The sequence below is a fragment of the Gossypium hirsutum genome, chromosome D09 (genome assembly GCF_007990345.1).
Source record: "Gossypium hirsutum isolate 1008001.06 chromosome D09, Gossypium_hirsutum_v2.1, whole genome shotgun sequence".
Taxonomy (NCBI): domain Eukaryota; kingdom Viridiplantae; phylum Streptophyta; class Magnoliopsida; order Malvales; family Malvaceae; genus Gossypium; species Gossypium hirsutum.
The window spans coordinates 19,045,990-19,190,168 of record NC_053445.1 but is presented as its reverse complement, the minus strand read 5'-3'; the positions used below and the strand labels follow the sequence as shown (position 1 = coordinate 19,190,168).

Genomic DNA, 144,179 nt, shown 5'->3' with positions numbered 1-144,179 from the left:
ACTAAGTCCCTATACATGCCATAGCTCGAAACATTTATCATCTTAAAATATCGAGTTGTGGTGGTTGATAGTGTGAACGCTCTCTGACATCTTCGAGATCCTGACTATGCTTGATAATACTATATGAAAGAAAAAGAAATAAAAGAAGTAAGCATAAAGCTTAGTAAGTTTACAAGTAAATAAATAACAACATTTAAAAAAATAATGATATGCAAGTATCATGTTCTTAAGTTTCCTCTTTACTTACTCTCTCATTTACTTGTTTATTTACTTACCTATTTAGATAGCTTAAGATTACAACTTACTCTTCCCTTGCTGAAATATTGGTTCTCACTTATATCATAACATATTCTTAACTCTTATAACTCACCTGAAGTTGATAATTATACTTTTACTTGAACTTCCATAGAACAAAATCTGTTTTCTAGCCCGTTGAGCCACATTGGAATAATAAGGATACTTGGGCCTCATATCTGATAATAACATGCCAAAGCCATGTCCCAGACATGGTCTTACATGGGATGTTTCTTGTACTGCCAATGTCATATCCCAGATATGGTCTTACATGGGAGTTCTCATATTGGTGCCCATGCCATGTCCCAGACATGGTGTTACGGGGGACCTCTCATCTCGGTGCCAATGCCATGTCCCAGATATGGTCTTACATGGGACCTCTTATATCGATGCCAACGCCATGTCCCAGACATGGTCTTACATGGGACCTCTTTACCCAAATGTCATGACATTTGTATCCGATACATTCCAAAAGTTTCAACGGGACTTTTTAATACTAATTCTCTATCGTTCATACTTGAGTCAACATTAAATAAATTCATGAAATAAATATATAATTGCTCAAAAATAAAAGCATTAATAATAATTATTAAAATATTACATTTATTTACCGTAAACTTACCTCGGTACAAAATTTGACCAAATCTAGCAACTTAGTCCTCTATCTTTTTGTTTCCCCAGTCTAACTCCGAATTTCATTCTTCTTGATCTATAATAGCAAATTTAGCTTATTTAATACTCACATTCATCAAAACAATCCTTGACTCGAACTTTGGAAAAATTATGATTTTTCCCCTAAGGTTTTGCATAATTACACTTTTGTCCCAAAGCTCGGAAATTAAACTTCATCCCTTATTCTTATGTTTTATGACATGCTGAACATTTTTTCCTTCTATTGAAACATAAAATTCCCACTCTAACACTTACTTATGAACATTAGGTATTTTTACCGATTATGTCGTTTTACTCATTTTCACTTAAAATCGCTTAGCAAAAGTTGTTTAACATAATTTCAAGCTTCATATTCTAGCATAAAACATCAAAATAAACACATTTCGCCTATGCTTATTTTTCAAAATATAAACTTTAGGTTAAATTATTGTTAGAATAAGCTCAATCAAGTTACCGGGACTCCAAAAACTTAAAGAACATTAAAAACGGGGCTTGGAATCACTTACTATGGAGCTTGGAAGCTTGAAAACCCTAACTATGGCTTCTCCCTTGCTATTTTCGTTCACCGTGGACAAGATGAGCACATTTTGCCATCTTTTTCCCTTTTTAATTATTTTTATTACTAAATTACCAAATTGTCCCTAACTTAAAAATTTTCTATTTCACTTATCTCATGTCCATTTTTGTCTACCAACTTAACCAATGGTCTAATTAACCAATGGTCTAACCAATGGTCTATTTCACTGCATCTTTCTTTTTCGGTGTTGACGGTAACCCTGCTACAAAATTCATGGTAACTCGGTCCCATTTCCACTTAGGAACTAACACAGGCTGCAATAAACCTGAAGGTACCTGATGAAGCCTTTACCTGTGACAAATCAAGCATCTAGACACAAATTCTAAAATATCCCTTTTCATTCCTGCCCACCAGTACATTTTCTTTAAATCGTTATACATCTTTGTACTACCTGGATGGATAGACAAAGAACCGCTATGTGCTTCCTGTAAGATCTTCCGAATAAGCTCATTATTCTTTGGTACACATACTCTGTCTCTAAACATCAAACAACCATCAAAACCGATCTGAAAATTAGACTCTATTCCCAATTCGTATTAAACTCTTTTAGCTTGCAACTCACTGTCATTTTTCTGAGCTTCATAGATTTCTTCGAGAAACATCGGTTTAGCCATCAACTCAGCTAAAATGGAACCATCATCAGATAAAGTCAAAAACTAGTATTCAAAGCTCTCAATGTAAATAAAGACTTTCTACTCAAGGCATCAACAAGAACATTTGCCTTACTCGGGTGATAATCGACCACTAGCTCATAATCTTTAATCAACTCTATCCATCTTCTTTGCCTCAAGTTCAAATCTTTCTGAGTCATCAAGTATTTCAAACTTTTATGGTCAGTGAATATTCAGCACTTCTCACCGTACAAGTGATGTCTCCAAATTTTCAACGCAAATACTATGGTAGCTAGCTCTAAATCATGCGTCGGGTAGTATTTCTCATGTAGCTTTAACTGTCTGGAAGCATATGCTATTACTTTACCTTCCTGCATAAGTACACAATCCAATCCATTCAAGGATGCATCACTGTAAATCACAAATTCTTTACCCAGTTCAAGTTGTACTAAAACAGGAGCTTCAGTCAACAATGCCTTTAACTTGTTAAAACTCTGTTGACACTTTTCAGTCCATTCAAACTTGACATCTTTCTGCAACAACCTTGTCAACGAGGTAGCTATCATGGAAAATCCCTTTACAATTCGTCTGTAATAACCAGCTAATCCAAGAAAGCTTCTAATCTCTGGTACATTTCTAGGAGGCTTCTAATTAACAATTGTTGAAATTTTACTCAGATAAACTTTAATACCATCACCTGAGACAATGTGTCCAAGGAATCCAACTTCCCGAAGCCAGAACTCACTTTTACTAAACTTGGCATAAAGCTTATTATCTCTCAAAATCTGTAAAACGGTTCTTAAATGCTCAGCATGTTCAATCTCATCACGAGAATAAATTAGAATATCATCAATGAACACAACTACAAATTTATCCAAGTAAGGTCTGAAAATTCAGTTTATTAAGTCCATGAAAACAGTAGGAGCATTAGTCAAATCAAATGGCATCACAAGAAACTCATAGTGATCATACCTAGTCCGACTCATCTGCCTTTTCTTCGAGTCTTGAACTTCAATTTCAGATTTTCCCTTTTCTTTTTCTTTTAACAACTCCTTTGCCTTACAGGCTCTCTCTCAACTAGAACAACAAACTCTTTTATCTTTAGAACACCAACTGACAGTCGGATATCATCATTGAGCCCATCCTCAAATCTTTTACACATAATAGCTTCTGTAGATACACACTCTCGAGCATACTTGCAAAGCCTGAAAAATTCACGTTCATATTCAGTAGCAGTCATCTTACCCTGCTTTAACTTAAGGAACTCTTTTCTTTTCTAGTCAATAAACCTCTGACTGATATACTTTTTACGGAACTCCTCCTGAAAGAAATCCCAAGTAACTCGCTCACTCAGTACAATTGACACAAGAGTCTTCCACCAATGATAGGCCGAATCTCTAAGGAGTGAGACAACACACTTCAACATTTCTCAGGTGTACAGGATAACTTATCAAATACTCTGATAGTATTCTCAAGCAAAAATTCTGCTCTCTCTGCATCATCATCTTTAGTAGCCCGAAACTCTTCAGCCCCTTGTTTTCTAATCTTATCAACTGGTGGTCTTTCTCTTATAATTGTACTTGTACCTGTAACTGGGGGAGCTACATGAGGAAATTAAAAATCATGAGGGGGTGGAGGTCTAACAGCCGGATTCGTACGAACGAACTCAGTAAACCATTCATTCATAGCTTGGAAGAAGGCTTTTCGAGCCCTTCCTCCCTGACTAACTGTAATGGGCCTCTCACTACCATCTAGTGGCACCGTCCCTTCTACAGGAGTGGGCGCATTACTTTCTACATCACCTGTACTAGCTCTTTTGGGATCTATAACTATAAAAGAAAAACATTTTAAAATCATCAGGAGTCGTTACACAATCAAAATACAAGTATGGCATGTATAGCTAGACTCTTATTCATACTAAATATTTTGAGAACCGGCTAAACCTGCTCTGATACCAATAAATGTAACACCCCTTCCGAGACCGTTGTCGGAGTCGAGCACGAGGCATTACCTAACTTAACTTACTAGTTTGGAGCATAAAAAATTGCTTTTAAAATTAATTAACTCAAATTCAATCAATATGTCTTTAAAAGAACTCTCGAGACCCTAAAACATGCAATGGAAATGGTCCGGGTCCCAACCGGGAACATTAAAAAATTTTCGATTACTTAAACAAATAAAAATAATTTATTTCACTATTCATAATAAAACTATCGACCTGTGCAGTAGTCACTAAATTAATTATAACTTGAGCTAAAAAAATCAAAATTTAGATCCGTAAATTTTCCCTGAAACTAGACTAATATATATTTTTACTATAAAATTTTCAGAATTTTTGGTTCATCCAATTAGTACAGTTTATTAGTTAAATTCTCCCCTATTTCATTGATTGACTGTCCTGACCTCTCATCACAAAAAATTAATTTTATCATTGTACAGACTTCATATGGTGTTCTAACTTATTTCTACAAAAAATAGACTCAATAAGTAATCTAGACATATAAATTACAACTCATAAATATTTTTGTACAATTTTTAATTATTTTCTAAAGTCAGAACAGGGGATTCCAAAAACCACTTTGACCTTGTCTCGCTAAAATGCAAAAATCTCAGAATACATAGTTCCTTTGTGTACACTATTATTTTTCTATGAAAATATACTCAATAAGATTTAATTCTATATCTCATCCAACCTATAATTCATTTTCTACTATCCTTGTTGATTTTTCAAAGTCACGTCACTACTGCTGTCTCAAAACTGATTCACTCCCAATTTTTACTTTTTCATGATTTCTATGCATAATTTATCACCTGGACTTTTATAGCAACAAACACCTTCATACTTAGTCATTTTAGTAACTATTCATCATCAAATATTTACATATCAACTTTTGGTCATAATTTACGAATATACAATCGAAATGACTAAGTCCCTATACATGCCATAGCTCGAAACATTTATCGTCTTAAAATACCGAGTTCTGGTGGTTCATAGTGTGAAAGCTCTCTGACATCTTCAAGATCCCAACTATGTTTGATAATACTATATGAAAGAAAAAGAAATAAAAGAAGTAAGCATAAAGCTTAGTAAGTTTACAAGAAAATAAATAACAACATTTAACACAAATAATGATATGCAAGTATCATGTTCTTAAGTTTCCTCTTTACTTACTCTTATTTACTTGTTTATTTACTTACCTATTTAGATAGCTTAAGATTACAACTTACTCTTCTCTTGCTGAAATATTAGTACTCACTGATATCATAACATATTCTTAACTCTTATAACTCACCTGAAGTTGATAATTATAATTTTACTTGAACTTCCATAGAACATAATCTGTTTTCTAGCCCATTGAGCCACATTCGAATAATAAGGATACTTGGGTCTCATATCTGATAATAACATGCCAAAGCCATGTCCCAGACATGGTCTTACATGGGATGTTTCCCGTACTGCCAATGCCATATCCCAGATATGGTCTTACATGGGAGTTCTCATATTGGTGCCCATGATATGTCCCAGACATGGTGTTACGGGGGACCTCTCATCTCGGTGCCAGCGCCATGTCTCAGACATGGTGTTACGGGGGACCTCTCATCTCGGTGCCAACGCCATGTCCCAAACATGGTCTTACATGGGACCTCTTATCTCGGTGCCAACGCCATGTCCCAAACATGATCTTATATGGGGCCTCTTATCTCGGTGCCACCGTCATGTCCCAGACATGGTCTTACAAGGGACCTATTTACCTAAATGTCATGACATTTGTATCTGATACATTCCAAAAGTTTCAACGGGACTTTTTAATACTAATTCCCTATCGTATCATACTTGAGTCAACATTAAATGAATTCATGAAATAAATATATAATTGCTGGAAAATAAAAGCATTAAAAATAATTATTAAAATATTGCATTTATTTACCGTAAACTTACCTCGGTACAAAATTTGACCAAATCTAGCAACTTAGTCCTCTACCTTTTTCTTTCCCTAGTCTAACTCCGAATTTCATTCTTCTTGATCTAGAATAGGAAATTTAGCTTATTTAATACTCACAATCATCAAAACAATTCTTGACTCAAACTTTAGAAAAATTACGATTTTCCCAAAAAGTTTTGCATAATTACACTTTTGCCCCAAAGCTCAGAAATTAAAATTCATCCCTTATTCTTATGTTTTATGACATGCTGGACATTTTTCCCTTCTATGGCAACATCAAATTCCCACTCTAACACTTACTTATGAACATTAGGTATTTTTACCAATTGTGTCGTTTTACTCGTTTTCACTTAAAATCACTTGGAAAAAGTTGTTTAACATAATTTCAAGCTTCATATTATACCATAAAAAATCAAAATAAACATGTTTCACCTATGGGTATTTTTTCCAAATATAAACCCTAGGTAAAATTATTGTTAGAATAAGCTAAATCAAGTTACCGGGACTCTAAAAACGTAAAGAACATTAAAAACGGGGCTTGGAATCACTTATTATGGAGCTTGGAAGCTTGAAAACCCTAACTATGGCTTCCCCCTTGCTATTTTCGTTCACCATGGAGAAGATGAGCACATTTTTCCATCTTTTTCCCTTTTTAATTCTTTTTATTACTAAATTACCAAATTGTCCCTAACTTAAAAATTTCTTATTTCACTTATCTCATGTCCATTTTTGTCTACCAACTTAACCAATGGTCTAATTACCATATAAGGACCTCCAATTTAAAGTTTCATAACAATTGGATACCTCTAACACGTAGAACTCAATTTTTGATCTTTTTACAATTTAATCCTTTTGACTAAATTGAGTGCCCAAACGTTGAAATTTTTGAACGAAATATTCACAAAATCATTCCGTGAAATCATAAAACAAAAAATATAAGAAAAATAGAATTTTCCTCATCGGATTTGTGGTCCCGAAACCACTGTTTCAACTAGGTTCAAAATCGAGATGTTACAGATGCTGCTTTCAAACTGTCTCAGATCACTTTTACTTTTCCTTTAGTCTCACAAATCAAATCAACCCCGTGTATCTTTTTCTCACTGAGATCGGTCCAGTATAATGGAGTTCGGCATTTACAACCATACAAAGCTTCATACGGTGCCATCTTTATGCTCAATTGAAAACTGTTGTTGTACGCGAATTCAACCAACAGTAAATATTTCTCTCAGTTGCCTTCAAACTCTAAAACACAACAACAAAGCATATCCTCGAGAATTTTAATTACTCGCTCAGACTGACCATCGGTTTAAGGGTGAAATGCAGTGCTAAAATGCAATTACGTACCAAGAGTTTCCTATAACCTTTTTCAAAATCGCAACGTAAACCGCGGATCTCTATACGAGATGATGGAGACTGGCACTCCGTGTAGTCTGACAATCTTAGAAACATATAACTCAACTAATCTATCAAGAGAGAAACCTCAACGTATCAGAGTAAAATGTGCAGACTTCATCAAACAATCAACGATAACCCAAATGACATCTTTCTTTCTTGCAGCTAGGGGTAAACCCGATACGAAGTCCATAATAACTCGATCCCATTTCCACTCCGGTATCATCACTGGCTGTAATAATCCAGAAGGTACCTGATGTTCAGCTTTAACTTGCTGACATACTAAGCATCTAGATACAAATTCAGAAATCTCGAGTTTCATTCCCGACCACCAATACATCTATTTTAAGTCACTGTACATCTTATTACTTCCTAGATGAACAGATAAGCTACCACTATGAGCTTCATGTAAGATTCGCTGAATGAGCTCCGTGTTCTTCGGTACGTATATTCTACCTCTAAATAATAAACAATCATCAGGTCCTATCTGAAATTCTAAATCAGAAGTTGACTCACACTGTGCCTGTTTAGCTAACAACTCATCATCACATTTTTGAACTTCGCAGATGTGCTGTAGAAATATTGGTTTAGCTTTCAACTCGACTAGGATCAAACCATAGTTAGATAATTTCAGTCGCGCGTTCATCGCTCGCAAAGCAAATAAATATTTTCTACTCAAAGCATCAGCAACTACATTTGCTTTTCCCGGATGATAATCAATGATCAACTCATAATCTTTTAACAGTTCGAGCCATTTGCGTTGTCTCAAATTCAAGTCTTTCTACGAAATTAAGTACTTCAAACTCTTATGATCAGTAAAAATATGACATTTTTTTTCGAACAAATGATGTTGCCAAATTTTTAACGCAAACACAATAGCTGTTATCTCTAAGTCATGAGTCGAATAGTTTTTTTTTTGTGCGGCTTTAACTGTCTGGAAGCATAATCTATTACTTTGCCTTCTTGCATCAAAACAAAGCCTAAATCATTTAAAGATGAATCACTGAAAATGACAAACTCTTTACCGGATTCAGACTCAACTAAAACTGGTGCCTCGGTCAACAGTACTTTCAACTAGTTGAAACTTTGCTGACATTTTTCGGACCATTCAAATTTCACATCCTTCTGTAAGAGTCGCGTCATCAGTGTAGCTATCATCGAAAACCCTTTGATGAACTTTTGATAATAACCATCTAATCCCAGAAAACTTCTGACTTCAGATATGTTTCTCAGTAGATTCCAGTCAACAACTGCTGAAATTTTACTCGGATCAACACTAATGCCTTCAGCCGACACTATATGTCCCAGAAAACTGACTTCTCGGAGCCAAAACTCACATTTTCTAAATTTAGTAAAAATTTGTTTATCACGCAAGGTTTGTAACGCAAATCGCAAATGTTCAGCATGCTCAGACTCATCTCGTGAATATATCAGAATGTTGTCAGTAAATACCACAACAAATCTGTCTAAATACGGTCTGAAGATTTTGTTCATCAAATCCATAAATACTGCAGGTGCATTAGTTAAACCAAATTGCATCACAAGAAATTCATAATGTCCGTACCTGGTTCTGAATGCAGTTTTTGGCACATCCAAATCTTTCACTCGTAGCTGATAATAACTAGAACGAAGATCAATCTCTGATAATACTATGACACCTTTCAACTGATCGAACAGCTTGTTAATTCGTGGTAGTGGATATTTATTCTTGATTGTGACCTTGTTGAGCTGACAGTAGTCAATACACAATCTCATCTATCCATCCTTTTTCTTAACGAACAGATCGATGCACCCCAAGTGAGAAATTGGGTTGAGTAAAACCCCTATCTGACAACTCTTGCAACTGTGCTTTCAACTTTTTTAACTCTGTAGGAGCCATTTTATAAGGTGCTATTGATATCGGTGATGTTCCCAGTACATGTTCAATAGCAAATTCAACCTCTCTGATCGGCGGTAATCTAGGTAATTCCTCTGGAAACACATTAGGATACTCGCAAACTATTGGCACTGATTCAAGCTTCGATTCAGACACTTTAGTATCCAATACATAAGCAAGATAAGCATTACAACCTTTTCTCACTTATTTCTACGCTGACATAGCTAATATAACAACAGACAAGCCACTCAGACTATCGAATTCAATACGAAGCGTCTCACCGTTCTGACATTTCAACTTAATAGGCTTTCGTCTATAGTTTACCACAGCATCGTGTAGAGTTAGCCAGCCCATGCCCAAAATCACGTCACATTCATCAACCATTAACAACATCAAATCAATTGGAAAATTGTAACCCCGAGTCATCAAAGGACAATTGTTGCAAACTTTATCAACTAGCACATACTGACCTAGGGGGTTCGATACTTTAACCACAAATTCAGTGGACTCAACAGCTAAATTCTTACTAGATACTAAATCCGTGCCGGATCAATCAAAGTAGTTACATCAATATCAAAAATAGAGAAAGTACTGGTAATAACATCCGGTGCAGGAGCATCTTCTCGTGCGCGAATAGCATAAGCCCTAGCTGATGCTTGTGCTCCAGATCTCACAGCAAAGTCTTTCGCTACACCACGGCTACCACTCAAGTTTCCAGGATTTTGAGGTGGTCTACCTCTCACAGTAGTGTTGCTCGGCCACGTAATCTAAACTTTCTCTTTTTCAAATTTCTTTGGGCAATCTCTAACATAGTGGTCTAAAGAACTACACCTAAAACACGCTCTGCTCTTTAATCGACATTCACTATAATGTGGTCTTTTACAGTGCTTGCACTAGGGCAAAACATCCCTAACACTACCCACACTTGCCACAGATGTAGCCTGAGGTTTTGGGCTGGAACATCGGTTGCCTCTGTCTCTACTAGAGTACCCCACTAAAGCTGTAAAACGGTTGTGATGTTCTTTTGATCTCTTTGATGCCGACTGATATGACTTTCTAGTCCATCTCTTTCTCGAGTCTCTAGCTTCAAAATCAGCATGTGTTTTCTCTTTACTTAACTCCTCGGCTTTATCTGTTCAGTCAACCAATACAACAAATTATTCAATTAAAGAATCCCAACTAATAGCTTTATGTCTTCATTTAACCCTTCTTCAAATCTTTTACATATAACAATCTCGATTAGAATACACTCCTAGACATATTTGTTCAGTCTAACAAATTCCCGCTCGTACTCTGACACAGTCATACGACCCTGTTTGAGCTCAAGGAATTCTTTATGTCTCTGATCCAAAAACCTCAGACTAATATATTTCTTTCAAAACTTGGTTTGAAAGAATTCCTAAGTGATCCGCTCTCTCGGCACTACTGAAATCAACATGTTCCACCACTGGTAAGTCAAATCTTTCAACAAAGATATTGCACACTTGACACACTCGACTAGTGAACCAGACAATTCGTTGAAAACTCTGATTATGTTCTCTAACCAGAATTCAACTCTCTCGGGATCATCTTCAGCAGTAGCTCAGAATTCTTTAGCCCCGTACTTATGGATCTTATCAGCAGTAGCTCTAAATTTTTTAGCTCCGTACCAATAAATGTAACACCCCTAACAATAAACATTACCAGAATAAGGTTACGGAACATTACCGGAGTTTACAATTCAAACGGACAAAAATTTCAAACATTTCATATCCTAGCAATAAACATATTAAAACCAAGTCAAAACATACATATTTTCCCTCATACGAGCCCTCGAGGCCCTAAATATGCGTGAGAAACAAGTCGGGACTAAATCAGAAACTCAGAGAATTTTTCAGAAAATAGTGAAAATTTTCAACACTGTAGGGGTCACACAACCGTATGAGACACGCCCGTGTCTTAGGCCATGTGGGCATTCGAAGTAGGGACACACGACCGTGTCCCAGCTCGTTTCCATGCCCATGTAACTCACTGACTTGGTCACACAACCAAGCCACACGCCTGTCTGCTAGGTCGTGTACCCTTCGAAGTAACCTCACACGCCCATGTGTCAGGCTGTGGCTAGGCCGTGTAACAGCCTGACTTGCAACCCTTTGAAAGCTACAAGGGACACACGGTCATGTCAGCTGGCCATGTGTCACACACGGCTAAGACACATGCCCATGTCTCTGCCCGTGTAGACAAAAATAGGCCATTATATAAGCCATTTTTCTCACCCAATTAGGCATGTACCTACAATCAGCATTGCATATATTTACAAGCCATAATAAGGCATCCAAATAAAGCATAAACAAGCCATAAGCAAATGGTATAACACCATACAACCAATATGCCTTTAGGCACCTCAAATGACAATATATAAACATGTCTAACAATGTATTCAATTTGACCAAATAATCGACTAACTTGCATGCATATTTGCATCAATACATACCATATAATTTACTTACCAAAACACAACCATTTGGTACCAAAATGTCATTCTATAAATAGCATCAAATAACCAATTAGATCATCCATATAAAAGTAACAATTCTCAACAAAATGCCAAAATCACAAGCAAAGTTAAATGGCCAAAACAACAACCAAAATATATGGCCAACATTAACCAAAATACCTATACATGCCATTATAACCAAAATTAAAAAAACCAAATGTACCAAAAGGGCTGATGGATAGTTTGATATAGCTTCGACAAGCTTCCAACCCGAATGAGCATCCAATTCAATATAAAATATGGAAAATAACATAGAGTAAGCATTTAAATTTAGTAAGTTCATATAACATAGAATAAAGCTTACCACTTAGTCACATAATAGGTAAGTAAACATAGCATATCCCAACATAATTTGGCCAACGTCTAAGCATATATACATCAATCGTGTTAGCCATGTAAATACATATGTAAACCAATAATCATGAATGAGCACAACAATTGATTAAGTTTTATATACATGTATCATCCAATCCAATTTTCCATATACCATGTAACAACATTTCCATGTAATACATACGTGTCCTTGTAATAGTCCGTATTGAACTCTTACCGTTTTGTATCAGAATATTACCCGGTAAACCATTTAGAATATTGTTGGATACCCAGGATAGCTCACACATAATGTGTTAAATAATATAACTGTAATCCGTCAAATCTTGTACATGTATGCTCATACGAGCTGTGAATCAGTATGCTCACTTGAGCTGTAGATCAGTATGCTCTCACGAGCTATAAATCAATATGCTCACACAAGCAGTGGGTCAAAACGTAGCTACACGATGCTGCTCACACAAGCTGTGGAGTATTCGCAACATATGCAGGACCTCAGCCATCGGTAGGATGTTCAGGACAAGTACCCAAATCATGCCAAGCCTAATGACATGTCATTTGTATCCTACGAATTCCTAAGGTTCAAACGGGGCTCGATAATCGTCGAACTTCACTGGATATGCAACCATGTAATTTATAACAATTCACAATTCATAAATAATTCACTATAAAACATATAAACACAGTTTAATCACACGAACTTACCTCGACAAGTAAATATAGATACGGAGGCGACTTATCCGAGACTTTACCTTTGTACTGATCTAAAGCTGTACGAGGTCTATCTTGATATATATGGATAAATTAGCTTAATACAAAATATATTCTATTCAATTTAACCCAAAATCATATTTTGGAAAAATTACAATTTTGCACCTATACTTTTAATTCCTTTGCAATTTAGTCCCTAGCTCATAAAAATGGAAATTCATAAAATTCCACCACAACCTACTATGACCGAATATCAATTAGGCCCCTACCAAGCCCTATATTTCATTTATTTCACAATTTCACCATATAAAATTTTTTATTTTTCAATTTAGTCCCTTTTTGATAATTTCATAAAAAATCCCTTTACAAAAGTGGTTTATCCAACAACTACCATCCATTTTCTATCATAAAACTTAAAAACTCATGTATATTCAACAATGGAAAAACTCTAATAGTTTAACAATTTCAAAAATTAGTCCTCGGGCTAGCTAGATTAAGCTACAATGATCTCGAAAACATAAAAATCTTTAAAAACTGGACAAAATGCATACCTAATCAAGAAAGACAAGCACGGTCGAACCTAGCTTCAAAACTGGCTTCTTTTCTCTCTATTTTTCGGTTGAATGAAGATGTAAAAGATGAAAGCTTAATTTGGTTTTATTTAATTTATCATTAATTACCACTTTACTTAATAAACCTTTAAAAACTTTAAAAATTACACAAAATGCCAGGCCATCATATCCCACCATCTTCATTAGTGGTCTAATTACCCTTTAAGGACTCTTACTTTAAGGTTCTATAGCTATTTAATGCTTTTAGCTACTAGAACTCAACTTTTGAACTTTACGAAATTTAATCCTTTTTATCAAATTAAGCATGTAAACGGTAAAATTTCTTAACGAAATTTTTATATGGTACTACTATCATGCTATAGGCAATAAAATTATAATAAAATAATTTTTTTATAATAAAATAAATTTTTTGACTTCAAATTTGTGATCTCACAACCACTGTTCTGATTTCACTAAAAACGCACCGTTACAGTTTTAATGTTATAATGATTTATATGTTAATGTGTTATTTGCCATATGACCAAATGGTTTATATCCAACGATGTCACGATGGTTATCGAGCCCCGTTTGAACCTTAGGAATTCGTAAGATATGAATGACATGTCATTAGGGTTTTCATGTTTCGGGTGCTGATCTTGAATGTCCTACCAAAGCCTGAGGTCCTATATTTGTTATGGATACTCTACAGGTCATGTGAGCAGTATCGTGTAGCTTACATTTCGACCCACAGCTAGTGTGAGCATGCTCATTTCACAGCTCGTGTGGGCAATGATGTAAAAATAAGGTTACAGTTATATTTTTAGCACAGTTCATGTGAGCTTTCTGAATATCTGATGCTATTCTAAATAGTTCAATGAGCATGAAAAAGAAAGAAGGGTAAATGTTCAAATGAACTAAACCATGTATTAAGTAAAGGATTGAATTGGTAAGCTTCAATGGAAGTATACACATGTTCATGAAAATGATGAATTCAAATGAAATATGCTCATGTTTAATGATTTACCTTATGTTAATTCAAGTGAATTATGTTGGAATGCACTAACATGTGTTGTTGATGGTGCTTAGGCTTATGCCAAACTTATGGTTGGATTATGTTCTACTTAATCTTAAATGTTATTTTTTGAAATGATAAGTTATGTTTCATGTTTTACGAACTTCTTAAGCATTATATGCTTACGTAGTTTTCTTTCCTATGTTTTATAGATAATCAGAAGCTCTATCAGTTTGGAAGCTCCTCGGAGATCTATCACACTATCCAGTGATAATATCGGTAGATTTTGATGTTTTGGCGAAGATTATAATGACATTTATAGGTGGACTTGTGCTTGATGTTTAGTTGAATTCTTAGATGTTGATTTTGATATGTATGAGTTGGTTGTTTTGGTACCATTTTGATGATGGTTGAATTGTGTCAATTTGTCGAGTATTATTGTGGGCTTGGATAACAATAATGCATTAAGACTAATATGTAGTTGATTGATGACAAAGTGCTGTCATAGACATGGGATGCCAAAATCAATACATGAGTATGTGTGTTAGAGAGCAACATATTGGACTGACCCCCTATGAGTATAATTCTTAGATTATTATGTAATAGTCACAACATTACTCATAGCGATTACTTTGTATACAATCCTCAGACTTGAGATCATCATTATCCCAACATCGTGAGTTGTATATTTTGATACAGTCAAACATCCATCGTAACTGGTTGTTCTATAAAGGCTAATTTTGGATATACCACAATCTATGTAGTATGATATGGTTGATCAATATAGAATTTGTTCCTCCTACAAAATGGGAGCAATATCTTAGGCCACTTGATTGAGACTAAAAATGCATGGCCATGCTCGAATAAGTTGATATGAGATATCATACTTATTTGTTTATCATAATTTACTCAGAATATCAAGAAACATTAGATGGGCTATGCAAGTGGGACTATTCTATGACTTGTGTCCATTCTAGATATAAAGGACAAAAGGATTTAATACATGAAAGGTTAATCATAGAGAGGCTATGTCAAATCATGACTTCTTGTAACTTAGGTAGCAATGATGCATTGCAAGATGCCACTCATTGTTTGTAATATTAGAATTGTTCTAGTATTACTACTAACGTTACAATAACCTACAGGGTCACACCCTATGGTTGAAATGAACAGAATCCAAATATAGTTGGTATTGTGTTTAGCTGTCACGTGAATTAAACTTATTATAGAATTAATTTAATTGGGTAGTTAAATATCGAACAAATTATATGTACAAGTATGTTGTACACATGACGAGAACATGGTTAAGTTAATATATGAATTTGATTATTTAACTAAACATAGTTTGCCAAAATCCTTACTATAATTATTGTAATTATAATTTACGGTAGAACATTATAATTATTGTAATTGTAAATTTTTTCAATCAAAAATTATTATAATTATGGTAATTATAATTATTATATCCGGTTAATTATTATAATGAGTTTTGATTCATGTTAAAGTATCAACTATTCCTGAATTAGGAAATAAAGGGGTTTCTAAGAAAACCTAATATCCCAAAATAAAGTGTATAAGGTCTAGCAGCCGTTAATGAGATTTTCTCTCTAAAAAAGTTTGAGAGAGTTCTTGTCGTTCATTTTCACATCGGGTGGATTACGTAGAGGCCGAAACTTTTCGTACCGACTTGGAATTGACATACAATTGCGTAATTAGTTTCACAATAGTTATCTTCGGGTTTCAGATGATTAAAGGTAATCGTTCATACCCTTCTCACCACGATTCATTCCACGCACATGGATCCCTAAATGTGATAGCCGAATTTTTTTCTACTACGCCATGGGGTGTACCACTGATCCAATAACTCAAACATGGAAGAATCGAGTGTTCCTATCACCCTCTTTTAGCCATTGAATTCAGGATCTTTGCGACCAATATGCTTCTTCTTGCAAATAAAGGTGCCCCAGTTTGGTCCGAGCGGTTCTTATCTCATCAATATTAAAATCTAGTCTAGGCCCATCAATAAGTCTTTCAACCCGATCAACCAATCGACGCATACGACTTCTCTTAAATCGACGATGCTGCCACTCCCCAAGACGGGCACCAACCCCCTTAATTTTTTACAACAAATTCCCACCCCTTTGACACCATGCACTTTTAATAATGCCTTTAGCATCCTTATCTTCAAACTAACAAACTTCGTATCTGAACAAGAGTCTCGAATGTAACACCTCTTACCCGTATTCATCATTGAAACAAAGTAAGAAGTGTTATCAAACGATCTGAAATATTTTTTTTTACAAAAATTTTGACATAATTCATTTTCATAAAAATTCAATTTCTCTTGCAAATTCTCGAAACACAATTTCAAACAACTTCAATATTTCAACCAAATACAATTATATGTTCAGACACAATTTATCCATCCACAACATTCTAATTACTTTGTTAATAGTTTAAGGAAACAATTTATCAATTAATATACACCAACATTTTAAACCAAAAAATATTTTATACATATATATATAAATTTATACCACATTACATTAAGTCATCTATACATGCCATTTTTCAAAGTATTGGTTGCAAAATACCCAAAAGATGATGATGAGAGTGTGGATGATGTTCTGACCCCGTCCAATTCCCGAGCTGATTAATATCACTATAAAACAAGGGAAAAATAAAGAACAATAAGCTTATAGCTTAGTAAGTATGTATGTAATTGATAAATAAATTTCTAGCATAATACCATATATAATATAATTTTTATCACACATAAATCTATTATCTATTCAATTTCCAGCAAACTATTTCTCTGCATCATAGTCACTAAATTATTTTTATCTGGAGCTACGGAACTCCAAATTAAGATCCATAAATTTTCCCTAAAACTAGACTCATATACCTTCTTACCATACAATTATTAGAATTTTTTGTTCATTCAATCAGTACAATTTATTCTCTAAAATTCCCCTATTTCACTGCTTGACACTTCTGACCTTTATTCACTAAAAGTCAATTATCTCTAAGTACAGAGTTCAAATGATGTTACCACTTATTTATTTTGAAAATCGATTCAATAAGAAATTTAAGAATGTAAATTTCAAAACATAATTATTTTTGTAGAAGTTTAGTGATTTTCCAAAGTTAGAATAGAGGATTTCGAAATCATTCAGAACTTGTCTCACTAAAATTACAATATCTCAAAATATATAACTTCTTTGACCATTATTTCTATTTTATGTGAAAATAGACTCATTAATCTTTAATTTCATGTCTTATTCAATCACTAACTCAATTTCTATAATTTTTGGTGATTTTTCAAACTAACATCACTGTCACTATCCAAATCTATTCTATTCCAACATCCCTCATTCACATAGCACTATAACCATTTATTTTATAACACAATGCAAGACTTCACCACTTCATTCACTCTTTCGCAACTTATCACGTTCCAATCACATATATCTCATTGAACATGTCGGTATAACAACAAATATTTGGGGTTTTTCACACAGTACTACCCATGTTACTTTTATTATTCGATACACGTAGTAGCTTTTACATAGTACTACACACGTGATTAAGTTTTACGGTTCACGTAGTAGCCTTCACATAGTACTACACACGTGATCAAGTTTTACGGTCCACTTAGTAGCCTTCACATAGTACTACACATGTGACCAAAGCTTTTAGGTACACATAATAGCCTTCACTTAGTACTACACATGCCACCATCATTTATCGATTCACGTAGTAGCCTTCACACAGTACTACAAACGTGACCAAAGCTTCTCGGTACACATTGTAGCCTTCACTTAGTACTACACATTTGACCATTATTTATCGATACACGTAGTAGCCATCTATTTCACTAATTCTATGCCCATTTTTGTCCATCAATTAACTAATGGTCTAATTTCCACATAAGGACCTCCAATTTAAAGTTTCATAGCAATTGGACACCTCTAACATATAGAACCCAACTTTTGTACTTTTTACAATTTAGTCCTTTTGACTAAATTGAGTGCCCAAGCATCGAAATTTTTACGAAGTCTTTTCATGAAATTGTATACCATAAAAATATAATAATAATTATATTTTCCCCTATCAAATTTGTGGTCTCGAAACCACTGTTCCGACTAGGCCCAGAATCGGGCTGTTATATCGAATCCCTCAAAGCATCCCTTAGCTGTCACCCAAATGTATTAAGTAAAAGAGTGTCATGATACGAGCTAGCTTGGCACACAACCTCCGTAAACACAAACGGCTCTCTATGCAACCAATCAGCAGAAACCAAGAACCTATCAATCCTCTCCTTAACCAGTCTCCTTCCCTCCTGATTATTTGTCCAACTAAACCAACCTTTATTCGGTTTAATATCCACCAAAGATAACTCCTGCATAGCATTTCAAAAAGAATCCATAGCAACCCTAGCTCTTTCTCTCCCCCCACACTTTTCGGCATCATCGAAAATTTCATTGAAATCAACCCCATCAATCCAATCCTCGTTAACCAAATTAATCATGTTCTGAATTAATTCCCATGACTTGCGCCTTTGACTCGACTCTAAATATCCATAAAATCTTGTAAACCTAACCTGATTTTTCCCATCAACCCGGATAATTGAATCAATATGGTACATTGATTGATTGTGGATAGTCACATCCACCCCATCTTCCACTAAAGAGCTAGCCCACCATGACATTTATCGGACTCCACCACAAAACACCCATCCATATTACAACAGACGCAGATCTGCTCAAACTCACAAGTACACAACTTAGTCTCACACAAAAAAACAATGTCAGGATCTTTGGCACCAAGAAGTTGCCGAAGCTCATGAACTATCGCGAGATTCTCAAGCCTTTAACAGTTCCAGTATAACAAGTTCATGGCTCCAGGTAGGGTTGGTCGCCAGCCACCGCCTTGAAAGGAGATAAACCATCTGATAACTTCCTCCTGACCATCCAACTAAGGCTTTCCTCAATACCTTCCCCATTGAAATCTTTATTTTTCTTACATTTGTTCTTCACCCTACCCACTCCTTCCTTCAAAGGTCGTATTGGTCGCCTATCCGTCAGTGCGCAAGACTCCGATACCTCATCTTCAGATTTAATATTTTCTTTTCCTCTATGCATTGCTATATCTCCACCCATCTCAGTTTTGCTTTCGGTTCTGCCACCCGTCTCTTTAAGATCGTTTACCATCTCCATAATTTCAATCCCATTACGCCAATTTCCTCTTTCCTAACTTGACTACCCTATCTGAACCCTTAACCAATTGCCAAACTGATAATTTGAAACACTCACCCCTTGGACCACTTCTTGTTGTAAGCACTTTTGGGTATTATGGCCAATACATCCACAACAATAACAAAAGGTCGGGAGCCTCTCGTATTTTATAGCACACATGATCTCCACTCCATCCATCCCAACCAAATAAACAACGCATCATAGAGGTTTAGAAATATCAATCTTAACCTGAATCCTTATATATTGAATCCAACAACCCTCTCTACCATGTCAATCAATTGCCAAAACATCTCCCACCTCACCTCCCATATCAAAAGCCACTTGTCAATCCATTTGCTCAAAGGGGATGTTATAGACCCGAATCCAAAAAGGAACGAAATCAAAGTTATACTTACTCAATGCCTATCCCTTAACAAACAGCAACATAGGAAACAGACACTGATCGAACAACCAAGGGGCAAAGTAAAATATCCTCGTTCTATCTTCCACAGTTCCAAATTTAACCAAGAACAACTGATACGGGGTTGCGTACGGACCAAGATCGAGTTGCCAAGTCACGGGAAACTCCTACGAAAATCCTAAACAATCAGATCCAAAACGAAACAGAAAAATTAAAAGATTAGAACTTTGAATTTCCAGATCTGAAATAAAATCCCCAAATCAGCAAAGAATCAAATTGAGAATAGAAATAAGTGTTAGGGTTCTTGAAACCCTCAAGGAGATTGTGATTCTGCCCAATTGAACACCAAGATAGTTTTCCCCAAATTTCGACAATCTAATTTCACCCAAAAAGAGTATGGAAAAACCCTAGAAATTGGGGATTTTTGGGCTGATTCCTTAAGATAGAAAAAGTCTGAAAACACAATAAGAACAGAAAATAGATTAGATAATGATTCAGCACAAGTAGAAATAAAGAAAGAATTGACAGTAAGAAATTAAAAGATAAGTCCTAAGAAGCCTTGAAATCTCGAAAGATCTCACAACTCCCTTCAAACGGCTCTAATCTCCCCTCCAAAGAATATCAATGGCAAGAAGAAGGTTGAAGATGGCTCCCACAATCAAAAGATTGTTAAAACAACTTCTAAAGAAAACTCAAGAGAGAAATCTTGGAGAAAACTCAAAGAAAATTCTGCTGTCAACAAATCTGAAATTTTAATAATAATGATAAGTGTTTAACAAGGTGGACAGCCATGCCTTTAAATAAGCCTTATAACTAGTCCTAATCTAATTAGAAAACTAAAATAAAAAAAAACTCCTAATTATTTTAATATGGAAATTTGGTCAAAGGTCATTTTATCTGGGACTCTTGGACTGAATATTGACATAAAAATTTAAACTAAGTAAATAAATAAATAAAAATAAAACTTTACAACTTGGGCCACTTTGACAATTTGGCCTGATTTTCAACTAAGTATGGATGGATTTCTTGATTGGGCTGGGAATTTGCTTATTGGGCCTCGCCTTCAAGAATTTGGGCTTTTGTGACTCGTATCATTCCCCCCTTCCTCAAAAAGATTCGTCCTCGAATCTGAAAAATCAAATGAACTCGACTTTCCTCTATCGAACGGGACTAATGGCAATTGAGTCCATTGAGAAGAATAGCCATGAGATAGTAAATAGCAACGGAAATAAGCTTGTAGTCCAATCATAAGCATAACAGAACAGGTATAACGCATGTGAATGGACAGATTCAGATTACCATGCAAACAATCTAATTTACTCACCACTGCCTCGTCAAATATTTGAAACAAAGATGGACATGTTTTAAGGCATTCAGTCGTCTCACATTGTTCCCACAAACCATGAATAAATTGCGAGTAATAAATCAAATGGTAAACATAATCGTCACAAGTAGGTATTTGAAAAGATTCACATGGTTCACAGAGTTGCATAATCATACCATGCATTAATTGACGGTCTATAGATTCACTCACACATGCATTATCAAAAACAAGAATCTTTTTATCAACCATCAAAACAGATAGATCATCAATAAATAAAATAGGACAGTCAAGCACATTTCAATCTAAGTGTTTATCAACACGATCTTTATCACTATCCAAGGAGTACAAAAGTGTTTCAAAGGTTTCAAGCATCTTACCTCGATAAGCAGAAGAATAAGGGTCGATTTTACCTTTTTCATTTAAAACAAACCTTCGCTCATCGGGGGCATAGTGTAGTCGAATCTTCGTTGTTAAGTTAACGTTTGTCAAATGGAACTCAAACTTCATGTACAACCACATAAACTGTTTAAGGCACGAATATAAATTGAAAACAAATTTGGAAAATTTCGTTACCTTATTCTCCAAAACAGATTTGGACAAATTCAAGGATTTTACACAAGGTAAATCAAGAGAATAACAAATCACGCTTCTTTTCGTAATGACTTTATCAACCACAATCGAAGAGTAACAATTAATCAGATCAAAATGAGGGGATCTTTTAAGAACTAAGTCACCAAAAGTTTTATCAATAATTTTCAAACCTGCACTGGACTTGGTTTCTAAAATTTCCTTACCTCGCTTACCTTCGGGATCATGTAGTGTGATTTCATCTTTGCTTAAGTTGATCGTATAAAAGCGTCTTTCATTTGAGAGGTATTGAAGTTGAAAGTTATATTTCGATCTTTCGGGAACCTGAAAAGTAGCAACACAAGAAAAATTCATATCTTGGTTAGTGGAAACATTCCTCACTACCCTTTCCACGTCTTTTTCTTTTGTTTCTTTTTCTAATTCATTTTCTCTTCTTTCTTCAATTTATTTTTCACTCTCAATCTCTTTTTGCCCTTTTTCATTCTCTTTTTCTTTTTCCTCACTTTTTTTAACAGAATTTTTCAGTTTGATTTGGTCCTCATGGACTTGTTCCAGAGTGAGCGGCACTAAGGTGAGTTTCTTTCCTTGATGCTTGAAAGAATACCTATTGGTACGACCATCGTGAGTGACTTTTCCATCCAGTTGCCACGATTCTCCTAGCAACAAATGGCAGGCTTGAATAGGCATTACGTCGCACACAACTTCGTCTTGATACTTACCGATAGAAAAGGCGATGCGCACTTGTTGAGTGACCCTAAATTGGCCTTCGTTGCTAAGCCCTTGTTGTAACACCCCAAACCCGAGACCGTCACCGGAGTCGAATACGAGGTGTTGACAGACTTTTAAAAATTTTTCCAGACACTGCCCAGTCTGAGTACTAGTCGCTTCAAAAATCATATCTTGAGTTTCACAACTCGAAAATCAGTTTTGTGATTTTTCCCTGAAACTAGACTCATGTCCCCACCTATATATTTTTTTCTAAAATTTTTGGTCGGGCCCATTAGTACAGTTTATTAGTCAAAGTCTCTCATGTTACAGGGGTCGACTACACTGACCTTTTCCCATTACGACTGGGATATCTCTCTGCACAGGGCTTCAATACTAATGCCGTTTGTTTCTATGGAAACTAGACTCAGAGAGGAATCCATACATATATGGTATGACCCCTAATTATCTCTGGTCAATTTATAGTGAATTTCCAAAGGCGGAACAGTGAATCCAGAAACTGTTCTGGCCCTGTTCCACAAGAACCCGAATATCTCTTTCTGTACTGTTCCTATAATTGTTTCGTTACTTCCATATGAAAGTAGATTCATCAAGGTTCGATTACATAATTTATTCACTATTTAATTCCACTCCTACGAATTTATGTGATTTTTCAATTCTACACCACTGTTGCTGTCAAAATCTGTTTTCAAGATAAACTTTACCTATTTTGTGGTTACCATGGACCAACTAGGGTTTTGCCATACATAGGTCCACATGTGATCATATTTAGCCATTCCAATGGCTGATCATTAGCCCAACACTTCCATTTCAATCCATAGTCACATCGTGAAACCATATATATACATACATAAACACAAATGGTCTAATGCCATACTCCACATCTACAAGCCATTTTCGCATGGCTTTACACACATACATCACAAAAGAACTTAAACAACAGGGGGTAGTCCTATACATGCCATATCCAGAGTTCAACTAAAAGAGTACCAAAAGAGCTTGATAGTGTAGATGACTTCGACTTCGCTGATCCCGAATCCGATAGCTAACGAACAAAATCTATAAAACAGAGAGCCAAAGCAACCGGGTAAGCATTTTAAGCTTAGTAAGTCTCAAGTAATGAAATCGGCTTTGACTACAGTATTACATTCACATAACCAACTAAGTCACTTTATTAACACACATTCTCGTAATCATACTTACTTCACACTCCATCAACATATATACACAAAGTATCAACCTTTCTAAAAGCCGAAAATTCGTTAGCCGATCGCACGAATACTATTTAAAACGAATCGACTTTTCCAATGCACATGCAACATACCTTATCGTTCGGGTTGGTCGAGCATATTTATTGAATTAGTTACAGCACAAAACGCTCACATTCAAACCCAAGTTTCTTCGGTATTTAACCGAATACAACCGCAAACACATTTGCCTTCGGGTCTTAACCCGGACATATCAACTTGCATAATTGCCTTCGGGTCTTAGCCCGGATATATCATCTCGCATAATTGCCTTCGGGTCATAGCCCGGACATATTAACTCGCATAATTGCCTTCGGGTCTTAGCCCGGATATATCAACTCGCATAATTGCCTTCGGGTCTTAGCCCGGATATATTAACTCGCATAATTGCCTTCGGGTCTTAGCCCGGATATATTAACTCGCATAATTGCCTTCGGGTCTTAGCCCGGATATATCAACTCGCATAATTGCCTTCGGGTCTTAGCCCGGATATATTCCAATGCTCATGCACACATATATCAATAATCATAACACATCCATTTCATTTCTTCGTTACTAAGGCTCAAACACAAAACATTTATTAAACCTTTCAAATTTCGGCTCAGTAGCCGCACACAAAGAGTATAATTTCAATTGGCTTTATAACATAGTCTCTAAGCACATTCGACTATCCGTCATAGTATGACTATTCATTTCAATATAATTCAAGTAGGGTCATTACTCGAAGACTTACCTCAAATGTCGTCGAACGACTTCAACGGCTATTCAATTACTTTTTCCTTCCCTTTATCGGATCTAGTTCCCCCTTGCTCTTGAGCTTAAGTTCAACAAAATTTAAAATAGTCATTAATCGACTATTCAAGTATTACTTTCAGAATAATATTATATATATTGATCCGACTTTCACACACATAGATTATAGCAAGCTTTATATTAATCAATAAATAATTCATCGGCAAACTTTCATTAATGTTTACAACAAAATCACATATTCACTACGAGCTGTTTTCCTGAGCAGTAGTTACTAAATTACTTATAACTGGAGCTACTAAACTCCAAATCACTTGCCGTTAATTTTCCCTGAATATAGACTCGTATATCTTCCATCCATAAAATTTTCAGAATTTTAGGCTTGGCCAATCAATACCAGATTTTTCTTAAAGTTTCCCCTATTTCACTGTTTGACTATTCTGACCACTCTTCACTACGAATCCAATTTCTCACTTTACAGAATTCCAAATGTGTTGTATTTGATCTCATTTGAAACTAGACTCATTAAGGAGTCTAAGCATATAAATTTTATCTTATAATCATTTTTGTACAATTTATAATGATTTTCTAAAAACAGAACAGGGAATCCAGCAGTCATTTTGACTCAGCCCCACAATACTTCAAATATCTCAAGATCGGTAACTCTTTTGTTTTTATAGTTTCTTTTGTAAGAAAATAGACTCTTCAAGCTTTAATGACATAATTCACTCAGCTTCTAATTCAACTCCTACAATTTATGGCGATTTTCCAAAATCACCTTACTGCTGCTGTCCCCAAACAGATTATTACCAAATCAAATACTAACATTAGCATTTCACCTTAATAGCTAGCTTACCAAGCCTTGATTTAACATATAATTCACACATATCACATTCAGCTATATATATATACATTTATCATATTTATTATTAACAAAGTATGCTCATGACAAATTTACTCCCAATCGCATCTCAAAATTCATCAAGCTTAGAACACATTTACTAATTAAATTCGGTAGTTTAATCACTTTACTAACCACTTATACATATAATTCCATTCAACATTATAACCCATTATCACTCATTTAGCCGATTATAGAGAATTAAACATAATATCTCTAGGATATACTCTACATGGCCGAATACACTACATTAATTTCCAACATTATCTATGTAATTACCTATAGGTTCTTATACCTTAAATTCACACATTTAGCCTTTTAATGCCTATTGATCAATTGTACATATATACCTCCAAGACCGTACGTAATAATCTTACTTATACATAACACTACTCAAATTCTTCGAAAGCATACTAACAAAATATCATGTACTATGCCGAACCTTTAGGAAATCAAGCACCTAATTCATCCATTTCAAAACACCCAATCGGCATTTGCTCAAGGCATTAAGCAAGGTCTAGGTTCGGCTATTACACACATGAGTATTAGAAATTATAGTTTTTAACAAGATCAACTTCTTTCATCAACAATTTCTTCATCAAAACTTAAAGATAAAAATCAAATTCCTTCCTTATCTACCATAACCGAATGTTCAATTCAACCATCCAAATTCAAAGTTTTGGCATGGGCTAAGTAAGTAGCATGATGAGTAACCTAAAACAAACTAGAATTTCAAAAAAAAAATCTAACTTGATTCACTAACCTTCCTTAGGTTTCAATGGCCGAATGTTTGCTCCCCCTTCTCTCCCTCTTGGTTCGGCTAAGAAGAACAAAGTTAAGACTTTGTTTTCTCCCCATTCTTTCTATTATTCCTTATGTCTCCAATACCCCAATTTCCTATTATAAAATCTAATTCAACAAATAAATTGCCCATCATCAATCCATCTTGGCCGGCCACTATAAGGAAATTGGGCAAATTTGACATGCAAGTCCACCTTTGTGTTGACATGCACTAATAAGCCCTTTAAAATTAGCCTATCATATTTCACCATGTCTCATGTTGATCCCAAATTAATAATTCCTCATACAATTGGCAAAATTAGGGAATGAAATTTCCACATATGCATGTACACACATAATAAGCATAGAATATAACAATTAATTGTTTTCTTAACTCGGTTTTGTGGTCCCGAAACCACTTCCCGACTAGGGTCAATTTAGGGCTGTCACAACTCTCCCCCACTTAAGAAATTTTCGTCCCCGAAAAACTTACCGGTAAATAGGTTTGGGTATCATTCTTTCATCGAGCTCTCGGTCTCCCAAGTAGCTTCCTCGATCCCGTGTTTGAGCCATAACACCTTTACTAGCGGAACTCTTTTGTTTCGCAACTCTTTCACCTCACGAGCTAGGATACGCATCGGTTCTTCTTCATAGCTCATATCGACTTGAATTTCAACCTCTGATGGGCTAATTATATGCGATGGATCAGATCGATAGCGTCGAAGCATCGAAACATGAAAGACGTCATGAATCTTTTCAAGCTCCGGGGGCAAAATCAATCTATACGCAACCGGGCCAACTCGTTCGGAGATTTCGTACGGCCCAATGAATCTTGGGCTCAACTTGCCCTTACGGCCGAACCTGAGTATCTTTTTCCAAGGTGAAACCTTAAGGAACACTTTGTCTCCCACCTGATACTCGATGTCTTTTCGTTTCAAATCTGCGTACGATTTCTGACGATCCGTGGCTATCTTCAGACTTTCACGGATTACCTTTACTTTCTGTTCCGCATCTCTAATCAAATCAACTCCGAAAATTTTGCTTTCACCGAGCTCGGTCCAAAACAATGGTGTACGGCATTTACGACCGTACAAAGCCTCGTAAGGTGCCATCTTAATACTTGATTGAAAACCATTGTTGTAAGCGAATTCAATCAAAGGTAAATACCGTTCCCATGAACTACTGAACTCGAGGATGCAACATCTCAATATATCCTCAAGTATCTGAATTATCCGCTCGGATTGACCATCGGTTTGGGGGTGAAAAGCAGTGCTAAAATGCAGCTTGGTACCCAGAGCTTCTTGCAATTTCTTCCAAAATCGTGAGGTGAATCTCGGATCTCTATCCGACACGATAGAAACAGGTACCCCATGTAATCTCACAATTTGATAAACGTACAATTCAGCTAGTTTCTCCAATGAAAAATCCGTACGTACGGGGATGAAATGAGCCGACTTAGTCAGTCTATCAACAATAACCCATATCGCATCCTTCTTACATGCTGACAAAGGCAGTCCGGACACAAAGTCCATTGCGACTCGATCCCATTTCCACTCGGGTATCATGATCGGCTGGAGTAATCCCGAAGGCACTTGATGTTCCGCTTTCACTTGTTGACATATTAAACATCTCGAAACAAAGTCAGAGATGTCCCGTTTCATACCATGCCACCAAAATTGACGTTTCAAATCGTTGTACATTTTCGTACTCCCCGGGTGAACTGACATTCGGCTACAATGGGCTTCGTTCAGAATCATCGAAATGAGTTCCGAATTCCTTGGAACACACAAACGATTTCTGTACCTCAAACAATCATCATCATCAATTTGAAACTCCGATTCCTCGTTCGGAAAACACTCAGCCCGTTTTGCAACCAATTCATCATCAACTTTCTGAGCTTCACGAATTTGGTGAGTCAATAATGGTTTAGCTTTTAATTCAGCTACTAACACACTGTCTGGTAGAATAGACAAATGCACGTTCATCGCTCGTAAAGCAAACAATGACTTCCGGCTTAAGGCGTCCGCAACCACGTTAGCCTTTCCCGGGTGGTAATCAATGACAAGCTCGTAATCTTTCAACAACTCAAGCCAACGTCTTTGTCGCAGATTCAAGTCTCGTTGAGTCATCAAATATTTGAGACTTTTGTGATCCGAAAATACATGGCACTTCTCACCAAACAGATAATGTCGCCATATTTTTAAAGCAAACACGATGGCAGCTAGTTCGAGATCATGGGTCGGATAATTCCTCTCGTGTGGCTTCAATTGTCTCGACGCATAGGCCACGACTCGACCTTCTTGCATCAATACGCAACCCAACCCAAGTAGGGATGCGTCACTATAGATGACAAACTCTTTACCCGATTCGGGTTGCACCAAAATTGGAGCTTCAGTCAAATGAGTTTTCAGTTGGTCGAAACTTTTCTGACATTTCTCCGTCCACTCGAACTTAACATCCTTTTGAAGTAGCTTCGTCATTGGTGTGGCTATCATCGAGAAACCTTTCACAAATCGTCGGTAATAACCGGCGAGCCCCAAAAAGCTCCGAACTTCAGTAACATTTCTCGGAGGTTTCCAGTCAAGTATGGCTGAAATTTTGTTCGGGTCAACTCGAATACCCGACGCGGATACCACATGACCCAAGAAGCTAACCTCTCTTAACCAGAACTCACACTTACTGAACTTAGCATATAACTGCTTATCCCGTAAAATTTGCAACACTAGTCTCAGGTGCTCAGCATGTTCGGTCTCATCTCTTGAATAGACCAAGATGTCATCAATGAACACAACTACGAACCGATCCAAATATGGTCTGAAGATCCGATTCATCAAATCCATAAATACTGCCGGGGCATTAGTGAGCCCAAACGGCATCACTAAGAATTCGTAGTGACCGTACCTCGTTCTGAAAGCAGTTTTGGGTACGTCTGAATCTCGAATCCGCAACTGATAATAACCCGATCTCAAATCTATTTTTGAGAACACTGAGGCCCCCTTTAGTTGATCAAACAAATCATCGATACGCGGTAGTGGGTATTTATTCTTTATCGTCACTTTATTCAGTTGACGATAGTCAATGCACAACCTCATGGTTCCGTCCTTCTTTTTCACGAACAATACTGGTGCACCCCAAGGTGAGAAACTTGGCCGAGCGAAACCTCTATCCGTCAATTCTTGCAGCTGAGCTTTCAACTCTTTTAACTCAGTTGGTGCCATACGATACGGAGCTATCGAAATCGGCGTAGTCCCAGGTACAAGCTCAATACCAAACTCTATCTCCCGAACAGGTGGTAAACCCGGCAATTCTTCAGGAAAAACATCCGGGTATTCACAAACCACCGGCACAGATTCAGGATTCTTTTCTAGTTCTTGGTCATCCAGTACATACGCAAGGTATGCTTCGCACCCTTTTCTCACATATTTCTGGGCCAACATTGAGGATATTACAGCGGGCAACCCATCCAAATCCGTAGACTCAACTCGGATTACTTCGTTATTTGCACACCTCAAATCAATAGTCTTGCTTTTGCAATTCACAACCGCATCATGCACGGTCAACCAATCCAACCCAAGGATAACATCAAATTCATCAAACGGCAAAAGCATCAAGTCCGCTGGAAAACAGGAACCTCGAATTGCTAGGGGACATTTCTTACACACTTTGTCGACAAGCACGTAACGACCCAAGGGATTTGACACCCGAATTACAAACTCAGTAGACTCAATAGGTAAAGTCTTACTGGATGCTAAGGTTTCACATATGTACGAATGAGTAGAACCGGGGTCAATCAAAGCAATTACATTAGTATCAAAGAGAGTAAAAGTACCGGTAATAACATCAGGCGAAGAAGCATCCTCGCGGGCACGTATAGCATATGCTCTAGCAGGTGCACGAGCCTCGGATCTGGTCGTAGCATCTCTAGATCCTCTCTGACCACCACTAGGATTGCCCATATTTCTAGATGGTCTACCTCGAGCAGTGGTAGCACCCGGTTTCCCACTCTGATTTACATTCTGTTCGGACAGCCTCGGGCAATCTTTAATGAAGTGGTCCACTGATCCGCACTTGTAACAGGAGCGGTCATGGAATCTACAACTCCCCAAATGCCATTTACCGCAATGTCGACATTCCGTTCGGCCTCGACGTTCATTCCCAACACTGGCGACTGAAGTGCCTCGTGTACCCACAGGGGGTCGATCACGATCTCGTCTAAAAAGGCCCGAAGTGCTTTTAGACCGGCCCACATCATCTCGAAATTTCTTCGATGCCTGTTGATGAGACTTTCCCGAGAATCTTTTACGAAACTCCCCGGTTCCCACATCAACTTTTTGTTTTTCCTTTCTAAGCTCTTCGGCTTTACAAGCTCGCTCGACAAGTACTACGAACTCTCGTATCTCAAGAATGCCAACGAACATTTTTATATCTTCATTCAGCCCATCTTCGAAGCGTTTACACATAACAGCCTCGGACGAAACACATTCCCGAGCGTATCTACTAAGTCTAACAAATTTTCGCTCGTAATCAGTAACTGACATAGAACCTTGCTTAAGCTCAAGAAATTCCTTCCGTTTTTGATCAACAAATCTCTGACTGATATACTTTTTCCGAAACTCAGTTTGGAAAAACTCCCAAGTTACTTGCTCCCGGGGCACGACAGAAGTCAGAGTACTCCACCAATAGTAGGCAGAATCACGTAGCAAGGAGATAGCACACTTTAGACATTCATCGGGTGTACAAGATAGCTCATCGAGTACCCGGATAGTGTTGTCCAACCAAAATTCAGCTTGCTCGGCATCGTCGCTATCCGTAGCTTTAAATTCAGTAGCCCCATGTTTTCGGATTCGGTCAACTGGGGGCTTATTTGACCTTATTTGGTCAGTTACCGGAGGTATTGTAGGTGTGGGGGTGGTGTTTGTCGGGAATGGAGGTTGTGGAACAGCCGTATTAGTTCGAATGTATTGGTTGAACCAATCATTCATCACGCTATAGAAAGCTTGTCTAGCTTCATCGTTCGGGTTACTCGCATTAGGTTGAGAGTCCACCGGCGCTGTCCTTGTGCGGGAGCAGGCGCTACACTCTCAAGATCATCAGCTACCGCTCGGTTGGGATCGGGATCCATTACTATAAATAAACACATTTGCAAATGTCAGAAATCACCACACTATCAATTAATCACATAAAATGGCATGTATAGCTAGACCCCAACACATTACGGTAGTCCTAGAATCGACTAAACCGTAGCTCTGATACCACTAAATTGTAACACCCCAAACCCGAGACCGTCACCGGAGTCGAATACGAGGTGTTGACAGACTTTTAAAATTTTTCCAGACACTGCCCAGTCTGAGTACTAGTCGCTTCAAAAATCATATCTTGAGTTTCACAACTCGAAAATCAGTTTTGTGATTTTTCCCTGAAACTAGACTCATGTCCCCACCTATATATTTTTTTCTAAATTTTTGGTCGGGCCATTAGTACAGTTTATTAGTCAAAGTCTCTCATGTTACAGGGGTCGACTACACTGACCTTTTCCCATTACGACTGGGATATCTCTCTGCACAGGGCTTCAATACTAATGCCGTTTGTTTCTATGGAAACTAGACTCAGAGAGGAATCCATACATATATGGTATGACCCCTAATTATCTCTGGTCAATTTATAGTGAATTTCCAAAGGCGGAACAGTGAATCCAGAAACTGTTCTGGCCCTGTTCCACAAGAACCCGAATATCTCTTTCTGTACTGTTCCTATAATTGTTTCGTTACTTCCATATGAAAGTAGATTCATCAAGGTTCGATTACATAATTTATTCACTATTTAATTCCACTCCTACGAATTTATGTGATTTTTCAATTCTACACCACTGTTGCTGTCAAAATCTGTTTTCAAGATAAACTTTACCTATTTTGTGGTTACCATGGACCAACTAGGGTTTTGCCATACATAGGTCCACATGTGATCATATTTAGCCATTCCAATGGCTGATCATTAGCCCAACACTTCCATTTCAATCCATAGTCACATCGTGAAACCATATATATACATACATAAACACAAATGGTCTAATGCCATACTCCACATCTACAAGCCATTTTCGCATGGCTTTACACACATACATCACAAAAGAACTTAAACAACAGGGGGTAGTCCTATACATGCCATATCCAGAGTTCAACTAAAAGAGTACCAAAAGAGCTTGATAGTGTAGATGACTTCGACTTCGCTGATCCCGAATCCGATAGCTAACGAACAAAATCTATAAAACAGAGAGCCAAAGCAACCGGGTAAGCATTTTAAGCTTAGTAAGTCTCAAGTAATGAAATCGGCTTTGACTACAGTATTACATTCACATAACAACTAAGTCACTTTATTAACACACATTCTCGTAATCATACTTACTTCACACTCCATCAACATATATACACAAAGTATCAACCTTTCTAAAAGCCGAAAATTCGTTAGCCGATCGCACGAATACTATTTAAAACGAATCGACTTTTCCAATGCACATGCAACATACCTTATCGTTCGGGTTGGTCGAGCATATTTATTGAATTAGTTACAGCACAAACGCTCACATTCAAACCCAAGTTTCTTCGGTATTTAACCGAATACAACCGCAAACACATTTGCCTTCGGGTCTTAACCCGGACATATCAACTTGCATAATTGCCTTCGGGTCTTAGCCCGGATATATCATCTCGCATAATTGCCTTCGGGTCATAGCCCGGACATATTAACTCGCATAATTGCCTTCGGGTCTTAGCCCGGATATATCAACTCGCATAATTGCCTTCGGGTCTTAGCCCGGATATATAACTCGCATAATTGCCTTCGGGTCTTAGCCCGGATATATTAACTCGCATAATTGCCTTCGGGTCTTAGCCCGGATATATCAACTCGCATAATTGCTTCGGGTCTTAGCCGGATATATTCCAATGCTCATGCACACATATATCAATAATCATAACACATCCATTTCATTTCTTCGTTACTAAGGCTCAAACACAAACATTTATTAAACCTTTCAAATTTCGGCTCAGTAGCCGCACACAAAGAGTATAATTTCAATTGGCTTTATACATAGTCTCTAAGCACATTCGACTATCCGTCATAGTATGACTATTCATTTCAATATAATTCAAGTAGGGTCATTACTCGAAGACTTACCTCAAATGTCGTCGAACGACTTCAACGGCTATTCAATTACTTTTTCCTTCCCTTTATCGGATCTAGTTCCCCTTGCTCTTGAGCTTAAGTTCAACAAAATTTAAAATAGTCATTAATCGACTATTCAAGTATTACTTTCAGAATAATATTATATATATTGATCCGACTTTCACACACATAGATTATAGCAAGCTTTATATTAATCAATAAATAATTCATCGGCAAACTTTCATTAATGTTTACAACAAAATCACATATTCACTACGAGCTGTTTTCCTGAGCAGTAGTTACTAAATTACTTATAACTGGAGCTACTAAACTCCAAATCACTTGCCGTTAATTTTCCTGAATATAGACTCGTATATCTTCCATCCATAAATTTTCAGAATTTTAGGCTTGGCCATCATACCAGATTTTTCTTAAAGTTTCCCCTATTTACTGTTTGACTATTCTGACCACTCTTCACTACGAATCCAATTTCTCACTTTACAGAATTCCAAATGTGTTGTATTTGATCTCATTTGAAACTAGACTCATTAAGGAGTCTAAGCATATAAATTTTATCTTATAATCATTTTTGTACAATTTATAATGATTTTCTAAAAACAGAACAGGGAATCCAGCAGTCATTTTGACTCAGCCCCACAATACTTCAAATATCTCAAGATCGGTAACTCTTTTGTTTTTATAGTTTCTTTTGTAAGAAAATAGACTCTTCAAGCTTTAATGACATAATTCACTCAGCTTCTAATTCAACTCCTACAATTTATGGCGATTTTCCAAATCACCTTACTGCTGCTGTCCCCAAACAGATTATTACCAATCAAATACTAACATTAGCATTTCACTTAATAGCTAGCTTACCAGCCTTGATTAACATATAATTCACACATTCACATTCAGCTATATATATACTTTATCATATTTATTATTAACAAGTATGCTCATGACAAATTTACTCCCAATCGCATCTCAAATTCATCAAGTTAGAACACATTTACTAATTAAATTCGGTAGTTTAATCACTTTACTAACCACTTATACATATAATTCCATTCAACATTATAACCCATTATCACTCATTTAGCCGATTATAGAGAATTAAACATAATATCTCTAGGATATACTCTACATGGCGAATAACTACATTAATTTCCAATTATCTATGTTTACTATAGGTTCTTATACCTTAATTCACACATTTAGCCTTTTAATGCCTATTGATCAATTGTACATATATCCTCCAAAGACGTAATAATCTTACTTATACATAACACTACTCAAATCTTCGAAAGCATACTAAAAAATATCATGTACTATGCCGAACCTTTAGGAAACAAACTTTAATCATCCATTTCAACAGGTTCGCCGCATCATGCACGGTCAACCAATCCAACCCAAGGATAACATCAAATTCATCAAACGGCAAAAGCATCAAGTCCGCTGGAAAACAGGAACCTCGAATTGCTAGGGGACATTTCTTACACACTTTGTCGACAAGCACGTAACGACCCAAGGGATTTGACACCCGAATTACAAACTCAGTAGACTCAATAGGTAAAGTCTTACTGGATGCTAAGGTTTCACATATGTACGAATGAGTAGAACCGGGGTCAATCAAAGCAATTACATTAGTATCAAAGAGAGTAAAAGTACCGGTAATAACATCAGGCGAAGAAGCATCCTCGCGGGCACGTATAGCATATGCTCTAGCAGGTGCACGAGCCTCGGATCTGGTCGTAGCATCTCTAGATCCTCTCTGACCACCACTAGGATTGCCCATATTTCTAGATGGTCTACCTCGAGCAGTGGTAGCACCCGGTTTCCCACTCTGATTTACATTCTGTTCGGACAGCCTCGGGCAATCTTTAATGAAGTGGTCCACTGATCCGCACTTGTAACAGGAGCGGTCATGGAATCTACAACTCCCCAAATGCCATTTACCGCAATGTCGACATTCCGTTCGGCCTCGACGTTCATTCCCAACACTGGCGACTGAAGTGCCTCGTGTACCCACAGGGGGTCGATCACGATCTCGTCTAAAAAGGCCCGAAGTGCTTTTAGACCGGCCCACATCATCTCGAAATTTCTTCGATGCCTGTTGATGAGACTTTCCCGAGAATCTTTTACGAAACTCCCCGGTTCCCACATCAACTTTTTGTTTTTCCTTTCTAAGCTCTTCGGCTTTACAAGCTCGCTCGACAAGTACTACGAACTCTCGTATCTCAAGAATGCCAACGAACATTTTTATATCTTCATTCAGCCCATCTTCGAAGCGTTTACACATAACAGCCTCGGACGAAACACATTCCCGAGCGTATCTACTAAGTCTAACAAATTTTCGCTCGTAATCAGTAACTGACATAGAACCTTGCTTAAGCTCAAGAAATTCCTTCCGTTTTTGATCAACAAATCTCTGACTGATATACTTTTTCCGAAACTCAGTTTGGAAAAACTCCCAAGTTACTTGCTCCCGGGGCACGACAGAAGTCAGAGTACTCCACCAATAGTAGGCAGAATCACGTAGCAAGGAGATAGCACACTTTAGACATTCATCGGGTGTACAAGATAGCTCATCGAGTACCCGGATAGTGTTGTCCAACCAAAATTCAGCTTGCTCGGCATCGTCGCTATCCGTAGCTTTAAATTCAGTAGCCCCATGTTTTCGGATTCGGTCAACTGGGGGCTTATTTGACCTTATTTGGTCAGTTACCGGAGGTATTGTAGGTGTGGGGGTGGTGTTTGTCGGGAATGGAGGTTGTGGAACAGCCGTATTAGTTCGAATGTATTGGTTGAACCAATCATTCATCACGCTATAGAAAGCTTGTCTAGCTTCATCGTTCGGGTTACTCGCATTAGGTTGAGAGTCCACCGGCGCTGTCCCTTGTGCGGGAGCAGGCGCTACACTCTCAAGATCATCAGCTACCGCTCGGTTGGGATCGGGATCCATTACTATAAATAAACACATTTGCAAATGTCAGAAATCACCACACTATCAATTAATCACATAAAATGGCATGTATAGCTAGACCCCAACACATTACGGTAGTCCTAGAATCGACTAAACCGTAGCTCTGATACCACTAAATTGTAACACCCCAAACCCGAGACCGTCACCGGAGTCGAATACGAGGTGTTGACAGACTTTTAAAAATTTTTCCAGACACTGCCCAGTCTGAGTACTAGTCGCTTCAAAAATCATATCTTGAGTTTCACAACTCGAAAATCAGTTTTGTGATTTTTCCCTGAAACTAGACTCATGTCCCCACCTATATATTTTTTTCTAAAATTTTTGGTCGGGCCCATTAGTACAGTTTATTAGTCAAAGTCTCTCATGTTACAGGGGTCGACTACACTGACCTTTTCCCATTACGACTGGGATATCTCTCTGCACAGGGCTTCAATACTAATGCCGTTTGTTTCTATGGAAACTAGACTCAGAGAGGAATCCATACATATATGGTATGACCCCTAATTATCTCTGGTCAATTTATAGTGAATTTCCAAAGGCGGAACAGTGAATCCAGAAACTGTTCTGGCCCTGTTCCACAAGAACCCGAATATCTCTTTCTGTACTGTTCCTATAATTGTTTCGTTACTTCCATATGAAAGTAGATTCATCAAGGTTCGATTACATAATTTATTCACTATTTAATTCCACTCCTACGAATTTATGTGATTTTTCAATTCTACACCACTGTTGCTGTCAAAATCTGTTTTCAAGATAAACTTTACCTATTTTGTGGTTACCATGGACCAACTAGGGTTTTGCCATACATAGGTCCACATGTGATCATATTTAGCCATTCCAATGGCTGATCATTAGCCCAACACTTCCATTTCAATCCATAGTCACATCGTGAAACCATATATATACATACATAAACACAAATGGTCTAATGCCATACTCCACATCTACAAGCCATTTTCGCATGGCTTTACACACATACATCACAAAAGAACTTAAACAACAGGGGGTAGTCCTATACATGCCATATCCAGAGTTCAACTAAAAGAGTACCAAAAGAGCTTGATAGTGTAGATGACTTCGACTTCGCTGATCCCGAATCCGATAGCTAACGAACAAAATCTATAAAACAGAGAGCCAAAGCAACCGGGTAAGCATTTTAAGCTTAGTAAGTCTCAAGTAATGAAATCGGCTTTGACTACAGTATTACATTCACATAACCAACTAAGTCACTTTATTAACACACATTCTCGTAATCATACTTACTTCACACTCCATCAACATATATACACAAAGTATCAACCTTTCTAAAAGCCGAAAATTCGTTAGCCGATCGCACGAATACTATTTAAAACGAATCGACTTTTCCAATGCACATGCAACATACCTTATCGTTCGGGTTGGTCGAGCATATTTATTGAATTAGTTACAGCACAAAACGCTCACATTCAAACCCAAGTTTCTTCGGTATTTAACCGAATACAACCGCAAACACATTTGCCTTCGGGTCTTAACCCGGACATATCAACTTGCATAATTGCCTTCGGGTCTTAGCCCGGATATATCATCTCGCATAATTGCCTTCGGGTCATAGCCCGGACATATTAACTCGCATAATTGCCTTCGGGTCTTAGCCCGGATATATCAACTCGCATAATTGCCTTCGGGTCTTAGCCCGGATATATTAACTCGCATAATTGCCTTCGGGTCTTAGCCCGGATATATTAACTCGCATAATTGCCTTCGGGTCTTAGCCCGGATATATCAACTCGCATAATTGCCTTCGGGTCTTAGCCCGGATATATTCCAATGCTCATGCACACATATATCAATAATCATAACACATCCATTTCATTTCTTCGTTACTAAGGCTCAAACACAAAACATTTATTAAACCTTTCAAATTTCGGCTCAGTAGCCGCACACAAAGAGTATAATTTCAATTGGCTTTATAACATAGTCTCTAAGCACATTCGACTATCCGTCATAGTATGACTATTCATTTCAATATAATTCAAGTAGGGTCATTACTCGAAGACTTACCTCAAATGTCGTCGAACGACTTCAACGGCTATTCAATTACTTTTTCCTTCCCTTTATCGGATCTAGTTCCCCCTTGCTCTTGAGCTTAAGTTCAACAAAATTTAAAATAGTCATTAATCGACTATTCAAGTATTACTTTCAGAATAATATTATATATATTGATCCGACTTTCACACACATAGATTATAGCAAGCTTTATATTAATCAATAAATAATTCATCGGCAAACTTTCATTAATGTTTACAACAAAATCACATATTCACTACGAGCTGTTTTCCTGAGCAGTAGTTACTAAATTACTTATAACTGGAGCTACTAAACTCCAAATCACTTGCCGTTAATTTTCCCTGAATATAGACTCGTATATCTTCCATCCATAAAATTTTCAGAATTTTAGGCTTGGCCAATCAATACCAGATTTTTCTTAAAGTTTCCCCTATTTTACTGTTTGACTATTCTGACCACTCTTCACTACGAATCCAATTTCTCACTTTACAGAATTCCAAATGTGTTGTATTTGATCTCATTTGAAACTAGACTCATTAAGGAGTCTAAGCATATAAATTTTATCTTATAATCATTTTTGTACAATTTATAATGATTTTCTAAAAACAGAACAGGGAATCCAGCAGTCATTTTGACTCAGCCCCACAATACTTCAAATATCTCAAGATCGGTAACTCTTTTGTTTTTATAGTTTCTTTTGTAAGAAAATAGACTCTTCAAGCTTTAATGACATAATTCACTCAGCTTCTAATTCAACTCCTACAATTTATGGCGATTTTCCAAAATCACCTTACTGCTGCTGTCCCCAAACAGATTATTACCAAATCAAATACTAACATTAGCATTTCACCTTAATAGCTAGCTTACCAAGCCTTGATTTAACATATAATTCACACATATCACATTCAGCTATATATATATACATTTATCATATTTATTATTAACAAAGTATGCTCATGACAAATTTACTCCCAATCGCATCTCAAAATTCATCAAGCTTAGAACACATTTACTAATTAAATTCGGTAGTTTAATCACTTTACTAACCACTTATACATATAATTCCATTCAACATTATAACCCATTATCACTCATTTAGCCGATTATAGAGAATTAAACATAATATCTCTAGGATATACTCTACATGGCCGAATACACTACATTAATTTCCAACATTATCTATGTAATTACCTATAGGTTCTTATACCTTAAATTCACACATTTAGCCTTTTAATGCCTATTGATCAATTGTACATATATACCTCCAAGACCGTACGTAATAATCTTACTTATACATAACACTACTCAAATTCTTCGAAAGCATACTAACAAAATATCATGTACTATGCCGAACCTTTAGGAAATCAAGCACCTAATTCATCCATTTCAAAACACCCAATCAGCATTTGCTCAAGGCATTAAGCAAGGTCTAGGTTCGGCTATTACACACATGAGTATTAGAAATTATAGTTTTTAACAAGATCAACTTCTTTCATCAACAATTTCTTCATCAAAACTTAAAGATAAAAATCAAATTCCTTCCTTATCTACCATAACCGAATGTTCAATTCAACCATCCAAATTCAAAGTTTTGGCATGGGCTAAGTAAGTAGCATGATGAGTAACCTAAAACAAACTAGAATTTCAAAAAAAAAATCTAACTTGATTCACTAACCTTACTTAGGTTTCAATGGCCGAATGTTTGCTCCCCCTTCTCTCCCTCTTGGTTCGGCTAAGAAGAACAAAGTTAAGACTTTGTTTTCTCCCCATTCTTTCTATTATTCCTTATGTCTCCAATACCCCAATTTCCTATTATAAAATCTAATTCAACAAATAAATTGCCCATCATCAATCCATCTTGGCCGGCCACTATAAGGAAATTGGGCAAATTTGACATGCAAGTCCACCTTTGTGTTGACATGCACTAATAAGCCCTTTAAAATTAGCCTATCATATTTCACCATGTCTCATGTTGATCCCTAATTAATAATTCCTCATACAATTGGCAAAATTAGGGAATGAAATTTCCACATATGCATGTACACACATAATAAGCATAGAATATAACAATTAATTGTTTTCTTAACTCGGTTTTGTGGTCCCGAAACCACTTCCCGACTAGGGTCAATTTAGGGCTGTCACAACTCTCCCCCACTTAAGAAATTTTCGTCCCCGAAAAACTTACCGGTAAATAGGTTTGGGTATCGTTCTTTCATCGAGCTCTCGGTCTCCCAAGTAGCTTCCTCGATCCCGTGTTTGAGCCATAACACCTTTACTAGCGGAACTCTTTTGTTTCGCAACTCTTTCACCTCACGAGCTAGGATACGCATCGGTTCTTCTTCATAGCTCATATCGACTTGAATTTCAACCTCTGATGGGCTAATTATATGCGATGGATCAGATCGATAGCGTCGAAGCATCGAAACATGAAAGACGTCATGAATCTTTTCAAGCTCCGGGGGCAAAATCAATCTATACGCAACCGGGCCAACTCGTTCGGAGATTTCGTACGGCCCAATGAATCTTGGGCTCAACTTGCCCTTACGGCCGAACCTGAGTATCTTTTTCCAAGGTGAAACCTTAAGGAACACTTTGTCTCCCACCTGATACTCGATGTCTTTTCGTTTCAAATCTGCGTACGATTTCTGACGATCCGTGGCTATCTTCAGACTTTCACGGATTACCTTTACTTTCTGTTCCGCATCTCTAATCAAATCAACTCCGAAAATTTTGCTTTCACCGAGCTCGGTCCAAAACAATGGTGTACGGCATTTACGACCGTACAAAGCCTCGTAAGGTGCCATCTTAATACTTGATTGAAAACCATTGTTGTAAGCGAATTCAATCAAAGGTAAATACCGTTCCCATGAACTACTGAACTCGAGGATGCAACATCTCAATATATCCTCAAGTATCTGAATTATCCGCTCGGATTGACCATCGGTTTGGGGGTGAAAAGCAGTGCTAAAATGCAGCTTGGTACCCAGAGCTTCTTGCAATTTCTTCCAAAATCGTGAGGTGAATCTCGGATCTCTATCCGACACGATAGAAACAGGTACCCCATGTAATCTCACAATTTGATAAACGTACAATTCAGCTAGTTTCTCCAATGAAAAATCCGTACGTACGGGGATGAAATGAGCCGACTTAGTCAGTCTATCAACAATAACCCATATCGCATCCTTCTTACATGCTGACAAAGGCAGTCCGGACACAAAGTCCATTGCGACTCGATCCCATTTCCACTCGGGTATCATGATCGGCTGGAGTAATCCCGAAGGCACTTGATGTTCCGCTTTCACTTGTTGACATATTAAACATCTCGAAACAAAGTCAGAGATGTCCCGTTTCATACCATGCCACCAAAATTGACGTTTCAAATCGTTGTACATTTTCGTACTCCCCAGGTGAACTGACATTCGGCTACAATGGGCTTCGTTCAGAATCATCGAAATGAGTTCCGAATTCCTTGGAACACACAAACGATTTCTGTACCTCAAACAATCATCATCATCAATTTGAAACTCCGATTCCTCGTTCGGAAAACACTCAGCCCGTTTTGCAACCAATTCATCATCAACTTTCTGAGCTTCACGAATTTGGTGAGTCAATAATGGTTTAGCTTTTAATTCAGCTACTAACACACTGTCTGGTAGAATAGACAAATGCACGTTCATCGCTCGTAAAGCAAACAATGACTTCCGGCTTAAGGCGTCCGCAACCACGTTAGCCTTTCCCGGGTGGTAATCAATGACAAGCTCGTAATCTTTCAACAACTCAAGCCAACGTCTTTGTCGCAGATTCAAGTCTCGTTGAGTCATCAAATATTTGAGACTTTTGTGATCCGAAAATACATGGCACTTCTCACCAAACAGATAATGTCGCCATATTTTTAAAGCAAACACGATGGCAGCTAGTTCGAGATCATGGGTCGGATAATTCCTCTCGTGTGGCTTCAATTGTCTCGACGCATAGGCCACGACTCGACCTTCTTGCATCAATACGCAACCCAACCCAAGTAGGGATGCGTCACTATAGATGACAAACTCTTTACCCGATTCGGGTTGCACCAAAATTGGAGCTTCAGTCAAATGAGTTTTCAGTTGGTCGAAACTTTTCTGACATTTCTCCGTCCACTCGAACTTAACATCCTTTTGAAGTAGCTTCGTCATTGGTGTGGCTATCATCGAGAAACCTTTCACAAATCGTCGGTAATAACCGGCGAGCCCCAAAAAGCTCCGAACTTCAGTAACATTTCTCGGAGGTTTCCAGTCAAGTATGGCTGAAATTTTGTTCGGGTCAACTCGAATACCCGACGCGGATACCACATGACCCAAGAAGCTAACCTCTCTTAACCAGAACTCACACTTACTGAACTTAGCATATAACTGCTTATCCCGTAAAATTTGCAACACTAGTCTCAGGTGCTCAGCATGTTCGGTCTCATCTCTTGAATAGACCAAGATGTCATCAATGAACACAACTACGAACCGATCCAAATATGGTCTGAAGATCCGATTCATCAAATCCATAAATACTGCCGGGGCATTAGTGAGCCCAAACGGCATCACTAAGAATTCGTAGTGACCGTACCTCGTTCTGAAAGCAGTTTTGGGTACGTCTGAATCTCGAATCCGCAACTGATAATAACCCGATCTCAAATCTATTTTTGAGAACACTGAGGCCCCCTTTAGTTGATCAAACAAATCATCGATACGCGGTAGTGGGTATTTATTCTTTATCGTCACTTTATTCAGTTGACGATAGTCAATGCACAACCTCATGGTTCCGTCCTTCTTTTTCACGAACAATACTGGTGCACCCCAAGGTGAGAAACTTGGCCGAGCGAAACCTCTATCCGTCAATTCTTGCAGCTGAGCTTTCAACTCTTTTAACTCAGTTGGTGCCATACGATACGGAGCTATCGAAATCGGCGTAGTCCCAGGTACAAGCTCAATACCAAACTCTATCTCCCGAACAGGTGGTAAACCCGGCAATTCTTCAGGAAAAACATCCGGGTATTCACAAACCACCGGCACAGATTCAGGATTCTTTTCTAGTTCTTGGTCATCCAGTACATACGCAAGGTATGCTTCGCACCCTTTTCTCACATATTTCTGGGCCAACATTGAGGATATTACAGCGGGCAACCCATCCAAATCCGTAGACTCAACTCGGATTACTTCGTTATTTGCACACCTCAAATCAATAGTCTTGCTTTTGCAATTCACAACCGCATCATGCACGGTCAACCAATCCAACCCAAGGATAACATCAAATTCATCAAACGGCAAAAGCATCAAGTCCGCTGGAAAACAGGAACCTCGAATTGCTAGGGGACATTTCTTACACACTTTGTCGACAAGCACGTAACGACCCAAGGGATTTGACACCCGAATTACAAACTCAGTAGACTCAATAGGTAAAGTCTTACTGGATGCTAAGGTTTCACATATGTACGAATGAGTAGAACCGGGGTCAATCAAAGCAATTACATTAGTATCAAAGAGAGTAAAAGTACCGGTAATAACATCAGGCGAAGAAGCATCCTCGCGGGCACGTATAGCATATGCTCTAGCAGGTGCACGAGCCTCGGATCTGGTCGTAGCATCTCTAGATCCTCTCTGACCACCACTAGCATTGCCCATATTTCTAGATGGTCTACCTCGAGCAGTGGTAGCACCCGGTTTCCCACTCTGATTTACATTCTGTTCGGACAGCCTCGGGCAATCTTTAATGAAGTGGTCCACTGATCCGCACTTGTAACAGGAGCGGTCATGGAATCTACAACTCCCCAAATGCCATTTACCGCAATGTCGACATTCCGTTCGGCCTCGACGTTCATTCCCAACACTGGCGACTGAAGTGCCTTGTGTACCCACAGGGGGTCGATCACGATCTCGTCTAAAAAGGCCCGAAGTGCTTTTAGACCGGCCCACATCATCTCGAAATTTCTTCGATGCCTGTTGATGAGACTTTCCCGAGAATCTTTTACGAAACTCCCCGGTTCCCACATCAACTTTTTGTTTTTCCTTTCTAAGCTCTTCGGCTTTACAAGCTCGCTCGACAAGTACTACGAACTCTCGTATCTCAAGAATGCCAACGAACATTTTTATATCTTCATTCAGCCCATCTTCGAAGCGTTTACACATAACAGCCTCGGACGAAACACATTCCCGAGCGTATCTACTAAGTCTAACAAATTTTCGCTCGTAATCAGTAACTGACATAGAACCTTGCTTAAGCTCAAGAAATTCCTTCCGTTTTTGATCAACAAATCTCTGACTGATATACTTTTTCCGAAACTCAGTTTTGAAAAACTCCCAAGTTACTTGCTCCCGGGGCACGACAGAAGTCAGAGTACTCCACCAATAGTAGGCAGAATCACGTAGCAAGGAGATAGCACACTTTAGACATTCATCGGGTGTACAAGATAGCTCATCGAGTACCCGGATAGTGTTGTCCAACCAAAATTCAGCTTGCTCGGCATCGTCGCTATCCGTAGCTTTAAATTCAGTAGCCCCATGTTTTCGGATTCGGTCAACTGGGGGCTTATTTGACCTTATTTGGTCAGTTACCGGAGGTATTGTAGGTGCGGGGGTGGTGTTTGTCGGGAATGGAGGTTGTGGAACAGCCGTATTAGTTCGAATGTATTGGTTGAACCAATCATTCATCACGCTATAGAAAGCTTGTCTAGCTTCATCGTTCGGGTTACTCGCATTAGGTTGAGAGTCCACCGGCGCTGTCCCTTGTGCGGGAGCAGGCGCTACACTCTCAAGATCATCAGCTACCGCTCGGTTGGGATCGGGATCCATTACTATAAATAAACACATTTGCAAATGTCAGAAATCACCACACTATCAATTAATCACATAAAATGGCATGTATAGCTAGACCCCAACACATTACGGTAGTCCTAGAATCGACTAAACCGTAGCTCTGATACCACTAAATTGTAACACCCCAAACCCGAGACCGTCACCGGAGTCGAATACGAGGTGTTGACAGACTTTTAAAAATTTTTCCAGACACTGCCCAGTCTGAGTACTAGTCGCTTCAAAATCATATCTTGAGTTTCACAACTCGAAAATCAGTTTTGTGATTTTTCCCTGAAACTAGACTCATGTCCCCACCTATATATTTTTTTCTAAAATTTTTGGTCGGGCCCATTAGTACAGTTTATTAGTCAAAGTCTCTCATGTTACAGGGGTCGACTACACTGACCTTTTCCCATTACGACTGGGATATCTCTCTGCACAGGGCTTCAATACTAATGCCGTTTGTTTCTATGGAAACTAGACTCAGAGAGGAATCCATACATATATGGTATGACCCCTAATTATCTCTGGTCAATTTATAGTGAATTTCCAAAGGCGGAACAGTGAATCCAGAAACTGTTCTGGCCCTGTTCCACAAGAACCCGAATATCTCTTTCTGTACTGTTCCTATAATTGTTTCGTTACTTCCATATGAAAGTAGATTCATCAAGGTTCGATTACATAATTTATTCACTATTTAATTCCACTCCTACGAATTTATGTGATTTTTCAATTCTACACCACTGTTGCTGTCAAAATCTGTTTTCAAGATAAACTTTACCTATTTTGTGGTTACCATGGACCAACTAGGGTTTTGCCATACATAGGTCCACATGTGATCATATTTAGCCATTCCAATGGCTGATCATTAGCCCAACACTTCCATTTCAATCCATAGTCACATCGTGAAACCATATATATACATACATAAACACAAATGGTCTAATGCCATACTCCACATCTACAAGCCATTTTCGCATGGCTTTACACACATACATCACAAAAGAACTTAAACAACAGGGGGTAGTCCTATACATGCCATATCCAGAGTTCAACTAAAAGAGTACCAAAAGAGCTTGATAGTGTAGATGACTTCGACTTCGCTGATCCCGAATCCGATAGCTAACGAACAAAATCTATAAAACAGAGAGCCAAAGCAACCGGGTAAGCATTTTAAGCTTAGTAAGTCTCAAGTAATGAAATCGGCTTTGACTACAGTATTACATTCACATAACCAACTAAGTCACTTTATTAACACACATTCTCGTAATCATACTTACTTCACACTCCATCAACATATATACACAAAGTATCAACCTTTCTAAAAGCCGAAAATTCGTTAGCCGATCGCACGAATACTATTTAAAACGAATCGACTTTTCCAATGCACATGCAACATACCTTATCGTTCGGGTTGGTCGAGCATATTTATTGAATTAGTTACAGCACAAAACGCTCACATTCAAACCCAAGTTTCTTCGGTATTTAACCGAATACAACCGCAAACACATTTGCCTTCGGGTCTTAACCCGGACATATCAACTTGCATAATTGCCTTCGGGTCTTAGCCCGGATATATCATCTCGCATAATTGCCTTCGGGTCATAGCCCGGACATATTAACTCGCATAATTGCCTTCGGGTCTTAGCCCGGATATATCAACTCGCATAATTGCCTTCGGGTCTTAGCTCGGATATATTAACTCGCATAATTGCCTTCGGGTCTTAGCCCGGATATATTAACTCGCATAATTGCCTTCGGGTCTTAGCCCGGATATATCAACTCGCATAATTGCCTTCGGGTCTTAGCCCGGATATATTCCAATGCTCATGCACACATATATCAATAATCATAACACATCCATTTCATTTCTTCGTTACTAAGGCTCAAACACAAAACATTTATTAAACCTTTCAAATTTCGGCTCAGTAGCCGCACACAAAGAGTATAATTTCAATTGGCTTTATAACATAGTCTCTAAGCACATTCGACTATCCGTCATAGTATGACTATTCATTTCAATATAATTCAAGTAGGGTCATTACTCGAAGACTTACCTCAAATGTCGTCGAACGACTTCAACGGCTATTCAATTACTTTTTCCTTCCCTTTATCGGATCTAGTTCCCCCTTGCTCTTGAGCTTAAGTTCAACAAAATTTAAAATAGTCATTAATCGACTATTCAAGTATTACTTTCAGAATAATATTATATATATTGATCCGACTTTCACACACATAGATTATAGCAAGCTTTATATTAATCAATAAATAATTCATCGGCAAACTTTCATTAATGTTTACAACAAAATCACATATTCACTACGAGCTGTTTTCCTGAGCAGTAGTTACTAAATTACTTATAACTGGAGCTACTAAACTCCAAATCACTTGCCGTTAATTTTCCCTGAATATAGACTCGTATATCTTCCATCCATAAAATTTTCAGAATTTTAGGCTTGGCCAATCAATACCAGATTTTTCTTAAAGTTTCCCCTATTTCACTGTTTGACTATTCTGACCACTCTTCACTACGAATCCAATTTCTCACTTTACAGAATTCCAAATGTGTTGTATTTGATCTCATTTGAAACTAGACTCATTAAGGAGTCTAAGCATATAAATTTTATCTTATAATCATTTTTGTACAATTTATAATGATTTTCTAAAAACAGAACAGGGAATCCAGCAGTCATTTTGACTCAGCCCCACAATACTTCAAATATCTCAAGATCGGTAACTCTTTTGTTTTTATAGTTTCTTTTGTAAGAAAATAGACTCTTCAAGCTTTAATGACATAATTCACTCAGCTTCTAATTCAACTCCTACAATTTATGGCGATTTTCCAAAATCACCTTACTGCTGCTGTCCCCAAACAGATTATTACCAAATCAAATACTAACATTAGCATTTCACCTTAATAGCTAGCTTACCAAGCCTTGATTTAACATATAATTCACACATATCACATTCAGCTATATATATATACATTTATCATATTTATTATTAACAAAGTATGCTCATGACAAATTTACTCCCAATCGCATCTCAAAATTCATCAAGCTTAGAACACATTTACTAATTAAATTCGGTAGTTTAATCACTTTACTAACCACTTATACATATAATTCCATTCAACATTATAACCCATTATCACTCATTTAGCCGATTATAGAGAATTAAACATAATATCTCTAGGATATACTCTACATGGCCGAATACACTACATTAATTTCCAACATTATCTATGTAATTACCTATAGGTTCTTATACCTTAAATTCACACATTTAGCCTTTTAATGCCTATTGATCAATTGTACATATATACCTCCAAGACCGTACGTAATAATCTTACTTATACATAACACTACTCAAATTCTTCGAAAGCATACTAACAAAATATCATGTACTATGCCGAACCTTTAGGAAATCAAGCACCTAATTCATCCATTTCAAAACACCCAATCGGCATTTGCTCAAGGCATTAAGCAAGGTCTAGGTTCGGCTATTACACACATGAGTATTAGAAATTATAGTTTTTAACAAGATCAACTTCTTTCATCAACAATTTCTTCATCAAAACTTAAAGATAAAAATCAAATTCCTTCCTTATCTACCATAACCGAATGTTCAATTCAACCATCCAAATTCAAAGTTTTGGCATGGGCTAAGTAAGTAGCATGATGAGTAACCTAAAACAAACTAGAATTTCAAAAAAAAATCTAACTTGATTCACTAACCTTCCTTAGGTTTCAATGGCCGAATGTTTGCTCCCCCTTCTCTCCCTCTTGGTTCGGCTAAGAAGAACAAAGTTAAGACTTTGTTTTCTCCCCATTCTTTCTATTATTCCTTATGTCTCCAATACCCCAATTTCCTATTATAAAATCTAATTCAACAAATAAATTGCCCATCATCAATCCATCTTGGCCGGCCACTATAAGGAAATTGGGCAAATTTGACATGCAAGTCCACCTTTGTGTTGACATGCACTAATAAGCCCTTTAAAATTAGCCTATCATATTTCACCATGTCTCATGTTGATCCCTAATTAATAATTCCTCATACAATTGGCAAAATTAGGGAATGAAATTTCCACATATGCATGTACACACATAATAAGCATAGAATATAACAATTAATTGTTTTCTTAACTCGGTTTTGTGGTCCCGAAACCACTTCCCGACTAGGGTCAATTTAGGGCTGTCACACTTGTAGTTGATAAGGTTGTGGATGCTTGGTAGTGGTTAAGCAAAGCTTTTCCACCATCGTCGTGCTGGCTATGTTCGAGCAACTTTCACCATCAATAATAACTCTACAAAGCTTACCTTGTACATGGCAGCGAGTATGAAAGAGATGTTCTCGTTGCTGCTCACTCTTTGGTTTTGCCAAAGATGATTGTCCATGATCATGAAAATCATCATCCATTCTAGGGACACGTTGAGGGTTGCACCTATGGGGCTGGTTATCCCTATCTTCCTTAATTAGATCTCGATATTGATGTTTTTGATTCACTCGTACCTCATTCAAAGTAGTATTCAATGCTTGAAGTGTAGCATTTATTTGTGTGATTGCAGCAGTATGTCTGTCTAACTGTTGTTGGACTTTCATAAGTGCATCATTATTATCACCTTTAGACATCTTCAAAACTTGTAAAAAATAAACACTCAACACTCAAAATAAAAGTTAGCAAACCTCACCATTAATCACTCAAAAAGAAAAATCAAATTCTCAATGAGGTTGAATTCAATCTTGTGAGTTCTTTATCAGAGTTTATATCAACCAATTAGAGAGTGTGAACCAAACTACCAAAGAATCCTAATTTGCACTAGGATGCCAAAAACTGACGAGACACCTAGTGATTCGTGTTGCACCGAGGAAGGATTGTGCACACATTTAAATCCTACTAACACAAGAAACAAGAAGGTGTTAGATATTTTAAAAGGATAATAAAAAGCAAACAAATGAAAACCTACAGCTAAGAATCAATAAAAATTGCTGAAAACAGAAAACCCGAAAAACTGTGGAGTAACTTGACAACTTCGTTCGAGGTGTTCCCGATCTCAAAAAATCACAAAATTAAATATCGAATGTCCTTAAATATTTAGTTTTTGATCTGGAAAGTTTGGGCACCAAACTCAACCCACCGAATTTTTTTAAAATTTTTATTGGATTTCGTATTTTTTTCGATTTTTTGACTGATTTTTTTGTGGGAATAATTTTTTTATATTCAATCACAGTGCCACAAATATGTATGTAAAATTTCAGACCAATTTGACAACGTTTACCCACTCAAATAAATTTTTTTTGAAAGATTTTTCTGGGTAAAACTGTTGTTTTTGCTTTAAAATATTGAGATCAGTTTAGAAATCAACCAAGAACACCCAAAACGCCCAAAATCTGATACCAAATGATACGGGGTTGCGCGCGGACCAAGATCGAGTTGCCAAGTCACGGGAAACTCCTACGAAAACCCTAAACAATCAGATCCGAAACGAAACAGAAAAATTAAAAGATTAGAACTTTGAATTTCCAGATCTGAAATAAAATCCCCAAATCAGCAAAGAATCAAATTGAGAATAGAAATAAGTGTTAGGGTTCTTGAAACCCTCAAGGAGATTGTGATTCTGCCCAATTGAACACCAAAATAGTTTTCCCCAAATTTCGACAATCTAATTTCACCCAAAAAGAGTATGGAAAAACCCTAGAAATTGGGGATTTTTGGGCTGATTCCTTAAGATAGAAAAAGGCTGAAAACACAATAAGAACATAAAATAGATTAGATAATGATTCAGCACAAGTAGAAATAAAGAAAGAATTGACAGTAAGAAATTAAAAGATAAGTCCTAAGAAGCCTTGAAATCTCGAAAGATCTCACAACTCCTTTCAAACGGCTCTAATCTCCCCTCCAAAGAATATCAATGGCAAGAAGGAGGTTGAAGATGGCTCCCACAATCAAAAGATTGTTAAAACAACTTCTAAAGAAAACTCAAGAGAGAAATCTTGGAGAAAACTCAAAGAAAATTCTGCTCTCAACAAATCTGAAATTTTAATAATAATGATAAGTGTTTAACAAGGTGGACAGCCATGCCTTTAAATAGGCCTTATAACTAGTCCTAATCTAATTAGAAAACTAAAATAAAAAAAATCCTAATTATTTTAATATGGAAATTTGGTCAAAGGTCATTTTATCTGGGACTCTTGGACTGAATATTGACGACTCCACAACACCACCGCAAATATCACAAGCATGGGGTTGTGTAATTACCCGTCTCACTCGCTCTTCATTTGACTGAAGCCTATCATAGAAGAACACAAAAGGAACATTCAAACACGTTGAGGTGTCCGAACCTTCTAAAGTAACATATGCCCGTCATTATGTCTCAAAGCATGAGTAGAGAAGAGATGCTTATAGGACTCTACCATAGAGAATCTCCTTACTGTCATCTATAGCCAACTAAGAATATCAGCCCCTACTTTTCGCATTGGTTCTTTGTAGGCCTTAATTTGTTCGACCACTCATTGGGGAAGCACCATTGATAACCATAGTGTATTCCATATACCATATGATAAAGTCGCATCACAAACTCGAGTTACTTCATTAAGAATCCCATGACCATTAAAATGATATTTTAAAGGTCCCACTTCTCTTACCTAATAGTCGTTCCAAAAGTTAATCACACTTCCATCATTTACCACCCAAAATAGTCCCTTCTTAACCTCGTCCCAAACCTTAGATAATGAGCGCCAAAGATAGGAATAGTTAGCACAAGTAATACTATCTGGAATCAGTCCATGTATTATGTATTTATTTCATAAGATCCTATCCCAAAAAACATCAAGATCAACAATTATGTTGTACCCAAGTTTTAAAAGGAAAAGCTTATTCTGATAAACTAGATACCTTATCCCAAGTCCCTTATTCACCACAGGTGTATAGCAATCTTCCCAATTTACAAGCGATATTTTTTGCTTTGAAATCGAATACCCCAATAAAAAATTCTGAGCCAATTTCTCGATCTCCTTGAAAATCGAAATAAGAATGTTGATCGTTACCATAAAATAATTAGATATGGCTATAAGTACTAATTTAACCAAGGTGAGTCTTCCTACTAAGGATGATTTGCTCACATCCCACCCATCAAGGCGATTTCGAACTTTATCCACGATGAACTGGAATGAACCAACTCTAACTCGACTAGATAATAAGGGCATTCCCAAGCATCTTCCCAAATCGTTAACTTTAGAGAAACCAAGTTTTGGCACAAAGCATTGATTGTTTCTCCATATTAACATTATTCGAGAAATAAACCTGAGTTTTTTGCTGATTAACCTGATGCCTAGAGAAGTGATAGAAAGTATCCAACATAGACTTAAGACAATGATCTCATTTCATATTTTCCCTACAAAAGAGTATTAAGCCATCCACAAAAAATAAGTGGGAAACTTCTGGTCCAGTACGAGAAAGCTTGAGCATTTACCAACAACTTTGTTCGACTGCCACATCGATCAAATGTCCCAAACGTTCCATACCTAGGACAAACAAATATAGGGACAAAGGATCACCTTGACGGACACCTCTAGTTGGGGTAAATGTCTCTGTGAGGGAACCATTCCAAAGTAATTGTATAGATGATAAAGAATCACAATTCATTATAATCCTCACAAGAGATTTCGAAAGTCCCACATCCGACTAGGTTCCTCATAAAAAATCTCGTCTAACTCGATCATAAGCTTTCTCTATATCAACTTTTATAGCCATCCAACCCTTTTTACTCTTCGTATTTTTCATTTTGTGAATAGCTTCTTGTTCCACTACTATATTATCTGATATGCTTCGTGTAGCAATAAAACTTAACTAATTTTGCTTGACCAAAATTTGCATAACTCGATGAATTCAAATAACAATTAGCTTAGTGATAACCTTATATAACACAGAACAAAAACTAATTGGGTGAAATTGATTAATGGTTTCTACACCAATGTTTTTGGAAATAAGAACCAGTAGAGTTCTATTGAAACTTGGCTCCAAAACCCCTCTCTTGAAAACATTTTTTACCATCTCGACAACACTTCCACCTACAATATCCCAATTATCTTGATAAAATTTTGCATGAAACCTGTCGATTCCCAGAGATTTTATAGGAGACATACTAAACAAAGAATGTTTTACTTCTTCCACACTTACCTTGTAAGAAATATTTTCAAGCAATTCCCCTCCAATCCTTAAAAAGTTGCTCGTAATTGGAAAATCTCCCATCTGGTAATTATCCACTTTATACAACTTGGAGAAATGTTCAACTACATGATTCCTTAAAAGCTCCTCATCAAAACACCACTCAAACCCATCAATTTTTAGGGCCTCAATTCTATTCTGCTTCCTCCTTTTCATGGTACAGTTGTGGAAAAATTTTGTGTTACGATCACCATTCCAAAGCCACTCACATCGTGACTTTTAGAAACACAAAAGCTCCTCTTAGTGTAGTATTTGTTCAATTTCTATGTGAATTTCCACTTCTCTTCATTTTAAACGATCAAAATAGGAACGTTCTAACCTTTCCTGAACCCATTCCAACTTTCTCAACACCCACCTTTTCCGTGAAAAAATATTCCCAAACACTGTCTTATTTCACTCTTTAATCTACTGAGTTGAAATCCCCAAATTCTCACTAATTCTAACATCGGATCTCTAGGACTTTACAACAACATCGCAAAATTCCAGATGAGTTTGCCAGCTTGCTAAGAAATGAAAGGGGCCTCTCACCCTCTTTTCTTTTAAACATACTAGCTGAAACAAGAATTGGTTGATAATCTGATTTTAGCATGTACAAGTTCTGAACATAGGAAATAGGTGCAAAAGATAACCAAAGATCATTACCAAGTGCTCGATCTAGCCATTGAGAAATATTGCCCCAACTCTAAGTATATATCGACCCCTAAAACCCCAAAATTCGAGACTGCCTGTTGAAAAACAAAAGACTTAAATTAGTTACAACCCAAATTTCAAGCCTCAACCCCCACGCCTTTCTTCACAGCTTAGAACGACATTAAAATCTCCTGCCAAAAGCCATGGTTCTACCACTTCAGCAGCGATAACATCCAAGTTATTCCATAGTTTTTTTCTTGTATTACGTTGAGGACTTGCATAAATTGTAGTGCACAAGAAAGGAGTGATATTCCCAGTTGCTCATATTCTCATATGTATAAATTGTGATTTCACCTTTAAAATATCAATACTAATATCATCGTTTCATAACAGCAAAATAACCCCCGCAAATCTCGTGGCTTCAACACTAAAAGATTTGTCAAAACCAAGCTTAGCTATCACTAAGTCAGCCTTACTTCCGTTGATTCTCATCTCAAATAAAACGACAAGATCTGGTTTAAATTCCTTCCTATATTTAGGCAAAAAATTCTGAAAACGGGTATGCCCACACCCCTGACAGTTCCAAAAAAACCCACTAAATTTCAGACCTATCCTTATCAAAATAATAGCTAGGAAACTGAATACCTTGTAAATCTCATAGCATATTTTAATTAGTTTTTAATGTGTTTCACAATTTAAATTTTAAAAAAAATGAATTTTGATTTGATTATAACTTATTATAATGTATTTTTTATTGAAAATTCTAATTTAAACTCGAGGATTATAGTAAATATGAACATTTACTTATAATATTTTTAAAACAAATATACGAACCTTAATATTTAATTGTAATACTTTATAAGCATATAATTTGTATAACAATTAACTTATACTAATTTTTCAAACAAATTATACATAATTTAAAATACATTATTTTATATACTATATTTAAATGTTGTAAATAATTCATACATTATTTCATACTATTTTATTTTTTGGGAGAATGTATATCTATTAAAAATAACCTTAAAAGGTCCAATGCAAATGGCAATAAAACAGGACGTTAATACATATATAGTGGGAACAGATTAAAATAAAATATTATTCAAAATTTTAAAAAGTAAAAGTAAAAGATGATTTAAAATAAAAAGCTTTTAAAGTCATACAATATAAAACTTTATGAATACAATTAAAAAATAAAATTGTATTAAAGTTAATTTTAATTGTTTAGAGTTTCAAGATTATATATGGCAAATAATGTATATTTTTATTTTAAGTATGGTACAAATTTATGCTAATGCAATTTAGTTTATGAAAAATTTTAGAAAAATCATTGAATTTAATAATTATAATTATTTACATAATTAATACCGTAAGAATTTTTTTGTTTGGTTAATTTCTTAACCAATAGTTTAATTTTTGAGTTTTTTTTTAAATTACATATTGTTTACTAAATTCAATATATTCCAACTTTATATTTAAGCAATTTAGTTTATTTTTTATTCTTAATTTTCAGATTGAATTTTAATATGAATATTTTTCTTCAAATTAAAAAACTTGACCTTTAAAAATTTAAATTTATATATAACATTTTATTATTGTACATCCATTGATAAACGGATATCCATATAACTTAAAAAACCCTCAAATTCTTTCTTTTCTAACTCTTGTTACTCCTAAAGAATTTATAGGGTACCTTAATTATCTAACCTATGGTGATTGAGGCCCTACAAATAGAGCGTATGTATAAGCTTTTTGGTATCTAAGTGAAAGTTGAATAATTCTTTTATTTTTCTATTCTTCTCTCTTGTTTATTCTATAATTCTCTTAGTTTATAATATGTTATCAGCACTATCTTTACTTAGAAGTAAAATTCTTATGTATTAAAGTTCAAACTTATTCTACATGATTTTTCATTTGAAGCTTTAAATATATTGTAACACTCCGCCTGGCGTAGTCTTAATTGAAGGTTTGTGTGGGCAGATAGTTAGCTAAGATTAAGCTAAGGAAAGACTGAGTTGTGTTCAATCCACCAGTGTTGTATTTGCATAGTTTGTTGCGTCATGATTGGCAAAGTATTTGATTAATTAGGTAAGTCTGTGATGATTTTGGTTGAAGGGTTCACCCTTGGCAAAGTATAGGTTTGTGGTCTTTATGTCATGGTGTGGTTGTTGGGAGGAACTCACCAATTAATGTTTTCTCTATTAAGTTTTGTGAGATAGATCCTTTTGTATACGCTAGTAGGGAACTGTAGGATTGTGGATCTGATACTTTATGTTGAGCACGTGTGTTTACTGTTCAGTTTAGTTGGGTTCTTACTAGGATCTAGTTAGAAATTAACTAATTTTTTATGATTATTTTATTGTGTGATATGCTAAGAATGATTATGTTGGCCACAATAAAGTATGAGTTAGCTTGGCATGTTAGCCATGTGTTAGTTTTGAGTGGGAGAACTGTAAGCTATAAATATCAGTGGGACTTTGTTTTGGGGGTTCTTATTCCCTTTTCTCTTGCTCTGTTATACTATGGTATCCTTCTTAAAAAGATTTCTGTGTTGGAGAGGAATCAACAAGTGATCAAATAATAAGAAAGGGTTGTGCGTGTAGTAGTAAAGATAGTGTAGCAAACCTTGTTAGAATTTTATATGAGTATCCAGTCTGTACTACTCTTCTCTGTGTTTCTCTCTATCTTGGGTATATCACTACGTTTTGGTTGTTATAGCCTAGAGTTCAGGTGAGACCATTGTCATGGAACTTTGGGAATATGTTGCATATAATCATCTAAGTGTGCATGTTTGTGATAGGAAAGAGATGCGGCTTCCTTGGGGGTGTAAACTCGGTATCTATTTATGATGAGCTACTAGTAGGGCATGTCACTTGCTAGCCAAATTGGTGTGTATGATGGACCATTGGTAGGACATATTAGTTGTTAACCAAGTTAGTGGCCACTGGTAGGGTATGTTAGTTACTAACTAGTTGGCATGAGTGCTAGGTTTGGTAAGGCATGTTACCTGCTAACAGACCTAGCAATATGGGTGGTAGGACATGTTAGTTTTGAACCATGGCAAAGAGCCTTGAACTCACATGAACATGCATGTGTTCGAAATGATAAGAAATGTGATATATGTGATTAGGGGGATTCGAGATTTAACCCAAAGAAGGATATGAAAAGAGTAAGTTAATAGAACTCTGCATGTGTTATATGTTATGTATTGAAAAAAATAGATATGACTTTGTATGTGTTGTTTGATATGTATATTTGCTGATAGAAAAGAAAAGTTGAATGTTAAGTAGTAAGTTCTGATCCTTGTTTGTTGTGTTGGAAATGTAGCGTATTAGTTAAGTGATGGAGATTGGTATATAGAATTCGCCCTAGTAAAAGTGAGTTTTGAAGGCATCTATGAATTAGTCTGATGAGATGTCTGAGATGCAAAGTTATGTGTTAGTAAAGATTGTGTTTGATAAGGAAATATCAACTCTGTTAAGGTTTATTTTCTCTTTGGATATAAGGAAGAATATATACGCCCGATGTTAGAGTCTGACTAAAAATGCTATCCACCATGGTCATTTATCTGCCAATAGTTAAGAGTATGTGCCCAAATGTTTATACGTGTAGGGCATTGATGTATTAGTTTAATATGGTCATTTATCCATAAATTTTATAAAGAATAGGGGCTAATAGCTAATATAACCCTTAACATTAAATACATTAAGTAGATTTTTGTAACACTCTAAAATAGGGCCTAGGAGTTTTAGGGGTATTTTAGGAATTTTAGCCTTAGAGTGTTCGGAATTTTGTGACATAGCATACTGGTAATGTTTTTAATTATGATTTTTAGAAAATTGAATCAATTTTTGAAAATAAGCTTTAATACCTTTAATTTGGAAAATAGGATTGATTTGTAAAATAGTCAAAATTGTGAGTTTTTAATAGTCAATTAAACCAAATTTTAAAAATCAACCTAAAATAAGTTTCATGTTAGTTTCTTCCCCAATATTGTGTTTGTCATCCCTTGATTCTCTCTTGCTATTTCAATCAATTTTGAACTCCAAATCCTAGCTCCTTTTGATTTCTATCACCCTTCAGCCTTAAACCTCTATAAATGACCAAGAAAAACACTCAAAAATACCATAGTTCCTCCATTGTCAAGCTTTCGAGTTTTTGATCAAACGCTCAGTTTTTCATCAACTAAGGTAACGATTCATCTTCCTATTAGTTTTAAATGTTATTTAATCTTTAAAACCAAGTGTTTAGCCATTAAATTGTATGTTTTAAATAAAAGTCAAAAATTGGATCGTTAATGGTGGATTTCGAGATTTTGCATAAAAATGTGATATCAAAGTATTTTTCAACTTGTTTTAACGTGATTATAAGGTTCTAAACTTACTTTAAAGTTTCGTTAAATGATTCTTGAGTTTTAATGAATTATCAGAAAATAGCCATAAAACATGTCAATAAAGTTAATACTATGAATTGAGTATTTTATTGTATTTTAAAGGTTGAGAATTAGTCTTAGGTGAATTATAAGATGAAAAGAATTGGTTTTAGACGAAAAGATTAAGTATAGATCGAGATATTCAAACTTAAAATTTGTTATGTTAAAGGTTTCGGTTACATGAGAACTTAGTTTAGGCTTATGTTTTGTATGCTTGTAATGAGTCCTCGACTGATTTTTGGATGTATTGTTGTGTGAATTTATTGTGTTGAAGTTTCAAATTTGATAGAACCTTCTACGAGTAGAGATAAAGGCAAGGAAAAGCTAGTTTGAGTTTTCAGCTTTTCGGTGAAACTGTAATTGGTGAGTGTTTGGGATAATTATATGTGGACATGATTCAATGTGCTATTTGGGAATTTAGTAATAGCCTAAACCCCTACTTTAAATTCCGAGTGTAAGCTTTCTCATACCTATATTATCTTATGAATAAAGTGCTTATGTGTTTGTGAATATGTGAATTAAGATGAGATGTTATAACATGTGATATGTGGTTATGATAACTGTTGTGAAAGTGCAAATTTGTACGTGTTATGTATATGTTAAATGTTAGTGACAGTGTTTTGCTAAAGATGCAAATATGCAATGATTGTGAGCGGATAATCGGTAAGTGATATGTGTTTGACTTCAGATATGTTGGCCTTGTGATCTTGAAACCTTTGGATATAGTTGGCATGCCATAGGATTGTGAATACTCACCTAATGTATAGTGATTTTGGGCATTGAGGCTCTGGGACATGTTGGAGGGAAGGGAATGTGAGGGAAAATAATGAGTGTTAGCTTTATGCTTCACTTTCGGGACATGTTTGATTCTATGAGTTTATGTTTGGTGTGTTGGAGATACGCATATCCGATGAGTGATGATATATCTCCCTTTTATGTTTCATAGCTCAAGTTGCAAATTATCTTAAAATGTATATATGTGCAGTGTGATATATGTCTAAATGAGTATGTGGTTTCTATGCAAATTTATCTTAACTTATGAATATGTGTGTATTGTGATGCGTGATTATATGACGTGCGACCATTATGCAATTTTTCTATAAAGATGTTTTGAATATTGTAATATATGCTTGAAGGTTAGGTAATTATATGTGTAATAGGATATATGCTTAAAAGTGAATATGTTTACCATGTAAAAGAACTAATAATAATGCACGAGTAAGTATATTATGATACTAAAGTTGGATCTGTTAAGTTTATGCTATATGGTTGTTCATTAATGCTTGATGAACTGTTTACATGGTAGTTGTTCTAGGCATTCACTAAGCTTGTTAAGCTTACTCACTCCTTTATTAAACTTTACAAATTAGTTGTGTGCCAGTGTGAGCTGTGTAGTTCCGAGAGGTGATCCAAGCAAGACTTTTGCATTATTTCATAGGTGTTCCATATTTATTTATGTTTTGGGGAATGAGGCAATATGGTAGACTTGTTATAGCCTTATTGATTTCTAGACAATATTGTTGGTTTTTGGTTCGGTTTATAAGGATTACATGTTATTGTTATGCTTGGGTTCATGAACTTGAAGATGAATTGATGTTACTTGCTCAAACACGATGTTGTGAGATTGACCTATTAATTAGGCCGTTTAATGATTATTTGTCAAAGTAATTGACGCATGATGTTTAGGAACTAAATTTGAATGGATTAATTACATATGTATGCTACATTTTTGAGGTCTGAAGTAGAGGTATCGATAATCGAGTTTTAAAATCGATACCTCTGTGTTTTGAAATGTGTAGGAAGTTAGAATAGAGATTTGGTATCGATACCTTGGCCCGAGTATCGATACTCGTGGTGTAATTATTGATACTTTGCGAAAGGTACTGATATTTTTCGATGTTTTGAAATTTGACGAGAAATAAAAAGCAAGTTTGGTATCGTTTTTCCAGGTGGTATCAATACCACTTAGAGAAAATATCAATACCTTAGTGTCAGTATCAATACCTATAGACATAGTTTGAGAATTTTGCTAAATGGACTTTATGCATGTTCTAAATTATTTATAAGACTAATTATTGTAAATTTAGCATGTAGCAATGGTAACTATCTTGTATGATTGACTTAAAACCTATATGTACAATAAAATGATGGACGTTTTGATTTCACTGAGCTTTCTACTTGATGTATGTGAAATGAAACGGTGGTGTGGCATATCGATATTCGGCTTGGCGTCTAGGCCAGGTATGGGGTGTTACAATTTTATTTTATTAAAAGAATACCATATTTGAAATAATATCTTTTTTGAAAATGTGATATTCAAATTAACATATTTAACTTTTATCCAAAAATATCCAAAATAATATAAGTTATTATATTAGTAAGATTAAAATTGTGAAATAAATAATATTTTAAAAATTGATATTTACTTTTATCAAACAATATAATTACATTTAATACTTAATTTTTACTAACTTACCGAACAATTTTCAAATATAAATTTAATACTTCTAAAATTTAGTACTATAAATTCAACACTTAATTTTTTTCGCACTTAAACTTTCAGTTATCAAACAACACCTAAGAAGGCAAAGGAAGATAAAGATAACAAAAGATTGCAGAACTAATTAGAATAAATATAGATGAAAGTCCATACATTTATACATGTAGGACTCAAACTCGAGAGAAGAATTCACATATTTACACAAATAGGACTCGAACTTGGGTTTAAAGTTTTTAAGACCTCAACTTTACCATTTAACTAAGATCTTATTAGCAATTTATACAAGATTTAAATTGTGAATTATTTGTGCTAAATTTCAATGTTGTTATTTAAATTTGAATTTACAAATTTACTTTGAAATCTATGTTCTTTTATTATTTACTTTAAATTAGAATAGTATTATTCAAATCTAAATTAAATAAATTATCAATCAGATACTAAATCTAAAGTAAATAAGTTCATTTTCAAATATTTAAATATGAATATATTACCGCAAAAGTAAAGTGAATTCATATTATGAACATTCGACTTCAAATCCGTTATCTACAAAATAAAAATAAAAATCGAACAAAGGATATCTAAAATTAATATATAACAGTTAAACTATCTAAATTTAAATATGATCAAAATTAGTAAAACAAAAAACGAAGAGTAAATTATATCATTAGTCATTAAACTATAAATAAGTTTTTATTTTAGTTACTTAAACTATTCGAAAGTTTTCACTTAAGTCATCAAGCTACTCAAAAGTTTTTATTTAAGTCACTAGATTAAAAAAATTTGAACAGTCCACTAACTTAAATAAAAACTTCTGAAGAGCTCAATGACTTAAATTAAAACTTTTTAATAATTCGGTGATCAAATTGTATATTTTTTTAGTTAAATGACCGAAACGAAAACTTACCCATAATTTAATGATTAATGGTGTAATTTGCCCAAAAATATATCGAATATCCAACAATGTCTCAATTTGCACTATCCACCGTCATACCAACTACTATGGATCGCAAAGCAAATAGACCTTTCAGCTCCTTCGGCCAATAGTAATGTTCCAAATTGCCCTTCGTCTGCTTTTATTGTTTTCAAGTTTACTTAGGTTACATGAGCAAGCCCAACTCTGCGGCATTAGTTAATTGAAGGTTTTACATGTATTTCAGCACATTTACTCCAAAGCCATATCCGACAAAAGTAGCTATGGCAATGCCAAAAATGCCAGCAAGAATACCAGGAATAATCATAGAACTCCACCCTTTGGCCGTAGCCATTCCGGATGCCGTTGTAGGACCTCCAACATTGGCATTTGATGCTATAAGCAAGAGCTTTAGGTCGAACTTAAATAGCTTCCCTAGTCCCAGAATCAATGCCAAATGGATGGAAATCTGAACCAGAGCAAACATGAATATACTGGGTGCTGTTCTGATGACACTCCATATGTTTCCACTTGCACCCACCACAGTGAAAAACATCTACATAAAACACACACACACACACACATATACTTATATCATTCCCAAAATTGAACATACACCAACAAGAATCAGTGCTTTGTACAATGATTGGTTACCTGCATCAGAATTAGAGCCATAGCCTCCCCAGATGGTGCAAGATGACCAAACTGGGTAGGAAATACAGTTGCCAGAATAACAACAATTGCTGTAACTGCAGGCAGGATACCTCCCGGAATGCCAAAGTATTTGGTAAGATACGCACCAAGTTTGCAGATGGCAAAAGATACTGCAAGAGCTGTTGCTATCTTTAGGACAGGAAGTTTGCCATCGGATTTAGATCTCTCACCCATTGCAACATCTGGCTCAAGTCTAAACAACTTTAATCAGATTATACAAATTTTGAAACAATACCACATTATTCTACAAACTTAAGCAGTCACATTTGATGTAGCTCATACATTTTCGTAATGAAGATAAAGAGATTGCAAGTCTATGAAATGATACAAACTGAGAAGCATTGCAGACCTTCAGGTGATGTTGAAGTCTCGGCAGGTACTTTCGAAGCCAAGGCAAACAGTGTTGTAAAATACACTGCACAGATAACATTGTCTGCAGCTAGTCCAGCAGCTAAAACAGATTCAGAAGTTTCAAGGGCATTTGAAATGGCAACATAATTGACAGCTGAACAACATCAGCAAAGCAACTTGATCAGTTGATGTAGACAAGGAAACAGGAATGGGATTAGACAAGTAAGAGGAAGATTGTATTTTGTTCCCTCCACACAAAAAATGTCCAAATTAGTCCCTATGCATTAAATCAATAAGTAAATTGGTCCTTTTTGTTAAAATTTTCATCCATTTGTACGACTAAAAACTGGCGTGGCTGATGGAATATCCAGATAGTGACAAGTGACGTGTCACATGTACCTCATGTTGATGTATAGGGAGTAGTTTTTAACTATAAAACTGGATCAAATTTTTAAGAGAAAGACCAATTTGTTCTTTGATATAACGTATGGGGACTCATTTGCACATTTTTTGAGTAGAGTAGACAAAATGCAATCTAATTTCTAGTACAATGACCTCCATGGGACTTTAACCGATCAAATACAAACATAGAATAGGCTTGTAGGAAGTAAATGAATAAATTACCTCCGCCAATATGCCTACCCATTAGGGCAGCAGCTATCTTCCAACTATCTTGACCAAGTGCTCTCATCGGTACTATCAGATACGCCAGTGCTGTTCCAACTGTTGTCGCCACTGTTTGCCAAAAATAAGGGGGTTAAATCGCTAGCAAAGAATGATGAAATTCTGCTATCAGACTTTGTACTTTGCATAAGTTGTGGATTTAGTATATGTACTTTAATTTGGTCATTTTTGGTCCCTATACTTTTAGAATTTGAAAATTTTAGTTCTAATCAAATGGTAACTATTAAATTCATTAAGTTCAGCTATTTTTAAAATTTAATATATCAAACATATTATTGCATGTGTAATGCCATGTCAGCTTATTATTTACACGTATTACTCAGAAAAGAATCACTTAATGGATTTAACAACTATCATTTGCATTAGGACTGAAATTTCGAAATTTAAAAAAAATAACAAGTAAGAATGATCCAATTAGAGTAGATGGACAAAATCTATAACTTTAGGCATAATATAGTACTAATAGCAAAATTTAATCAACAGATTTAACTATTACCATTTTGGTCAAGACTAAAATTGATCAAATTAAAGTAAGAGTTACAATTCCTAATATCAGGGTTTGACTGCAAAGAATTGCAGAGAAACCTGCTAACCCAAAATCATGACCCTGAAAACAAGTCAAACCAACCGATAAATTGAAATGGCCATCAAGACTGGAGGGAGCAGAATTACCTGATCCCAGCAAGAAAGCAAGAAGAAGCTTCCCTGTTGACTTAATCACACGTCGCAAATCTGCTCGAAACAACAACAATGGAACAGCCAATGGGAGCAAAAACTCCTTTACTATTGAGTAGACTTTAGCTTCAGAAGAAATTATCCCCAAGTTACTAGCAGCAAGACCAATCAAAGTACTCACTAGCGCACCACTCAATGCACTTCCAGCCTTTGTGTTCTCTGACCTTCAAGTTCAATTTATCGAATAATCATCTTTAATACCCACAAACTATTCTGAAGAAAATAATATAAAAAACCCATTGCCTCCAAAAATTAATTTCTTTTAGAAATTTCAGAGAGAGAGAGATTACCATAAGCCGAAGGCACCGGTAGCGAAGAGAGCAGTCCAGGTACCCCATTGATCGTTAGGAGAAATGAGAGGGCAGTTCAACTGAGATTTGACAATAAGGGTTCGGGTAGCATCAGGGTTTTTGTCCAACCATTTAGGAGAGAGAAAAGTTTAGGTTCTTTTAAGAGGTAGCAGCCTTGACAACAACAATGATGAAGATGAGTCTTCGGAAAATGAACCGCTAAGCCCTGAGATTGAATTGATTTTTTTGGGGAAAAGCCGTGAATTAGAGTGTTGGAGCTCCGGATATTGAAGCCAGGCGCCATTTATGTGCAGAAATGCAAGTTTTGATGCCATTTTCGTTCGAGTCTCCGGGATAGTGGACTTGAACGATGTTTCTAACTGTTGTAGTAGTGAAATCTAAAGCACATCTGAAAATGATTTTTTTAATTTGTATAATAACCATTTAGTCCTCAACACTTATACATTCTATTAATTTGGTCTTAATTCTAAATAATTCAACAAATTTAACCATCCATATTTTTAAATTCTATCAATTTGATTCTCAAATGCTTCTTCATCAGATATTGGAACTATAAATAAGATTAATTGGTTTTTGTATTATGAATATTTTATGCAAATGGTTATTTTATTCATTTAGGTTTAATTCATGTCAATACTTGTAAATGTATGGTCAACATTTGTAGGTTAATGAATTAATTGTTTAATCTGAGAAGAGGTAATAGTTAATAGACAAAAGACCTAAATGGTGCATATCCTGTCGATATCGAAAGATGATTGTTATATGCAAAAACTGTATAAATGCTAGAAAGGGTGATTTCTAGGTTAGTTTTAACATAGGCATATGCAGAATAACTTAGGGACATAATAAGACTTTGAGAGAAGCATATGCCTTAATTAAAATTTGGTTTAATGATTTTTCATATTGTCACGATCCTTTGTGATATTCCTTTTATGATTGCCAATGAACTTTTGTTAAGTGAAATACTTGTTATAGTCTATTCATGTTATGTTTTATTAAATCTTGTGTTTAATCTTTCTGCTGCGATTGTTTTTCTACAAGGTATGTTGTTTTATTTTGTGGGTATTTGAAATCTGACTACATCCTTAACATTATTTTCAACTCTCATCAACAATATTTTTCTTTACTCATTTTCTACCAAATTGTTTTATAATTAACTTTGTAATTAATTTACACAACAGTACTTGTGGAGACAATAACTCTTTACTTACTACTTGTTACTTGTACAACTGTGTACACTTGCATGTAATCACGCGACACAATCACTCTGCTGAGAATAGAAATAGGGTCAAATTTGTAGCACCTAGCGTAGATTCAACTGGTGCTCAACAACCTAGGGTTGATAGAGGCGGTAACGAGGGGCAAGGCGATGCAAGCATACTTCATGCTATAGCTGATGTTCTTCAGAGAATGGCCGGAGCTAGTCCTACGGTAGTACTTGTGCCTGTTGTTCGACGGGCTCCAATTAAAGAGTTGCGGAGGTATAGTGTTACTGAATTTCTAGGAGTTAAAGGGGTTGATCCATCAACGGGCGAGACGTGGCTAGAATCAATAACCCGAGTACTTCAATAACTAGGGTGTAATTCCCGTGAGAGTGTTACTTGAGTTGTTTATTTGTTACAAAGTGAAGCTTATACTTGGTGGCAAACTATTACGTGTCACATTCTTACTGGTTCTATTGATTGAGAAATGTTCTAGTAAGAATTCTAGAAAAAGTATGTCGGGGAACTATACTTAGAGGATTAAAAACAAGAATTTCTTCTACTGAAGCAAGTGAACTATCTGTGGTAGATTATGATCGAGAATATTTGCGACTTAGCAAATATATTTTAGAGCTTATAGCGACGAAAGAGGGGAGTTGTAAATGTTTTTTGCGTGGGTTGCATGACGAACTCAGAACACAATTGGTAGAATTGAAAGATAAAGGAATTTGAAGATTTGTTAGAGTGGGATTGAATTTCGTTTTATAATCAACAATATTTCTACTATTCTTTGCACCTGTTTATGCTTTGATTGACCCTGGTTCCTCTCATTCATATATTAATGTTGATCTGGTTAAATCTGGGAATTTGAGACTTGAAATGTCGAAAGTAGCCATGTCTATATCGAGTCCTTTGGTTAGACAGCGTTAGTTAATCAAGTTTGTAGGCATTGCCTGTTAGAAATTCAAAGCTTAACATTTCTGGTAGATTTATTGATTATGCCTTTCGACGATTTTGATTTGATCTTTGATATGGATTGGTTAATTGAGCAAGGAGTGATTTTGGATTGTCGTAAGAAAAAGTTTTCTGTTCAGGGCCCGAATGGTGAGATCATAAAAGTTAATGGCGTCAGAAAAAGTGGATCAATTCGGATCATTTTGTCTATTTGAGTAAATAAACTTATGAATCAAGGTTGTGAATTTTTTCTAGCTTATGTTATGAATTCAAACACTGACGATAACTAATTGAGTAAGATTTAGATTGTGTGTGAATTTCCTGATGTATTTCTTGAGGAATTGCCAAGATTACCACTAGATCAGGAAGTGGAATTTGCAATCGAAGTGTTTCCTGGCACGACACCAGTATCAATTACCTCTTATCATATGGCATCGATAAATCTAAAAGAATTGAAAGCTTAGTCGTGAGATTTACTGGACCGCGACTTTATATGCCCAAGTATATCGCCTTGGGGAGCTCTAGTTTTGTTCATTAAAAAGAAAGATGGTTCAATGCGAGTTTGCATAGACTATCGACAACTAAATAAGCTGGCGATTGAGAATCTGTATCCCTTACCTTGTATCAATGACTTATTCGATTAGTTGAAAGGAGCTTTAGTCTTTTCTCAGATTGACTTGAGATTGGGTTACTATCAGATGAAAGTAAAAGTTAGTGACGTACCTAAAATGATGTTTGGTACGTGTTTTGGCCACTATGAACTTTTAGTAATGTCTTTTAGTCTAACAAATGCTCCTGCAACATTCATGGATCTCATGAACTGAATTTTCCAACACTACTTGGATCAGTTCATGGTAGTATTCATCAATGACATCTTGATTTATTCAAAATTAGAGGTTGAACACGAGCAACATCTTAGAATTATTTTGCAAGACTTGAGAAAGAAACAACTGTACGGGAAGCTTAGTAAATGTGAGTTCTAGATACCTGAAGTTGTATTTCTAAGGCATGTCATTTTCACAGATGGGATTCGAGTTGATCCGAAAAAGATTAAGGCTACTTTACAGTGGAAAGCACCGTGAAATGTGTTAGAGGTCCATAGTTTCCTTGGTTTGGCTGGTTACTACTGAATATTTGTAAATGGTTTTTTGAATATAGTTATATTGAAGACAAAACTACTACAAAAGAATGTGTAGTTTGTGTGGAATGAACAGTGTCATGAGAGTTTCAAAAAGATGAAATTAGTGTTAAATGAAGAGGTGATCTTAAATTTGCCTGAATCGGGGAAAGATTTATGGTTTATAGCGATTCTTCCTTGAGTGGTTTAGGCTGCGTTTTGTTGCAAGATAGAAAAGTAATTGCGTATGTGTCCCACCAACTAAAAATGCATAAACGCAACTATCTGATACACGATTTAGAGCTAGTCGTTGTTGTTTTGGCTTTTGGAGGCACTACTTGTATGGTGAAAAGTGTTATATTTACACCGATCATAGAAGTCTTAAATACCTCCTAACCCAAAAGGATTTGAATTTGAGATAGTGTCGTTGGATCAAAATTTTAAAAGATTATGATTGCCTTTTTTATTATCACCCTGGTAAATCTAACGTCGTAGCTTACATGTTGAGCATAAACGCAATAGTTGAGTTGCGGGCGATGTTCACTCAACTTAGTATTAGCAGTGATGGTAGCTAGTTGGCTGGGTTGAAAATCAAACCAGTGTTGTTCGAGCAAATCAGAGAGGTGCAGCTTGTTGATACCAAGTTGTCTGGGAAAAATAAAATGGCTTAGCGTGGCACGATAGAAAACTTCCATATTGATGGTCATGGTTGTTTGAGGTTTCGTAATCGAATTTGTGTTCCAGATGTTGTCGATTTAAAAGATTTAATAATTTTTGAAGCCTATGATAGCCTTTTTGGTATACACCTTGGTGGAACAAAAATGTATTGTGACTTACGGAAAATGTATTTGTGGCCTGGTATGAAAAGAGAGAGTTCGTTGCCAAATGTTTGACTTGTCAGTGAGTTAAAGTGGAATATTAGGTACCCACTGGACTTCTTCAGCATATCTCGATTCCTGAATGGAAATGGGAATGCATAACGATAAATTTTGTGATAAGGTTACCGTGGTCTCCAAGCAAAAGAAATGTCATTTGGATGATAGTTGATCGATTTACGGAATTAACCCACTTTCTTACAGTCAGAACAGATTGGTCACTCCTGAAGCTAGCTAAGGTATACATTCGAGAAATAGTCAGATTGCACGGCGTACCTATTTCAATTATTTCTGATCGGGATCCTCGATTCACTTCAAGATTCTGGAAATAATTACACGAATCTTTAGGTACAAAATTAAATTTTAGCATTTCTTTTCACCCGTAAATGGATGGAAAATCAGAGCGAGTTATTTAGATTTTGGAGGATATGATTTGAGCCTGCATAATTAATTTTGAAGTAAGCTGGGAACGTTATTTATCGTTGATTGAAGTTGTGTTTAATAATAGTTTTCAATCAAACATTCAAATGACTCTGTATAAAACATTATATGGTCAATGGTGTAAACACTTGTTTGTTGGTGGGATTTGTGTGAAAGAAAGGTTATTGGGCCAAAATTGATCTAGGAAACAGAAGATATAGTTACGGTGATCAGAGATAGTTTGAAAACAACTTTTGATAGACATAAATCATACGCGGATCTAAAACGTCGAGATATCAAGTTTGCTGTGGGCAATAAAGTCTTCTTAAAATTTTTTTTGTGGAAGAAAGTACTACGATTCGGTCAAAAGGGAAATTTGAGTCCTCGATTTATCAGACCGTATGAAATCATCGAAAGGGTTGGACCATTTGCATATTAGTTGGCATTACTGGCAGAGTTACAGAGAATACATGATGTTTTTCACATGTCAATGCTTAAGAGATAGATCGGGTCTATTTCATGTTATTTCGATAGAAGAAATTTTATATTTAAAATATTTACAATTTGGTCCCTATAAATTCAAATCTTATCACATAATGTCATTTTTATAATTTTTTAAATAAAAAACCAAACATAATATTTAATAGTTTAAAATTTCACATTTTCTGTAACACCCTATACCTAATCTTTCACATTTTCTATAACACCCTATACCTGATCTAGTTTACCAAACCCAAATATAGGATGCCACAATACTTAAATACTTAACCAAAATTTTACAACTAGTGAAAACCATACTGAACATACTTCTTTTTTATTTATATCTTTTCTAAGTGAAAATATTTTGAAGGGAACATTTATTAATAAATACAGATTCTCAAAAGCAATATAAAACATTACAGCTTAAATCTTTGTTAAAATAAACTTATTCATTGCGTAGAGTACTATTCACCATATTCCCAAGAGTGCCCCTCGGTATGCATAATATCGCTCTTAGAACTGTCACCTTGGTGAATTCCTAGCTTGGTCCCACTTGGTGTACTAGTTCAATTCCCAGAATCCTGCATTACAAATAGATGATCGTAAGTTCAACGGAACTTAGTAAGTCTCAACTAATATTACCTTTAAACCTTGTTGTTGAATTCTTTAACTTGAAGGTTCTGGACTTACTTTTGGCTTTTGGCGAATACTTTTCTGATTCCTAGCAGATAATTATACGCTAAAAGTTGGATTGGCGGATCACAGATTTCACACCTTATTGTGGATCCTATTTCATAATCTCTTTGAAGATAAAAGTTGGATACATTCCTCAGAATGATATACATACGGATACTACTCATGGCGGATTCTTATATTGGCTTTGGCAGGCTGTAAGGACGCCGGTCATACTGTAACTTCAAGTTGATCCACACAAATGAACTTGGTTCGATGAATGCAATATTTTAGATCATCTAACAGAAACTCAGATGACTTTGATACATAATGTGAAAACTTCAAGGTTTGGCGAACACTTATACCACCCATAATTACAGATATGTCATGCTCTCCGTCCCAGCAGGTTACTATGGTAGATTCATCAGTCGAGTACATTACTGAGAACTTTTTCAGAAAATGCCTCAAAGGCATCTTAAATCTTGCCACAAAGGTGGACTAACAACTTGCCACTTAGACGTTGCAAAATTCGTAATACAAGCTTTCCAAATGATTTGCCACAAAGGCTTTCCAAAGAACTTCGCCATTAAGGCTTCCCAAATAACATGCCACATAGTATTTCCAGATAATTCGCCCGAACGGCTTTATAGGTAACTTGTTATAAAGGTTCTGTTTGGTTTTGCCACCAAGACAGCACAGGTAATTCGGATACTGCTTCCACCTTGAATTGTAAGTGTTGGAATATGGATTGCTATTTCGATTGGAATTATCCATATAGTATAATGACAATAGGTTTGATGGGCATTCGTTAAACACATGATTTTCCCCGTAATAAACACATGACAACTCTGCTAATTTCATTTCATGGGCTACAATTGGATTTTTCATGGTTTTAATCATATTAGCTAGAGAAGATACTTGGGACGTTAACGAAGTGATTGTATCAATCTCGATAGTACCAACAACTTTCTTACCCATCCCAACTCTTGTGGTTAGATACTAATAATCGTTGTTGGCAATCTTTTCCAATATCTCGTATGCTTCATTATAAGTTTTGTCTAATAAAGTACCATTGGCAGACACATCAACTACCATCCCTGTATGCGCATTTAACTCGTTGTAAAACATCTCCATTTGAGTCCAATGTTGGAATCCATGCATTGGACATTTCCAAATTAACTCCTTAAATCGTTCTCAAGCTTCATATAGCGTCTCATCCTCTATTTGTCGAAAAGACGTAATATCATTTCTCAACTTGGCATTCATAGTAGGAAGGTTATACCGTAACAAGAATATTTGGCAAAGATCATTTTATTTTGCTACTATTCCTGACAGCAAAGCATTCAGCCATGCTCTCGCACGATTTCTTAAATAATATGGAAACAACTAAAGCCTCAAAGTGTCTTCAGGAACACCCTGCTGTTTGGATGAATCACATACTTCTAGAAAGGGTCTTAAATGTAATCTCGAGTCTTTAGTACGTTGTCCACTAAGTTGTCCGACTATTTGTAACATCTGGAACATTACCAGTTTCAACTCGAATTGCTGAGCTTGTATGGTTTGTAACAACCTATTTTTCAGTGGTGTCAGAAGTAGTGGTTTCGGGGCCATCAAATCTGATGAATTATATAATATTTACCAGTCAAATATAATTTTAAAAAGGTTTTTGATTTGATAATTTATGTCATATAAGCGAGTTATTAAGTTCAAGTGGTACGACCCTAAGGTCAAGTGGTTTTAAAAAATGAGGTATTGGGACCTTGTTTCTATAAATCGAGTCATAAATATTTATAAATATTTACAGAGTCTCATTAAGGTCGTAATAAATTTTCGTTGAAAAATTTTAACGTTTCGATAATTAATTAATTAAAAAAAGACTAAATTATAAAATTTGAAAAAATCAATCGCTATTAGTTTGAAGGTGTTAAATTAATTAAATAATTATAATTGGATGGCCTTAATGGGTAAATTACCCATTCTTTAGTTAGTGAGACGATTGGATGCTGTAAAATCTTTTAATTTTATATGTTTTATAAGTTAAATTATTATTATTAATAAAGTAAAAAGGTTAATAAAGTAAGAATAATTCAAAAGTGGCCATCTTCAACATTAAGCTTCCTTTGTTTCATTCGAAAGCCATGGATATGGTAAAGTGAGGTTTGACCATGTTTTTTTTGTGCATGTAAGTCCATTTTGCTCCCCTTTTTAACGATTTTTATGTTTAGAAGATCGTTACAACTAGGTCGAACTAGCTTGTACCTTCGATTTTGAAACTGTTAAAGATTTTGAATGATGCCATTGCTGAATCTTGTGATGTTTGATGTTAAATGATGAATTTGGAATGTTGATTGATAATTAAAAGTATTTTGTTAAGTGATTTTTAAAGAATTTATCGATTAGGGACTAATTTGTTAAAATAATAAAATTTTAAGGATTTGATGTGAAATTTTTGCAAATATTGGCTTATATGGGTGCCATGAATAATCGAATGCTATAAATTGGCATTAAAAATGGTTAATTTGCATGTTTTGGGCTCAGTGACTATATTGAATAAAAGTAAAACTTTAAGGGTAATTTTGTAAAAATGTCAAAAATGACTAAATTGCATAAAATATATTGTTTTACTGTATAAATTAATAGACTAAATGAAATTATTAATTTTGATCAAGACCAGGTGGAAAATTGAGAAGAATGAAAAATTACAAAAATGCCCCTGTACTTTGACCTTCTGCAATTTAGCCAGGTAAGTTCGTATGAATTATAAGCACTTAAATGTTGGTCAAATTGATTGTTTAATGTGATATTATATTGTACATGAATTAATATATAAATGCTATTATGCAATTTATTATGTCATGAAACAATAGAAATTCAACGACGTACGACGACTACCGAGCCCCGTTTGAACCTTAGGAATTCGTAGGATACAAATGACATGTCATTAGGGTTTACATGATTCGGGTGCTGGTCTTGAATGTCCTATCGATGGCTGAGGTCTGGCATGTTTTGCAGATACTCCACAACTCGTTTGAGCAGCATCTTATAGCTACGTTCCGACCCACAGCTCGTGTAAGCATATATGTACATGAATTGAAGGATTACAGTTATATGAATTAGCACACTTTGCATGAGCTATCTCGGGTATCCAACGATATTCTATTCGGTTCAACAGGCATGAATTGGAAAGGAAATAGTAAATGTTCAATATGAGCAAATACAGGTATACATGAAATATATTGAAATGATGAGATACATGGTAAGCATGTTATGGTATGATGGATGTTATATCCAATTGAATCATATTAAAGTATAATGGTTATCCATGTTGAGTTCATATGAAATATGTTCGAGTATTCTAACATGTGTTGTTGTTTGATGATTAGGCATGTGCCAAGCTATTGGTTGGATTGTATTATATTTACTTATAAGTTATGCATTGAAATGGTAAGTGCCCGAATGGAAATATGCTTGTGTTTATGAAAGAATGGTAAGGTTTAAATTATGTAATTTCTTATGAAATGGTTTATTATGTGGTTAATTCTAAAATAGCTACGTTTAAATGCATTAGCTTGTGGCTATTATTTATGATATGCTTAAGTCTTGTGTGTTACGCATATGAAATGGGTGTGGAAAGGTAATGAAATAGTAAGTTCATACTTGAAGTGTAAAATGATGAAAAAAGGAAAGATGAGTTAATTGATGTTGTTATTGAAGCTAAAGAAAGTAAATGCAATGGAAAGTAATAAAATGTAAATAAAAATAAGAAAATTTGAAAGGGTTTAAGTTTTATAAAATCCTACTATGCTAGGGATGATATGTATATGTGATGTTGTGGATTTATTCACTTTGTGAGTTGTTGAATATGATTTCATGAATATTGTGATATTGGTATATGATTATTCTTTATATGTATAAATTTCATATTTGAAATGGATTTATATGACTAAATTTTATACGAGCTTACTAAGCATTCATTTGTTACGTAGTTGTTTTTCCTTTACTTTTTAGATTATCAGAAGTTCGATCGGGTTGGAAGCTAGTCGGAGATCCATCACACTATCCATCGAGTTTATCGGTAGATTTTTATGCTTTGGTCGTAGTTATAACGGCATGTATAGGTGGACTATGCCTAATGTTTAATTGATGAGTTTGGTATATATGTCATTTTGGTTGATGATTGTGGCATGAAATGTTACCTTGGATTTGAGGTACTTAAGGTACTATTAATAGCTTGTTGGTTGTGGTTAATATGGTCAAATTGGTGTATGTTTTGAAATGACCAAAATCAGTATGGTTGTTATGTATGAATTATGTTACGTTTTGGCATGAAAACAAGTTAAGTGATAATTGGTGACATATGCACATGTATAGGTACTTTGGTTGATGTTATAGCCATTATGTTTTGGCTTGTAATTATGGTATATATATGTGACCTTATGATGATTGATTTTATAGTCTTTGTGATGCTTAAATGATGAAAGTTGAAATGGTATATAAATTTTTGTAATGAAATGTTCTTTGACATGGTTGAATATGGTCATTTTGGTATTTGGAATGTAGTGGACATATATGGCTAATGGTGCTAATTGTCAAATGGCCAATTTGGTATTTTTGGTGTGAATTTGATAGGTAAATAAAGTGGTAAGTTTTGGCATAAACTTAGTTATAAGTTGATTGAACTTTTGGCTAAACTATGCATATGGTTATACATGTTTAATTGTTGGGACTGAGGTGCCTTTTGGACATATTGGTTGTATGCATATATACCTTATTGGTTTAGCTTGTGGATGCATTATTTGGTGCATTTAGAATGCTTGTTTATATGTGGAAAAATGATTGTAGGTGTGTGCATGATTAGGTGAGAAAAGTGGCTTTGAAATGGTCTATTTTTCGTCCACACGGCCAGGAACACGCGCGTGAGTCTTAGCCGTGTATGACAGATAGCCCTGCAACTTGGCCGTGTGTCCCCTGTACCTTTCAAAGGGTTGCAAGTCAGGTAGTTACACTGCTTAGAAAAGGCTTGGCACACGGGCTTGTGAGGCTATTTCGAAGGGTACATGGCCTGGCACAAGGATGTGTGGCTTGGCCGTGTGACCCAAGTCAGAGATTTGCACGGGCATGGACACGGGCTGGCACATGGTCGTGTGTCCCTAGTTCAAATGTCCCTACGGCTTGAGACACATGCATGTGTCTCAGCCGTGTGACCCCTACAGTTTAAAAATTTTCATCTTGTTCTTAAAAATTCTATGTGTTTTTGATTTAGTCCCGACTTGTTTCTAATGTGTTTTTAGGGTCTCGAGGGCTCATATAAGGGACAATATGTATGTCATTGATTGGTTTTGCATTGATTGATGTTGCGAATTAAATGTTTTAAATTTTTGATAGTTTTGAAATGTAAACTTTGGTAATGCTTCGTAACCTTATTCTGGCAATAGATACAGGTTAGGGGTGTTACATTTATTGGTATTAGAGCTACGATTTAGTCGGTTCTCGGACTGAACGTAGCATGTGTGAAGTCTAGAAATACATGCCATTATATAACCTGTGATAGTGTGATATCTCCCCACTTTGATGAGATTTGTTTCATATTAGACAGAGATGTTTTCCAACCGAGCTAATCCTGGTAGTGCTGAATGCGATACTCAAGTATTTTAGTAAAAATGTTGCTAAGGATGAGTAGAAAAATCATGAAGGTATGAATAAATGTTAATAATGATTTTGTTAATGATGAATGTTATGTTACGTATATATATATAAGAGTCAAATTTAAATGCTTTACGACCTTCACCCCCTCACCCTCAAGGTTTTATGTAACGAAATTCACAAGATTTATCTTGATTAAGCTCACAAGTGTGAAACCGAAGAGTTCAATGGCTGAATGAATAATAATGCGGCTAGAGCCAAGGATTGGTTAGCAAATAAAGACGATTCTAGAAGAGATATCAGATTTTTCTGAAGATCATTCGGGGTACGTAACGTTGCTGTTAAAGAAGAAGTTAATCATAGGTAATCGAATTATTCAAGTATGTATCTAAAGAACGGGTTAACTAAAATTTCTTCTGAACTGATTTCTTTAGTGGAACGAGATAATGTGGAGTCATCAATAACTTTAGTAGTTAATGGGATAGTGCTTGAACTGAAACTGCATGTGAATGCAGTGATTATGCTGAGTAACTTATGACAATCTTTTTTGGGTATTTTATATGTTCTTTTATCCTCAGAGGTATATGTAACGGTTTAGTTTCAAATGTGATTTTTACCATATGAGAACGTTAGCTAACCATAATGTTAGACGGAAGTATTGTTAGGCTGGTTGATTTATGATCGGCATTATATTATCTTTTTTTGGTGTTCTATTCCATTATGTTTGGTAGAAAATTTGACGATAAAACTCATATGATGCTATTATTTTGTTTCTCCTGGTTGTTGCTCTGAATTATATATATGTGATTTATGTTGTCTCTATCACAACTGATTCCAGTGAGTATGAGCAGTATTCTTCTTCTAGATTTTCTCTGAGGGGGATCATCGATCACTTTATCGTTCAATATAGGTTATATTCTCGGAAAAGAGCTTCAAATATTGAATTCCATTATCTCGTTTTCTTATCATTCTTATGGCCTAATCTTATCTATCAAACATGGTTCATTTGTAAAAGATATTCATTAGCTGGAGGTAATTACATTTATTATGGCTATAAATCTTGGTTCGATCATGGGAGCTCGGTGATATAGATATTAGATTATAGAGGTTGTGTTACCGCATTGGTTGTTATTGGGACTACCTTTGGTTTTCCTCTTCTATTTAGGAGTTCACTATTGATGTTGAGGTATTGTTCTATCTATACAATTGAAACGTCGGTCTTACTATAGCATTATGATTTTAATCTATCTGATGGTTGTGGCTCCGGTATGGTTCGAAGCTTTGATGTTAATAATTGAAATAACTTTATTATATTCCCTTTCTAACTTTCGTGAAGGGGAGGCATCGATAAAAGTGTAGACGGTGGAAGATCAAGTTCAAACTTATATATTGGTTCTCATTCTTCAAGTAATCTCGATTTATGTCAATAAGTTAAAACATGATGTTATGTTTCACTTGAGTTAATACAGTTTGTAGAAATCTTTGATTAGTATTCTGAGTGAATTATGATAGATTGTATATCCAACTTGTCTTGACAATAAGAAGAAGGGATTATTTTGAAATATTATTATCCGATAGATGAAATTGACTAAGCTGTTTTAGTCAGAGCGGGTTATTCATTTGAAAATTTAATTGAGTTATATGCATTTGAGTTTATCCTCAGGTTCGGAAATGAATTTTGTGCATTTATGGGTAAATTGACAAATAGTCAGAATGAAGGATTCATATTCTAGAAAACATGACAGAAATATATCAATCAGATCAGTTATTATCGGGAAATTTCATTATGGGTTAAATTCGTCTCTATAGTTGAAGCCATCGCGCTTGTGTTAAACAATTTTGCTTGACGCTTTCCAGGTAAAGGGAATAAATATAGTTGAAAGTTACAGATGCAAACATGGCTAGAGTTTGATTATCTGAGCTTTTCGGTTATGTTTCGACAGATGATCACTAAGGAATTTCTTGGTAGTTATACCTCTAATCAAACAGTTATGACAGGAGAACATCATAGCTGTTCAGTTAAGTTTAGAAATAATATCAAGTTCTGATGTGACTTTTAATACGAGTTCTGAATTGAAATGAATTATGATTGACTTATCTATGAATTGCCATTAAGAAGATGAAAGAAAGACTTGACTTGATGACTTGTATCAAGTGAGAAATTTTGAGGACAAAATTTTCGTAAGGGGGGAAGTTGTAACAGCCAATTTGTTAGTGGTGTCAAAAATAGTGGTTTGGGCCACCAAATATGATGAGTAAGTTTGTAAATATTATTATTTAATATTTATAAGTCAAATAGGGTTTTAAAAAGGTTTTAAATTTGATAATTTATGTTATATAAACGAGTTATTAAATTCAAGTGGTATGACTCTAAGGTCAAGTGATTTTAGAAAATGAGGTATTGGGACCCCGTTCCTATAAATTGAGTCGTAAATACTTTTATAAATATTTATGGAGTGTCATTAAGGTGACATTAAAGTTTTGTTGTAAAATTTTAACGTTTCGATAGTTAATTAATTATAAAGGACTAAATTGTAAAAGTTGAAAAAGTCAATCGCTATTAGTTTAAAGGTGTTAAGTTGATTGAAAAATTATAATTGGATGGATTTAATGGGTAAATTACCCATTCTTTAGTTGGTGGGACGGTTTTATGCTTTAAAATCTTTTAATTTTATATGTTTTATAAGTTAAATTATTATTATTAAAAAAGTAAAAAGGTTAATAAAGTAAGAATAATTCAAAAGTGGTCATCTTCCACATTAAGCTTTCTTTGTTTCAATCGAAAGCCATGGCTATGTTGAAGTGAGGTTCGTCCATGTTTTGTTTTGTGCATGTAAGTCCATTTTGCACCCGTTTTTAATGATTTTTATGTTTTTGAGATCATTCCAACAAGGTCCAGCTAGCCCGTACCTTCTATTTTGAAACTGTTAAAGATTTTGATTGTTTCCATTGATGAATCTTTTGATGTTTGATGTTAAGTATTGGAATGTTTATTGATAATCAAAAGTATTTTGTTAAGTGATTTTTTTGATGAATTTATCGATTAGGGACTAATTTGTTAAAATAATAAAAGTTCAAGGATTTTATGTGAAATTTTAGAAAAATTTGGCTGATATGGGTGCCACGAATAGTCAACTATTATAAATTGGCATTAAAAATGGTTAATTTGCATGTTTTGGGCTCAAGGACTAAATTGAATAAAAGTAAAACTTTAGGGTAATTTTGTAAAAATGTTAAAAATGACTAAATTGCATAAGATACATTGTTTTACTGTATAAATTAATATATTGAATGAAATTATTAATTTAGATCAAGATTGGGTTAAAAATCGAGGAGAATAGAAAATTACCAAAATACCCTTGTGCTTTGACATTTCTACAATTTAGCCATGTAAGTTCGTATGAACTATAAACACTTCAATGTGAGTTAAATTGACTGTTTAATGTGATACTCTATTGTAAATGAATTAATATAAAGATGTTATAATGCAGTTTATTATGTCATGAAACGATAGAAATTTAATGACGTACGACGACTACCAAGCCTGGTTTGAACCTTAGGAATTCGTAGGATACAAATGACATGTCATTAGGGTTTACATGATTTGGGTGCTGGTCTTGAATGTCTACCAATGGCTGAAGTTCGACACGTATTTTGGATACTCCACAACTCTTGTGAGTAGCATCGTGTAGCTACGTTCCGACCCACGGCTCGTATGAGCAAGTCCATTTTCATAGCTCGTGTGAGCTATCCCAAGTATCCAATGATATTCTATTCGATTCAATGGGCATGAATTGGATAGGAAACTGTAAATGTTCAATTTGAGCAAATACAATGCTGAGATACATGGTAAGCATGTTATGTTATGAAAGATGTTATATCCAATTGAATCATATTAAAGTAGAATGGTTATGCATGTTTAATTCATGTGAAATATGTTTAAGTATGCTAACATGTGTTTTTGTTTGATGCTTAGGCATGTGCCAAGCTATTGGTTCGATTGTATTATGTTTACTTATAAGTTATGCATTGAAATGGTAAGTGCCTAAATAGAAATAAGCTTGTGTTCATGAAAGAATGGTAAGGTTTAAATTATGTAATTTCTTATGAAATGGTTTATCATGTGGTTAGTTCTAAAATAGCTATGCTTAAATGCACTAGTTTGTGGTTATGGTTGATGATATACTTATGTCTTGTGTGTTACGCATATGAAATGAGTATGGAAAGGTAATGAAATAGTAGGTTCATACTTGAAGTGTAAAATGATGAAAAATGAAAGATGAGTTGAATTTATGTTGTTATTTTAGTTAAATAAAGTAAATGCAATGGAATGTAATGAAATGCAAATGAAAATAAGAAAATTTGAAAGGGTTTAAGTTTTATAAAATCCTACTATGCTAGGGATGATTTGTATATGTGATGCTGTGGATTTATTCACTTTGTGAGTTGTTGAATATGATTTCATGAATCTTGTAGTATTGGTATAGGATTATTCTGGATATGTATAAATTTCATATTTGAAATGGATTGACATGACTAAAGTTTATACGAGCTTACTAACCATTCATTTGTTACATAGTTTTTTTTTCCTTTACATCCAACGGGAGGATTTTCATTGTGATCATTTGGATTACCATTAAGATCATTCCTGTTTCCAACCATTTTCTCAAATCTTTTCTCTTTCTCCGCAACATTAGTGTCTGGATCAAAAAGGTATTCTGTGCTAGCAGGAATGCCTTTTCTCATGCATTAATGGAAAACCTATAAAAACTAAATACATTAAGTTAAATAAAACTACTAAGTAAAATAACCAAACCAAATTTCACCATATTGCCAATACTCGACAACATCGCCAAAAACTTATCGTTTGTGAAATGATATGCAATTTTTGCAAGTATACATGTCAAATCAAGTAATAAAGTGATGAGTGAGTATCATTCCCACGAAGATCGGATTGAGGCACAAAAGTGGTCTAGTTATCATAATCTTGTTAACGCTATGGAAAGATTGATGAATAAGATGCATTGATAATTCAAAGGAATGATGGCGTGCACGATAGATGGAATTGATGTGTAACTGGAAATGCTATGGAAAAAAGTGAAAGAAAAATTGTAATGACAATAACAAGAATGATTATTTGAATAGAATGTAAACAAAGAAATAAGGAACTAAATATGCTGTGACAAAGATACTACGACAAAGAATAATGATAGAGTGATGTTGATTAGGAAGGTCGGGATTACCTAGAATTGACCCTAACTATCTATAATGCCTTGACAAAATTGTATCTACTTTATTGCATAGAAGAGTTCTAAAATGGCCTACCTCTCGCGAGTGCAAAACCTTAAATTACCTTACCCGTGTCTATAGACTTTTAGGTATCTCACATGGATTCCTCCTGTATGATGGTGACTCTATGTCTAGAATCGACTAGAAGTGTCTATCGAATACTTGCTCATTTCGTTTAATTGTAATCCAACCAATATGCGAATAGCGTTCTATGTCTATCGTTGCATTTTAGTTAAGAAATAAGAACAATCAAATGAAACAATAGAGTAAATTAGATATATATTACATCCATAAAAATAGTTAAGGTTTCATCGAAAGTAATCCCAACCCTATGAGATTTAGCTCTTGGGTTGGGAAATAAAATTCCAACCAAAATATTATTCGACATTGCGTTCAACTACTTCAATTCAATCTTCCTAAGGAACACTAATGGAAATAATGGAAGAACTTTGGAAAGCAGCTTTCGTTTGCCCAGTCCACACTTCGACAACACAACATCCTATAATGGCTAAGAAGGACTGCCTTCAACTTCCTGTCCTTTGCACAGCCGAACCTTTATTCATGCTTAAGGATCTCTCTCACTTTTTTCCCTCCCTTTATGAGGTCCCCTTCATCGACTTTTATAGATAGATTAGGCTAGGGTCAGCTAACAAATCGTGATTATCTTCTCCTCTTTTAGAGGGATTTATCTGGTACAAGTTTGAATTTGAACTGGGACTATTGCATTGAAAATGTTGACTCAGTCTTCCCGGTATTACCACAACATCCGTGCTGACAAAATGTCCAAAATTTTGCCCCGATAAACCTTCACTCCTTTATTTCTCGTTCCTCAACCTACACCTGTCAAACCACCAAACGCAGCCCCACCACAAGTGATTAAAAGTACCTAATATTTAAACACAGTCCAAGCTCTTAATGAAATGATGAAAATACGGATGAAATGCCCTAAAATGCAACTAAATGTACCAAAGTACAAGCAATTAGCTAGGATTAAAGGCATGAAATATAACTCTTTTTAAGAGTTATCAGTTTGGCGATATGAATTTGCCTAAACTCAGCATTGCCCAAAGTTTGCCTATCATCTCCCCCGAGACACGAAAAAAGTAGAAAAATGCGTCTCATCCGCCATTTCCAGAATGTGCCATGACCATGGTCTTTCCACATATCTAACACACTAGTCTTCTCTCGTGTTTACTATCCTAGTGGACCTTGTGTTTATGGTCCTGGTGGATTATATTTTCTCCATATTGGCCTTCGTGTTTATTGTCCCGATAGACATCATCAAATTACCATCATGATGCCTATTATCATATCACATATTTTCCCAACACTCCGCCCGAACCCGCTTATCACCAACCATACTATTTCATGCATCATTCAATTAACATAATGGTCACATTTACATAGATTTCACTTATACCAATAACAGAATCTTACTTCCCAACATATAATTTCTCATGCATGCTTACCACTTATCATCATATTCATGTAGCATATTGTACAATTTCAATACATACATATAGATACTTCATACAAAACATAAACACACATACATAAAACAACTCCTCAACCAGAGACTCACCAAGGATCCACCTTTACCTTAGCCAGGAGCTTCTGTTTTGATCGTCCTTCCCAATCCAGCAGCAGCAACTGCTTACAAGATCATGGAATTTCCATTAAAATCCCCTTTTAGAATTAGTTTACTAACGTTTCAACTACATGTGACCCCCATGCGGGGCCTTCCTTTCACACCCTACTATTCTTACATCTTTTAACATCCTTAATCTTCAACAATCATAACATACAGAGCTACAAGACTTACCAGAAGGTTGAATCATTCACTGATTAAATGATATCTTAACTCTAGCTTAGCAAAGAAGAATAGAACATTTAGTTTAGAAAGAAGGACCAGAATGTCGAGCAGAAATAAAAGCCATCTAGAATGACCCCTTTCACTATATATATACTCCCAGTCTCCTTTTTGTGAATTTTGACAAGTGACGATGCTTACTGAAATTGTCTTCTGATTTTCCCTATCAAATCTGGGGGAAGGTAAAGGAAAATCTAGTGAAGACCTACGTTATTATTTGACCAGGCATAGGGAGGGTCAAATTAATTCAATTGAATCCCAACTAATCCTGTTACAAGAACCAACTTGAACAGTGCTTATGCAAACCGAGTGTACTATACCTTGGAGGTGACTTGTGTATGGCATGATCTTAAAAACAATTAAGTCTCCTATAGCTTTCTCATACACTTGGTAGGCTCTCCTTGCTTAGCCAATACTCTAGGGTATACTCTTCCTTATGCGTACTCTTTATTAAGCGTATTCATTCTTCACTTGAAGATACCCTGTAATTAAATCCTTAGATACAACTAACGGATGTATACTTTAACGCTAGTCTGTGCCAATAGTCTAATACACCAACAAGCCAGCAGGGTGGCGGATTATGCTACCATAGTGCACCAAAATAGTTAATATGCATGCCTCACTTACATTTTTGGATCCGTCGTTTTTCGGGTGTGACATTTCCACATTTCAACACTTAAATTTTGAACTTTTAAAAAGTTCTCAATTTAATCCTTTTAATTTAATACTTGCTAATTTAGGTGCAAATCTCCTAATACTTTAAATATCATATTCTTATAGTATTATCATAAAAATTCAAAATTTAATTTCTCTATTTTATTCCTTTATATAAGAAATTTTCCAAATTTAAAATTTAGTCCTTACTTCAATTTTTATCAAAATAATCACTTAACAAATCATATTTTAATTTATTCGTTCAAATAATATTTAAAATAAATATTTATCACTTCCAACATCACAAATAAACAATTTATCATTCAAAATTATTAATTTTAAGCTATAATTTTTTATAATTAAACCACCCACACTTACTTTTTATTCACTTAAAATCATTCATCATTTACTTTATACATAAACATAATAGTTTTTTTTAACTTGGAACATAAAAAATAATTATACAAAATTAATTCTTACAATTTTCATTAAATTAAACACTCAAAAATTTAAATTCATAATTTTAATCACTTACCTTAATTTCTCAACTACTTTCTTCACATACTCATGCTTTCTCTCACTTCCATCTTCATATTCAAGCCTCGATGGTTAGGTTGAATTGAAAAGACAATATTGAATTAGAATTGGACATAAAATCTCACTTTAATTTCATTGAAATTTCACAAGTTTTTAAGTTAGAAATAGGTTTGAATAAGAAAAGAACCAAATTGAATAAAATGGAAAACTCATCCTCTCTGTCATGGTTCCAACTTCATTTATGTGTAGAAAAATGTTGGGGATCGACTTGTATAAACAACGAGATAGTAAAATTAGAGAAGAATGAACACAAATATTTTACATGGAAAACCCTCAAATGGGAAAAACCACAGGCAAATGAGGCTTTAGCTTTTCTGTAACTAATTAAACAAACGAGAGTACAATATGGAGAAAATAAACCTAAATGTACGAAATGTACATTACCCAAAACACAAATACAAAGCTTAAAATTCCAAAGAGGAAATTGATAAACAAAACCCTAAACCTCATAGGGCACTCACAAAATGGGTATAAAAAACTCTCCAAATTACCAAGAAACTCTCACAAAAACTCATATACAACTTCATCTTGTCGCCCCCAAAGAAAGCCCTTTTCTAATTCGTTGAACAAAACAGGGATAGAATGGCCTCTTTAAATAGGCTAATATTAGAGTTCTAATTATACTAAAATATCTTTGGAATAATTAGATTCTAACTGAGACAAGAAGTCCTGCTTAAAGTCTAAAGCGCAGTTGCCAAATGGGAGAACACGTTGTGACATCGTGGCATCATTTTTGCCTCGACCTGATGACCCGAGTCGCGTTCTCATGATGTCATGATCCTCCTCGATGTGATGTCGCCATATGTTTCTCCAATAAATACAAGGTACACCTCAAAATCTCCATCTTGACTCATATTTATCACGCCTCCTTTTCCATGCCCTGTCAAGGGCCTGACTTGAATTTTGTAGAATGTCAACCAAGTCTAAACCGTGCTCGAACTTGGAAACTAAAAGACTCCTAGTCTTCAAATCAAAGTTGTATGATTCAACAAGGGTTAGTAATACCCAAGCAGGAAAACTGAAACAAGAAAGAAAACATTAACTCTCTCCACCTTAACTGTAACCCTGTACGACCAACTTTGCCTCAAACACTCTACGAACCATTCGAGCCCTTAAATGAGATTTTTCTATAAATCAAGCACATGCTTGGCATATGACATGACTTCACCTTCAACCAGATTATATAGAGAGCAACGGATATCACCCTTGTCCTCGAGCACATAAGCTACATCCATAATTATCTAAAATTGCCAAAAATTGAAATTTATCATTCGTCAAACTTTTCGATATCCAAAAACGTTGTTGTGTCACTGAACGAGTCGATCTGTGATAGCTGAACCATATCTCTGATACCAATTTTTTAGGGACCTATTCGTATAAACAATAAGATAGTAAAAGTGGAAAAGAACAAACACAAATATTTTATGTCGAAAACCCTCAAAAAGGGAAAAACCACAGGAAAAAAAGCTTTGACTTTTCACTTACTGAGTAAATAGATGAGAGGAAAATATGGAGAAAATAAACCTAAATATACTAAATGTATATTATCTAAACCCTAAATACAAAGCTCAAAATCCCAAATAGTAAACTGGTAAACAAAACCCTAAATCACATAAGACATTCACAAAACGGGTATAAAAAACTCTTTATAATTACCACGAAACTCTCACAAAAACTCATATGTGACTAAATCTTTTCACCCCCAAAGAAAAGCCCTGGATAATGTACATTTAAAAGGGTATCCAGGGATACATATCTCATCACTTATAATTCATGGTCATAAATATCCATAAAATTTTCTCACACATTTCACATTTATCATTTCATATTTCATAGTTTCCATATTAGACCCAATATTATTTTAGTATAAACATTTAATTCAATTACCAAATCGTATAAATAAATCTCACATTTTTCATTTATTATTCCTTATCTCTTATACTTATCAAATCCCATCAAATCACACCACATCTCATATTCACAACTCACATTTTATCGCTCACCATTCCACATATCATATTCTATTAAATTTCCGTATTACATAAACATAAACATAAACATATTTCAAATTTCATATATTTCACATATCCATATATTTCACTCAATTTCACATATATCATTTCACACATTATTTAACATACATACATACATCACAGATTCATAGTCCATATTTCATATTTAAAATAATAAGTGATAATATTAAATGATTATTTTATCTCTAAACTAATTAAATTAATAGTAGATAAATACTAAATAAAAGAGTTTATCTTTGTGGATCAGTTCAAATGAAGAGTTTACATTCCACAAAACTCTATTTTAATTGAAGAACCGACACTTTAGAAGGGGGTCACATTGTAACACCCCTAACCTGTATTCGTCACCGAAATAGGGTTATGGAGGATCATTGAAAAAAACGTAACTTAAAATCATTCATTTCAAAACATTTCATAAATCATAGCATAATCTATTCAAACACATGCATATCATCCCTTATACGAGCCCTTGAGGCCTTAGAAACACTTTAGAAATGATTCAGGACTAAATCGACAACATTTAAAAAATTAAGGAAAAAGTTAGAAAAATTCATACTACAATGGTCACACGGTTGAGACACACGCCTATATTTCAGGCCGTGTAACATTTGAAATAGGGACACACGACTGTGTCCCAGCCAATTTACCTAGCAATTTCATCCACATATCATGCTAGCTGATTTACCTAGGGACTCATATCAACCCACACAATTCACCAATTTACCATTTTATCATGATATTTTACTATTTTCACAAATAAGTCCCTAAATGACAATTTCATCAAAAATCACTTTACAAAAGTTATTTATTTAACAAAAAGGACTCATAATCTTTCAAAAAAATTCAATAACCATACAATAGCATTCATGGAAAAACCCTAAACCTTTAATAATGTTTCAAATTAGTCCCTGGCTAGCTAGATTAAGCTACAACAACTTCAAAAACATAGAAATAATTAAAAACCTGATGAAAATCACTTACATGCAACCCTAGGACATAGCCAAACGTTCAACCTCTATTTAATGGTGTTTTCCTAGTTTATTTTCGGTGGATGAATGAACAAAAAAGATGATAGCTTTTTTTATGTTGTTTTTACTTAACTTATTTACTAATTTACAAAATTAACCTTAGTAATTAACCTTTAAAATCATTTAATAAGATGTCCATATTTGTCCACTCATAAGAATAATGGTTTAATTACCATTCAAATCCATTAAAAATTTAATTTCATAACTAATAGATACCTTTAACTACTAACACTCCACTTTTGCACCTTTTACGATTTAGTCCTTTTTACTTAATTAAGCATGCAAATAAAAAAATTTCTTAACAAAATTTTTATATGACACTACTAGTATACTGTAGAAATTAAAATAATAATAAAATAAATATTTTTATGTCAAAGTTATGGTCTCAAAACCACTATTTTGATTTCACTGAAAACGGGCTATTACACACATCCAAGCCATTTGACACAACTTCATAAGTTTAGAAGTCTAGAAATTCAGAAGTTGAAGCCTGTAGAGAAGATTTTAAAGACTAGAAGTTTGTTTCAAAATCCCAAGAAATCTCTGAAGAACTCGAAGAAATTTTGAAGAACGCTACATCAGTTCTAAAGAAAGTTGCTATTTAATCTTATTCAATCGAAAGACATGAGACAAAATCCATTTTTTCTCAAGATCAAGCTTAGAAGGCCCTTGAAGAGGAATCATTCTACCATATTAGATCAAGTCTAAAAGACCATTGGATAAAAACCTCCTTAATCTGGTTACACCAACACACTGAAGACAAAACTCATTTTCAATATTAAGTCTCGATAATCCTTGGAGCGGATTCAACCATCCAAGATCAAGTCCCAAAAACCCTTGGATCCAAATTCTCTCCAACCTTATTTTCAAAAGTAAGTCTGGATGACCCTTGAAGCTGTCACATCCCAAAATTTGACCTAGCAGTTTCGGGTTAGTGAAATGGGTTTGTCGATTTGGGCACGAGATTAGTGTCGAAAATTATGGCCTAAAATTAGGTTCAGGAATTAAGAATTTAGTAACTGGAAAATATTTTCTTTAAGATGACTTTCAAAAATAAAATAAATTTTAAAAAGAATCAGGAAAAATGATTTTAACTATAAAAAGGGATAGATTTGTAAAAAGGTTAAATTTGGGAGTAGCCCAAATTCAATTATACCAAAATTTTTAAAACAGCTTAGTTCCCCCAATACTCTACAGTTTGACGCACTCCTCTTCCCTCCCCATTGCCGCCGTCATTAAAAAAATTCTCCTAAACTCAAATCCAAATATTTTCTCTCTAATTAACCTAACCCTTGTGATTTTCTCATCTCCCAAACACCAAAATATCTTTCAATTTTTAAGAAAACCATAAAAAAAACATTATCAATTTCTTCGTTCTTTTTCTATTGGATTTTCACGAAATTTGACCTTCTATTTGTTTTTCTTCTAAATTGAGGTAAGGTTTTAATTCCCTATTGAATTTTGATGTATTCTAGCCCTTCAAATCAAGTGTAACACCTTACAACTAGTCTGGTCACCGGACCCGAGCTATAAGATATTACGTTAGTTAACGACATTTATCACCCACTAATTCAACTTAAATATCCGATTAAAGATCAATCATTCAACAACATATGTATAATATGATTTACAACCAAAATCGAGTCTTAATCAAGCTTACGAAACTCTTAAACCAACTCAGAATCAATTCTAAACTAATTTGAAACTTTTACAAAAAGAAAGGTAAAAAGGCAAAACAAGAGTCACACTACCGTGTGGCCAGGTGTAACACGTAGGTTTGAGCAAGTGTACATAGCCGTTATCAAGTAATAAGTAAGTATCAAGTTATCGTCTCCACAGGGATTGTATTTGTGCTAAGTTACTTAATTTGTAAAATTATATTAACAATTTGGTAAATAAAAACACAATATAGTTGAGAAGTGATGATTAAAATATATTAAACTAAATGCAATGATCCCTAATGCAAATTATCCTAAGTATGCAAACTATATGAATGAAATAGATTTTAGTAAAATTAAACACAATTTGCAACAACTATAACATAAATAAACTAGGACAATTACTTTAATTAAACTCAATTTATTATCAACATGCTTAATAACATTCGGAAAAATATTCCATGGCAACTCGATCTTTCATGAGTTTGGAAACCACATTAGGGACTTTCGGAATCCTTTACTTAGTAAATACGTATTTTACTAATCCTTATTTACTAAGGGTTTCTTAGCATTCGTGTGAGGTAACAAGGACGTGTCAGGTTTGAAACAATTTAATCACACAAATCTAAAAACTATGCAGATAACAGAGCTTGGTCAGAGTTGTTATGCAACCTTCAATTTAATCGGGTCAGGATCTAAATTGAGCATGCACATTTCAATTATGTGTCCATTAGCCGTTGTCTGGTCAGGATCGCTCAGCTAATTCAGGTGCATTTCAATCAAGTATAAATGAAATACAGACTTGATTTTAATTAAAAACATGATCGATTGAGGCACAAACATTATAAGCATGAATCAAATAAATATTATTTAATCAAAGCAATCATCCTAGCTTAAATAAAATTAAGCTAACATTGTTGTAAACAAGAACAAAGAACACATAGCAAACATCTTTATATTAAATTAAAGAAAAGGAAGATTAAACCCAATTCAGAGTGGCTGTCACCCAAGACTCTAACTGACGAGGCTCCTTCGTTCCTTTGTTTTGCTCCTTTGCTGATGGCTCTCCAAGGTGGCTGACCAAGGGTTTTTTAAGAGACTTAATTGCTAAAATTCCTATGAAGAGATGATGCTAGGTGTGGGAATTGAAAAGGCGAAGAGAATTTGGAGAAAAGAGAGAATGATGCTTGAGGGATGATGAATGAAAGAATGAGAGGGTCTTATTTATAGGTGAGAAGAGGGGGATAGTTTGCTAAAAATAGGAGTTTTCATCTTTTGAAGCATCTTCCATGGGTGGCCGGCCATAAATTGAGCAAGGTGAGCTGATTTTTCCTTGATTTTTGGTCAATTTGAGTGCCATAACAACTCAGGACTGAGACTCGGTCAAGTGCAAATCTTTAGGAAAATCTCTAATTTCTTCAACTCTTCAAGGACCTTGTGCAATTAAACCAAAGAGTGGTTTGTGGAAAACCATGTGTAGCCGAATTTTGGGGTTAACTTGGTCTCTAATTTGGACGGTTTTGTAATCCAACAAAGCTATTAGACCTGTCTAGAATAAATCAACAAGTTAGAGGACCAAAAAATAAAATTTATCCAATTTAGTTAATTAATTAAAAACTCAAATTATTAATGAAATATTTTAAAATGAATTATTAAATAAAATTTTATATTTTATTATTTAATTTAATCATGCATGACCCACTTTATGTCTTAAAAATATTATATATTCAAATTAATATAAAATAAGCCATTTATTGCATGGAAACTATATAATAAAGCATAAAATCACATTTTATTAATTTCTATGTCCTAATTTCATATTTTCACATATTTCATTAATTTATTAAAAAATTACTTAGTTTTAACAACGGATTTAAGTAAAAAGGTGATAAATTACATAGGAAAAATCCTATATATTTTTCAGTTTACACCAGGTTGTGTGATATGCTGATGCTGTGTGGAACTAGATAACATGGTCGTATGCCTAAACCATGCAACAAACTAATGTAACACTCCAAACTTGATCCTTAAGAAGAATCCAAGAATATCGTGTCACTATTTAAAACCATTATTTTTAAAACTGTTTCTAGCGCAATCTAACTTAAACTACAGTTTAAGGTGATTTGAAATATGAACCATTTGTCATACAAGACTAAATAAATTAACACATGTTATTACCATAAATACCTCACTGTAATTTTATTAAAATTGTACTTTCATGATCATAATTTAAAATACAAGATTCATTCTTCAAAATTGAATATCTAGACATCACCCCCATGTATTGTATAATGCAAAACACTAGAAATCTCACAACAACAATTGTCCTTTGCTGTAGTCCAATAACACTTATTTTACTCCTCAAACAAGTTTAACACCCTAAACCTAACCTAGACATTATGGCTGAATATAGGAAATTACATTAACGACGCTTGAATTATTTGCTTGTTGAAAATCACAAGATTTGAGTTGTTTTGAGAAAACCTAAAAATTTAAAGATCAAATAATTTTATTTCTTTGAAAAATACTTAATAATATATATTTATTTGAAAAAGGTGACATTTATCGAAATATTTTTTAAGCTATAAATAATTTTCCATTATAATTATAAAAATGGTTTTTGGAAGAACTTCGCAGTGGATTTCAATAAAACTCTTTAAAAAATTTACGAGTTATTATTTTGTTTAAAAATCAAGTAAAATCATAAATAGTTTAGTTAAATTTCATAATTTAAAAATACTTGAAATCTCATAAATATGTATGCATGTATGATTCTTCTAAAGTTGTAAAAAGAAAAAGCAAACCACAACCCACAGTAAAAGTAATGTCCAAAGTCTAAAGTCCACAAACCAAAATCCAAACAGTTTTTAAAATTCGTAAAAATGTTCGTGAGATAAAAAACTTCCGAGAGGCTCCACCGAATGCTAAATCCAACTCCTATGCATGATAAACACTAATGGGGTGAGCTTTTTAAACCCAGTGTGAGATTAACAAAAACACAATCGCATACATATGAACATATACATTATACAATTATAATAATAATATCAATTTCATATCACTCAATATTTCACATTTATACTATGCATGATCATGTCAATGCACATTTCGAAAAACGATGCAGGTCTTAAGAAAACGATCCTACCCATCTTCGCTACGCACTACAATCAAGTTCCTTAGATCTCGCCTATCCAACATACCAAATTGTGAACAATGTCACCAAAATCGCAGATATACTGCCACATAATGAAAATCATGAATAGTGTCACATTAGTGCAGATAAATTGCCACATACTTCCACTTTTCACATATCCCACCCTATGCATGTGATATAACCAAAATCACTTTTTCACTTAAAAATCATTTTTCACTTTCACATGTGAGACATGCTCATTATATCAATTTTAACTTAAAATCACATAGGCATGCTTAACATGCAAATAAAACATGTACAAATGGTACCAAAATTTCATATTTTATAAATCATGCGAAAATCAAATTTGCCACAAGATCACATAACTTGAGAATGAGATTTTTATAATTTTCATATCATTAATAATCAACAAATCACACATCATACATATCACCAAAATCAACGGTTTCAAATAACTTACTTGACATAGTCCATAGTAATGGGTTTTATCTCTCTTAATGGATACATAAAATATCCTCACCAAACATAATTTAAATTATAATAATTTTAGCAATATAAAACATATGTTTATTTTTTAATGTTAAAACCCACACCTGATTGTAGATGCAATGTGTTACAACTTTCTCAGACGCCTATACTTGGATATATCCAATGGATTACCTAGTGACACAAATGGTAGTCCTTAGTTAAACTTTACCATGATCATTATAAGAGATAAGTTTATTAAATGAATCTCCCATTTGACACTTACCCTTATGAATTAAGAACCATGATTCCTTTCATGAGTTTAACGATTTTTTGTGTTGATGTCGATCGAACCTTCAAAAAGACATCATAACTAAAAGTTAATAAACGAGGGAAAATACACCATAACTCTTACAAATATCCAGTCAAGAGAGAAACTGTGAGGGAGGAGTGGTTCTCATTCAACCCTTGTACTTACTCTATCTCGATCAAAAAGGAGAGATCAATGGATTGTCTTGATTTTGATCCGGGAAAATTGAATGATCTAAAGAGGGGGTTAATTAAGAGTAAGTTTACAAAATAAAGACTTAGAATTTAAGAAAATAAGTGAAATAAATAGTGCATAATTTTATTTACTAAAAGAAATGATGTAGGTTGAAAAATGACGAAGAAAAGTGAAGGAAACACAACCGTCGATGGTGATGTTACGGCGGTGGAGGTTCGACGGAGAAGAAAGAAAGGAGGAGGATTTCAGTTACTATATTAAACAAGGAGAAAAGAGAAGAGAAAAAAATAAAGAAAAAGGGTGATGTTTTGCGGTGGTGCGCGGTGGTTGTCACGATGGTGAAGGGCGGCATTAAAGGTGACGATGGAAGAAAAAGAAGAAAAGTGGTGGTTCAATGGAAGTTTGGTGGTGGTTCAAAACCAAAGAATGGTGGAGGAGAAGAAGAATTAGAGAGAAAATGAGAGGTTGATGGCTAAACGGAAGAAAGAAAATGAGAGAATGAGAATGAGCTTTAGGGAGGTGGGGCAATGAGGGGAGTAGAGTGATAGGATGGATGGAGAGATTTGTGGTCAACAAGTCTAGGTTCAATGAATCATTCATATGGAAAAAAAATGGAGAAAATGGTAAGTTAGGGGGACAAAGGAGTGAAAAAGGGGTCATGGTCTCAAAAAAAATGGCATGTTAACCAAAAGAAAAGGAACGAATCTCCCCCACTATGGCAAGAAATGTTTGACGACAAGGGGCTTTAAGCATATGGGAAAAATCACAAAAAAATTAAATAAAAAGGTGTTGGTGAGGAAACTTGAACCTAAGACCTAAAGAAATTTATTAAAGCTCTTAACCATTGTACCACTTACTTCCTTGTTTTCATTTTAGCAAAAAAATAATTAAAACATGGGATGTGACCTTTGCTAAGGTTGGAAGCAAAATTGCACCATATAGAAAAATAATGAGAAGGAAGGGATTCGAACACTGATTATCAAGGACAGCTCCACCATTACTCAATCACTAAAAAAATTTCGGGTGTGACCACTCTCAGTTCATTAACCCATTTTCTACTAAGCCAATTTTTTGGATGTGACAACAACTATTGGAAGGAGAGGAAATTAAGCAAGTTCCAGCGGCTTCATAGTCCATGTTCACTTCCTTAATTTCCCATATTGCTTTTGTTCCAGTTCAACTGGCAAGTGACATGCTTTCCCAAAAACCAATTGATACAGTGACATCCCTAATGGAGTTTTGTATGTTGTCCGTAATGCCCAGAAAGAGTCATCCAATCGGAAAGTCCAATCTTTCCTCGAAGGGTTTACAACCTTTTCAAGAATGTTCTTAATTTTTCGATTCAAAACATCGAATTGTCCATTGATTTAAAGATGATATGTAGTAGCCATTCTATGATTAACTCCATATCTCTTCAGTGTAGTTGCCACTTGGTTACAATGAAAGTGTGTTCCCTAATAACTAATCAATGCCTTTAGTGTGCCGAAGCGGGTGAGTGTATACTTGTGAAAAACTTTTAGCACTATTTTTGCATCATCTTTTGGAACTGCAACTACTTCAACCCATTTTGAGACGTAGTCTATAACTACTAATATATAAATATTTCCAAATGAACTTGGAAATGGTCTCATAAAATCTATACCCCAAATATTGAATAATTTAACCTCCATAATTGGATGTTACAACATTTCATTGCGCCGGGATATAGAACCGGTGAGCTGACACCTATCGCAATGATTCACAAAATTGTGGGTGTCTTTGAATAATGTCAGCCAGTAGAATCTTGATTGGATAAGTTTAGCAGTAGTTCTCATACCATTATGACAATACTTCAGGATTGAAAGCATCTCCTCTTTCAGAACACAACGTCGAATGATGTTGTCATTTCATACCTTGAATAAATACAACTCGTTCTAATGATACTTCAGTACGTCACGAAGAAATCTTTCTTTTTTATGACCTGTGACACCCAATGGGAGTTTTCCACACACTAGATAGTTAAAAAAATTTTCATACCAAGAAGTTGCATCTACATCAAATAACTTCTCATCCAGGAATGCGTCTAGAATTTTAATTATGTTTCCATTCCAATCTAAATAGATGGTCTGTAACTTGATTCTCTAAACCCTTACGATCTTTTATCTCAATGTCAAATTCTTGCAGTAGTAATATCCAGCGTATCAGTCTTGGTTTGGCATCCTTTTTTGCAAAGAGATATCTCAACGCTGAGTGATTAGTGAATACAGTAACCTTTGCACCAACAAGATAGGAACGAAACTTGTCGAAAGCAAAGACTACATCCAACAATTCTTTCTCTGTGGTGGTATAATTGAATTGAGCCTCTGTAAGAGTTTTGCTAGCATAATAGATGGCGTGAAATATTTTTCCCTTTTTCGGTCCTAGAATCGCACCCACAACAAAGTCGCTTGCATCACATGTAACTTCAAAAGGTTGAGACCAATCTGGTGCAACAACAAATGGTGCATTCACTAGTTGTTTTTTTAACTGAATAAAGGCATGCAGACATACATCGTCAAAGAAAAATATTCGATTCTGTTCTAGCAATGAGCATAAGGGCTTTACAATTTTTGAAAAGTCTTTAATGAACCTTCGGTAAAACCCTGAATGTCCAAGAAAACTGCGAATAACTTTCACGTTTGTAAGTGGAGGTAATCTCTCAATGATTTCCACCTTAGCTTTGTCTACTTGAATGCCTTGACTAGATATGCGATTGCCTAACACCATGCCTTCAGTTGCCATAAAATGACATTTTTCCCAATTCAGGACAAGATGTGTCTCCTCACATCGCTTCAATACTTTATCCAAATTATCAGCGTACTGTTCAAAATCATTCCCATAGAATGAGAAATCACCTATAAAATCCTCTAAAGAGTCTTCGATCATATATGAGAATATTGCCATCATGCACCCTTAAAATGGGGCGGGTGTGTTGCAAAGACCGAAAGACATACGATGAAAAGCTAAAGCACCAAAGGGGCAAGTGAAGGTTGTTTTCTCCGGATCCTCCGGTGCGATAGCAATTTGATTGTATCTAGAATAACCATCTAAAAAGCAATAATAGGCCTTTCTAGGAAGCTGATCCAGCATTTGGTCAATGAAAGGAAGTGGGAAGTAATCATTCTTTGTGGCCGCATTCAATTTGCTATAATCATACAAACTCGCCATCCCGTGCGAATGCGTGTAGGAATTATCTCATCCTTATCGTTGCGAACCACAGTGATGCCACTCTTTTTAGGCACGCATTGCACTAGACTTACCCAATTGCTATTAGAAATTGGGTAAATAATTCCTGTATCAAGCCATTTTATGATTTCCTTCTTGACAACTTCCTTCATCTTCTCATTTAATCTTCTTTGTTGTTCAATCAATTGCTTGCCTTCATCTTCCAACTTGATCTTGTGCATGCAAAAAGGACTAATACCTTGAATATCGGCAATACTCCTAGTGATAGCTCGTTTATGTTGCTTGAGAATATGGACCAATTTCTCTTCTTAAGTTACATCCAATGTTGCAGAGACAGTAACTGGGAGGGTGTTGTGATCACCCAGAAAGACATATTTAAGATGATGAGGTAGTGGTTTAAATTCTAGAGTAGGAGCTTCTTCAATAGATGGTTTGAAATTTGGGGCTATTCTATTGGCTAGGTCTAAGGATTCAATATGCCATCCATGCTTAAGTTCAAGATTATTAGCTTCAACCATGCTATCACAATCGTCTAAAGATTCGGCATCAGATGTCACTACAAACTCTTCAGAAAGTACTGTGCTTTGGTCATTGAATTCTTCCTCAATTAGATCATCGAGCACATCGACAGTATGACATTCTTCTCAGTCCTTGCATTGAATAGATTCAAAAACACTGAAGGTGACTTGCTCATCATTAAGTCGATGGTTAGTTAACCTTTGTAAACATTAATAGGAGTTTGATCGATGGCTAAAAATGGTTGTCCCAAGATTACGGGAACCTTCTTGTCGCCATGTAGTCAAGTATGATAAAATCATCCGAAAAAATGAATTTATCCATACGAACTAAGAAATCTTTGATTTTCCATGCTAGCTCCCAAGTCGCATAAAGCCTTGCCTAAATAATGATTGCCAATTGAACATGGGACATTAAAGATCCCAAGATCTTTCAATAGTTTCAATATTAGTGAGCTTCTTCTTCTTGGACAAAAGGTCTTTCATAAATTTACCATAACTCAGAATTTGTACCAGAGCGTCTACTAAAGGAATATTGATCTACAGTTGCTTCAATGTGTCCAAGAATTGTTGATACTATTTTTCATGCTCATTCTTCCTGAATCTTTGTGGGAAAGGTAAAGGAAGAGATATATTTGCTTGTACCGACACCTTTGATTGCGTTGAAAGTTATAAAGTTTAGACATTTGGCATATGAGTGACAATTCATGGAACTTCTTTGTCTAATTCATCGATAAATTCTTCAGATTCAACATTCTCATCGATGATCACGCCATTCGTATCTTGAGGTGCTACAGTAGAGCCTAGAAACGGTTCACCAGTTTGTTTACCAATCCTAAGAGTGATAGCCTTACAATGTTCTTTCCCCCTTAAACTAGGATTTTTCGTGTCACTAGGTAATGAGCCGGGTGGTTGAGTATTCAGATTTGATGCAAGTTGTCCTAATTGTGCTTCCAATGCTCGAATGGAAGATGAATTCCCTTGAACGATAGCTTTCCTGCGAGTAATATGGTCTCGCATTAACGCCTCAAGAGTTGTTAATGGGTCAGAAGTAGAAGCGTGAGTGTATGATTGCTATTGATGTCCTTGAACATGCTACTTTGGTATTGAAGAGTGTTATGGCTGCATAAGATTTTGGAATGGATGTGTCTGGCCTTGTTATGGATGCATCTGAGTGTGCTAATTGTAGTTCTACTGTTGTTGATTGTAATTCCCTTGTCTTGGATTATAATTTCCCTGAGTAGATGTATTCCCATATTTGAATGGCACAACATTTTGTTCAGCATCTTGAGTTCCACAAAACGGTTGGTTACGTGCAGAATTGTTATAAGAGTTACCATAAGAATTGTTGTGGATGTTACTAATATAACAAGCGTTCTCTCATGTTGTGGAAAATCTTCATAGCTATGTTTGTCACTACAAATCTCACAACAAAAAGTAGGAACATCAACTTGTTGAGTGACTTGTATAGGTGCAGCGCCAATGGTCCCTTGCATATTTTTAATCATGTTTGTGAGAGAAGAAACTTGAACACTTAGTGCGGTTATTGCATCCAATTCAATAATTCCTGGAGTAGTTTTTGCTTGTACAGCTCTGGAGATAGGGTATTCATAATCATTCTGAGCAATTCTTTCAATAATTCTCACAACATCATTATAAGTACAATCCAACAGAAGTCCGTTGGCTAATACGTCGACAAGATACCTTACATGTGAATTCAACCCATTATAAAAAGCTCAATTTGTGTTTCTGGTTGAATGTCGTGCATGGGACAACGTCGAAGGAAAGATTTATAACGTTCCCATGTGGTGTGAAGATTTTCATCATCCAACTGATGATAAGCAATAATATCATTTCAAAGACGAGCATTCATTATTGGTGGGTTAAATCGCAAAACAAACGGTGTTGCTAGTGCATCCCAAGAAGTAATTGATCCGATAGGTAGCCCAAAAAACCAAGTACGGGCTCTTCCTTGTAAGGAATAAGAAAATAATTGCATCTTCAAGGCATCATCAGGAACGCCTTGTTGACTAAAGGAAGCACAGATCAATAAAAAGGATTTAAGATGTTCTCTTCCATCTTCATGTGGCAGCCCAACATATTATCTATTATAATTCAGTATTTGAAACATTACTGACTTGAGTTCAAAATTCCCAGCTTGGAGCCTTTGAATGACATATTGGTTATGTAATTTAGGATGCTTGAAATGGTATATATATACATGTTTGAGTAGTGTTTAGGTCCCTTGAAAGTGTGCACAATTAGATTGAATGTTTATGCATGGTTTGGTTTTGAAATGGCTTGATTTTAGGCAAATTTTGGGTTGACATGGCTAAGGACACAACCTGGTGACACGGCGTGTGTCATCTAAGAATTTCTTAGGGTTTAACTCAGTGAGTTATATGGCCTGGCACACGGGCATGTGACATGGCCATGTGACCCTACTCAGTGAGTTACACGGGTGAGGACATGGGCTGGGACACAGTCGTGTGTCCCTAGTCGAAAGTTACACGGCCTGGGGCTATGTTACATAGCCTAGCCACACGGCCGTGTGACCCCTGTTTTGAAAATTTTGTATAATGTTCTTCAACTTTCCAATTAGTCTTGAATTACTTCTAAACTATTTTTATGGCCTCGAGGGCTCAATTTAGGGACAAAGTGCATGAGATTGGATAGAGTATAATATGTTTATTCTATTTGAATGTTATGATGTTAATTGTTCCCGATTGTACGGTAATGCTTCGTAACCCTAATTCAACGATGGAGGGGTTAGGGGAGTTCCAAGTTCTTCCAACAAGTAGGAGTTCTTCATTCTACCATACAAAGCTTCGAAGGGGGACATCTTCAAGTTGGCATGGAAAATATTGTTATAAGAAAACTCAACCAAAGGAACATACTGTAACCCCCTAAACCCGGCCTAGAAATTATGGCCAAATCTCAAAGATCACATTAGCCATGACGATGGCGTAATAAAATATTTAGAAGTTTTCTCTAAAAATTACCTTGCTAAATGTCTTTAAATCTTGTATAAAAGATCACATAGTATAAATTTGGAAATCGTCCTTATTGAATTTAATTTGTCACTTTTATTGAAAAATCCATCGTAAATTATTATTTTTATCAAACCACTTAAATGATAGTTTTGAAACATAACCCATACAGAAAAATTCCAAGTCAGTCCAAAATCCAAAACCAATGTCCAAACCAAAGTCCATAGTAAGTAAACATTACCCAACATATCAAATACCAATAATAATAAAGTTTTCTGAAAAATGACCGAGAGTGCTTCCGTAGCCAAGCCTATGCTAACCTCGATTATCTGAAAAATCAAAATTTATAGGGGTGAGCTTAACAAGCCTAGTGTAGGTCTCCAATAATAATATTCATAGAATAAATTCATATCAACATTAATTAAAACATATCATAACATATAAATTATTCAATCACAAAATATGATATGGCAAAATGTGTAATAATGATGTCAATGCAACGCTTTTCGGAAAAACAATGTAGATTTTGGAAAATAGATCCTACCTAGATTTGCTACACACCATTAAGAGTGCCCCTGAACTCATCCATCCAATATCAGACTAATAATGTGGACTAGCCACCAGATATTGCAAATTTACTACCAAATACAGAATAATATGGACATGCCACCCGAAAATACAGATCTACAAATAGATTCTTCCTTTATACATTTTCCCACCCAACGCATGTGATATGGCATACAAATCAGTTTTTCAATAGCATGCTTTGTATGCGAATCTGGATATCAAAACATAGCAAGCTTAGCATGCAAACTAGAATTTCTGAATAGAGCATGCTCAACATGCGAATCCATAAATTGGAATAATAACATATAAAATTTTCACATAGATCAGATTATCGATAATCATATTTTCATTAACCATAAATCACATGACATAAGTAATGGAAATCACATATTAAAATATATTACAAAATCACCTAAACAACAAATCATCATTACAGATCTTAAAGTTTTGGGATTTACTTTGTATCCTCGTTTATCGATTTTTACCAATCTCTATAATACATTCATATTCACACATACTCATATTATCAAGAATCATATAAACAGAAATATTTTATTTATAATATAAATTATTATTTACTATTTAATAAATATTATTTATTATTAAGAACAAGTCCCCAAACCTTAAATCTGATTGAATAAATCCTGATTCCTCTTCGAAAGGGTAGTTTGATTGCTTGAGTCAGCAAAAGATCGTCAAATAGCACCCTTTCTACAAATGGTTCACGATTTTGGGATTCCTAAATGGGTAAAATAACGGAGAAGAAGGTTCGACATTTAATCCCGAAAAGCCGGTTAAGAGGAGGATTCAACCCTATAAACAAAAAATAAAACAGTTTTAGAAAATAATATGAAAGATGATCTTTTAACGAATAAAAATTGGGATTAAAAGATTATGGAGGGGATTTTTGAAAAGAAGAGGAGAAAAGAAAAAAAAAAGAAAACCGATAGTGGCCGATGGCGGTGGTGGGCGACAATGATGGTGGAGGTGAGCTGGTGGTGCGGTGGCCTCAAGTAGTGGTGGAGTGGAGGAGAGGTAAGGAGAAATGGATTTTTTAGGTGGTGGAATGGAAGAAAAAGAAGAAAAATTAGTGGAGGAGAGGTGGTGGATGACAAAGAGGGGAGAGGAGAGAAAATTAGAAAAATAAAGATGAAATGGTAAGGTTTTGAGGTGCTATGGCCTGCCTGCCAAGGGTTAGTCAATGGTGTAAAATGTCATGTTTGCGGACAAAGGGAGTAAAATGTGGATCTTGAGGAAAAAGATGAGTGATAAGGGGGTTTTGGATGGTAAGTTGACTCAAAACTGAAGGAAATAAATCTCCCTGTTTATGGTAATATGCTTGGATGGTAAGGAGATTTAACCTTCTAGAATGGTCAACAATTTTGGCTAAAAATAAATGGGAGTGTGGGGGTTTTAAACATGGGACCTTTAGGATTAAATTAAACATGGGACCTTTAAGATTAAATTAGCACTCTTTTCCACTATGCTATTAACTCCCTTGTGACATAACTTGCGCGTACAAATAAATAAAAATTATGGTGTGAAACATACCTTTCCCAGTTTATTCCAAAGTGAATTACACAACTCCTTAACATATCTTCCAAAACCTAAATAACTCTTTCAAACTAACCATCAGTTTAAGGGTGAAAGGCAGTATTGAATTGCAGCTTAGTTTCTAATGACCTCTGTAACTGATTCCAAAACCTCGAGGTAAATCTTAGATCTCTATCAAACAATATGAAAGATGGAATTCCATGCAGGCGTACTATTTCAACAATGTAAAGTTCAACTAATTTCTCTAAAGAAAAAGTAGTATTTATAGGCAGAAAATGGGCTGACTTAGTAAGCTGATCTACTACCACCCATACAAAATTCTTCTTAGATGTACTAAGGTGCAACCCTAATACAAAATCCATGGTAATCCTTTCTCATTTCCATTACAGAATTTCTATAGGGTACAAGTTACCTGAAGGAACTTGATGTTCAACCTTAAATCTCTAGCAAGTTAAACAAGCTGAGACATAATCTGCAATTTCCCTTTTCATGCCAGGCCACCAATAAGAGCTTTTCAAATATCTATACATTTTGATGCTTCCTGGATGATGTGTAAAAGGTCCCTGATAAGATTCTTTAAGCAACTCTTTTTACAATCCATTATCCGCTGGTACAAACATTTTGTTCCTGAATCTTAGCTCACCATTTTTTTCCTATACTGAAGGTTGCTACTTTGCTAGACATCATTCTTTGCTTAAATTGGTCAAACTGAATATCTTTCATATGTTCTTCCAATATCTGAGAGAGATAGGTCGGCTTTACAACTAATTTTGCTAACAAGGTTCCATTATCAAACATAGTCACCCTAGCTCGTAGAGACAATAAGGCTACCATAGTTTTCTTACTCAATGCATCCACTACACATTTGCTTTTCCCGGATGATACTCAATGATCAAGTCATAGTCCTTTAACAGTTCTAACCACCTCCTTTGGCGCACATTCAAGTCCTTTTGAGTCATAAAGTATTTTAGACTTTTGTGATCAGAAAATATGTGACATTTCTCTCCATACAGATAATGCCTCCATAATTTCAATGCTAAAATCATTGCTGCCAATTCTAAATCATTTGTAGGGTAGTTTCTTTCATGAGGTTTCATATGGCATTATGCATAAGCTATGACATTTCTTCACTGTATAAGCACACATCCTAACCTATTTAGAGGCGCATTTGTATAACTATGTACTTTATCCCAGACTATGGTTGTGCTAATACTAGAGCTTCAGTCAGAACTATTTTTAGTTTCTCCACACAAAATTTTCTTTCTTTTTCAACTACCGAGTGAGAGGCGATGCTATCATAGAAAAACCCTTCACAAACCTCCTGTAATACCCAACTAATCCCAAAAAACTGTGGACTTCATAAACATTTTTGGGCAAGTTCCACTGAAGAACTATATTTACCTTAACATGATCTACCATAATACCATTAGTTAATATGACATGTGCTAGGAAATGCACTTCTTTCAACCAAAAATCACATTTACTAAACTTAACATACAACTGATTATTTCGCAAGGTTCTCAATATAATTCTCAAATGCTCTTCATTATCGATCTCAATCATAGAATAAACTAATATATCATCGATAAAGACCATTACAAACTGATCTAAATAAGGCTGAAATACCCTGTTCATCAAATCCATGAATATAACAGGTGCATTTGTCAACCCAAATGGCATTACCAAAAATTCATAATGACCATATCTTGATCGAAAAGCTGTCTTAGGCACATCATCACCTTTAGTCTTTATCTACTAATAAACTGACCTTGACTCAATTTTGGAGAAAACTATATCCCCACTTAATTGATCAAGTTCCTTATTCTTGATTATAACCTTATTCAATTGGCGATAATCTATACATAGGCGCAAAGTTCCATCTTTCTTCTTTACAAACAAAATTGGTGCACCCTAAGGTGACACACTAGGCCTAATAAAACCTTTACTCAACAAATCTTGCAACTGTTTTTTTAATTCTTTAAGCTTTAATGAAACCATTTTGTACGGAGCACGCAATATAGGAGTTGTTCCAGGCTCTAGATCAATCAAAAATTATATCTCTCTCTCAGTAGGTATTTCAGGAAACTCCCCAGGAAATACATCTATAAACTCTCTAACCACAGGAACTTGACTAATCTCACTCATAGACTCAGATGTGTCCATGATGCAAGAGAGATTAGCATCTTCACCCTGAACAATCACTGCAGAAATAATTTTGTTCACCAATCCAATCTGTTTACCAAACATCACTATCTCTTTACTTTCAGCATTTACTAAGCGTACACTTCTAGTTCGACAATCAACCATGGTGTTATGTCTAGTCAACCAATCTAATCCCAAACTGGCATCAAACTCATGAAAACTTAGCAACAACAAGTCAGCCAAAAATACATGCTCGCCAAAAGCCAATGGACAATTCCTGATCAACTTATTCACTATAGTGCTTTGCCCCAAAGGGTTTGTTACAAGCACATTCGCTTCAAAGTACTTTATCTCAAGACTAAAATCCTCTATAACCTTAGTACATATGTAAGAATGAGTAGACCCTAGATCAATCAAAGCATAGATATTGTTGCCAAGAAAAGAAAAAATACCAGTTATAACCTTAGGTAGATCTGCATATTCCTTAACATTTATCACATAAGCTCGAGTTGATGCACCGAAACTTGACTTACTAAAATTCTTCCTCTGTGATCCCTGAACTGAACTAGATTTAGCTTCCATCTTGGATCTATTCCCATGTTAAAAATTTTATGGACTCCTCACAAATTGCTCAGTGTTAAATTCAAGCTTAGAAGGGCAATCCTTAACCAAGTGATCCCTAGACCCACAACCAAAACAGGCTCCTAATTTCATCCTGCACTCACCACCATAATTTATATCACAATAATCACATTCACTTTTTACCATCTAAAACCACTAGAACTTGCGATAGACGCAGTTGGCCCACTAAATCATTCACATTTGTAGCTTATGATATGTGAATCCTTTCTTGAAACTAAAAATGATTGGTCCTTAGGTTTTTTAAAACTGGATGGAGGTGGACGACTTGATCTACTTCTCTTCATTCTTTCTCTCTTGAAGTTATTGCTTCTATCTCTGGTAATCGATTCTATCTTGTGGGCTTAAGCTGTTATTTCTGCTAAATTCTTGCATTTTGAAGCTACCACTAAGGCATGGATTTCATCTCTGAGCCCCCATTCAAATTTATCACACATTTCTTTTTTTTCTAGAACATATTTTTAGCATAATGATTGAGCTTAAGGAATTCTCGCTCTTTTGTTGTGATTTACCAATCTGGTTTGCAACGTATAATTGCCCTACCAGAGGCTACGCAACCATTTTTATCTATCGTAATCTACTAGTTGAATGTACATTCCATTGAAGGAAACATCATGAATATATTTTCCTTAATCATCATTTCCATGATTCAATTCATATCATTTCTGCCAGAGCAGAAGGTAGTGGTTTAAACATAGAGTTCCTACTCTTTAACATAGACAAACCAAAACCAGGCTAATGACTCCGAGCAATCACCTTTCATATATAGATATCTTATCTTAATCAAAGTATAAAAAGGGACATAACACACATGCAAGTAAGAAGGAACTCACCAGAAGGTGCAACAAGTCTAAATAGTAGGACCTTTACCTTTATCATAGGAACCTTCAAGAGTGGCTTGAGCTATAATATACATACTTAAACTTATCATATTGTTGTACCAAAAACTAAACATGCTTGCAAGAAACATCATCATGAAACCCAAAATCAGGAAGCTTCCTTCCTGACATAGAAATCTGACACTAAAGCATGCAGCGCTAAGATCACGTAAATAACCAATAAAATAACCTAGAGTTCATCAATAGTTACCAGAGTACTAAAACAATAAAAGAGTTGGTTGAGTACGATGAACCCAACTTCAAGTAGGTTTCTGGTTTGAAGTTTCAAAGAGAGTGAGAGTAGAGAAAAATCTATAAGGAAAATGGATGCTAAGAAGTATTGCGTGTGAATATGATATGCAAATTGTGCAAGTATAAATGTCGAATCAAGTAATAAAGTGATGAGTGAGATAGTCTCCACTAGGATTGGATAGGTGTAAATTGGTCAATTTTTTATACTAAAGTGTGATTAATGCTATGGCAAACCAATAATAAGAATACAGTGGCAATTGAGAGGAGATGATGTATAAAATGTGCAAAATGAATAAGCAAGCAATTAAGAAGGTTGTGACAAAGACACTACAACAAACAATAGAGGGGATACGATGATAATTGAGTAAGCTATGATTACTAAAGAATCTACCTTTACTAACCTCTAATGCTTCAGCAAAATCTTAATCATTCTACTACTCAGAATGGTTTTACTGTGGTTTGCTTCTTTCGAGAGCAAGACCTAAGGTTACCTCACTTAGGGTACTATATGTCTATAAGCCTTGAGTTTGGTTCCCAATACCGTTTCTTCTTCCTTCTGTTTAAAATATTACTCTATGTCTAGAGACTACTATGGGTAATTAATTTAACACTCGCTCATATTATTCAACTTTGACCTAAGTAACCTAACTTTATCAAACTTGGGTTATTTTTTATATACTTGCTGCACATTCGTCAATGCAATGCATGCATGCAATCCTGAAAGACCATTGAATGAAACAGTAGATTAATCCAGATCTAAACTTCATCTATTAATAGAAATAACGGTTTCATCAAAGTAATCCCAATCCTAAGAGATTTAGCTCATGGGTTGGCAAATAAAATTCAAGTTTAACACAACAACAAACATTTTCTTCATCAATTAAGCTCATGAAGAAACAAGATAATGAATATAGGAAGAATTCCTGGATGATATCTTTTGCCTATCCAGCTCTCAACAGAGGTGGTGCAATGTCTTACGGTGGCCAATGATGATTGTCTTCTTCTTCCACCTTTTTCTATGGCCTTGTTCTTAGCCGCTTCCCTCTATTGTCCCCACACTACTGTCCTTTTTTTGTTACTTTTATATATCTTCCTTCTAGGGTAGGTCCATTAGCCCATAATCCTTTATCTCTTTTTCAAGTGGATTAATCTAGTACAAGTACAACTAGGGCTAAAAACGATACGCATTGAGTGCTGACTAAGCATCTTCCAAGCATTGTCATATTATATGTGTTGGCAAACTATCCAAAATTTGTCACGGCAAACCTTCAATCCTTTACTCCTTTTCCTACATTTTGCACCTTCAAATCAACCACCAAGCAAGTCTTCCCCATAGGCAATTAAAACCAACATGTAATAAAACTTAAGTACAATTCAAGCTTTTTAATGCGATGTTCTAAAAGTACCAATGTAATATCCTAAAATGCAACTAAACTCGCCTAAGTATAGGCAATTAACTATGCCTAATGGCATGAAATATAACTCTTTTCAAGAGTTATCATACCCTCAAGCAAAGTATTTATGAATGTATGAATGCAAGAATTGCCACAGCTATATAACCATTTTTGTTTTGCCAAACCATATAAAGAAAAAATTTTACTTGAGTTCTCAACAATCTTCTATGTCTAAAAATTTGTTCAATTTTCATAAGTTTTTTAGAAAAGGTAGTGCAGAAAAAATTTCCTTAAAAATAAAGATCCTACATACTCCTGTATGTAATTTTACTAAAGCAAATACCTCTTACTTTACTTGGTCCATCTTTTACCTAAACTCAGTTTTCTTTTTAACCATGGCACCGTATCTACTAGAATACATACATATCTATTTATTATATTAATATTTATATATATTTTAGAATACTAGGGGATTCAGCTTGTCACATGGTTATTTGACTTGACAATCACAGTGGAGCATACACTGGATTATCGAGTGTTTAATCATGTCACAAGTGGAATGGAATTCACTCATGAAGCTAAGGCTTTTGACTTAGAAAATGGATGGAGCAAACAACTACCACCTTGGCTACTCAGCTTATTACTACAATGGAGTGCCCCTAAACTTCTTTTTCGTTATTACACACTTTGTCTAAACTTGCTATTTCTAATCAACAACACAATGGAGCAAACAAAGTGCTGTTGACTTGTAATAGCTCGTTTTCAGTAAAATCAAAATAGTGGTGTTGGGACCACAAATCTGATGAGTAAGTAATTATTTTATTATTATTATAAAGCCCACGGTATGTTAGTAACGTTGTATAAAATTTTTGTTAAGAAATTTTGATGTTTGCATGCTTAATTAAACAAAAAGGACTAAATCGTAAAAGGTGTAAAAGTGAAGTTCTATTAGCTAAACGTGTTAAATTGCTATGAATTTTTAATATGAGTGACTTAAATGGTAATTAAACGATTTGATTTGTTAGTGGACTTTTATGGATACTAAATAGGTGATTTTAAGGTTAATAATAAAGGTTAAATAAGTAATTTAGTAAATAAGGATAAAAACATAAAAATAAAAGAAAGAAAAAAAAGGATATCATCTTTTTAATCTTGTCTTCTTCAACCAAAACTATCAAACACCATAGCTAGGGTTTGGTCACTTCCTTTTTGATTGCATGAAAAGTATTTTGATCCCATTTTTAATGATTTTCATGTTTTTGAAGTCTTTGTAGCTTACTCTAACTAGCCTAGGGACTAATTTGTAAAAAAATTAAAGGTTTAAGGTTTTTCCATGAATGTCCTTACATGATTTATGAAGTTTGATGAAAGATTATGAGTCATTGTTAAATAAACAACTTTTGTAAAGTGATTTTTGATGAAATTATCATTTAGGGACTTATTTGTAAAACTAATAAAATACTATGATAAATTTGTGAAATGATGGTTTGTGTGGGTTGGTATGAGTCTCTTAGAAAATCGGCTAGCATGATGTGTAGATGAAATTGCATGAATTTCAATTTACGAGCTTGAGGACTAAATTGTAAAAGGTTAAAATAATAGGGGCAAAATTGTAATTTTTAAAAAATATAGATTATGGATTGAATTGAATTTTTGAGATTGATTGAAACACTTAATTGAATATAATAGTTTAGTTCGATCAAGATAAATCTCAATCGGATCTAAACCAAGGAAAGGTGAAAATCACAGATTAGCTCGATTGTACTCTTACACTCTAGTTGTCAAGGAAAGTCCATTGTATCTCAATATATAATTGAATTTCTATTTGTATATTTTACATTATAATTACGAAATTAAACACTTATAATTGATTATTCCTTGTTTGCACTTTGGTACCCCTGAATTGCACATGCATGCCCCCGTTTGTACTTCAGTACCCCTGAATTGCAGATACGTGCCCCTATTTTTACTTTTGTACCCCTGAATTGCACATACGTGCCCCTGTCTGTACTTTAGTACCCCTGAATTACACATATGTGCCCCTGTTTACAGCTCGATAACTTCAAATCGAGTAAAATATGAGTTGTATTAAATTGTTGTTAAGTTAAAAGATATGCTATGTTCTTACTAAGTGCTATAAGCTTATATGTTTTTTTGTTTATTGTTTTGTAGACTGTTATTGCTGACTTGTGGACGGATCGTATCTACGGCTCACACTATCCTTCAATGTTGGTAGTTCTTCTGTCCCTAGGGTCATGGCATGTATATATGGCTTTATAGGTAACAATGGTACATTATGGAAAATACTAAACTAAGTTGTTAGATATATTACTAACACTGAAAATAGGTATCTTTTTTGTTTCGTTAGAATGCTTTGAAAGTAAACACTTGTTGTTGTTTTTTGGCTTGTAGGTGACTTAGGTTACTATGCTTTAAATGGTTTTAATTATGGTATGGTTTGAGATGATATTACACTAGATGTATATGTTAGAATTATGGTCAATTATGCATAAGTTTTGGTATGTTTACTTGTTGTGATTGAAGTGCCTTTTGGCATATTGGTTGGATGTATTTTTTGCCTATTGAATTGGTATTATTATGCATGTTTTGGTATGTTTTGATGCTTTGATTATATTTGCATATTGCTTGTAGGTACATGCTTGAATGGGTGAAAAAAATGGCTTGATTTTTTCCAATTTCTTATCTATACGGCTTAAGACACGGGGGTGTGTCACGACCGTGTGTTCCCTGTAGGTTTTTAAGGTTACAAGTTAGGTAGTGACACAGTCTAGCACACAACCTGGCACATGGGCATGTATGGCCATTTCGAGAGTATGCCCAAAGATCAATCATGAGATGGTTGTAATAACATACTTGATTTATCATGTTTATTAATATAAGGCGTTACCATTATTATTTCAGTTTCTTTTCTGTGTGTATAAATAAACTGTTTTCTAATAATGTCCTAAGAATAATATGATTATTCTTAAAAGATCCTTAGTCAAGTATTATTTTTGGATAGGACAACAATAATGCATTAAGACTAACATGTAGTTGATTGATGATAAAAAGTTATCATTGCTATGGAATATCAGAATCGATGCATGAATATGTGTGTTAGAGAACAACATATTGGACTGACCCATTATGAGTATGTTTCTTGGATTATTATGTAATTGTCACGACATTACTCATAGTGATTAATATGTATATGATCCTCAGACTTGAGATCATCATAATCCCAACATCGTGAGTAGTATATTTTGATACAGTCAAACGTACACCGTAACTGGTTGTTCTATAAAGGCTGGTGTTGGATATACCACAATCGATGTAGAGGGATATGGTTGGTCGATATAGAATAAGTCCCTCCTACATAATGAGAGTAATATCTTAGGCCACTTGATTAAGTGAGACTAGAAATGCATGGCCATGCTCAAATAAGTTGATATGAGATGTCATACTTATTTGTATATCGTAGTCTGCTTAAAATATCAAGGAACATGGAATGGACTATACAAGTGTGACTATTCCATGACTTGTGTCCAATCCAGAGATAAAGGACTTAAGGATTATTGCATAAAAGGTTAATCATAAAAGGTTATGTCGAATCATGATCTCTTGTGACTTAGGTAGCAATGATGCATTGCTAGATGCCACTCATTGTTTGTAACATTGGAATCGTTCTAGTATTACTGCTAACGTTACAAGAACCTACAGGGTCACACCCTATAGTTAAAATGAACGGAATAAACCATAGTTGGTATTGTTTTTAGGTGTCACTTGAATTAAATTAATTATAGAATTAATTTAATTCGATTTCTAACACATTATGTACAAGGTTGTTGTACACATAATGAGGTTAGCATATGAATTCAAATAAATATATGGTTTACCGAAATTATATTATAATTAATGTATTTATAATTTTCGGTTTAAAAATTTATTATATTTATTTTAATTCATAAATAAAAACCCTAAATAATAAATAATAAGGATATAAGTATCCCGTTTTTCTTTGTTTCTGGTCTAGCAGCCGTCAAAGAAAATTCACTCTCAAAACTGTTTTGGGGATTTCTTTCGTTCGTAGTCAACTGGGTGGATCACGTAGAGGTCGGAGTCTTGATAGATTGCGGCTTAGTTCGACTGTAGATCAGACTACACGTTGTTGAGAAGCTGTTGTGTACTCAGAACAGCATTAGATAATTTTGTAACCCTTTTCACCCCGATTCGTTCCTCACACATGGATCCGTGGTTAGGGTCGTCGATTATTAAATTTTTTCGCTGTGTCGTAGGGGTGCCGGTGATCCAACAGTTAGGTAGTGACACAGTCTAGCACACAGCCTGACACATGGGCATGTATGGCCATTTCGAGAGTAACACGGCTTGACACACAGGCGTGTGGCTTGGCCATGTGGCCCAAGTCAGAGAGTTACACGGGCACAAAAATGGGCTGGGACATGGCCGTTTGTCCCTATTTTGAGTGCTACACGACTTAAGACATGGGTGTGTGTCTCAACCGTTGAGTCAGACAACTTGGCCACACAGCCGTGTGTTTAGAACATTTTGTAGGAAGCTCATAATATTAGCTTATCTATTCATCCTGGTAGCAATAAAATGTACAGTGATTTGAAACAGATGTACTGGTGGCCAAGTATGAAACAAGAGATCTTTGAGTTTGTATCGAGATATTTAGTCCGTCAGCAAGTTAAAGCCGAACATCAAGTACATTCAGGTTTATTACAACCAGTGATGATTCTAGAGTGAAAGTGGGAACGTGTCATGATGGATTTCGTGTCGAGATTTCCTTTGTCTTCGAGAAAGAAAGATGCAATTTGGGTCATTATTGATCGACTAATGAAATCTGCACATTTCATTTCAGCGCGTACGGATTATTCACTTGAGAGACTAGCAAAGTTATATGTTGCTGAGATTGTCAGATTGCACGAGGTGCTAGTTTCTATTATTTCGGATAGTGATCCGCGGTTTACATCTTGATTCTAGAGTAAGTTACATAAGGCTCTAGGTACTCATTTGCATTTTAGTACCGCGTTTCATCTTTAAACTGATGGTCGATCCGAGCGAGTGATTCAGATACTCGAAGATACGCTTCGATGCTGTGTTTTAAAGTTTGAAGGTAACTGGGAGAGATTTCTACCGTTGGTTGAATTTGTGTATAACAACAATTATCAGTCGCGCATAAAGATGGCACCGTACGAAGCTTTATATGGTCTAAAGTGTCAAACTCCATTGTATTGTACTAAGCTCAGTGACAAAAAGCTTCACGAGGATGATTTGATACGAGAGACCGAAGAAAAGGTTAAAGTGATTCAAGACAGTTTAAAAGTAGCTTTAGATCGACAGAAAACCTATGAGGATTTAAAAAGAAAAGGTATAGAATTTCAAGTCAGCAACAAAGTGTTCTTCAAATTATCACCCTAGAAAAAAGTTTTTGATTCGGTCGTAAAGGAAAGCTAAGCCTATGATTTATCAGGTCGTATGAGATCATTGAAAGAATTGGGCTTGTAGCTTACAGATTAGCTTTATCGTCAAAGTTAGAAAAGATCCACAATGTTTTTCACGTATCGATGTTACAACATTATCGATTAGACCCTTCACACGTGATTTCACCAGTTCACGTTGAGATTCAGTCTGATATGATGAACAGTGAAGAACCGATCAGAATTCTAGCTCGAGAGGTTAAAGAAATTGAGAAACAAAAACATAACTTTAGCAAAAGTTCGTTGGCAATGTCACAATATAGAAGAGGCCACCTGGGAACCGGAATAAGCTATGAAAGTACAATACCCAAACCTCTTTTTTGGTAAGATTTTCGTGGACGAAAATTTTTTTAAAGGGGAGAGTTGTAACAACACATTTTTAATAAAATCAGAATGGTGGTTTCGGGACCACAAATCTAACGAGTAAATAATTATTTTATTATTATTTTAATGCCTACGGTATGTTAGTAACGTCGTATAAAATTTTCGTTAAGAAATTTTGATGTTTGCATGCTTAATTAAACAAAAAGGACTAAATCGTAAAAGGTGTAAAAGTGAAGTTCTATTAACTAAACGTGTTAAATTACTATGAATTTTTAATATGAGTGACTTAAATGGTAATTAAACCATTTGATTTGTTAGTGGACTTTTATGGACACTAAATAGGTGATTTTAAGGTTAGTAATAAAGGTTAAATAAGTAATTTAGTAAATAAGGTTTAAAACATAAAAAGAAAAAAAAAGGGATATCATCTTCCTAATCTTGTCTTCTTCAACCTAAACTATCAAACACCATAATTAGGGTTTGGTTACTTCCTTTTTGATTACATGGTAAGTATTTTGATCCTATATTTAATGATTTTCATGTTTTTGAAGTCTTTGTAGCTTAATCTAGCTAGCCTAGGGACTAATTTGCAAAATTTTTAAAGGTTTAAGATTTTTCCATGAATTTTCTTGCATGATTTATGAAGTTTGATGAAAGATTATGAGTCCTTGTTGTTAAATAAACAACTTCTGTAAAGTGATTTTTGATGAAATTATCATTTAGGGACTTATTTGTACAAGTAATAAAATATTATGATAAATTTGTGAAATGATAGTTTGTGTGCATTGGTATGAGTCTCTAGGAAAATCGGCTAGCATGATGTGTAGTTGAAATTGCATGAATTTTAATTTACGTGCTTAAAGACTAAATTATAAAAAGGTTAAAATGTTAGGGGAAAATTGTAATTTTGTATAAATATAAATGATGGATTGAATTTAATGTTTAAGATTGATTGAAACACTTAATTGAATATAATTATTTATTGAGATCAAGATAAATCTCAACCAGATCTAAACTGAGGAAAGGTGAAAATCACAGATTAGCTCGATCATACTGTTACGCTCTAGTTGTCAAGGTAAATTCATAGTATTTCAATATGTAATTGAATTTATATTTGCATATGTTATATTATAATTATGAAATTAAAGACTTATAATTGATTATACCCCTCCCCCTAAATTACACATACTTGCCCCTGTTTGTACTTCAGTACCTCTGAATTGTACATACATGGCCCTGTTTGTACTTCGGTACTCCTAAATTACACATACGTGCCCTTGTTTGTACTTCAATACCCATGAATTGCACATACGTGCCCTTGCTTGTACTTTGGTACCCTAGAATTGCACAAATGTGCCCTTGTTTACAGTCCGGTAACTTCAAATCGAGTAAAATATGAGTTGTATTAAATTGTTGTTAAGTTAAAAGATATTCTATTTTCTTACTAAGCTCTATAAGCTTATATGTTTTAGTGTATTATTTTGTAGATTGTTATTGCTGACTTATGGAAGGATCGAATCTACGACTCACAGTATCTTTCGATGTTGGTAGTTTTTGTGTCCCTAGGGTCGTGGCATGTATATGTGGCTGTACAGGTTATAATGGTACATTATGGCAAAATACTAAACTAAGTTGTTAGGTATATTACTAAGATATTAAATAGGTATGTTTTTGTTTTGGTTAGAATGGTTTTAAAGTAAACACTTATGGCTTGTTTTGGGTTGCAGGTGACTTAAGTTACTATGTTTTATATGGTCTTAATTATGTTATGCTTTGAGATGATATTACACTAGATGTATATGTTAGAGTTATGGTCAATTATGCATAAGTTTTGCTAAGTTTACTTGTTATGATTGACGTGTCTTTTGGCATATTGGTTGGATGTATTTTTGGCTTATTGAATTGGTCTTATTATGCATGTTTTGGTATGTTTTGATGCTTTGATTATATGTGCATATTTCTTGTAGATACATACTTGAATAGGTGAAAGAAATGGCTTGATTTTTGCCAATTTCTTATCCATGTGGCCTAAGACATAGGCGTGTGTCTCAGCCAAGTATGACACACAGCGATTTCAAATGACCATGTGCCCCGTGTAGGTTTTTAAGGTTGCAAGTCAAGCCCTAGAGCACGGCCTGGCACATAGACATGTAAGGCCATTTCGAGAGTTACACGGCCGGGCACACGAGCATGTCACTTGGTCGTGTGACTATAGTCAGAGAGTTACACGGGCACGGAAACGGGCTGGGACACGACCGTGTGTCCTTAGTTCGAGTGTTACACGGCCTGAGACACAGGCGTGTGTCTTATCCGCGTGACCCCTGTGGTTTGAATTTTTCTCACTTTTTTCTTAATGTTTCAAATGTTTCTGATTTAGTCCCGATTCGTTTCTAAAATGTTTCTAAGGCCTCGAGGGCTCGATTAAGGGACGATATACATGTATTTGAATGGATTATGCTATGTTTATATTAATTTTTGGAAATATATGTTTTATGTTGCTTTTATACGGTAATGTTCTGTAACCTGATTTCGGTGACAGATACGAGTTAGGGGTGTTACATGACCTATTCGGCAATTCAAAGGATTGGAGTCTTTTATGGCATTTCTTTGATTTTTCTTAAGCTTTGTCATTTTATTTATTATTGAGTATTGCCATTTTATTGAGCTTAGCTTCAATAATTTCTAACTTTTTTTAAAAGAACTTACTATAGACCAATTGTAATTGAAGTTAGGACATCTCATGCTTAGGGATTGATTCTCAGGAAAACTATCCTAAGCTAAATTCGCCTAATCCACTGTCACATATTCTAGATTTATTGAAGAATTAATCTCCTAATTGAACATCATAGACAAAAATTACACTCCTAAAAATCTAAACAATCCTTGGCAATTACGAGTGTCATGGCAAAAATGAACATGCTCAACTAAATATCTAATGCATCCTAAATGCTCAACACGCCCCCAAACCTAAGGGATGCATTGTCCTCAATGCATGCATAGGCATGAATCATGAATGAAATAATATATTATGCCATGGCAAAAATATGGATTTTATGATGCAATAAAGGGAAAAGAACTCCCCTCGCCAGGAGCTTAATTATCGTTGCTTCAATTTCGAATGGTGGACTTACATGCGAAATGCTTGTAATGCATTTTCCTTTTTAGTGATTGGAGTGGAACGTTTTCCTCTTCATTGTCAGACTTGGTTATCTCATCAGTGATTTGATTGATTTTGTGGTCTTCTTCAGTAATTACTTCTGTAGATGTAGGTGGGATAGCTGCAGTACTATCCTCCAGTGGTGTCGGTGTAGGGGTTACTTTTTTAGTCCCCTCGTCATTGGTCTTTATGTGGAATGTTTCAATCTTTTCTGCATCTTCTTCAGGTGATTTGGTTTCTTTATCTTCAGCAGCAGCGTTGGTGATTCTTGGCTCTGCTTCGGCCATCACTTCTTTGACAGATGCCTGTAATTCCTTAAGAAATTCAGGGAATGCAAGCATGGGCTTGGTGAAGTTCTTCTGAAGGCATCTCTTTAGAGCAGCATCTCTCTTCTCCACATAGGCCCAGAAAATGGCCATTCTTTCTTGCGCCTTTGCCAAGTTTGCAGCAATTCGAAGTTGTTGAGTCTTAAAGAGATGTAGTTGTTTCTATAACCTCTCAAATGAGCTGAGCACCTACTGATCAAATAGACTATTGGAAGTAGAAGTGGTTGCTATGGCAAACGTTGGTGTAGAGGATGTAGAACCTGAGCCAGGTGGTTGTTGCTACGGCAAGGCCTCCCTAGATATCTTGGCTATAATAACCCTTATGATTGCCCCCTTTTTTGTGGTTACATCATTACTGGGCTGGACTTGGACATTGACACGCTAGCAAATTGCAGTGATTAGGGATGGAAAGTTGAGACTCCCTGTATTTTTCAATGCACAATAGTGGACTTCATTGAAGATTATTTTTCCCATATTAATCCTTCTTCCCATTATTATGGAGTGGAGCAACAACATCCACTCTTTAGAAACGGTAAAGTTATGGTTAGAAGGGATTAATCGCGTATTTAAGAAATGATACCAAACTCTGCCACTGGGCTTTAAGGATGCTCTTTCAACTATGTAACAATCTTGCCTAGTTATCATCCATGAGTTCCCTCAACACAAAGGTCTTGCAGGACCTGATTCAACCCATCAAAGGTGACGGTTGCAGCGAATTGAGAATGCTCAACTTGTACATCGAAGAGCCCATATTGAGCATTGATGCTATCCTCATCAAACAAAATTAGCGCTCTTTGAACATATACGAAAGAGTTATTCGGTAATGTGATATAAGCGTAAAACTCACGAACAAGCCTAGTCAAAACATCCTCAAGATGCAAGCAAAAGTTTTAGCAACCATGTTTTTCTACCAGAGACAAGATGGAGATGTCATAACTCATAAAAGGTTCATCTTTGAAAAGAAAGCCTTTTTCGAGGAAAAATAGTCTCTTGGATATATTGTTCTTATATGTCTCCTCTGTTGCAGCATTGAAGAACGTTCATGGTGGTACAACAACTATTTGGGGGGTAATTTGTCTAGCCATTGTTATGGGTTAGGGACAATGTCGATTTATAAGAGAAAGGGAAAAAATTGTAGTTGTTGAAGAGGCACAAGTAGTTTTGAGAGATAAAAGAGTTAGGGTAACTATGAGGAAAAAGGATGGGGTTAGGGTAAAGGTAGAAGTAACAACGACCATGTAAGTGTTAATTGATGTGTGACGTGGGTGATAGGATAGGCGGTAATTATGACCTGACGTGGGTGTGATGGGAATTGGAGGGAAATTGAAAAAGAATAAAGGCCTAATGTTTTAGGAACAATTTTTGTTGGGTCAACTTGGTATGTAGAGAGCACAACCCCCTACTACCATTAAGGAAATAGAAATACATACTTCCACTGCAAAGTAAACAAAAATTATTAAACAAATTAAATGAGAGATCTAGGAGAAATTTAAATACAACAAAAATAAACAAAATTATCGAGATGCTGAGGTTAAACATCTCGGAGGTCAATGGACTATTTGTCTCGATTTGGTCATTACCTTTAACTGTGACCCCCGTTTTCATATCCTTGACATCAACAACTTCATAAGAGTATACTTGGGTTACTTCGAAGGGACCTGACAATCGGGATTTTAGTTTGCCATGAAACAACTTTAACCTTGAGTTGAATAACAGCACCTGTTGTCCTGGTTCAACTTGTCATGGCATAATCCCCTATCATGCCAACGATTGGTCTTCTCCTTGTATAATTTAGTATCCTCATATGTTTGTGCCCTCAATTCTTCCATTTCATTTAACTCTAGTAATCTTCTATTACTGACAGCTTTCCAATCCATGTTCAATTGTTTCACACCCCAATATGCCCTATGCTCTAACTCAGCCGACAAATGGCAAGGTTTTCCTTAGACAAGCTTGAATGGTGACATTTCTAAAGGAGATTTATAAGGAGTGCGATACACCCATAACGTTTTGTCCAATCTTAAGGACTAGTCCTTATGATTTGGGTTAACAACTTTCTCTAAATTTTGATTAATTTCTCTGTTGGATTTCAACTTCCCAATTCGTTTGTGGATGATATGTCATGGCAATATTTTTTGTACACCATACCATTGTAAAGAATTAGCAACTAACTTGCAATCAAAGTGAGATCCCTCATCACTGATAATGGCTCAAGGTGTACCAAATCTTGTAAAGATGTTCTTGTGCAAAAAATTCAGCACGGACTTGGCGTCATTTGTAGGTAAAGCTTTGGCTTCTATCCATTTGGAGACATAACCAACTGCCACCAGTATGTATAAATTGTCGAACGAGGTTGGAAATGAACCCATAAAGTTATCCCCTACTAGAATGATGGAAATGTTCAAGTGTACACAATCACAACAAGTAATAAAGTGACAAATAAAATGTCAAGTTATAGTACCCATAGGGACTGTGTAAGAAAATATTTATGAAATGCAATTAAAAACACTTTGGTGAAGGAAAATCTTTTTTTTTTTTGAAGAAAAGGGTTTTAATAAAACTAGATTTCAACTAAGAAAATTAACTAAGAAAACTAAACGGTAAAAATTCCAAAGCACGATTTTTGAAAAATAAGGTTAATCAATATGAAATAATTGTGTTAGATTAGTTACATTTCTTAAATTATTACTAAAACAATGTTCATGTTATTATGAATAAATTCACAGCAACTTGGTAATTTGTTAACAATAGCACATACTGTAACAACCCATTTTTTGTGAAATCGGAACAGTGGTTTCAAGACCACAAATATGACGTATAAATATTTATTTTATTATTATTTTAAGGTTTATGGTATGTTAGCAGTGTCGTATAAAATTTAATTAAGAAATTTTCTCATTTGCATGCTTAATTTCATGAAAAGGACTAAATCATAAAAGGTGCAAAAGTGGAGTTCTAGTAGCTAAAGGTATTAAATAGGTATAGAACTTTAATGTAAGAGTACTTAGGTGGTAATTAGATCATTTAAGTCATAGTGGACATTTATGGTTTAGTTTTATTGAAATTATTAATGTTTTAAAAAGATAAAATAGTAAATAGGTAATTAAAGTTAAATTAACTAAAAGAAAATGTGTCCATCTTCTTCATTTTTTCTTTCACTCAACCGAATTCACCATTGAAGATTTAGCTAAGGTTTGGCCAAGCTCTTCCATTGCATGTGAGTGTAATCTTGCCTCGTTTCTACTAATTTTTATGTTTTTGGGATTGTTGTAGCTTAATTTAGCTAGCCCAAGGACTAATTTGCAAAGGTCTTAAAGGATTAGGGTTTTTTCATGAACATGTTTGCATGGTTTATGAAGTTTGATGAAATATTATGAGTCCTTGTTGATAAATAGACAAGTTTTGTAAAGTGATTTTTGATAAAAATGTCAATTAGAGACTTATTTGTAAAAATGGTAAAAGTACATGGTAAAATTATGAAATAATGATTTGTATGAGTTGATATGTGTTCATAATAAATTCGGCTAGCATAGGTTAAGGATGAAATTGCATGAATTTTAACTTACGAGCTTAAGGACTAAATTGTAAAGAAGTTAAATTACTAGTGGAAAAATTATAATTTTGCAAAAGAATTCTGGATAAAATTGAATAGTATGTATATTAAATAGATTAAATTTTCTTATTTAGAACAAGATTCATATGGATTTAGATTGGGGTAAAGCTAAAGCTTCGGATTAGTTGACTTTGTTTCTATGCCTTAATCGTCAAGGTAAGTTCGCATGATTAAATACCGCTTTATGGTTATTATAAATGAAATGTTAATATGTTAAATGATATGTAAATTGAATCGTTAAAATCCAACGATGCCATGATGTCTATTGAGGCCTGTTTGAACCTTAGGAGTTTGTAGGATACAAATGACATGTCATTAGGTTTTCCATGTTTCGGGTGCTGGTCTTGAATGTCCTACCAATGGCTGAGGTCTTGTATCTGTTGCGAAAACTCCATAGCTCATGTGAGCAGCATTGTGTAGCTTACATGCCGACCTACAGCTCGTGTGAGCAGACCCATTTCACAACTTATGTAGCAATGATGTAAAGGAAAGGTTACAGTTATATGTTTAGCACACTTTGTGTGAACTATTCTAAACGGTTCAACGGGCATGAAAAGGAAAGAAAATGGTAAGTGTTCAATATGTGCCATGATATGCATTTATGAAAAGAATTGAAATGGTGAGTACATTGGAAGTATGTTATGTTAAGGAAAATGATGAATTCAAATGAATTATGTTCATGTATTAAGCTATATTAAGTTCATGTGAATCATGTTTGAATATGCTAACATGTGTTGTTGTTGGTGCTTAGGCTTGTGCCAAGCTTGTGGTTGAATTTTATAGTGTTTGTTCTTAATGTTTATTAATGAAATTGCAAGTTATGTTTAATGTTTTACAAACTTAATAAGCATTAAGTGCTTACGTAGTTTTCTTTCCTGTGATAGATACACGGCCTAGCATACGGGCGTGTGAGACCATTTTGAGAGTTACATGGCTTGGCACACGGGCGTGTGGCTTGGCTGTGTGACCCAAGTCGGAGAGTTACAAGGGCACGGACACGGCCGTATGTCCCTATTTTGAATGTTACACGGCTTGAGACACGAGCGTGTGTCTCAGCCGTGTGACCCTTACAACCCAATTTTTCTAACTTTTCCCTCAATGTTTCAAATGTTTCTGATTTAGTCTCGAATTGTTTCTAAAGTGTTTTTAAGGCCCCGAGGGCTCATATAAGGTACAATATGGAAATATTTAATTTCTAGTTATTTTAATGTCTTCGGTATAGGTTTTGGTAAATGTTTCTAATTTCCACAATTATAATGCAAGTATAACATAATCATGGTTTTACTTAATCAAACAATTTACCAAGACCTATAACAACACAAACATGATTTTAATAACTAAAGTAGACGGAATGCAATCAAGCTAACAAGAATTAAATTTAATGTAACAACCCCTTTTTAGTGAAATCAGAACAGTGGCTTCGGGACCACAAATTCGATGTGGAAATATTTAATTTCTTATTATTTTAATGTCTTTGGTATATTAGTAGTGTCATGTAAAAATTTTGTTAAGAAATTTTGACATTTGCATGCTTAATTTCATGAAAAGGACTACATCGTAAAAGGTGAAAAAGTGTAGTTCTAGTAGCTAAAGGTGTTTAATGGCTATCGAACTTTAATGTAAGAGGGCTTAGATGGTAATTAGACCATTTATGATGATAGTGGAATGTGATGAATTGGTTTTATAATAATAATGAATGTTTTTAAAGGTTCATTAGGTAAATGAGTAAATAAGGTAAAATTAAATAAAACAAATCATAAAAGCTATCATCTTCCTCCCATTTTCTTTATGTTAGCCGAATTTCACCCTTAGAGAAAGAGAGAATTTCGTTCAAGCTATTCCGTCGCATGTAAGTGAATTTTGAGTTCGTTTTTAATGATTTCAATGTTTTTGAAGTTGTTGTAGCTTAATCTAGCTAGCCAGGGGACTAATTTTCAAAATTGTTAAAGGTTTAGGGTTTTTTCATGAATGTTCTTTCACAACTTATGAAGTTTGATAAAATATTATGAATCCTTATTGTTAAATAAACAACTTTTGAAAAGTGATTTTTGATGAAATTATCAATTAGGGACTTATTAGTAGAAGTAGTAAAATGTTATCGTAAAATTGTGAATTGTTGATTTGTATGAGGTTGTATAAGTCCCTAGGTATTTCGGCTAGCATGAAATGTGGATGAATTTGCATAAATTTTAATTTAGGAGCTGAAAAACTAAATTGTAAAGAAGTTAAAATATTAGGGGCAAAAATATAAATTTGCAAAAGTATGAATTTTGGACTAAATTGATTAGTATGTGTATTAAATAGATTGAATTTTCTTATTTACATCAAGATAAACCTCGTACGGATCAAGATCGAGCAAAAGATAAAGCCTCAGATTAGTGACTCTATTTCGACGTCTTTGTAATCAAGGTAAGTTCGTATGTTTAAATAATGGTGTAATGTTATTTTGATATTTATGCATTATTCTATATATCGTGCAAAGAAATGTTGAGAATACAACAATGTTACGACGATTATCTAGCCCCGTTTGAACCTTAGGAATATATAGGATACAAATGACAAGTCATTAAGGTTACCATGTTTCAGGTGCTAGTCTTGAATGTCCTACCGATGGCTGAGTTCCTGCATTTGTTGCAGATACTCGTCAACTTGTGTGAGCATACCCATTTATGGCTCGAGTGAGCAATGATGTAAAGGAAAAGGAAAGGAATTGTATTGACCATATGTTTAGCATACTTTGTGTGAGTTTCTCGCGTATCCAATATTATTCTAAGTGGTTCAACAGGCATGAAAAGGGAAGGAACGATAAGTGTTCTGATTGACTATATTATGAACCTATGGAAAGGTATGAAATGTTAATGATCAAAGAATGTAAAACTATACTTATGGGAAGTATGAAATCAATTGTACAATGTTCATGAAATCTATCTTACCATGTGGTGATTTTGTTAAGTCATGTTTTAAAGTACTAACTTGTGTTGTTTATGATGCTTAGGCTTATGCCAAGCTTATGTTGGATTGATCCATGTTTAATCTATAAGGTTTTGCATTCAAATGGTAAGCTATGTTCATGATTTACAAACTTACTAAGCATTATATGCTTACATAGTTTTCTTTCCTATGTTTTATAGATTATTGGAAGCTCGATCGGTTTGGAAGCTCGCCGAAGATCTATCACACTATCTAGCGATTATATCGGTAAATTTTGATCTTTTGGTAAAGGTTATAATGGCATGTATAGGTGGACTTGTGTTTAATGATCTAGTTGTTTTGGCATGTATAAGTGTTATTATGGTTGATGTATTTATGGTATTTTGATTCCTTGATGGTTGAATTTAATATGACTAGGTTGATGTATGTTTTGAATGACCATTTTGGTATGTATTGATGTAGTTTCAATGTGGTCAATTGTGGTAAGTTTGGTATGTAAATAAGCTAGATGTGAATGGTTGACGAATGGCCAAATATGCACATGTTTTGGTACGTTTTATGTTTGTGATTGAGGTGCCACATTGGCATATTGGTTGTATGGATTAATAGTATAGTAATTTGGTCATTTTTGTCCATGTTTTGGGTAGGTTTGATGCCTTGGTCATATGTGCAAATGTGATTAGGTTCATGCATAAAATGGGTGAAGGAAATAGCTTGATTTTGACCAATTTCTTGTCCACACGGTCGTGTGTCCCCTATATGTTTCAAAGGTTACAAGTCAGGCAGTTACATGGCCTAGCACATGGGCGTGTGGCTTGGCCGTGTGCCCCTATTTTGATTGCTACACGACCTGACCACACGGCCATGTGACCCCTGCAGTTAGAAATTTTCTAACTTTTTCCTCCATGTTCCAATTCTTTCGGATTTAGTCCCGAGTCATTTCTATAGTGTTTCTAAGGGCTTGAGGGCTCGATTAAGGGACAATGTGCATGTGTATGATTGGATTATGATATGATCACTATTTTGGAAATGAATGTTTTAGGTTACGTTTATACGGTAACGCTCCGTAATCCCTATTTTGACGATGAATATGGGTTAGGGGTGTTACATTTAGTGGTATCAGAGCTACGATTTAGTCGATTCTCAGACTGAACGTAGCATGTACGAGTTGAGAAATACATGCCATTATATAACTTGCGATAGAGTGATAACTCCTGACTTGATTTGAACTATGCTTTCATATAGATAATGTTATCCAACCGAGCCGATTTTGATGAAGCCGAAAGTAACGCACAAGCCTCCGTTCACGGAGTAGTGTCGAGTGGCAGTAGGCCAGTATCTGAGGGCCGGAGATGAGAGAATAAGGAAGCCTTCTTCAAATTCATGAATGAGTGGTTTACTGATTTCAAATGAATGAACCCGATGGCTCAATGACCTCCACCCCACATGTTCCCCAAATGATCCCCATAGTTCCTAAGGGTTTGGAACCAGTACAATTGAGTAAGCCTCCAATCGATAAAATCTGTAAATATGGGGCTGAAGAGTTTAGAACTACGTCTGAAGATGATCCAGAAAGAGCCGAGTTTTGGTTAGAAAATACGATCAGGGTTTTCGATGAGTTATCTTGTACACTTGCAGAGTGCGTGAAATGTGTTGTTTCCTTACTAAAAGACTTAGCCTATAAGTGGTGGAATACCTTGGTTTTAGTTGTGCCGAGAGAGCAAGGGGACTGGGAATTCTTTCAAATTGAGTCTCGTAAGAAATATGTGAGTCAAAGGTTTTGAAGCAAGCGTAGGCAGTGTTAAGAGCAACAAGCCTGAATGTCAACAATATGGACGTCAACACTTTGGTGAGTGTAAGATGAAAGACGAAGCATGTTTTAAATGTGGGTCGTATGAACATTTTATTCGAGATTGCACGGAGAGGTCTAAAAAAGAAAAGGCTCAGACTGTTCAACCGAGCAACATAGTTGAGAGGGGTAAACCGCCACGGAACCCTAGAAATGTGGGTAATAGTCGCAGTGGGACAAAGGGCTCCACTGTGAGATCTGAAGCACAAGTACTAGCTAGAGCTTATTTGATCCGTGCATGAGAGGAAACTCGGCGCCCGATGTTATCACTGGTACATTTTCTATTTTTGATACTGATGTTACTACTTTGGTTGATCTGGGATCAACACATTTGTATGTATGCAAGAATCTAGTGTCAAGTAAGAAATTGTCTTTCGAGTCTACTAAATTTGTAGTTAAAGTAATGAACCCCCTAGGTCAGTTATTATAAAAATCCCAAAAATCCCTTTTATTTATATTTGCGTAATATAACCTATTTCGAGTACTAATTAGATCTTTTGGTGTTTTGGTTAAAATTGATCTAGCACTAGCCTCCCTTGGGTACGATCCTCGGAGTACTCACCTACTCCGTTGTAACTATATTACAACTGGACCCGTATACTTGCGAATACCGCCTCATTTTTATATCTTTTACTGTAGTATTCACACTCTGGATGTTAGTACGTCCGAAGGCAATCAAGTTGTTGGCACCATTGTTGGAGAGGCAACGTCAATAGTTTGATTTTAATTTGTGCACTTCAGTAAGAATAATTAAGAAATTTTTAGGTTATAGATACAATTTTAATTTTGTTTGTTACTAATCTTCTCTTTTTGGGTTTGGTGTATGACTCATTGTACAGGAACACCTATAGAGCCAGTCACAGATCCAGAAAGAATGAGTCGCAGAAATCGTTGACAACAACAACAACAGTAGTAGTATATGTAAGATCCTCCACCACCTGCTGTAGGCAATGTACCACATGAGAATTTGTTGTTTGACAAAGCTAACAACAACAATTTAGGGGACCCACCAATACTGCCACAACTTTCCACAAATTTACACATGACACGTAACGAGAGAACCTTAAGAGATTACGCATTACCAAGTTTGGACATGGTTCAAGAGATCATAATGTGGTCGACTATTACAAATAACAATTTTGAGATCAAATCGACAATGATTTAGGTGATCTAGAATAATCTGTAATTTAGGAGCACCATGATAGAGGATCCGAATAAACATTTAAAATGGTTTCTCCAAATTTGTGATACTTTCAAGTACAACAGGGTCATTGATGATACTATTTGTCTTCGATTGTTCCCTTTTTCTTTGATTGATAATGTCTTTTCATGGCTAGACTCGTAGGCACTAGGATCTATCACGACATGGGACAAACTTGCTGGAAAATTTTTACAGAATTTTTTCCCTATTAGCAAAGCAATTCAACTAAAAAGAGAAATTGTTGTTTTTAGACAAATGGAAAGGGAAAGTTTTCACGAGGCTTGGGAACATTTTAAAATGTTTATCCAAAAATGCCCACACCACAGATTCCTTGAATGGATGCGATTAAAGGTGTTTTATAACGTATTGGATGCAAATGCAAGATCTGGATTAGATAGAGCAGCAGAAGGAGGTCTTATGAATAGAATGTATGAGGATGTGAATAATTGATAGAAAACATGGTGTTGAACTCCTATCAGTGGCTTATTGAATGATTCACATATGGCCAGAAACCAGCTACGATAAAAGCTATCAAAGAAGATGATAACTACCAGCAGTTAGTGGATAGACTTAACCGTATTGAATCTACAAATAATGCACCGCCTGTATATGGAGGAGACAAACATTTCATATCGTCTATTGATTCATTCCAAACACATGTAATTACCATACTTTACAATTTAATCCCTTAAATTCAAATTCAAATTCAATATTTATTTCAAACAATCGTGCCAACACATTTAAAAATAATACAAACATAAATACATACTAATCAAAATGAATCTAATACAAAGTTACCTAACAAGAACAGCAACAAACACCACACTGAGAACTAATTTAATTTTTTTCTTTTTTCACGCTTATCAACCAGTTGATCCATTTCTTGATCTATATAATAATTTAACTCAATTACCAATTCCAAATACATTATATTGTGTAAACATATGCATATGACCCTTTATTAACATTTTACAATATTTCCCTAAACTTTTACCTTTTATTCAATTTAGTCCCCAAAATTGAAACTTGTATATTTTTCACAATTAAGTCAAAAACCTTTTGACCAAATTTAATTTTACTCCTTTATAGCTCAAACTTAATGAAATTTTACAATAATTTCATGCTAAATTTTAATATTTTATGATTTTAGCCTTTAAACTAAAAACTATCTAAATCCATTTTACAAATTAGTCCTATTTCAACTTTAAGCTTCAAATTCAACCATTAACATTAAAAAAGCTTTAAGAACAACAATGGTAACTTTTCAAAACTTTAACAGTATTACAAAATAGTCCCTGGGTTAGCTAGATTAAGCTACAACAATCTCAAAAACATAAAATTTAAGAAAAACTAAATAAGAAAACACTTACATGTAATTAGAAGGTTTCTAAACTTACTTTAATCAATCATTAAGAGATTTGAAAGATTTTATGTTTTTCATTTAAGATGTTCATGAACGTTGAAATTTTTGGAAACTTTAAATCTAAATTTCTAGGTGTTTTAATAGTTAATACCTATTTTAAAGTGAATAATAGATGTTCAGAATCGATTTTAAGCAATAGAAACAAATCCAGATCAAGAAATCTAAGTTTCGACTAAACTAGTTCAAATTTTCAGTTTTAAAAGGAGTTAAGTTAAGTCTGAATTTTTTTTTGATTTCTGATGTGTTTGCGGTTGTTAATGATTTGTATGTATTGTGTGTATTGTTTTTTTAAAGTTTCAGAACTAATAGAGCCCGATCAAAGCGGAAGGCAAGAGAAAGCTTGTTTAAGCTTTCGGCTAGCAAGCAAAAGTGAGATCGATGAATGTTCTGGAGTCACTACTGGTACGCATGATCCATAGTATTAATCGAGAGCTTAGGATTAGCCTAAACCCCTATCCTAGGTTTTGAGAGTAAGCGTTTCCTATAATTTTTACCGTGTTTATGAAATCATGCCTAAGTAAGATGAGTTGTGATATATGATGCTAATGCAATAGGTAATATGTGATTTACTGATTTTAATGCACACATACGAGGTTTGATATATGATAGCTCAAAGAGCATTATTATGGCACTTATAGTGCAATTAAATGTGTATCCGATAAGCATGTATTGTGTATGAGGTTGTGATGTAAAACTGATGAATATGAACAGAGGTTATGTGCATTAAAATAATAAATAAATGTGTAATTGTGGATATTTTGGCCTAGTGATCTCTTGAAACCATTGGATATAGCTGGAGAGATAAGGGAATGTCGAGCTAAGCTCTATTTGTAACAGCCTATTTTTAGTGAAAAAATATGGTTTCGGGACAACAAATTCGATGTGATAATATTTATTTTATTATTATTTTAATGTCTACAGCGTGTTAGTATTATCGTATAAAAATTTCGTTAAGAAATTTTATCGTTTGCATGCTTAATTTGGTAAAAAAGGACTAAATTACAAAAGGTGAAAAACTTGAGTTCTATAAGCTAAAGGGATCTAATAGCTATGATATTAAATGGTTAGAGGTTTTATGTTGTCTTTAAACCATTGATATTATGAGTGGACTTTTATGGACATTATATATGTGTTTTTAAAGGTTATTAATTAAGGTTAACTTTGTAATTTAATAATTAAAGGTTAATAAAATAATTAAAACAAAGTTATCATCTTTGTTCTTTCTTCCCTACCACCGAAATTAACCTAAAGGAAAGCCATTTTTTAAGCTTGAAGTTTCGGCCATAGTCCATTCTTGTATGTAAGTGTGTTTTCGTTCCATTTTTAATTATTTCTATGTTTTTGGAGTCGTTGTAGCTTAATCTTGCTAGCACAGGGACTAATTTGAAAAAATTTTAAAATATTAGGGTTTCTTCATGAATTTATTCATGTTGTTTGTGAAGTTTGATGGAAGAAAATGAATCTTTATTGTTAGATAAACAAATTTTGTAAAGTGAATTTTGTTGAAATTGTCAAATAAGGATTTATCTGTAAAATATGTAAAATGTGTGGTGGAAATTGTAGAATAATGAAATTTATGAGTTGCTATGGCTCTATTGAAATTCTGCTAGCTTGGGTAGGGATGAAATTGCATGAATTTTAATTTACGAGCTTAAAGACTAAATTGTAAAAAAATCAAAACATTAGGGGTGAAAGCATAATTTTTCAAAAATATGATTTTTGGATTGAATTGAATAGAATGATTATTGAATGAATTTAATTTGATTATTTAGATCAAGTTAAGTATCATTTGGATTTAGATCGAGGGAAAGAAAAAGTGTCAGATTAGTTGATAATATTTCTTCATTTGTGATCGAGGTAAGTTCGCACGTTTAAATAGCATTTTAATGTGTTTGATTTAAATGCTATTATGTTATATTATCTTATCATGTCATGATGGAAAATCCATTGACGTTTCAATGACTATCGAGCCCCTTTTGAACCTTAGGAATATATAAGATACAAATGACATGTTATTAAAATTACCATGTTTTGGGTGTTGCTCCTGAATGTCCTACCGGTGGCTGAGTTGATATTTTGGCATTTTGGTGCTTTTATGGTTAATTTTGGAATGGCCAAGTTGGTGTATGTTTTAGTGACCATTTTGGTATGTATGAGTATGATTTTGGCATGTGGTCATGGTGGTAAGTTTGGTAAGGAAATTAGATGAGAAATGTATGGTTGGTTAATGACTAGATTATGCAAATGTTTAAACATGTTTGGTTGTATGGACAAATACCATGTTGATTTAGCATGATTATGCATGTTAGGTACAATTTGAATGCTTGAATATAGGTGCAAATGACTTGTGTAGGTGAACTTGTTTTGGGTGAAAGAAATGGCTTGAAAATGGCCTATTTATTTTCCAAACGGCCTAAGACATGGGCGTGTCTCAGTCGTGTGTCGCTTGTAGGTTTCAAAGGGTTGCAAGTTAGGTAGTGGCTTTAGGGTTTTTAAATTTTTAAATTCAATTGGTTAGTGATATTGTTTATCCAATCACATGTTATTAAAATACTTTGTTTTAATTATTTTATTAACCTTTAATTATTAAATTATTAAATTTTTATTTTGGGACTAGACTCATGGATTGTTGATATTGTTTTTGAACTTTGATTGTGGATATTTTGATACTTGAGAATGAGATTGGTGATACATGTTAGGTGCTCTTGATGAATATGCATTTATTCGGCATGTAAAATGGTTAAAAAGTGTTAATAGGCTTGAAACAGCATTCTAGAAATTTGAGCATGTTTAAAATGAGTAAATGGTGCTAAATTAATATTTAAGATTCTTAGGAAACCTTGAGATGCTAATTTGATATGTTGAGTAATGATTTATTGGAGTAAAAGTATGGTTGCTAGCATAATGCTTACATAGTATGTCAAATTTTTCTATGATATGTTATGGTGGATGTGAGCATGTTTTAATTGATGCATGAATGTATTATGACTTGTTCAGATTGAGTTTAGGCCTTAAATGTACAAAATCGTAAGTGGGGAAGCATCCAAATGTTAGTTTGCCAAATTGCAGGCTTGTTTGTTGCAAAATTGTAGGGCACGTCGAGACGACGTTCGAACATCGTGGAGATGACCTTATTGTGTCATCGAGATAAGGGCCACCTTCCAAGGCATGTACAGTGTCGCGTCGTCCTGACATGATGCCTTTACTCCAAAGGCCAATTTTTTTGAGCATTGCAATTTAGTCCTTAGATTTTGGTGGTGCAATTGGAGTCCTAAACGTTTACGAAATGATTTGGAAATTCACATATTGGAGTCCTAAATGTTTAATCTTGAATGGATGATGGACTATGTATGCGTGACTTGTATACTTTCATGTAAGTAAAAAGTGTAACACCTTAACCCGTCTTCATTACCGAATTAGGGTTACAGAGTATTACCGAGCAAAACAGAACATTTAACTTCACAACAGAAACAATTATACAAATTAAATACTAACATATAGTAATTGAATCTAATCATGGCAAAAATACATTTATGGGCCTTAATTCGAGTCTACAAGGCCCTAAAAATAGTTTGGGATCAAATCAAAACAAATCAGAAAATCCAGGAAAAGCTTGAAAACTTTTGAAACAAGGGTCACACGGCCGTATGACATTTATGACATTTAGTTTGAGTTGATTTGGATGTTAACTTAATGGTACCAATGAGGGTACATTGGTTAGACATTTAGATTAAATTATATATGTGCTTTGGCATGTAATAGGGCTTGAATGTTGATTTGGTAACTTCGTTTATTTTGAGTTTATGCCAAGCTTATATGTGTATTAATGTCCTTAGTTGATGAATTGCAAATAAACTCAAAATAAACGAAGTTATCAAATCAACATTTAAGCCCTATTACATGCCAAAGTACACATATAATTTAATCTAAATGTCTAACCAATGTACCTTCATTGGTACCATAAGTTAACATCCAAATCAACTCAAACTAAATGTCATAAATTCATGCTTTAAACTTACATATATATATTTACAAGCCAACATCAAGGTATATAGACAAATAAACTTAAACCACATCACATTGTCAAATAGCATAAACAAACTCCTATTACATGCCATTTATAACCATTAACGAAAACAACCAAAACTACCAAATGACGAATGGATAGTGTGATGGTGCTCCGAAGAGATTTCAGCTGATCGAGCTTCCGATGATCTACAAATAGAGAAAAACGACTATGTAAGCAACTAATGCTTAGTAAGTTCGTACAAAGGAAACTTAACTTACCGAACATTTTAAGCTAAACAACCAAGCATAATTTCCTTATGTCATAAGTCAACATTCCTTTCCTATACACACCACCTCATAAGGTTAGTTGGTGTAACATTTCATATATAATTTCAATCAAAACATAGTATAAAACATATCTAACATTTCACTTTCAAAATTCACCACTCATACATATATACTAAACTATTTTTTCCTTTCAATTACACATTTCATCATAATCCATATCATTACTCAAAAGTCATAATTCATTTCATGTAATCACATACCCTTTAATGCTTTATTTACCTGTTGAACCAATGAAACAACCTCGAATACTCGAAAAATACTCATATAACCATTTAAGATAACATAATTATAGACATATGAAACCTATAATTACACCAAGGCATTAATATTCATTATCAAACTATACTAATCAATACATTCATCTCATATAATTCAATATACACAATAGCTCAAATCAAAACTATTCATGTTTCCATACATATTCACATATATATATCCAAACAAGTCATTATACATAATTTCAATTCATGGAATGATTTTACATTTAATCATAAAGTTTCATGGCCCGTTGAACTATAGCAAATTGACTCAGATACTCAAGTTTCCTCCAAAACACACTAGAGAGCATCAAAATGCTAACAGAGGCATTGTACTGCAAATACAGAGGCACCGAAGTGCAATCCTATACAAGCGCGCGTACTAACCCTATTGGTATGCTAATCGTATCCTAATCGTTTACTACACTCAACCGGGCATTATACTTAAATTCATAATATTGATAAATCAATCATTCAAAAGCACTTCTTATTTTCATACACATAACATAAGTCCTATATATTCATTTCATTTTGTGAAACCACCAAATTCATCACTTCCGAATATTCATTTACCATTTGTACTCAATCGTAACATTTAATAATTTATAGGTAAATAATGAACTTTCACATTAAATACAATTATCCAACAACCAATAATACAAATATAAAGAAATATTCACATACACATACTTACACTATGAACTTATCTAATATATACTAATGGTCGACTCATAGGGACTAATCCGTATTTTTTCCTTTTCCGTATGAATCAAAACTTGATCTATCAAAATTAAATTCAATTTTATCAAATTCAAATACACATCCCAACTCAATTTTATACATATGACCCTTAAGTTTTCATTATTTATAAATTTTCCCTAAACTTGTACATTTCTCTCAATTTAGTCCTTAAACCTGAAATTCCAAATTTATCAAAATTTCATAATTTCCCAATGTTAACTGAATTTTCACATGTACAACTACAGCCCATAATTATTCAAAATTAACAAGGATTTCCTATCAATTTAATATTTTATCACATTAGTCCTTTAACTAAAAACTATCAAAAATTACTTTACAAACTAATCCTAATCAACAATTAATACTTCAAGTCCATCATTTAACATCAAAATAACAAAGATTCATCAATGAAAAAAATACAAAATCCTTAATAGTTTCCAAAACAGTGATACGGGTTAGCTAGACCTAATTGCAACGATCTCAAAAATATAAAAAATGCAAGAAACGAATCAAAACTACATACCATGCAAAAAAAAAAAGAGAAGATCGAAGCTTTGAAGGTTCCTTCCATGGGATTTTCGGTTTTCAAAAGATGAGAATAAAGATGATCATAATTTTTTTATATCTTTTTACTTTTGTTATTATGTTTTATTACTTTTAAATTTTAAATAATAATAATAACATTATTTTAAACCAAAAACAAAGCATTGACTGACCACACTAATTGAAAATGACCTATTTTCCTTATAAGTCCTCCTCTACCACTAATTTAACCATTTAATCACTGAAAGTCAAAAGTGATTAAGTTTTGTAACCTTTACGATTTAGTCCTTTTTACTTAATTAACAATCTAAACGTTAAAATTTTCGGACCAAATTTCAAAACACATTTATAATCACCCTGTAAATATTTACGGGCTTGGTTTATAGAAACGAGGTCCCAAAACCTCATTTTTCTAAACCACTTGACTTTAAGGACAAACCACTTGACTTAACTATTCATTCAAATGACAAAAATTATCCAATCAAAATTTATTATAATACTATATTTGACTCGTAAATATTAAACAATAGTATTTAAGGACTCACTCATTGGATTTGTGGCCCCAAAACCACCGCTTCTGACACCACTGAAAAACGGGTTGTTACAAGAAGTCTTAGTTCAAATAGATAAGGAATCGAAAGTTGGTGCGTTGGGTATACAACTTCTACTACAACTTCACAATAGTGGAATTCATAGCCCGAGACATGGGTAAATGATAACCTCTCATTGGCATTACATGATAGATGAAAAGTAAACGTGATCATTTGTCTTTGTGATGAATGATTGAATTGTTATTTCGTAGTAATTGAGTTTTCATGAAGGAAGATGTAATGGTTACCATGGGATAAAATAGGATTAGTTTAGGAGAACGATTTTATCACAAAGAGATTAAGGATATCCTATGAAGGTAACAAACTTATGACAAGGTCATTAGACAAGCATTGATTGATTTGCTTTCGTAATGGTATGTCATTAGAGAGAGCTCGGTCACGATACTATAGTGGAAAGACTTCATGACTAAATGAGTTTATAATTAACAGGAGAAAAACTAGAACTTAATTATAAATAAATTTAAGCCTAATCACAAATGTCCAATCGATCCCTTCGCTAGCTCGTTGAAACCAGAAATAAATTGCATGTTGAATCAAATGAACATAAATGGATTAAAATGATAAGGTTAGAGAAATTAGATACATTCAGAAATGAATGTGATTTCTCACTAAGCATGAAAATGACCTGAGAATTAATTTATGGATTTTTGAATTATTAATTAATTAATTAATTGAAGTTTGTAAATGAAATGAAATTAATCGATCATTGTAAATCCGTTGAAAGAAGAAATTAAATATATTTTCTCATAGATTCTTTTACGGTAAAATTTTCATGATTTTCACGGAATTAGAATTGGGTTGAGAAAATTATTTGATGGGAAATTAATTAATTTAAATTAATTTAATAGATAATGTTTATTTTCAGAAAATAGAAAAACATGTACTATGTTTGATTAAATTATAAAGTGCTGAGTTAAAATTACAGAAATCACATATACTTGGACCCAATACATGAGAGGCCCGAATCCCCAACATAATAATATAAGGGGAGGCACACCTAATTGCCCCCATCTCCTAGTTCAACTAGGGGATTAATTTTTTCTATTAAATAGGCATTAAATGCATTCTACTAATTCAACTAGGGTTTCACTTCCTTTCCCTATAAATAGATGGCATCGGTAGGGCTAAAAATACAATAAGTTACACACAACTTTTGAAATATTGTTATTCTACCCGAAACTAGTGAAAATCTATTTTCAGGTATAACTTCTATTTTCCGGAAATAACAATTCTATTGGTTTCTATAAGAGAGAGAGAGTTCTACTTTCCTACTAAAAGTAAGAAAATTATTTATTGTTCTATGTTTGGTTTGAAATTGTTCGAGCCCACACTCGAAGTGATTCATTGTACGAGAACAGTATAGAAGATCATTCAATTGAAAGCCGAGAACATTTAGAATCCATCTCGCTCAAAGCACAAGTATTATTTCAAAAAAAAGTTTCTTACTATAAATATCACAAGCCAGTTCAATTTTCAAAAATTTTTATTTTTTCGCTATGGAAGAAAACCCTTTTCAAACCGAATTTTTTCTAACGAAATGATATCCTTTCATTGACATTATATGATAGATAAAAAGTAAACATGACCATGGATTGTTTGTCTTTGTGATAAATGACTTTGATTATTATTTGATAGTAATTGGTTTTTCATGAGAAAAGATGTAATGATTACCATGAGATAAAAATATGATCTTATTAGGAAAACATATTTGTCCCAAAGAGATAAAGAATATCTTATAAAGGTAATACACTTATGACAAGGGCATTGGACGAACACTTATTAAGTAGCTTTTGTAATGGTATATAATTAAGGAAAGCTTAGTCACGATGCTGCAATGGAATTATCTTTGTGACTAAATGAGTTTATAATTAATAGGCGAAAAGCTATAACTTATTTATAAATCATTTAGGCCCTAATCATATATGTTCAGTTGGTCCCTATGCTAGCTCGTTCAAACCAAAAATGAATTGCACGTTGAATCAAATGAACAAAAATTGATAGAAATGATAAAGTTAAATAAACGGGTTACATTCTTAAATGGACACTGCAGCAAAACAGGCTTTTAGCGGCATTTTATTAGGCCTATAGCGGCACTTAAAAGCGCCACTAAAACTATTTGTGGCGCTTTCACAAGCGCCGCAAAAAAGACGCTATAGACAACGTCGCTATAGAACATGATCTTTAGCGGCACTTTTATAAAAACGCCGCTAAAGAACATGACTTTTAGCGGTGCTTTACCCACAAACGCCGCTAAAGACATGATCTTTAACAGCACTTTTATCACAAATACCGCTAAAGAACATGACCTTTAGTAACACTTTTATTACAAACGCCGCTAAAGAACATGATCTTTAACGGTCTTTTTTTCACAAACGCTGCTAAAAGTACCATTCTTTAGCGGCATTTATGAAAAAACGCCACTTCTTGTAGCATAATAAAAGATATGATCCTATTAAAAATATTTTATTAAATGAATTTTTATAATAACAAATAGAAAGGTCAAATTTTATTTTGAATGTATTACTTTTCATTAACAATAAAAGTAAAATAAATTATAGTAATAAATTTCAACATTCACCTATAACATGGCAACAAATTTACACTTTAACCTTATTTTAAGATCATAAGTATATCATAAGTATATAAAATAATGTATATAGCATATAATATTAAAATAAACAATTAAATTTCCTAACAAAAAACAAATAAAGTGGTAAATGCTCATGCTAGCGTTGATGGCAATCTTGTGGCCGAAATAGCTCTCTAATTTCTGTTCCTTCATGGCTTTTGGCACATTGTCTGCTAGAAGGTTCGTTAAACCCTAATCATGAAATTCAAATGCCAAAACATCGATCAATATTCAGATAAAGAAAACCCCAATTTAATTATTCAAAAAAAGTTAGAAACACTTAAAAAAAAATCACCTTAATACCCATATGCTCTTTCCATTCAGCACCCTCAGCCATTAATATAGCATCAACTGCCAACCTTACCTACAGTATTCGTATTGGATAACCAAGCTAGGTAACATCCCAAATAATCACATAATGGGGGTTAGATATATGCTACACTTTTGGGACATGTTTACACGATCATAAGCAACAAGCTCACAATCCACAACAAATGATTTTACAGAGGACTTCTTAAATCTACACTAGAAAGTAATTTTAGTCAGTAAAACAACATTGCAGAAGCAGTCGCATACAACAAATTTTTTGGCAAGCATCAAGCAAGCAAAAGAGCTTTAAGGGACAATAACTATATCTGAAATATGTGCTTATCTCTATTGTCAAGCCCTTATTAGGACTCTTAACATCTAATGTCAATATATAATTTTCACGTAAAACTCAAAGCTAGTTGTGAAGTTTTCATTAGCTTTTCTCAATATAATTCTACCAAGTCACATTATTTTACAAATGAGAAGTAACAAGACTTGCATTAGTGAACACCAACTTAACAATACCAGATGGAACAAATGCCTATAACTTACAACCATTTCTACAAATTCTGGTTGCTAATACATTTAAAAACAGTCAAACCAGGATAAAATATGTAGGAAAAAAACTTAAATATTAGGTGGTAAAAGCTGGGTTTCAATTAACTAGATACTTTTCTGACAGGCATCGTAAGGAAACTCTCAGAAGAGAAGTTTTGACCAGTATGCTTTGCTTGGTGGAGGGGAGGTGAAGGTAACCTTTATTGAACGAATTCACAAAAAATAAATAGCACGCATCAACAGAACAAGTCACCATAAAGATAGAGGTCTACCTAGAAATTACGGAAACAACATCAGGAAACTTTCCAGTGTTACACTCAGCATTTCGACTGTGTATCTCAACTGAAACAAATGAAACAAATGAAATGAAGTAGCACCTTAAATTCTATTACCTGCGCACGCTCTCCATCATATTTATATTCACATATGAAGTCAATGTCCTGGAATTTTAGCAGGAACACCCGGCGTAAAGCCACAACTCTTAGGCAGATCCCATATACCACCAGTCAAGAGTGCTGGGACTATTTTATCATAGACTGGAAGGATAGAAAAAACTTGTTTGATAATCTTAGCAGCCTGCATGAGACCACCAAAAATAAATACAAGTGTACTAATCAAAAATCAATATGTAAGAGCAAAAGGTGAATCCTCAACGTGTCTTGTATAAATAGAAGTGCACTAGTCAAAAATCAATATGTATAAATCATATTTATACACTATGTAATTCTGATTTGATCAATATGTACACACTATGTATAAATCAATATGTATAAATCATAAACAAGGATCTAAATAAACAGATAAAATTAATGATGAACATAGCTCCATTGCAACACACGAAACAAACATATATACATGCAAGCAGACACCCAAGAATCAAGTGACACCCATTCAACCTTTGACGCATATGCCTCTGACAATCAGTTGATGACAGTAGACAGAATGCAATGAATCAGTCATTTTAGAAAGACCTACTATAAGCCAACAACAACAGTGATATGGAAAAACAAATTCACTTGTGAAAGACTGTACTGATTTTTTTTTAACATAAAACTGTACTGATGTTAGAAAGAGGTTAATGCCTGAATGGTATAAAATGCATGAACATTACCATAATATGAGCAAGACTTGGTTAAGCATGCATCTCAACTAAAGTTGCAGGATTGGTCAAAACCAAGGCATGAACTGAAAAAAAAGACTAAGTTATAAAATAATACAAAAGAATCAAAATAACAATGCAAGCTTTGGGTTATGTCATTAGGCAGAAAAGTAAGAAAAATTGAGCAATACCATGCTAATACAACAGTAATAATATCAACATCATTCATATTTAACAAAATTAGAGCAATTAACAACAATGTAACACTAATTCAAAAGTTAATTATGAACTCTAAAATCGAAAATAATTACCCTGGTTTCGAAGATGACGACGCTGCGGAGCTATAACTGCAGCTGGGACATTACAGCAAACATGTTCTGATCTGTTTTAAATGATTTGAGTATGTTCACATCAAACACAATAACACAGCAATCTATCAGACAAGAACACAACAATCTGAGTATGTTCACATCAAACACAATAACACAGCAATCTGCCCCTCGATAAAATGCAGAACCAAGACTCTGGAACCTTTCTTGCCCCACTGTATCCCATATCTATCAGACAAGAAGACACTTGGTAAAATGTGAGGATTTTAGTTTTAAAAAAAATGTGTAAGAATTTCCCTTGATTTTTCATCACTTACTTGCAAAGTTACCAATTTGTCATCAATCTGTAATTCTTTGGTGACAAAGTCAGCTCCAATTGTAGCTTTGTACTGTTGGTTGAATTTGTTATAAACATATTTGGATAACAAGTTAAGAACCTACAACAGCCTATGTAATTTTCATTGTGTGTCTTTCAATGCAACTAACAATCAAATATAATGTGCTTAAACAAAGCATGTATCTCAAAATAAAGGATACTGATTCATCAATGATGTCTTTCCCACTCTAAAATACAAGCAAAATATCAAAAGGAATTAAGGATACGACAATTACAAACAAATCAAGACTGCAAAAATAAAATAAAATAAAACATACCCACTGTCACCTAGAACAATGACCTTAAGTAGAGTTCTTCTCTTCATAGAAACATCCATGACGATGACCCCAAAATGAAAAAAAAAATGGGGGGGTGTATTTTGCTTTACTGTTTAACTATTCTTCTTTGTTTTCCAGGAATCTGTAAGGAAAAGTGAGAAAAGTATGGAAAAGAAAAGCCACCACAACCAAACTATAAACTGGAGATAAGTAACATATACAATGAGATCTAGAATGCAAAATGTGAGGCTAAACCGTGGTGTTAATTAGAAGAAAAAAAATAAAAACGATTGTGAAGAGAGTATTACCATGACATTATTTAGTTTCCTAGTCTATTGTAAAATTGAAGCTTGGGTCTAGGGATAACCAAATTACAAACTGCTATTAACAAAACAAATACAAACAAGCAGATATCAACAATCCAGATTACACCTTTGATTAAATACTACATCCCTCAGAAATTAAATATAAGACTGCTTTTTTTTCATTTCTTATTCTCACATCTCTCCAACAAATTTTCGTTTTAACCCAAAGACTAAAGATTCAAAGCTAAATTAGTTCATATATTAACCTTGTAATTTTCAAATAAAAGAGCTTACCAACTTTCAAATTTCCTAAAAGTCTTCAGTTCAGGCATCAGCCAATGTCAATATTGGACAGATTAACAAAGCGAGAGAAAGTAACAGACAAAGATAAGGCAATGGGAGAAAGCAAAGCAACGGCGTCGTTTGGAAAAAAAAAAGAAGAGATTTCATTTGAAATTTTAGGATAAAAAAATATAATTACGAGGTCGTTTTGCAAAAATATATTCGTGGCGATTGGAAAAAAGCGTCACTATTTCTTGACTTTTAGCGGCATTTGAACCAAAAACGCTACTATTGCTCATTTTTTTTGTGGCGTTTGCAAAAAAAATACCGCTGATACGGGGTTGCGCGCGGACCAAGATCGAGTTGCCAAGTCACGAGAAACTCCTACGAAAACCCTAAACAATTAGATCTGAAACGAAACAGAAAATTAAAAGATTAGATTTTTGAATTTTCAGATCTGAAATAAAATCCCCAAAACAGTAAAGAATCAAATAGAGAATAGAAATAAGTGTTAATAAGGAATCTTGAAACCCTAGAAGAGATTGCGATTCTGCCCAATTGAACACCCAGATAGTTTTCCCCAAATTTCGGCAATCTAATTTCTCCCAAAAAGAGTATGGATGAATCGGCAAGAACCCTAGAAATTGGGGATTTTTGGGCTAATTCCTTAAGATAGAAAAAGGCTGAAAACACAATAAGAACAGAAAATAAATTAGATAAAGATTCGGCACAAGCAGAAATAAAGAAAGAATTGACAGTAAGAAATTAAAAGATAAGTCCTAAGAAGCCTTGAAATCCCGAAAGATCTCACAACTCCCTTCAAACGGCTCTAATCTCCCCTCCAAAGAATATCAATGGCAAGAAGAAGGTTGAAGATGGCTCCCACAATCAAAAGATTGTTAAAACAACTTCTAAAGAAAACTCAAGAGAGAAATCTTGGAGAAAACTCAAAGAAAATTCTGCTCTCAACAAATCTGAAATTTTCAATGTAATTGTAATGTAATGTAGGGTGGCTGGCCAAGCCATATAAATAGGCCTTTCAAATGTTTTCCTAATTTAATTAGAACACTAAAACTAAAACTAAAAAAAAAACTCCTAATTATTTTAATATGGAAATTCGGCCAAGGGTCTTTTATTTGGGACTCTTGGATTGAATATAAAAATTTAAACTAAGTAAAATAAATAAATAAATAAACAAATAAAATAAAACTTTACAACTTGGGCCACTTTGACAATTTGGCCTGATTTTCAACTAAGTATGGGTGGATTTCTTGATTGGGCTTGGAATCTTCTTATTGGGCCTTGCCCTCAAGAATTTGGGCTTTTGTGACTCGTATCATTCCCTCCTTCCTCAAAAAGATTCGTCCTCGAATCTGAAAAATCAAATGAACTCGACTTTCCTCTATCGAACGGGACTAATGGCAATTGAGTCCACTGAAAAGAATAGCCATGAGATAGTAAATAGCAACGGAAACAAGCTTGTAGTCCAATCATAAGCATAACAGAACAGGTATAACGCATGTGAATGGACAGATTCAGATTACCATGCAAACAATCTAATTTACTCACCACTGCCTCGTCAAATATTTGAAACAAAGATGGACATGTTTTAAGGCATTCAGTCGTCTCACATTGTTCCCACAAACCATGAATAAATTGCGAGTAATAAATCAAATGGTAAACATAATCGTCACAAGTAGGTATTTGAAAAGATTCACATGGTTCATAGAGTTGCATAATCATACCATGCATTAATCGACGGTCTATAGATTCACTCACACATGCATTATCAAAAACAAGAATCTTTTTATCAACCATCAAAACAGATAGATCATCAATAAATAAAATAGGACAGTCAAGCACGTTTCGATCTAAGTGTTCATCAACACGATCTTTATCACTATCCGAGGAGTACAAAAGTGTTTCAAAGGTTTCAAGCATCTTACCTCGATAAGCAGAAGAATAAGGGTCGATTTTACCTTTTTCATTTAAAACAAACCTTCGCTCATCGGGGGCATAGTGTAGTCGAATCTCCGTTGTTGAGTTAACGTTTGTCAAATGGAACTCAAACTTCATGTACAACCACATAAACTGTTTAAGGCACGAATATAAATTGAAAACAAATTTGGAAAATTTCGTTACCTTATTCTCCAAAACAGATTTGGACAAATTCGAGGATTTTACACAAGGTAAATCAAGAGCATAACAAATCACGCTTCTTTTCGTAATGACTTTATCAACCACAATCAAAGAGTAACAATTAATCGGATCAAAATGAGGGGATCTTTTAAGAACTAAGTCACCAAAAGTTTTATCAATAATTTTCAAATCTGCACTGGACTCGGTTTCTAAAATTTCCTTACCTCGCTTACCTTTGGGATCATGTGGTGTGATTTCATCTTTGCCTAAGTTGATCGTATGAAAGCGTCTTTCATTTGAGAGGTATTGAAGTTGAAAGTTATCTTTCGGTCCTTCGGGAACCTGAAAAGTGGCAACACAAGAAAAATTCATATCTTGGTTAGTGAAAACATTCCTCACTAGCCTTTCCTCGTCTTTTCTTTTGTTTCTTTTTCTAACTCATTTTCCCTTCTTTCTTCAACTTCTTTTTCAATTTTCTTTTCTGTTTCACATTCCTTTTCACTCTCAATCTCTTTTTGCTCTTTTTCATTCTCTTTTTCTTTTTCCTCACTTGTTTTAACAGAATTTCTCAGTTTGATTTGGTCCTCATGGACTTGTTCCGGAGTGAGCGGCACTAAGGTAAGTTTCTTTCCTTGATGCTTGAAAGAATACCTATTGGTACGACCATCATGAGTGACTTTTCGATCCAGTTGCCATGGTTCTCCTAGCAACAAATGGCAGGCTTGAATAGGCATTACGTCGCACACAACTTCGTCTTGATACTTACCGATAGAAAAGGCAATGCGCACTTGTTGAGTGACCTTAAATCGGCCTTCGTTGCTAAGCTCTTGTAGTTGATAAGGTTGTGGATGCTTGGTAGTGGTTAAGCAAAGCTTTTCCACCATCGTCGTGCTGGCTACGTTCGAGCAACTTTCACCATCAATAATAACTCTACAAAGCTTACCTTGTACATGGCAGCGAGTATGAAAGAGATGTTCTCGTTGCTGCTCGCTCTTTGGTTTTGCCAAAGATGATTGTCCACGATCATGAAAATCATCATCCATTCTAGTGACACGTCGAGGGCCGCGCCTTTGGGGTTGGTTATCCCTATCTTCCTTAATTGGATCTCGATATTGATGTTTTTGATTCACTCGTACCTCATTCAAAGTAGTATTCAATGCTTGAAGTGTAGCATTTATTTGTGTGATTGCAGCAGTATGTCCATCTAACTGTTGTTGGACTTTCATAAGTGAATCATTATTATCACCTTTAGACATCTTCAAAACCTGTAAAAATAAACACTCAACACTCAAAATAAAAGTTA

The 144,179-nt window shown here is 34.8% G+C and overlaps 2 protein-coding genes, 1 long non-coding RNA gene and 2 other non-coding genes across 15 annotated transcripts; 1 reads left to right on the top strand and 4 right to left on the bottom strand.

Annotated features, from left to right (window-relative positions):
* Window positions 1-62,330: 62,330 nt before the first annotated feature.
* LOC107951284 (uncharacterized membrane protein YjcL) lies at window positions 62,331-96,790 on the bottom strand. Its single transcript, XM_041100185.1, has 8 exons — window positions 96,577-96,790; window positions 96,213-96,477; window positions 64,968-65,111; window positions 64,615-64,841; window positions 63,883-63,993; window positions 63,257-63,412; window positions 62,848-63,089; window positions 62,331-62,749 (listed from the first exon to the last, which is right to left on the bottom strand). The coding sequence occupies exons 1-8, from the start codon at window positions 96,788-96,790 to the stop codon at window positions 62,426-62,428; spliced, it is 1,683 nt and encodes a 560-aa protein (XP_040956119.1). The 3' UTR covers window positions 62,331-62,425.
* Window positions 71,859-71,965, top strand: LOC121221511 (small nucleolar RNA R71). Its single transcript, XR_005918902.1, has one exon. It is a non-coding gene; the product is annotated as a small nucleolar RNA R71 (small nucleolar RNA).
* A 7,696-nt stretch (window positions 96,791-104,486) lies between the features above and the next one.
* Window positions 104,487-105,158, bottom strand: LOC107952231 (uncharacterized). Its single transcript, XM_016887501.1, has one exon. It carries the CDS (start codon window positions 105,156-105,158, stop codon window positions 104,487-104,489), a length of 672 nt encoding a protein of 223 aa, XP_016742990.1.
* A 21,705-nt stretch (window positions 105,159-126,863) lies between these two features.
* LOC121221489 (small nucleolar RNA R71) lies at window positions 126,864-126,970 on the bottom strand. Its single transcript, XR_005918881.1, has one exon. It is a non-coding gene; the product is annotated as a small nucleolar RNA R71 (small nucleolar RNA).
* A 10,154-nt stretch (window positions 126,971-137,124) lies between these two features.
* LOC107951283 (uncharacterized) lies at window positions 137,125-140,874 on the bottom strand. 11 transcript variants are annotated; one of them, XR_005918543.1, is made up of 6 exons: window positions 139,814-140,811; window positions 139,479-139,724; window positions 139,180-139,253; window positions 138,461-138,644; window positions 137,497-137,592; window positions 137,125-137,393 (listed from the first exon to the last, which is right to left on the bottom strand). It is a non-coding gene; the product is annotated as an uncharacterized lncRNA (long non-coding RNA). The 11 variants fall into 11 exon arrangements; XR_005918548.1 differs by lacking the exon at window positions 139,180-139,253 and having other exon boundaries at window positions 137,497-138,644; window positions 139,479-140,292; window positions 140,459-140,531; window positions 140,750-140,873; XR_005918544.1 differs by lacking the exon at window positions 139,180-139,253 and having other exon boundaries at window positions 139,479-140,528; window positions 140,750-140,867.
* Window positions 140,875-144,179: the final 3,305 nt, after the last annotated feature.

What these genes read in the sequence shown, in the direction of transcription:
- LOC107951284 (XM_041100185.1), bottom strand. Translation starts at nt 96,790, where the DNA reads ATGGCGAGTTTGTATGATTATAGCAAATTGAATGCGGCCACAAAGAAT. An exon ending in GACTTCAACATCACCTGAAG is followed by an intron (nt 63,090 to 63,256) that starts GTCTGCAATGCT and finishes GACTTGAGCCAG; the next exon opens with ATGTTGCAATGGGTGAGAGA. An exon ending in TGGCTCTAATTCTGATGCAG is followed by an intron (nt 62,750 to 62,847) that starts GTAACCAATCAT and finishes TGTTTTATGTAG; the next exon opens with ATGTTTTTCACTGTGGTGGG.
- LOC107952231 (XM_016887501.1), bottom strand. Translation starts at nt 105,158, where the DNA reads ATGGAAGCTAAATCTAGTTCAGTTCAGGGATCACAGAGGAAGAATTTT.